Raw genomic sequence first — 144,179 nt, 5'->3', positions numbered from 1 at the left:
GAAGCATCACTAAGCCTATCATCTTTCTTTAGTTCTTTAGAGTCCTTAGGCTTCTCAGCCCTCGTCGGTATACTTTTGTCAATTATTTTCCCACTTCTAAGAGTGGTAATGGATTTAGCTTGTTCCACATGTTGATTTGAAGAGCTCGGGTCACTTATCTTGCACTATAGTTTTGGGTTAGGTAGAGTTTGGACTAGAAAAGTCACTTTCTCCCTAACTATGTGTGACTCCAATATTTGAATGGACTTGTTAAGGTCTTGGAATGCTTATAATGTATTTTGATTGAATATCTCTTGATTTTGGATGTGTTTTAGAAACGGATCCTCTTGGGCCCTTTTCTAATTTAACAACGGGTTGAAATTTAAAGTAGAAGTCCATTGAGGATTTCTCTTTATATTGGTCATTTGCCCATTCCTCCAACTAAAGCTTGGATGGTTCCTCCAACTAGAATTGTACGTGTTTGAGATGGGGGCGCTGAACAGCCTTTGATAATAGTTTACGCTATTAGATTGCCCGTGTAACAACTCTTGAAAAGGAGGAATTACAGGACAATCCTGCATTAAATGTACGTTACTAGCATAAATATCACAAACAATTTCAACAGTCTCATCGGCTTTGACTGTTTTTACTCTTTTAAGTTCCATGACCTCGAGTTTTCTTATGAGGTTAGCCACCATAACATTCAAATCATCTTCATTCCTTAAGACGTACATTCCTTCCTTCTTTATAGACTGAGTCGTTCTAGGATTAGTGGGCTTAGATGAAGTATCCCATGACTGCTCGTTTTCAATAAGTGCATCGAAATAATCCCACACATCATCGGGATCCTTATTTATGAACTCTCTGTTGCACATCATCTCTACAAATTGGTGCATGGGCGAAGTCATTCCATTGTAGAGAAAGCTTATTACCCGCCATGTTTCGTAGCCATGATGTAAACAGGAATTCAAAAGGTCTTTGAATATCTCCCAGCATTGGAAGAAGTTCTCTTCCTCTTTCTGAGAGAAATTCATGATCACCCTCCTTAGTTTATTGGTCTTATGAATCGGGAAGACTTTTAAGGAACTCCTGGTTCATCTCAGCCCATGTCCCAATCGATCTTGGTCTTAAGGAGTGAAGCCAAGACTTGACTTTCTCCTTCAAAGAGAAAATGAACAACTATAATCTTAAAGTGTCATCAGATACATTATGAAAGTGTAGAGTTGCTACAATCTCATCAAATTCTTTTAGATATAGATATGGACTTTCAGAATCTAGTCCATAAAACTTTGAGAGTAGTTAGATCACTCCCGACTTGAAATCTGTATTTCCTGCATTATGTGGAAACATATTACAAGAAGGTGTACTCGCCCACTCTGGTTGTAAATAATCACGTAGTGTTCTAACTGAAGGAGTATTATGTTCATCATGTTCATCTTATTGCTCTTCAGCGGGATGGTGGAGTTGATTGTAAACCATGTTTTCTGCTAACTCAGAGGATCTCAAGGTGTGTTTAATCCGATGATGGATAGGCAAATCTTAAACTAATCCTCCCTCACTTAAGAGATGTAGAGTGTTGTCACGTACCTATTTGGGCATGAAACACTCTCGATCTCTAGTCTAGACTAAAACAGTAACAGCGGTGCCTGCTCAGCCGAAATGTGGTCCGAGCGTGGGTTGTCATCCAGGTCCTTGATGTGGGATCGGTTGAACTTCAAAAATAATGCTCTAGTTGGTCAGGGGCAGCGCAGTCGTCCCACATCGGAAAGGGAGTGCCTCTCGATCCAGGCTATATGTGGGGGTATAATGCATTTTAGGGTGAGCTTTTGTTCACAACCCCAAGTGTAGGGCCGCGATGTAGTAATAATCTCGGTGAGACCGAGGTCGAATCCACAGGGACTGAACTTATACGTTTCTGAAAGTAACTAGAACTAGAACTAGAAAAAGATGAAAACCTAAATCTGGAATATTTCAAAGAGTAATTGTGATTAAAGTGATTAAAACTAACAAATTCAAAGATGGTAACTAGGGTTTCCAAGGATCCACTTGTAGAGATCAGGGAGATCTATGCTTGATTCAATGACAACTGGAATCAAAGTCTCATCTTATCAAGTTGGAAGATATCTCAGTAAACCAAATCTGACCTTCATTTGACCTAATTCTCAATGGATGAGAGGTGTGAGAACTGGAAGTGATTCCATCACAAAACCATGCCCAGGAGACAAGGTAAACAACAGGATTTACCAATCCCATAACCAATCATAAGAGATTTGGGAAGATTAGGTAGGATTTCATCACCCAACCATGCCCATGGGATGATGGTGAACAACAAGATTACCTAATTTCACAATCTGATCAATATATGAAAAGAACATACTCAAAGCTATGGCAGATCTATTGTATTTGAGTCACAATAAACCATTAAAAACTGAAAGTATTCCTTAAATATCAAACTAGAATCAAAGATAGTTCAACTTAAACATGAATCAAAGTAATAGAAAACATCCCATCACGATATAAGTTTCACCTCTTAGCCCTGGCTAAGAGGTTTAGCCAACCATAGACATGATTGAACTAGAATCTCTTAAGAAAAATATAAAAACAACTAAGGAAAATGAAAAAAAACTTTTGGCAACGGCTTTTCTATGCTTTTGCTCCACTCCTCAAACTCTAGAAGATGCCTAGGAATGCCTTAGGGCCTCCTATTTATAGTTTTGCAACTCTAAGTTTCGTACCGAGTTAGAAATTTTCAGAAATCGCTTCAAATTTATACAGTTCGCGTAAAATCTTTGTATGCTCAGAGAGAAGGAATTGACTTCACAAATATATTTACGCCGGTGGTTAAGCAAGTATTTATCAAATTCGTGTTGGTGTTGGTTGCCCAATACGATCTCGAGATGGAATAGTTAGGTGTCAAGATTGCATTCCTACACGGGGAGTTAAAAGAGCAGATTTATATGAAGCAACCAGAGGGCTATGAAGTTAAAGGGGCAGAGAAAAAAGTTTGTAAGTTAATGAGGTAGTTATATAGCCTCAAAATAGTTGCCTAAGCAGTGGTATAAAAATTTTGATTCTTTCACGATGAGTCAGAAATTTATTTGGAGTGAATATGATCACTGTGTCTATTACAAGATGCCGAGTGATAGCAAATTCATCATACTAGTATTATATGTAGATGATATGTTGATCGTCAATCATGATATATCTAAAATCAATGTACTAAAGACTCAGTTATCAGGGACATTCAAGATGAAAGATTTGGGGACTGCAAAGAGGGTTCTCGGCATAGATATTCATAAAGACAGAAATAGGAGCAGGCTTTGGTTATCACATGTAGAATACCTTGAAAAGGTACTGATTAAGTATGGGATGGATCGGGCAAAGTTGGGGAGCATTCCCCGAATGGCTCACTTCAAGCTTTCCTCATAACAATGTCCTAAATCAAATGAGAAAAAATATGTTATGTCTCATGTACCTTATTTGAATGCGGTTGACAGTTTAATGTATGTCATGGTCTATATTAGACCAGACATTTCACAGGCATTCGGTGTTGTGAGCAGATATATGTCAAACCCTGACAAACAACATTGTGAAGAGGTGAAATAGCTACTTCGATACATTCGAGGTACAAAAGAGTATGTCTTAACTTTTGAGAAGACGGGCAAAGCTGGTAGGCTATATGGATTCAGACTATGCAGGCAGTGTGGATTTCAGAAAGTTAACTTCAAGATACTCATTTATTCTAGTAGGTGGAACAATTAGTTAGATGTCGAAGCTTCAGTCCATAGTGGCTCTTTCAACAACTGAAGCAGAGTATATGACAATAACAGAAGCATTTAAGGAAAGTGTTTGCTTGAGAGGCATGATAAATTAATTGGGGCTTCAACAGGAAGCCGTGTTAGTTAATTGTGACAGCAAAAGCGCTACAAATTTGGTTTAAAATTCTATTTATCACTCTCGTATGAAACACATTGATGTTTTTCACCACTTTATTCAACAGGTGCTTGAAGAAGGAGTTGTAACTCTGAAGAAGATTCATACTAGCATGAATCCGACAAACATGCTCACCAAGGTTGTTCCTATAGAGAAGTTCAAGTTCTGTGCAACTTCTCTAGGCTTAGCGATGGCGTAAAAGGAAGACAGAATATACATGAGAAGCATTGATGAAGCTATGATGCGAGGCAGAAATAAAAGAAGAGGACAATAAGCTACACGTTTGAAGATTGAAGACATAGTGGAGATTGTTGTATTTGATGCTTTAAATCTAATCAGATTCTACGCAGATTTTTTTCGCAAAACTGCAAAATTTATTTCCGATTTCGTTTAGGATTCTTCCCAAGGCTATATATATATGGGTGTAAATGGGATTGGGATGCATTCAAAGGGTTTCTAAATAGTTCTAGGGTTTCAAAGGGGTGTAGTAAGGGTGAGATTCGAGGTTGTTTGAATTTGGTAAGCCTTCTTTCTTTGTAATTTCTGCTTTCATAGTGAATTTTTGTCGCTTCGTGCTAAGTTTTTTTCCTAAAAGGGTTTTTCATGTTAAATCGTTGTGTTCTCCTTCATTTTTTGCTTAGTGCTTTTGGATTGCTATCCTAGATTCATCTCTGTGTGATTCTGTCATTTTCCCAACATTGATGATTCCGTTACTTTATTCTCCCATACACAAGATGCCTATTTTGAATTTCAGTAAAATTTTCTATTGCTTGTTATACTAGTTTTAATAGTGGCTACTCACATTATTCTGTTAATAGAACCATAGGGTGAGACTGACTATTTTGCAAACTTTGTTTGATGTTTCTTTGTAGCATATTTTGTATTTGGCGTATTATTATATCAAGGTTATGATCATAATATGTAGTTTTATATACAAGAATATTGGGGCCTATATGACTGTTGATCATTGCCATATAGGTTAGGGCAAAGGGGTGTCCATTTGATCATTCTATTAATGGTGGTTGTTTAATCACCACATGAAACAATTGTGATTAAACGACCACCATTAAAAGCTTCCTAGGGCCCACAATAAATTTTATTTGCTATCCTAACTGTTGATTAGGTCTCATAGACCTAGATGAAGGGAAAACACAAATTTTAACTTGATCTAAAACTTTTGTGACCCCTAGGAAGTTTTTAATGATGTGCGGTCAATCACTACTCTTTCCCATGGTGTGGTCCACTTGAGATTTAGATGAGCCTTATTTTTTACTCATGCCTAAAATAAGTAGGCAAAATGGATGGACGACATTGCTAAAACACGTCCAGCATGGTGAGGTCCACGGAGCTTTTTCGACGCCCACAAGTACGAAACTTTTACCTAGCGAGGTTAAAAGATGAAACCCTATCTCATTTTGAAATCTCTCTCCCCTAAAGTTCATCTTCTGTTGAAATTCCTCCCCTAAAACTCTTATGTCCTTTTCAAATCCTTTCTTTCTCAATATCCATGGCCAATTACAATTGTGACGTCTGTGGTGAGACGATTTTCTTTGATCACTACTATTTGTTTGTTGAGTATCACATCACTTATGAGAAAAGCCGGCAGCAGGGTGGCATGGGTCCTCGTGATCTTCAAAACAATGGTGGCAACTATGATGGCAACCGCAATGTTTGCACCCATAAAGGACACAAAATGGCCAATGATGCCATTGCATTAGGAATTTGACTATTGCATGCTTCGTATAATAGTTTGATGATTTTGCTACTTTGTTCCCCCGTACAAATGATTCCTTCTTGAATTTTAGAAAATCTTTCAATTGCTTGATATACTACTTTTAATAGTGGCTACTCACATTATTCTCTTAATGGACCCATAGGGTGAGGCTAACTATCTTACAAACTTTTGTTGATGTTTCTTTGTGACCTGTTTTTTATTTGGTGTATTGTCGTAGCAAGGTTATGATCATAATATGTAGTTTTATATATATGAATGTTGAAGCATATGTGACTGCTAATCATTGTCATATAAATCAGGGCAAGGGGGTGTCTATTTCACCATTCTGTCAATGGTGGTCATTTAATCACCATAGGAAACAATTGTGATTAAACAACCACCATTAAAAGCTTTCAACGGTACACAGTAAAGTTTATTTGTCATTTAAATTATTGATTAGGTCTAACAGAATTGGATGAAGGTAAAATACAAATTTTAGCTTGATCCAAAACTTTTGTGACCCCTAGGAATTTTTTAATGGTGGGCGATCATTCACCACTCTTTCCTGTGGAGTGGTCCACCTAAGATTTATATCAACCATTTATTTTATTTTATTTTATTTTTTTCTTATGCCCTAAAATAAGTAGGCTAAATGGATGGATGATGTAAATAAAACATGTCCATTATGGTGGGGCCCACAAAGTTTTTTCATGCCCATAAGAACCGACATGGGTGCTTGAGGGGTCACTCTACTTAAACTTCTACCAAGCTATATTAAAAGAAAAATCCAATCTCATTTTGAAATCACTCTCCCCTAAGGCTCATCTTCTTTTAAATCCCTTCCCCAAAACTCTCATCTCATTTTCAAATTCTCTCATTCCCTAAAATTTATGGCCAATTACGATTTTGACGCCTGCGGCGAGATGATTTTCTTTTATCATTATTGTCTGTTTGTTGAGCATCGCATCACTTATGAAAAAAGGTGGCAGTAAGACGGCGCAGGATGCCATCATCATTAAAACAATGGCAACAACCATGGCGTTCGTGCCAATTAGAGACGCAAGATTTCCAGTGATATAGTTGCATTATAAATTTGACTATTACATACTTCATTTAATGGTTCGATGATTCTATTACTTTTTTCTCTCATACACATGATCCTGCTTTGAATTTCAGTAAGTCTTTCTATTGCATGATGTACTAGTTTTTGTTGGTACACTTATTTATGCACCTATTTGTCAATCACATGGGTAAGTGTGTCAATTAATCGGTTGAGCCCTTGGAAGCTGAAGACAGAATACATAAGAGAGCGTGAAGCATCAAGGAAGTGAAAATAGATAAATTGAGGTGCTTGGTGATACTAACATTAGACCAAAAACAACCTAGCCTCTAGATGATCGTTCCCTAATTGAAAAACCATTAATTGATCATCCCTCAGCCTTAGAGCTCCTAAGCTGTTAGAAACCAAATTGCCTAAACTAGTAGACGCATATGAGAGCTCAATTGAAGCTCAATCGATCTCGATCAATCGAAGTAGATCTCGTTCGATCGATCGATCATGACCAAAACTATACAGGGAGATCTCTAGCCTATCTCGACAACTCTCGAATGAAGCTCGATCGAACATGGCCAAAACTGTCCAGTGATTTTTATTTTTATTTTTGCCTAAATTGACAACATTCAATCAATGGACCTCAGTCGATCGACCAAGGATGCCATTTTCTGCTCGTTTTATAGCCACTGCAAACCGAAATCTATATTAAGGTCATTCAGACATTGTAGGAAGTGTGGTGCTAGGTGCGAACGCTGGAATTACGAGGATCAAACTCACGGGGGCCTTTTCAGGCTTTTACTAGCACGGTTGGTTCGTGGTATAAAATGTTTGACTTGAAGTCGCAACTAGTCAATTAACTCAAACTTTGAAGTTAGCTATACCTTGTAGAATCCTTATAAATTAAAGAATGTGGATTCTTTATTTTAAAATGACTCATGATCTACGACTTGGGATTCTAAATAAGGGACCAAGATGACAGAGAAGGAAGGCATTAGGCACATTCTCTACTCGCATGAATGTGCACTTTTTTACTTTACGAAACTCTGTAAATTATAAGAGATTTGATTAGCTTAGCATCAAACAATGTGATGAATGGATGATATGTAATGCAATAGTGCGACGTCTAACTTAGGAGTGGGAGTGAAGAATTAAAATAGAGGTGATCTGCCATGACTCATTCACTTGAGAAAGATGGTAGATAAATAGGAAAAACAATCCAGTCAGCTTGAGTTTTGATATGGCAGGATCCAGAGAACTTACAAGCCCCAAAGCATGCTCTAGAATAGACTGGAGAAGCAAAGGGTGGAGAATGGAGAGATGTGATGATGCAAATGTTAGATGCGAGAATGATGAGAATGATAATAATGTGTAGTGCAATATCCAACTCACGAGTGGGATTGAGAGATTAAAACAAAAGAAATATATTAACACTCGTTTATTTAAGAGAGACGACAAAGAAAAGAAAAGGATCTAGCCAATTTAAGTTTTTGACTAGATAAATCAACCACTCCCAGAGATTATGCTTGAATAGACTAGAGAATCAGGGAATTGAAGAGAGAAGTTTTGCGACAAACTATAATTAAAGTAAAAGAAAACAGTAAATATACCATATGCAATGACTGACAAAATGGAGATGTGGGGGGATGGAAGAAGAGTAGAGATGGTCGGGTATTCTCAACCTCGACACTACTCCATAAGATCTAAATAATTGAGATGACTTCTTTTGGTTGGATGATATCTTTGAATATATTAAATTGGATGGCCTGTTTCAATAAAGATTGATAGGTTGCACGTCCCCTAACGATACCCAGATCAAAAGTTAATGTCAATTTACGGTCCACCATTTGACCCAACCATGTTAGGAACATATCTGTGACACGTTCTACATCAGGTGACCAATGGACAAGTTTATTGGTGGCCTATCTTCGGTCCAGGTAAATCATAAAGTGCCTCCTATCTGATGGTCAGATGTCCTGTATGCACGTTAGTGCTATGTTTATTTATATATCATCTCCACATCAACTAATCCAATAGATATTTTTGGGGCCTGGTCTATGCATGGTGAGCCAACTGAAACGACTTGATCACAGATATCAAGGACCCTAACGGTACAAACTGACCACCCCGGTAGCATATTCTCAAGTTATGTTACGAAACACAAATGTTGTTAACCGGTTGGACAACAATTTATAATCCACCTAGCATAACTTCTATTCTTTACGCCACATCCAAGCCTTCCAATATGTTTTTCTGACCATGAGGATCAACTTGCATCAAAATCAGCTATATCCACTCGTTGAGTGGACCGCACTGGTATTTTGTTTTTTGTTTCTATGATATGATCCACCAGATGAATGAAGGGGGCTGATTTATTTATTACTATTATTATTTTGTAGAAAATGATCCTCATGGTTGGCCCAACCTATTGGAAGGGTTGGATGTCGCACATGCATGATCGAAGGGAAGTTGCTCGATGGATGGATCTTAAATCTGGTCCAACCAGTTGGACTAGGGACTTCCATCTCGGGTACTACCTCTGCCCGTCCATACGTTTGATACACAGTGGCCTACATAAGCAGTGAATTAGCCTTATTAGGCTTAGGAGCAGATTAGGTGAGAGAGACCCCCGAGCCATTGAGGATGGGACTCTTGACTGCGGGGCTCATAGTGATATATGTGCCTTAAATCCACATTGTCCAACCATTTTGAAAACTCATTTTAGGGCACGATCCCAAAAATAAAGTTGAATAAAATCTTAGGTGGACCACACCATAAGAAATAGTCGTGATTGAATCCACACTATTAAAAGCTTCATGGATTCCATGAGAATGTTTATTTGCCATCCAACCAGTTGGTCACGAACACCTGGATGAAGATACCACACAAATATCATCTTGATCCAAATATTTTGTGACCCGCAAGAAGTTTCTAATGGTTAGTCACCACTCTGTCATGTACTATAGTTTATCTGGGATTTGAAATTGCTTCATGTTTTGTATCATGCCCTAAAATGAGCTACCAATACGGATGAATGGCGTGGATGTAGTCACTTACATCACAGTGGGCCCCACAATCAAAATCCCACCCACGTCGGTGGATCCGAGGTCTCACCCAACTCTCCTTAGCAGAGCTAAAATGTAGAGCTGTACACGAACCGAGTTAGCTCGGTTAGCTCACTCGACTCGATTCAACTCGGTTCGAAACTGAGTTCCAGCTGAGTCAAGCTGATTTTTTGAGCGAAAAAATTTTGAGCCGAGTTTGAGCTTTCCCAAGCTTGACTCGACTCGGATCGAACCCCAACTCGAATCTAACTCGGATCAAACTAGTTCGGTGACTCGGTTATTTTGATGTTGATGTTGCTCAACAAGCGTTTGATGAAATGACTCAACGAAGTGTCGGCTGATAGCGAGGAAGGTATGGATATGAAATAAATATCATTGTATCTTGATTTTTATGTTACCTACCGAGCGTTTGATGAAATACATATAAATTAATGTTGTTGCTTTATGTTCAGTGAGAAATTGAAGGTGCACCCCATGTATTTGAGAAAAATGCTGCAGAGACTCAATTTTGGCTTGAACTCGACTCAAACTGGCCCGAGTTGCTGACTAAACAGAGCCGAGTCAAGCTGTGACATTCAACTCATGTACACCTCGTGGACCGAATCGTCTACAACACCTATTTTCTAGGCGCGGATTGGGTACTTCCCCCACCTGTCCCTAACTAGGAACGTACATGGGCTTTGATGGGCCACCGTCATGTATGGGTTTTATTAACACCGTCCACTATTTTTCCATATCAGTTTAGGGTACGAGCCCAAAAATAATTTAGATCCACGACTCAAGTGGACCACATAACAGGAAGCAACGATGATAATGACATCCATTATTAAAACCTTTCTGGGACTATAGTGATGGTTAATTTCCATCCAACCTGTTCATAAGGTAACATAGACATAAATGAAGGGAAAGCACAAATATCAGGTTGATCCAAAACTTCCGTAGCCACCAAAAAGTTTTCAATAGTGGATGTTTAGTCCCCATTGTCTGGTGCCCTTGAGACTTGAAACTGCCTATTTTTTAGCCTGTAACATAAAATAATATGAAAAAATGAATGGACGGTGTGGATAATACCCATACATCAGGGTGGCCCCTCAGAGCCCCAATTCGTTCCTAGCTAGAGATGGGGTGGTGGTAGTACCAATTTGCGTCCCTGTTTTCTGCAGCTCCTAGAACGAAAACGAATTGGCTCCCCTGCTACTAGCTCGGTGGCTGGTGGACAGTGTTCTGTGGGCGCCACCATGATGTATGTGTTTCATCCATGTTGTTCATCCATTTTTATATATAATTTTATGGCTTAATACCAAAAATGAGAGGTATATAAATCTTAGTTGGATCGCACCATAGGAAAACAATAGTGATTGGATATCTACCATTAAAATCCTCCTGAGGCCCACCGTACTGTTCATTTGACATCCAATCTATTGATTAGGTCATACAGGCCTGGATGAAGGGAGAAAAACAAATATCAGATAGATCCAAAACTTTTATGGCCCCCAAAAAGTTTTTAATGGTCAACGTTCATTCAACATTGTTTCTTGTAATGTGGTCCACTTGCGATTGGGATATACCTCAAGTTTGGTCTCATACCATAAAATGATCCATCAAAATAGATGGACAGCATGGATGAAACACATATTGGCTGGTGGCAGAGGAGTATTCAATCTGTTTCCCCTAAAACACCAAGCATCTGTGCGCCCACCATGTTGTATTCGTAAAATCCACTCTATCCCAAGGGCAGATTAGCTGTGACCCCATATCCAGCAACGTGTGTGAGACCCTGACCGTGGGACCCACCTTGTTGTATGTGTTGTATATCCAGGCTATCCATCAGTTTTTCTGGTTCATTTAGGGCTTGGTTCCATAAATGAAGCAGATACAAATCTCAAGTGGACCACGCCACAGGAAACGGTGGTCAGTGAATGCCCACCATTAAAAACATCACTACGCCAAAACTGTGAAAAAAGGACGGTCCAAAACCGTCTCAAATGACCAAAAAGAACGGTCATGGACCGTCGCAAGGGCCGTCAAATTTTGACATGTCGTATTACTTAAAGGACGGTCGAAAACCGTCATTCTTATTGATGAAAAGAGGACGGTCATGGACTGTCCTTTAAAAGGATGGTCGTGGACCGTCCTTAAAGAGGACGGTCATGGACCGTCTCTTATCGCCATTCAAAGGACGGCTATGGACTGTCCTTTAAAAGGATGGTCATGGACCGTCCTTAAAAAAGATTGTCATGGACCGTCTCTTATGAGCCTTCAAAGGACGGCCACAAACCATCCTTAAAAAGGACTGTCATGGACCGTCCCTTATGAGCCTTCGAGAGGATCACCTGTTACAATATATTTCATCGTATTCTTCTTGATATACACCTGTTATATAATATATTTCATCATATTCACATTCATATCCATCTAAACCCAAACTACGTAAATCCAACATAAATTACATTCATCCAAATGTAAACTACATCCATCCAAACACAAACAATCTTATCTACATTACATTCATCCACGCATAAATACATATAAGTTTAACTTCATAAATAAAAAAAGGAAAAAAATTAGCAACAATTTTCTTTTTGTGTCTTGAATCTGAAAAAAAAAAAATTAAACCAACAAAACACTATAATTCAGAATCATGAAGAATTGCATAAACTTCTTCCAAAAAAGTGGGCACTTTTTTAAAATAAAACTGATCATTAAAATAAAACTAATGCAAGCAAATAATGCAAAAAAGTATTTCAATTCAAGTTAATAGAAACAACAACAAAAATTAAAGCTTTGTAAAAAGGGCCATGTGTTAAAAGGGATACATTCTTGTTTCTTGCCATGTGATTGGGCTACATTATTATAGCAATTGGGTTTGGGTTCGGGATCGGGTTTAGGTTTGGGTTTTCAAGTTTAGGTTTAGGTTAGGGAGTTGAGATTAGGATTAGGTCTAGGTCTAGGTTTAAGGATTTGATAATACATTTAGGTTAGAGGTTTAGGTTTAGGTTTTAGGTTTTAGGTTTTAGGTTTAGGTTATAGGTTAAGGTTTAGGTTATAGGTTTTGGTTTAGGTTAAGGTTTAGGTTTAGGTTATAGGTTTAGGTTAAGGTTTAGGTTTAGGTTATAGGTTTAGGTTAAGGTTTAGATTTTAGTTATAGGTTATAGTATATAGGTTATAGCTTTAGGGAATTAAGAATAGGTTAAGGTTAAGGTTTAGGTTTAGGAAATCGGGTCTGGGTTCAGGATCGGGTTTAGGTTTGGGTTTTCAAGTTTAGGTTTAAGTTTAGGTTAGGGAGTTGAGATTAGGATTAGGTGTAGATTTAGGTTTAAGGATTTGAGAATACATTTCGATTTTAGGTTTAGGTTTAAGTTTTAGGCTTAGGTTTAGGTTATAGGTTTAGGTTATAAGTGCAGGTAATAGGTTTAAGTTTAGGTTAGGTTATAGGTTAAGGTTTAGGGAATTGAGAATAGGTTAAGGTTTAGGTTTAGGTTAGGGAGTTGAGGTTAGGATTAGGTGTAGGTTTAGGTTTAGGTTAGGGAGTTGAGGTTAGGATTAGGTGTAGGTTTAGGTTTAGGGATTCGAGAATACATTTAGGTTTTAGGTTTAGGTTTAGGTTATAGATTATTGGTTTAGGTTAAGGTTTAGGTTTAGGTTTAGGTTATAAGCTATAGGTTTAAGGAATTGAGAATAGGTTAAGTTTAGGTTTAGGAAATCAAGTTCGGGTTCAGGATCGGGTTTAGGTTTGGGTTTTCAAGTTTAGGTTTAGGTTTAGGTTAGGGAGTTGAGATTAGGATTAGGTGTAGGTTTAGGTTTAGGGATTTGAGAATACATTAGGTTTTAGGTTTAGGTTTAGGTTATAAGCTATAGGTTTAGGGAATTGAGAATAGGTTAAGGTTTAGGTTTAGAAAATCGGGTTCGAGTTCGAGATCGGGTTTAGGTTTGGGTTTTCAAGTTTAAGTTTAGGTTTAGGTTAGGGAGTTGAGATTAGGATTAGGTGTAGGTTTAGGTTTAGGGAATTAAGAATACATTAAGGTGTAGGTTTAGGAAATCGGGTTCGGGTTCGGGATTAGGTTTAGGTTTGAGTTTTCAAGTTTAGGTTTAGGTTTAGGTTAGAGAGTTGAGATTAGGATTAGGTGTAGGTTTAGGTTTAGGGATTTGAGAATACATTTAGGTTTTAGGTTTATGTTTAGGTTATAGGTTATAGGTTTAGGTTTTAGTTTAGGTTATAAGCAATAGGTTTAGGGAATTGAGAATATGTTAAGGTTTAGGTTTAGGAAATCGGGTTCGGGTTTGGGATCAGGTTTAGGTTTTGGTTTTCAAGTTTAGGTTTAGGTTTATGTTAGGGAGTTGAGATTAGGATTAGGTGTAGGTTTAGGTTTAGGGATTTGAGAATACATTTAGGTTTTAGGTTTAGGTTTATGTTACAGGATACAGGTTTAGGTTTAGGTTTAGGTTTAGGTTAAGGTTTAGGTTTAGGCTTAGGTTTAGGTTATAAGCTATAGGTTTAGGGAATTGAGAATAGGTTAAGGTTTAGGTTTAGGAAATCGGTTTCGGGTTCGGGATCGGGTTTAGGTTTTGGTTTTCAAGTTTAGGTTTAGGTTTAAGGATTTGAGAATACATTTAGGTTATAGGTTTAGGTTTAGGTTATAGGTTATAGGTTTAGGTTTAGGTATAGGTATAGGTATAGGTTTAGGTTTCGGCTTAGGTTATATGTTATATAGGTTTAGGTTTAGGTTTAGGTTTAGGTTATATGTTATATAGGTTTAGGTTTAGGTTTAGGTTTAGGTTATAAGCTATAGGTTTAGGGAATTGAGAATAGGTTAAGGTTTAGGTTTAGGAAATCGGGTTTGGGTTCGAGATCGGGTTTAAGTTTGGGTTTTCAAGTTTAAGTTTAGGTTTAGGTTAGGGAGTTGAGATTAGGATTAGGTGTAGGTTTAGGTTTAGGGAATTGAGAATACATTAAGGTTTAGGTTTAGGAAATCGGGTTCGGGTTCAGGCTCGGGTTTAGGTTTGAGTTTTCAAGTTTAGGTTTAGGTTTAGGTTAGGGAGTTGATATTAAGATTAGGTGTAGGTTTAGGTTTAGGGATTTGAGAATACATTTAGGTTTTAGGTTTATGTTTAGGTTATAGGTTATAGGTTTAGGTTAAGGTATAGGTTTAGGTGTCGGTTTAGGTTATAAGCAATAAGTTTAGGGAATTGAGAATAGGTTAAGGTTTAGGTTTAGGAAATCAGGTTCGGGTTCGGGATCGGGTTTAGGTTTTGGTTTTCAAGTTTAGGTTTAGGTTTAGGTTAGGGAGTTGAGATTAGGATTAGGTGTAGGTTTAGGTTTAGGGATTTGAGAATACATTTAGGTTTTAGGTTTAGGTTTATGTTACAGGTTACAGGTTTAGGTTTAGGTTTAGGTTTATGTTTAGGCTTAGGTTTAAGTTATAAACTATAGGTTTATGGAATTGAGAATAGGTTAAGGTTTAGGTTTAGGAAATCGGGTTTGGGATCGGGTTTAGGTTTTGGTTTTCAAGTTTAGGTTTAAGTTTAAGTTAGGAAGTTCAGATTAGGATTAGGTATAGATTTAGGTTTAGGGATTTGAGAATACATTTAGGTTTTAGGTTTAAGTTTAGGTTATAGGTTGTAGGTTTAGGTTTAGGTTTAGGCTTAGGTTTAGGTTATAAGATATAGGTTTAGGTTTAGGAAATCGGGTTCGGGTTTGAGATAGGGTTTAGGTTTGTGTTTTCAAGTTTAAGTTTAGGTTTAGGTTAGAGAGTTGAGATTAGGATTAGGTGTAGGTTTAGGTTTAAGGATTTGAGAATACATTTAGGTTTTAGGTTTAGGTTTAGGTTATAGGTTACAGGTTTAGGTTTAGGTTTAGGTTAAGGTTATAGGTTATAGGTTTAGGTTAAGTTTTAGGTTAAGGTTTAGGTTTAGGTTTAGGTTTAGGTTATAAGCTATAGGTTTAGGGAATTGAGAATAGGTTAAGGTTTAGGTTTAGGAAATCGGGTTTGGGTTCGGGATCGGGTTTAGGTTTGGGTTTTCAAGTTTAGGTTTAGGTTTAGGTTAGGGATTGAGATTAGGATTAGTTGTAGGTTTTGGTTTAGGGATTTGAGAATACATTTAGGTTCTAGGTTTAGGTTTAGGTTATAGGTTACAGGTTTAGGTTTATGTTTAGGTTAAGGTTTAGGTTTAGGCTTAGGTTTAGGTTGTAGTTATAGGTTTTGGGATTTGAGAATAGGTTTAGGTTATAGGTTAAGGGTATGGTCCCTGCAAATACAGATATAAACACAGCCTGCTCCAATTAGCCAGGCCCTTTCAATATTGTCCATATGAAATGGATAACTTCATCATAGTCATAACAGCGGTTCCCATCTTCCAGGAATCCCCGCTCAACATCCGGATAGCTCCGACGCACATCCGGGTCTGCTCCATCAATTTCGATTAAATACATAAACATGGCCTGTCCAACTGGCCAGGCCACTCCAATGCTGTCCATAAGAAATGGACAGCTTCATCATGGTCATAATAGCGGTTCCCACCCTCCAGGGACCCCCGCTTAACATCCAGATAGCTTCGACGCACATCCGGGTTTGCTCCATCAATTTCGAGCTAATACATTTAAAAACAACATAATTATATCTAAAAGCATCTGGATACCTGGGGAAGGCCTCCCATATTCGTATTGTTGGTTACTCATCCCTTTGTCTATAAGCCACAATCGACCAATACTTTCTATTGCTACCTGTACTCTGAAACCAAAACAAATATAACTGGGAAACAATATAAGGAATAAGAAAAGATAGCAACTCTATAGCCATGATGTAACATATGATGAATGTTTCAGCAGAATTATTTTAACAATGGAACTGATATGATTCAATTGATTCATAAACATGGACAAAAAGTGAAAAGATAACATTCATATATGAGAATGCAATTCAGAGCTCTAAAGGAGCTGCAAAGATTAGTGTTAAAAGAATCACCGGTTCATCAAAAATTGATGCATCCCATTCAAGCTTAGGGTTCAGCAATGACACCTACAATAGAGAATAAGAAGTGGGCCAATCAAATTGTTGCTAGCACTGTTGTATTAAAGAAATATGGAAGAAAAGGACACAACTCACCTTGACGCCCTTCTCCCTCCTCCTTTACCCAAGCTTAGGATCGGCAATGCAAGAAGTTACATTGGCGAAGTTAAAAAAGGGCTTAATCTCCATTTGGTTTAAGAAAAAAAATTATATTCATAAAAATTGATGTGATGACCAAATGGAGCCCAAGACTTATAACACTAAAAGGTATAATAGGAACTCTTACACTACAAATATGATGACCAAGTGACCACCTGTAAAAAGAACAGAAGTGTACATGTTGGTGCCAAAAGGATGGAGAACATATATAAATACTTACCAATCACATTCCATTCCAGCTCCAGATGGAATGCTGAATATGCACAAAAATCATCTAAGGAGAAGCCAAGATCATCCACAAATGAAGGTTAGCAATATATTGAAAATTAAATTAGAGAATGATTGAAAGATCAAAGCAAAACCGTAGTTTGAAAGGTACTTCCTCGCTGTGATTTAAAGTAAATAATAAATTCATTTGTTCATCCAAACACAAACTTAGTAAATTAAGGTACTTGTAATTTCATCATACCCAGCTTTTTTTTTCTTGATTTCAAGTGAATACTATTAACTTCTTTTTTTTTTTACTTTTTTCTGAAAAATGGGTATGGTTCAATTTTCACAAGCAATACATCAACTAAAAATACAAAGAAATTGAAAAGACCCTAAATGTGTCTAGTGAATACCAAATGATAAAGAAATAAATGAAAATCCTTTTTAGATTGAAGCATTTTATTTTTAACAAGGCACTTTCATCAAGTGAGATGCAGCCATTTAAGTTTTGTACACCAACAAAAAGATTTTAAGTAAAAAGAACCTTCATTTATGGCATGTTTGTGTAAAAGAAGTCAAAAATTCTTTTTGATTTTGACATGAATAGGTGGCAGACATGCCAACACATCAAATTTTCAATCCATGCCAAAAGGATCAATAGAAAAAGATACAACCATAGCAAACAGTGAGCTGATCAAACACCATTTAGTAGTTTTTGTAACGATTTTGGTGTGTGAATGTAGGTCCATTCATCTATTTTTATTTTCACAGGCCTAACCCAACCTCAAGAGGATCCAACCCATAACCCGAGCTAACCTGAATTCCTTGATACTCAACCCAAATACATGGGATTGTTCAAAATCGGACCTAACATGATAGAAAGTTGCTCAACATGAACCCAACACGATTTCAAATTGGGTTGGTGTTATAGATGGATGGTAACAACTAAATGATTGTTGCACAGTTAGTTATGTTTGGTTTGTATAAGAAAGGGTGGAAATCAATTAGTATATTGAAATGAACAATCATACAGCTCAATATGTGGCAATAGGAGCATTGTAATTTTTTTTTCACTTTTAGCCGTCCAATAAATGTCTACCAATCCAATATTCAGATAAACAAAGAAGTTTTATTTTTTGTGTGATTATAAATCTACACCGGATTACACAATTTGAATGGTTTAATTTGACTATGTATGGAATTTCTAAGTGCCTGCATATCAACCATCACACTCTGCCAGAGTATCAAAGTTTTTACTAAAAAAACAAAAAAAGCTACATTTTCTAGCTTTGTTATTAACAAAACTCATAAAAAAAATAAATCTCTCATTACTTTCTATATAAACACCCAAACCAATTGTCATAACCAGGTGCAATAGCAAATAAATCATCATAATCATCATCATTACAATGAAATTTCCCATATTTTGCAGCATTTTGCATACAGGAGCTAGTCAGTACCAGGACATTCCATTGCTGGACACGAAGCCCTTCGAAAAGGTTTATACACAAACATTATTCAAAAGCAAAGAGCTAGAACATGGTAAGTTGTTGCTCATTCAACATAACATGGCATGCATGGAAGCAGTTCAAAAATCACACTGATCTGATGATCTTAACCACCTGATTTCACATGATGAATTTGGACTGCTAAATGTGTTCTTTCAACAGCCCATTCAATGGCATTTGACAGTTAGGATTATCTAGTAAGTGTGATTTACGAATATGCTCCATCCATGGTCTAGTTCCCAAATCAAAATACAACTTTACCATGAGAATCAAAGGAAAAATCATTAGAGACCAAAATCATTGAAAATCACCAAAACCCATTGCAAAATCAGCAGCAAAACACTCAAACAGATCGATGGCCTCTCACAAATCACATAGGCAACACCATCCCCAATTCAAAACTATGCATGTCACCAGGAAAACATGAAACCCAATTAAAGTTTCATAATAATCACCAACTGAGTTTTGCCCTGATTAGATCCAAGCTTTCCATCAGGCCAACAACTCTGATTCTCAAATCCCCAAATCTGTAAGCCCTAAAATCCCTAAAATCTGTAAGCCCTAAAATCTCCAAATCTGTAAGCCCTAAAATCCCCAAATCTGTAAGCCCTAAAATCCCCAAATCTGTAAGACCTAAAATCTCTAAATCGAAAGGGGAAGTGAGATAGACAGAGATGAAGGAAGAGAGATCGAGAGAGAGTACCTTCGATTTGACGGTAGCTATTGTTGATGGAGGTTGGGCGGCCATGCATTGAGACTTGATCCGCTGCTACCGCCGATGGGGAAGACTATGGACATCGTCGGTGGATGATGGGTTAGGGTTTGGAGTAGAAAGAGGAGGGCGAGAGAGAGAGAGAGAGGAGAGGGGGACGCGGATAAGCTACTGACAGGTTGAGAGATGGGGACGCCGATTAGCTATTGATAGGTTGAGAGAGAGAGAGGGAGGAAGGGAGAAGAGGAGGGTAAGAGAGAGAGGAGAGGGGGACGAGGATTAGCTACCGATGTGAGAGAGAGAGAGAGTGGATTGCAGAGAGGGAGAGGGAGGGAGGGAGAGATTTTAGGGATTTGGGGTCGTGGGCGCGCGCGGGACGGATTGGCTACTCCCCCTGAAACCAACCCCGTGGTCGGTGTTCAGTGGTCTGTGGGTGCCACCATGATGTATGTGTTTCATCCCATCCGTTCATCCACTTTTAAAGATCATTTTAGGCTTATTTTAAAAATAAGAGGATATAAATCTTAGGTGGACCACACCACAGGAAAACAATAGTGATTGGATATCCATCATTTAAATCCTCCTAAGGCCCACTGTACTGTTTATCTGACATCCAATCTGTTGATTTGGTCATAAAGGCCCAGATGAAGGGAAAAAACAAAGATCAGCTTGATCCAATACTATTATGGCTCCCAAAAAGTTTTAAATGGTCGACATTCATTTAACACTTTTTCTTATAATGTGGTCCACTCGAGATTGGGATATAACTCATTTTTTTTTGTAATATTATAAAATGATCTATAAAAATAGATGGACGGCATGGATGAAACACATAGATCATGGTGGTGCCCATAGACCACCAAACACAAAAGTTGAGAGGGGTTACCCTCCATTAAAACATTCATAATTATTTTTTGGGCTCACATGGATGTGGTTCACAAATCTAGCCCACCCATTATGTGTGTGCCACTTGGATGAGGGGTCATACCAAGTTTCAAACGCATCCAATTTTCAGGTGGGGCCCCACCAACTGCTTTTATATGTTTTAGGCATGTCTTCACATGATTTTAGATGGTATGGCCCACCAGAGTTCTGTATACGGCTGATTTTTGGGATATCCCATAATTTAAAGGGGACCCATCAAATGCACGGTGTTGATTTACGACACACGTCATGGTGGGGCCCACACAGTTCAACCTCATGGGGAGTTCCCAAGAGCTCGACGTATAGAACCTTTTCTATATATATATATATATATATATATATATATATATATATAAAATATTTTATGTATTTGTTATATCGACACCATCCATCCATTTTGAGATATCATTTTAAGTCACGAGCCAAAGAATGAGACAGATAAAAATCTGTAGTGGACCCCACCACAGAAAACAATGGGAGGGTGATTCCCACCGTTGAAACTATCCTAAGGCCCATCGTAATGTTTATTTGAAATCTAACTGGTTCAAAAGTAATAAAAAAATGGTCGTGGGGTCATGCATCATGGTGGGGCCCACACAGCACCAACCACCAGCCAATGGATGGTGTAGGGGGAGTAGCCAATCGGTTCCCCTTATTTGTGGTGTGGTCCATTTAATCTTTGAATATGATTCAATTTTTAGATAATTCTGTAAAATGATCTCGAAAAATGGATGAACGGTGTGTTGATCCCAAATTTTCGGTAAATCCAAAACTCAAGTGGACCATGCCACACAAAATAGTGTGGAATAATGATTTCCACCGTTGATACCTTCCTTGGGCCCACAGTAATGTTTATTTGCCATCCAACATGTTCATAATATCAAAAAGATATGAATGAAGGGAAAACACAAACATCAGCTTGATCCAAAACTTCTATCAAATGCACGGTGTTGATGTTCGATACACATCATGATGGGCCCCACAAAACTTACTAACATTAATTCTTAAAATCTCAGGGTGTCAATAAGTTGGGTCACAATTTTGACTAGAATATTTAACCCATTTTACATGTCTGGTCCACTCACTCTATTTTACTGATCATTACTCTCAATTTGACTAGTTACTCGCCCCGATCATGCTACATATAAGAAAGATATTGGGCAAACAAGATTAATCAACAATTTGAGTGAATTTTGATTTAAACATCTGAAGTTATTACTCTTCAATCTGGACTGATCAGATTGTCCAAAAATGGTTAAAGGTTGTTCATAATATCAAAAATATATGAATGAATAAAAAACACAAATATCAGCTTGATCCAAAACTTCTATGGCCTCCAAGAAATTTTAAATGGTAGAGGTTCAATCACACTATTTCCTGTGGTGTGGTCCACTTGAGCTTTGGATATGCTTCCTTTTTGTTCTTTAGACCTCAAATTATTTGTTAACATGGATAAATGGAGTGCATAAAATAAATAAATAACAGTGGACCCCATAGAGTTTACTCTGGTAAGAGTAATGAGTAACTCACCTAAATGTAGTAAAGAAGGGTTTCCTTAAAACATTCATAATCATATATTAGGCCTGCCTAAATGTGATTCAAATATCCAACCCACTTATTATATGTGTCCCACTTGGATGAGGAATCAGACCAAGTTTCAACCGTATCCATGTCTGTATTAACTTATAAACAGATTGGATCTCAAATAAACATCGCGACGAGCCCTAAGAAGGTTTCAATAGTGGGTGTCACTATCCCACTCTTTTCTATGGTGGGTCCACTTGAACTTTGGATCTGCCCCGTCAATCAGATGCACCATTCCATGGTGGGCCACGAGCTTAAAAATAAAGTCAATCCATGACTTGGGTGGGCCACACCACATACTATAGTTGAGAGGGTTACCCTCCCATTAAAACATTCATAATCATTTATTGGGCCCACCTAGATGTGGTTCATAAATCCAGCCCATTCATTATGTGTGTTCCACTTGGATGAGGAGTCAGACCAAGTTTCATACACATCCAAAACTCATGTGGGCCCCACCAAATGCTTTTATATGTTTTAGGGATGTCTTCGCACAGTTTTAAATGCTATGGCCCACCTGAGTTTCGTATACGACTGATTTTTGGACTTAAAGGGGGCACATCAAATGCATGGTGTTGATGTTCTACACACATCATGGTGGGGCGCACACAAATTAACCTCATGGGAAGTTCCCATGAGGTGACCTTATAGTACCATTTCACTATTTAGGTAACTCCTTCATGGGTGTTACTCTAATCGTGTAGGGCCCACTTTGATATATTTTATGTATATCGACACCGTCCATATATTTTTCCATCATATTTTAGGATGTGATTTCAAATCACAAGAACTCAATAATCTCACGTAGGCCATACCAATCAAAACAATGATGAATAACTATTAAAAACCTTTTAAAGGCCACAAAAGTTTTAGATCAATTTGATCTTTGTAGTTTACCTTCATCTACATCTTCTTTACATTATCAACAAGTTGGATTGCAAATAAACATTAATAAAACCTTACGATGGGCTCTTTATAATTTTTAATGGCGAGGTACTATATTATCATTCTTTCTAGTGGTGTGGTCCACTTAAGATTTAAATCTACACAATTTTTTATACCCGGCCCAAAAATGGGTTGGAAAAACATAGGGGCGGCAAGGATATACAACACATCATCAAAATCTAACTTTTGTTATCTAACTTTTCAATTTTTCTTGTCAAAATAAAAAATCTAGTTTTCTTTTTTAAAATATATTTTTTTTTACAATTTGTCAATTTTTTCATAATTTTGTTTAATTTCTTAAATTTTCTTTTTCAAAATATCATTTTTTTAATCTCGCTTTTGTTATATAAGTTTTCAATTTTTCTTGTCAAAATGCAAAATCTAGTTTTCTTTTTTTAAAATTATATATTTTTTTCAATTTGTTAATTTTTCACAATTTTATTTAATTTTTAAAAAAAAAAATTTCAAAATATCATTTTTTTATCGAATTTTTTTTTAAAATTATCAACATTATTCAAAGTTCTTATTTATTTTTTTTTCAAAATCTAGATTTTTATAAAATTACAGTTTTTTTTTTCAAAATTTTAAATTTTCTTAAACATTGTTAATTATTTTTCTAAGCTTCTCAATTTTATTTTTTTGGAAATTCATAAGTTTCTTGAGCTAGGTGCTGGATCCGAGCATTAGAGACGGTCTAGGACCGTCTCTAATAAAGACGATCTTTGACAGTCTCTAATAGAGACGGTTTAGGACTGTCTCTAATAGAGATGGTCTTTGACGAGGCTATAAGACGGTTAAGGATCGTCTTTAATAGAGACGGTCTTTGACAGTCTCAGATTACAAGTAAAAGACGGCCAATGACCGTCTCTAATGCAGACGGCCAATGACCGTCTCAGATGACTGCATATAAGACGGTCAAGGACCGTCTCTAATGCGGACGGCCAATGACCGCCTCAGATGACCGCATATAAGACGGTCAACGACCGTCTTAAATGATTTTTGGACGTTCAAATTTTTAAGACAATATTAAGGACAGTCAGGGGCCGTCTAAAATTTTAAAGACGGTTTACGGCTGTCTCTAAAGTGTCTTTAAACCCAGCAATTTTAGAGATGGTCCAGAACCGTCTCAAAATCTGTCCTTTTTTTCCATTTTTCACGTAGTGCATCTAACTTGTTGATAAAGTCACACAGACGTAGATGAAGGAAAAACACAAATAACGGCTTGATTCAAAACCTGTGGCCTCTAAGAAGTTTTTAATGGTGGAAATCCAATCCCTACTCCATGGTCCACTTAAAATTTATACCTACATCAGTTTTTAAGACCATGTCCTAAATTCAACCTACAAAATAAATACACAGCATGAATATATACATCAAGGTGAGTCCCATGGTCAAGCTCTCACCCATAAGGTATTTGGGTAGAGTCCATAAAGATGGTTTTTTCCCCCAACTATACACATTGCATGGTGGGATCCTGAAACACATCTCAAAATGTAGGATTGATTATATGTGTTAATGGGCTGAGCCAAGCTTCATTCAAGCCTGGCCCGCATTTTTTGACCTAAGTTTATATTTGACTCAGGCCTATGACAGGCCACAATAGCCCAACCCAATCCACTACAAGAAAGGAAGGATTAGCCGCCGGTTGGGGGAACCCTTTACCGGCAGGAAGTAAAACTGGCCGTGGGCAAAGGGTACTTATAAGACTAAAAATAAAAAACCCTACACCTCATTCTTTCCATCTCCCCGCCACGCGCCGACTCTCTCTCTCTCTCTCTCTCTCTCTCTCTCTCTCTCTCTCTCTCTGCGCCTCCCTTTCCGCTTTCGCCTCTTCCTCTCTGCTCGATCTGCATCTGCCTCTCCCTCTCTCTCTCTCTCTCTCTCTCTCTCTCTCTCTCTCTCTCTCTCTCTCTCTCTCTGCAGCTCTCTCTCTCTCTCTCTCTCAAAACCTAGCCCTCTGTCACTCTCACTCGATTCCCTCTCTCTCTCTCTCAAAACTAGTCATCCTCTTTCTATCTCCTCGGCCCTCTGCTCAAGTTCGGCCTTCGGTTGCCAGGTATGATGTAAGGTTTTTCCCTTCTCACTGTTGCGTCCTGCAATTTAGAATACCTGATTAGCGATATGCATTGTCAAATCCCTAATTAGGAATTTGTATAACAAATCCCTAATTAGGGATGTATATTGTCGAATCCCTAGTTGGGGATTTGCATTGTCGAATCCCTAGTCTACTGCAAGGTGTGATTAACCCAGGCAGAGTTGTGGTTATCTATTGCGTGCTTACTGGGCTTACTGCATTGTGGTTTGCATGTTGTGTGTCCGATAGGGGTAGAAGCGAACCCACTGAGTATGCATACCCTTGTTAGCTGAAATAACACCGCTGGATTTATTTATTTATTTTTTGGATAGGGGCATCACTGGGTATTTTTCATTTCCATCCCACAATAATGTCCACCTATCTGATAGTTACAGAAGTCTGGCTTTTGGTGTATGATTCATCTAAACTATCCATAATGTGTCGAGATTACTTTGAATTACTTGTTTGCCATGTGTATAGTATCTTAGTGCCTGGGTATCATCCATCACACTTTGCCCGAGTATCAAAGGTTCTTCTCATATTAAATATGAAATCATACTGTATGCTAGTTAAACAGCCTTCAACCAAAACCCAAGGCCATGTTTGGCAGCCACTTAAAAATGACTTCGTCTCATTTTAGTTAATGGTAATTATGTATTAGAGATTTGGATAGTGCTCAATGGACCCCACAATGATGCATGTATTTTAGCTATGCGGTCCATTCACTTGGATCATTATTTTAGGGCAAGAGCTTAAAAAAGAGTCATATCCAAATCTCAAGTGGACCATACCGCAGCAAAACAATGGTGATTGAGGCCCCACCATTTTTGTAAATGGAGTTGAGTGTGCTCCTTTTTTTTCACCCAGGAAAGACCATATAATATAGATCGCCCAAGGAGAATTAGTCATCCGAAAAAATACACAAATGTACACCTAAGGAGAACTAACCACCCGGAAAAGACCAAACAATATAGATTACACAAGGAGAATTAGTCACCCGGAAAAGTACACAAAGGTACACCCAAGGAGAACTAACCACCCGAAAAAGATCAAATAATATAGATCGCCCAAGAAGAATTAGTCACCCAAAAAAGTACACAAAGGTACACCTAAGGAGAACTAACCACCCGGAAAAGACCGTAATATATGCCATGAAAATGCATGATTAGCCCAACTATTATTATTCCAACTTCAAACAATCATTTTAAAAAAGCTCAAAGGTCACTATGGGGGGGGGGGTTTGTCACCCAGCATAGGCCGACAGCTCAGGCATAGTGTCGCATTCCACCATCCCTGGCTCATGAGACTAATAAATATATTATTTTAAGGGTAACCCCTACAACTAGTGGCCAATTGTAGTCCAACAAGTGGAACTTACCATCGCATGTGTATATAGAATAATCCATTAAAGCCACAAGAGGGCAAATAGTCAATCAAAGCCATATAAGGCAATCAGTCCCATCCAGGATGTAATAAAAATAGGTTTTCCCAAAAGCCACATAGGCAATAAATGGTCCACATGATGGCAAGTCCACGACGAGGAAACTCCATTTAATCTATTCGGCAAATAGGCCACTAGTTCAAGGACTCCCACAAACACCATTAAATAACCGCAAGTGGCAAAACAAGCCGAGCACAGTGTCAAAAGTAATTACACATGTAAGGTAGAATATTTGAGACTTATCGCATGTTCATATATGAATATAAATCTAACCATTAGTCATTGTAAAGAATTACTCAAATAGAAACTAGCGTTTATCATAAATTTCACTAAGTATTATTTTAAGCAAGAGATGAAATAAACAAGTTACATTAATTATCAAGATGTAGAAAAGCTTTAAGGGTGATCCTCACCTCTAGTTACGATTTTCCTGGCTAAAAGGTAAGGGGGTTGAGGAGAAATCGGGATTTTAGATTTGAACCATGATTAATGGATTAGATATAACTCGATCGAACTTGATGTCGGCACAACTCCAGCCTACTCCAAATCAAACATAATGAAACAGAAAATGTGATATTAGACTACATCTAAAATGAGATTAAGAATTTAATTAACCAACTAAAGGTTTAATGAGATACCCGATCAAAGGTTTGAGAGAGAGACTCACCTAGTTGACTCGGTTGAACTCAACTCGGCCCTATTAGACCAAAAACATTCCCGAAGTGGCTTGACTCGGCAATTCACTGAGTCGACTCGCTTAGACTCGGTAGTCACGCCCCTACTCTCACAATTCTTCTCTTATTTTCATTTCCCTTTTTCCTCTTTCTTTCTTTCTTCTCTTTCCTTTCTCGTTTCTCTCTCTCCCTACCAAAACAACCAACAGCTACCTGACTCAACCGAACACAACCCAACTCACCAAAATCTGGTGAGATGCATTGAGTCAGCTCAGGGGCGAGTTGCTGACTCGGCACCCCGATTTCTTTCTTCTTCTCCTACTTCTTCCGTCTTCTACATCGCTTCTCTGCCTAAACGGCTTGCGCCAGGTCCAAATTTGAAGCAGGTCTGTGACTCAGAAACCTAGCTCGCTTGAGTGAACTTGGCAGCAACTCAAATCAGCGAGTCAAGAACTCGACTCGACAGCGACTCAGACGAGCACAACGGGCGGCCCATCACCTCTTCTCTCGATTCCCTCTCGATTTCTCTCCTATCCATCTTCTTTTCTCCTCACTCAAGACAGCTGCAACCAGCAGCTAGCCGGACCTAACCGACCCTAAGAATCAGTGGGTCGGAGTTTCTGTTCCTCCTTGATTTTCTTCTCCCTCCCTTCTTCCATTCACTCTCTATCTCTTTCTATTCTTTCCTTTCCTCTGTTCTTCTGTTTCTCTCTCTTTCATCTTCTCCTTCTTTTCTTCCAACCAGAGTAGGTCTGAACTCGGCCCAGATTCGGACCGAGTCAACTCGATTGGTGCGGCAGAAGGAATGTCTCTGTTTCCCTCTCTCTATAACATTCTATTTTGGGGGAGCGTTGCCCTAAAAGAAAGGGCTATTTATAGCCTTGAGGAAGGTCCAGAAGGATCAGCTCTTCATCAGCCGATTAGTCACGGTTTTGGTTGCTTAGCCTAGGGTGATTTATGGCCATGAAATCGAATCAAGCCTACATGGCTTTGATCTGACATATGGGATAACCTTTTGGGTTACTGACCCACCCAACGTGCGGTTTTGATCACCGAATGGGACCCATTATTCGATGGTGGGTACCTTCAGTTAATGAGGAAGATGATCACACCGTTAATGGCGGATCATCAGTTTATGGTTGATCTTTCGATCTGCAACGTTCGGATGGAGTGGATATGATCACTGACCATTCTGGGACCCGCATTTTGGGCAACCAGAAAGGATACCCAATGGTCCACGGTATTTTCAGTTGCACACGGTTTAACTCGTATTGACGAGATTACGCCCGAGAACTCAGAACCGTAGCGAGATACGCTTCTTGAAGCCCTAAACTAGACGATGTAGATTGGCTTGGAAAACTTCTAGAAGCTAGGGAGTGGTTGAGATCGTGCCAGCGCACGACAGTCTACACGTAGGCGAGATTCTTTCCACCGCACTCCTTTGTGGTTGAAAGAGGAAAACCTTAGAGTAGCTTAGGTTGTACGGCGGGGATTACTCGAAATGGAGGGTGGAGCTAGAAGGAGAGATATTCTCTTCGGTTGCCAGCTCACTACAGATCGTGGTTTTCATATTCGGCAAAACTCTCAATACAACTCTACTTGTGTCCAATGTTGTGCACGTGCACGAATGCTTTTTCGTTTGGAATAGCCAAGGGTTTGATTGCACCCTCATTCTAAATCGGATGGACAGTTCGGATCAATGGTATGATCTCAACTGGGGCCCACTTGATCGAGATTCTCGGACACGGCCGGCTCGCTGGCTGGAAAAGAGGAGAAAGGGCAGGAAAATCTCCCTTTTCATTTTGAAATCGGGTCATCTCTGTTTGACCGAGCTGCCCGGTTCGGTGTTGCGCGAGTGCACGCGCACTTTGTGTACATGCATTCAAGGTGGGGTCCACACAGGTGTTCATGATGGGATCTACTCCATTCATTCTATTCTACTACTCCTGATAGGTCATTATGCCAGTTTTCCAATTGATCTAACAGTTAAATGGGTCATAAATCCATATTTCGGTTATTTAGTTGTATTTTTGCCGTTATGATGGCCAGATTATTCTAAATTTTCATGTCAATGGTTAAAAAGTCCACGGGTCCACTTAGCTAGGAATTAGCTGTTGGATTAGGGTTTAGATGTCCTAATTCCCATTCATTATATTACTTATCATTATTAAAATCTCATTATCATTATCATTACCATTATTATTATTATTTTAAAATTATAGGGTCTACTTTTAAACAAAGTTGTTCTTGCAGTAGATTAATATCTATGAGTCAAGTGCTTAATTCTTAAAGTATTTTAACTGTTTAGTGGGCCACAACACAAGAATATCTAGTGACCAATCTTGACTTCTTAACCCTTTAGATGATCCGACGGTTAGATTGACCTATATTTAGCTATCATTAACCCTAGGAATTTTAAGAATATTTAAGTGAGATACGTGAGTTGAATATGAAGCCAAATAATCTGATGTGTATTTTCAAAGGATAGACCGATGTAAACCCGATGAATAGTGGATCTGATGGATTGATAATTCATCTTGAAGAGTAAAGGGTGGATAGCTTGACCAATGGATGGAGATTACTTATCATGATTAGACTTAGGACTGATGTGGGTGAACGTTCACAAAAGCTAGGCCAGTATTTATAATATGTTAGGTTACATGGTAACACCCGATACTACTGAAAAGTACGGGGTGTTACAATCTACCCCCCTTAAAGAAAATCTCATCCTCGAGATTTAGTATTTCAAATAGGATTAGGGACAATGACAACATAATTTGTGGTGATTCTAAACATCCATTATTCTCTTATAAAGGTTGTTTATGTGTACAAACACATCACTATCTATCAGAACTGGGGTCGTTACATGGGGAAACTCCCTTTTCTTTATCTTATGGAGCAGAGGCAGTCACTCCAATAAAATTTGGGTTACCAACAGCTCGGAAAGAGGCATTCAACGAACAACGGAACTCCGAGCTAATGGCGTTAAGTCTCGACCTTCTCGAGGAAAAGAGAGAACTAGCTCATATTCGAACCACTATTCAACAACAAGTGGCACATTTCTACAATGCCAAAGTGAATGTTAGGAGGTTCCGAGCTGGTGAGTTAGTCCTTCAAAGAACCCTCTAAAACACTAAGGAGCTAGGGTCGGGAACCTTGGGCCCAAATTGGGAAGGGCCCGATGTGGTAACAAGTACAAGTCAACCAGGATCATACTGCATGGAAGACCTAGATGGTCAGCTCCTGCCTCATCCCTGGAACACCAAACATCTTAGGATCTATCGTCCTTAGCAAGATCCTAAGTTTACTGTACATTGGTCATATCCAAATAGTACAAATAAAAATTTCGCAGTATGATTTCTATTGTGATCGACCTATATACAGGATTCGACCTAGGTTCGATCTACTTAACTTAGAAAAATCTGCAAATGAGCACACCATTTCAAAAAAGTCAAGTCTATTGATAAGCTCCTAAGAGCATGATTACATCAAGCTACATTGAACTAAAAAGAGGGGGGTTACAAAAAGAAGTTGTAGGTCAAGCCTTGGGGGACTGCTCCAGAGGCGCATCATCGCCAAACACTTTGGAGTCCGAGTCACCATCCTCAAAACTAGAGAGGTCTAGCTCTGGAAAGACCTCCTTGATCTCCTCGATGCACTTCGAGAAGCCCATCTGGTATAAGGAACTTCTATCTTCCGATTATGCTTTGGAAGACTTGTATCCCTTGACGACATCCTCCCGAGTTAGGGAGATAACTGCTTGGGCTTCTGCCTCTGTTATCTTGAGTCTTTCCTCGGCCTCCACGACCTTTGCCCTAGCATCCTCAAGCTTTGCCTCTAGCTCAGCCTCCCGCTGAGCCGACTTATCGGAAGCCTCCACAAGAAGCTTCTTCGTTGCTTCCAACTTAGCTTCTAGAGAAGAAGCACGAGCTTCTGCAGCAACTACCACAACACGAGACTGATCGGCTTCAGCTCCCTTCAGCAAGAGCTTCTGCTCGGTCTCCCATGCCTGTCGTCGCAATTGAGCAATGTCGCGATGCACTTTCAGCATGCACGGGGCGAACTGCCGAAAAACAACAACAGAAATTATTCAGTACCAAATAAATAAAAAGGAAAGGAAACTACTTAGGAAGATTTGCTCATCCTAAGAAGAGCCTTCATTGCGGACACACGGATCGTGTCTGGAATATGGAAAAACTCATTGGACATGTGTCGCTCAGCCTAAGGTAGGAGCTCCTCAATCATCTCGCGAATGGTCCTGGGAGGACATTCCTCTTCCCCCCGAACCTCAAAAGGCCTAGCAGTCGGCCTGCTGGCCCCTTCAGCATCTATAGGCTGAGCCTCGGAAGAAGGCTCAATGGTCCCTTGCACCTCTATAGAGGGAGCCTCCTTACAAACGGTCATCTTAACTGTCGCCTTAGCAGCAGCAGGGGCAAGCTCTGTTGCTGCCTCCTTATCTCCGACCTCTACAATGATAGGAGATGAAGGGCCGACCCTCCCCTTGCTCTTGGAGGTCGTATTCGTCTTCTTCTTCTTTAGCACCACAACTTCCTCAAGGGGTGGCGCATAACATTTAGAGATGGGTCTTAGAAGGGGGCGAGCTTCAGGCATTTCTGCATTATAATAGGAGGAAACCTAAATCATGAAACTCTATGAAATTCTCCCAAGTCCTATAGGTCAGCCAAAGTCCTCACCAAAGCTCTTACCGGTGAGGGCGGTGTTTAGACCCGACTTAAGCAAAAGCTTGGGTTGAAGGAGCACTCTCCACAATCTCTCCTCCTTCCCTAGTGATCTTGTTCCCCGGATCCAACCAAGAGATCTAGCGTCCAGCAGGGAAGGATACTTGGGAATAGCTGCGATAGGAAAGATGACACATGCAAACAAGTCAAGAACACTTAAAGATCGACCAATCAAGGAAGAGCTAAGGAAGAGTTAAGTTTAAGGAATGCTGACCTGGTTCAGTGAATGCTATAGGGACTAAATGACGATGAAAGGTCAGGTCCGCCACCTCCCAGCAGCCAGAGGCCCAAAACCATTTGTCCCTCCAATTCTTATTATATGATGGGGGTCTGTGATGATACCCCCTCCGATCCCCCGCCAGTCAGAGAGATAATACCAACCTAGGTTAACTTTGTTCGGCTTCAACTGGTATAAGTGGAGGAACTCCTTGACGGTGAGTTCGGGCTGCTCTAGCTCGGACCATAGGACGACACGACCGATCAATGCCCTCCATTCATTGGGGATCATCAGTCCTGGGGCCAAGCCCAAATGAGCGAGCACCCGCCGTACTATACCTTGCAGAGGGAGTCTAAGGCTGCATTGAAGGGCAACCTGGAAGATCGCAACAGCTCCCTCTGAAGGATGATCAAGAAGTTCATCCGGTAGAGGAACCCGAAGAATCACTGATGCTGGAATATGGTATCCTAACCTAATTCGAGCCAAGTAACTACAGGACCCTTTGTCGCAACCTCACCAGAGGACCCCTCTACATCCTCTTCGTCGAACAGGTTACGCTCCACCCTAATTGGCCTCTCTGCCCGAGATCTTTTCGTTACCTTGTGATGTCTGAAATGCCCGAAAATCAGTGTCGCCCATCATCATCTACGACAACGATGGGTTCGACATTGTGCGAAGGCTACCCCCACTGTCGCCGCCGAAGACCCCCTCTCATAAACTCAAGGAGTCAGACATGGTGGTTGTCTTTATAGATGTTGAGAGTCGCTATACAGGAAAAAGAAATGGAGGGAGCGAATGAGTAAATGAAGCTCACCAAGGAGAAGATGTCACCCGACCGCTGGTGAGAACAGTCGCTGGAAATCGCCTCTACTAGTTAGGGAAGACAACTGGAAGGGGAAAATGTAAATGGACCTTCCAAAATGCATTAGGGCTTTCCTTATATAGGAGAGCCACGTGGCAGCACTTAAGTGCGCCCATCAATGCAGGTTCCGTACGACGTCTCCTCGACTACCCCATCTCGACACGTGGTGCGACCCTATGTGTCAATCGACCCCAATGTCAAGAAATGGCCATGTGTCATTCCCTAGTTGGTCTAACGCCGAAACGACGGCTTGGCAGACCACATGCCCTCAAGCCACGATATGCCACCTCGACAACGCCGTACATGAATACTGGCACACCTCAACTTCTGTGCTGGCCGCCATACCTAGCATTTATGACAGTATAACTCGACCTAAGCTACATCTAACTCACTTTCCGAGCCTATGAGATCAACTCGAAAGTAAGGGCGGCTTATTATTGGGGACAAAATAGAACGACCTATAAAAAGAGCCAACTCTACAACCAACACGGACCCAATGGGCCAAACTACTCTCAAGATACCTACTGTATCACGCCCCAAACCCAGAAATCGGATTCGCAGGAATCCCGATTACTGAATCCGGTGCCGACAGCCTCCGTAGTACCCCATTCTCGAGTCCTAGCGTCCATATGCCAGATTCCGATCCTGGGATCCTACAAGGAGGATTTTTTTTTTTTGTATATACATTTAACTCGTAATAAGCATAACCACAAGATTACCCAATTGACAAAGGCAACATCATCATCACATATCCACTAATATAATCATTTGAGTACAATGCTGAAAGGGAAAATACATATATCGAAATCAGAGCTCCAGAATACAACTGCACGCTCCAAGCTCAACGCTGCTGCAACCTAATAACACCTGCACGCATCTATCGTGCATAAGCTTATAGAAAGCTTAGGAGGTGGTGTAAGTGTGTGCACAAGGTAAGTGCCAAGTATTGATACAATGTCATTATCATAAAAACTGGAAATATTGGTAATCCATAAATCGTACAATATCGGAATAAGCAAAGATATATTAGCAAGATCATGAATTATACGAGTAGCGGAAATCCGACAAGAGCAGAGGAATTATCGAGTAAGCGAAATACTCACAAGATCATAGATCATACGATAACGAGTAAGCGAAAATACGAGCAAGTCCATGAGCCAATCAATATCGGAATACGCAGCTACGCAAACGAGGAGTCATAAAGAGCCAAATATCAAATGCCGAGAATGCAATGGGGTATATAATTCCTTATTTGTTCACAAATACGTCATCCATATCTAGACCATATAAATGCAGAAGCACAGTAACCCAAGATGTCATATGTCGCGGATGTAATGCAGTATGCGGTGCGAATGGAATGACCATGCTGGAGTGTGAAGTCGGGATGGTAGTGCGTAGTATCACAGGCTATGGGGTCTATCACAAGGGACTTCTATCCAAACCAGTCCCATACCTAAATTTGGATAGTCAGATTCAATGTGGTAAACTCCTGATCTCAGGTTAGTCGCGCGCCCCAACCGAAATCCTGGCCATTGCGAAGGCACACGTAACAACTAGTTGCATACCACCAACCCGAGTAGATAGTGAATGAATGAATGCATGAATGAGTATGCAACTCCTGCTCACTAAATCCACATATCGGTACAGTTCATCTCTGGAATCATCACCGGGGTTTAGTACACTCCAAATGGCACTGCCACTCTTCCAGCCGCACATCCAAGTGAGCATAAGAAACCTCACTATCCGCCTTGCCAATAGTCTCCCAATACCTATCTGGCATGTCGATAGCGGACCCATTCACTAGCTGGTCAAACTCAGCCTAGTATTGCCCCTACCCTCGGGCGAGTAAGGCCACACCCCCTCCCAACCGACCACGACACGGTGGGAGACGCGGCCTCTGGTATTTGGCACTCGGGCGCTCATGTATCCACTCGGTCTCGGCGTTGGGGCCACTCGGCCACGGAGGTTTAGGGATTTTCACCCGGGGACATCTATGGCGCCGTATGCTAGAACCAAACATTTTGGTGTCTATTTGGCCATCCACGATATGCCCGTGGAGGCTACGACCCCGATGTCGCTAGGGCGTATAGTAATCATAATGCGAGATGCATGAGTCATACAATCCATCATGCATCGATCCTGCACATACCGTGTGCTCATGTGAGATAACCTCCACCTACCGGAGTCTCATAACAACATGCTCGATGACATATGCAATGATCAACCACCTCTCATAACAAACATGCAGATGATGCGTATGGGCATGTATCATGATGTTATATGCTGTCACATACTCATAATTGGTATCCACAACCAGCATCGATAATCGACCTCGACCATGTGGACACTTAACCAACATTGCCCCCAAGGAATGGCCTACATAGAGTCAAACATATAATGGGCCCACGGCCTCACACAAGGGCCTAATATACAACACAATGAGTCTTACTCAAAGGCCACATATACACAACAGGTGGGACACTGCTCATGGGTCTAATACATATCACAATGGGCCTTGCCCATGGGCCATGAATACATCACAATGGGCCTTGCCCATGGCCTCAAACACAGGACATGTGGGCCCTACACATGGGTCTTGAATTCATTAAATGGACCATGCATCATAGGCTTAATACATATCACAATGGCCCTCAACTACGGTCACATATACATCATGCAGTCTCGACAATCGGCCATGGCAATCGAATTCGATACTCGAATCGGCCTCGACAATCGAAGGCCTATACATCGACCTCGACAAATCAACACCGATAATCTACATCGATAATTAGAACCGACAATCAGCTTCGATAATCAACACCGACGACTGGTCACATAGACAAGACTGGGTCCAAGATGAACAGTCGATCAATCATAATATAAAGATCGGCCCTCGACCATGGTTTTATCAAATCGGTAGCATGGAGCCATCCGTCCATGGTAAATGGGGCCCACTTATTTGGGTTAACCCACTAAGAGAATGATGAGAATGGGCATGATAAGGCTTAAGGAAGGGTCACAATGTGGACATCCAACCATCACGCCGAATGTGGACATTTAACCAACATTGCTCCCGAGGAGTGGTCCACATAGAGTCGAACATAAGATGGGCCCAAATATCCAACAAGTGGGCCTCAAATAGTCATCACGAGGTGGGCCTTACACATACAATGACGTGGGACTACACATCACGGTGGGTCGATACATTGGGCCGCACGCCACACCAATGGGCCTCAATTCAACAAGTGGGCCGCATCAATGAGCCAGAAATACATCTCAATGGGCCTCATCACAAGAGTAGGAATATTTCACAATGGCCTCACTAAATGGGTCGGAAACACATCTCAATGGGCCACGACGTATGGGCCGAGTATATATCACAATGGGCCACGACCCATGGGCCGCAACCCGTGGGCCTCAAATACAAGTGGGCCACCTAATGGGGCCCATATATAAACCTCAGGTGGGCCCTGCTCATGGGCTTCAAATACATAATATGTGGGCCCTACCCATGGGTCTTATACGCTTCAAATGGGTCACGCGTCATGGGCCCAATACATGTCACAATAGGCCTTGCATCAATGGGCCGCACTAATGGGCCTCGTACACATCAAGTGGGTTGTATCAAATAGGCAGCACTAATGGGCCTCGACCCTTGAGCCCTGATATATATCATAATGGGGTGCCTACCCTGGATGGCGTGGATAAAAATACATCAAAGTGGGCCTGACAAATGGGCCACAACATACATCAAAGTAGGCCTCATAACATGGTCATACATACATCAAATGGGCCACACCAATGGGCCCCATATATATCAAATGGGCCACACTCAAATATAAGTGGTGATAATGATTTTCACTACTAAAATTTTCAAGGCCCGCCATAACATTTATTTCCCATCTAATCTAATCATAAGGTCTCAAGATTTCAAAGATAGCCGTTCAATCCTCACCATGCACTATGGTCCACTTGATAAATAAATCTGTATTATTTTCATCCTAAACCTTAAAATCATTTTTCCAAAAATGGTTGGACGGTTGGATGAAACACATGCATCGTGGTGCGTCCCATTGGGATGGAAGGCATAGATAAGTCACATATCCCGCTATGGAGGTCCACAATTGTGGACACAACACATGCATAAATGGGTCTTAAGTAAGACCCACCAAAATGTTTATTTTCCACCCATCCTAGGGCCCAACATACTGTCCATCCAAACTGGGGCCAACATGATGTTTATTTTCCATCCAAACTAATCTGGTGATAGGGTCACATGGGCCTAGGGCCCGCTATAATATTTATTTGCATCCAACCTAGGCCACTGTAATATTTATTTGCATTCAACCTGGGCCACTGTAATATTTATTTGCATCCAACCTGTTAATAAGGTCATATAGACCTGGGGCCCACTACAATATTTATTTATTTATTTATTATTATTATTATTATTATTATTTTCACCTGTTGATAGGGTCACACGACATTGGACCCACTACAACATTTACTTGCATCCAATCTGTTGATAAAGTCACATGGGCCAAGGGCCCACCGCAATGTTTACTTGCCATACAACCTCTTTATAAAGTCACGTGGACTAAGCCACCGTAATATTTATTTGTCCACCAAACTTTTGGTACGATTATGTGATCTTGGGGTCCACCATGATGTAGTTCACAAATCCAACCCATTCATTGTGTGTGTCCCACCAATTTAAGGGTCCAAACAGAGTTTCAGGTGGATCCAAGCTGCATGTGGACCCCAACAGTTGATTCCATGTGGCTTGACATACCACCGCATGAAAGATGATGGTGTGGGCCATACGAGAACGTTTTATAACTGATTTTTAGAACCAACGTATCAAATAAAGGGACCTATCAAATGAATGGCGTGGATGTAGAACATACATCATGGTAGGGTCCACCATTGGGGCCAATGGGATCCTCCCTACTTAACGTTGGACGTCCAGAGAGTCTGGACGTCAATGTACATGCATGCATATATATTTATATTTTTTTTTAATCCTAGGTGGGACCCACATTAACCAGATCTACTCCGTCCATTATATCTGTCCCATAAAGTTAGGGGTCCAAACCAAGTTTCAATCACATCCAAAACTCAAGGAGGCCCCACCAGATGATTTTATATTTTTAGGCATGTTATCACATGATTTTAGATGGTATGGCCCACCTGAGTTCCGTATACAGCTAATTTTTGGGATGGACGACTGGTCCATGGGGACCCATCAAATGCACGGTTTCGATGTTCAAAATGCATCACGTGGGGCCCACGGCTGGAGCCGTGAGGTCCAGGCCGTCCGCCCGCCTATGCAGTCTTCTGACAGCGCTGCCTCTTGATTCTGTGTTTTTTTTTTTTTTTAACTAAATCCAATTTTTCTAGGGAATTTCTTAGGTGGGGCCCTCATCAGGAAAATCTATCCTGACCATTGCATCTCACGGCTCAATATTGACCAAACAAGACCAATATTGAGTATTTTTCAGCATGTAGAATCGTTGGGTGAGTTTTCAACGGTAAAAATTTCCATTTCCTACAGTATGGCCCGCTTGATTGTCAGATTAGCCTCATCTTTTGGCTCAACGCCTAAAATGAGATGAGAAGTGAAATGGGCGGCGTGGATTTTATACATACATCAAGGTGGGGCCTGCATGAGCAGCCCACCTCCAAATACTATTCTTCTTCCTCTCCTTTGCTTATTAGTACACCACCATTTCAGTGCACGCACACCACTTTAGCCACTCTCTGTCCAGCGTCCCTTGGACGTTGGACAGCATAGGTATAACACAATCATCATAGTGGGTCCTACGTGTAGGTGGTCCACGTGTCACCAAGGTGGGTCCCACATGAACGTGGCCCACCATATTTAAATCAACTTGATATTTGTGTGTTTCCATCACTATAAAGTAGGGTCCACATGACTTGTACGGTTGGGATAAAACATACCTCAAGATGGGATTCATCCAAGTGGGCCACACATCACAAAAAAAAATGAGAGGAAAAGAAAGGAGCACCCACCTCGAAATCTCTTCTTCCTTCTTCCGCCAATGCATGATAGAGCCCCAAAGAAACAATTTCAATGGCGGAGATGATCATTGGATGGTGGAGATGGGAGATAGGGAGGTGGGCCACACTAGCTCTCTCATGGGAGCCATGGACGTGGGTTGCTCCATGGAGGGATTGCTTGGAATGGAGAGAAGTGAAAGAGAGAAATGATGTAAGGGAGTGATGGGAGAGAGGGATGGTGAGGTAATGGGAATTAATGAGTTGACTTATGGGGAAAAGGGAAGGTAAGGTGGTATGGTAGGGTGATGTCACCCCTAGGGTGACATCATAGTAATTAATGTTTTTAGGGAAGTACAACAATAGGGATAGGTGGGTCCCACAATCAAGCGATCAACGGCCTAGATAATGCACGGGCCGGATCTTATAATCTGAGCATCGTATTGACGCACAAGACGCATCGTCGGAACCGCGGCGACGGCACGGTCAAAATGACATAGGTCTCATTTTGAGTCGGCTCGGGTTTACAGGATGTGACTCAAGAGCATACGCCAATGCTATCTACTCGTCCCGGGTCGCCGAAACTCGACTAGAGGGAACCGTAGAAGTTTATGGAATGGTACAGGCTAGGTTACGGGTCTTACATACTGACCGATCTATTGAGTAGGCTGGCACAACTATAGGTTAGCTATGGCTCGGCTATAGGTTGGCCATAGCTTGGCACAGTCTCCAACAAAGTCAACAGTCAGTATCAACCTCAAGTGAATGCTGATCTATCGAGACCTTAGGTGAATGTTGATCTGTCGAACAGCTCAATATTGCCTACCTCTAAGGCGTCATCCGCCTTTGCTGACCGACCTTATGCCGAGCAACCAGCCCGAAGATCTCTCCTAAGATCTTCGGGAGATAAGATTAGACCTTGATGATCACGGACGCCCGTAACCATAAAATCGGATCCTGAAGATCTCGGGCGTTCTCAATCTTAGGAGGATCAGCTACAGATCTGGAAATCCGTACGGGAAGATCTCCAACGTATTAGGAACCCTAAATGGGAATGTTTCTCATTACCTAAATAGGGGAGCCCTTAACTGGTGAAAGGTACACATACTAATATCAGATACGACCGGCGACTCTTTTCCAAAGAGATCATCTCGTATAAAGACCCAAGTTCCTGACTAAGGCATTGGAGGGTCCCCTGTACTAGCCAAGGTCTCCTTTATCTCTTTCTTTCCTATGTGCAGGTTCTTGAGAGTCTACTAAGGAGGGTCTACAAGAAAACTGCATCAATAACTATTTTTCTCTTTTATTAAGTTAGCTTTATGTTACCTCCCTTCTTTTATGGCTTGGGCATGTGTCTTGTAGTTCCAAAACTCTTATGCTTCAACTTATTTCTCTATTGATGCAAATGATGTATTGAAGAGCTCACAACTAGTAACTTGTATATATATTATAGACGCAATACGTGTTCGCTTGTACCCCAAGTGTGGGGTTGCGATGTAGAAATAATCTTAGTGAGACTGAGGTCGTATCCATAGGGACATAATATGTGTGAATCTTCTAAACTAATTAAGAATTAGAACTAGAAACTAAACTTAAAACTATATTTAAAGAGATGTTGTTGTGAAGTGAACTATCAATAAAAGAAACACTAAAACATCAATGATCCACTTGTAGCCATCTTAATGCATCCTTATTTAATTCACTTAATACTTTAACTAGAATCGAAGTCCTAATCTATCAAGTTGGATGATAGAGCGGTTAAAACACCATAAATAGTTCCAAACAGATTTTGAACATTCATAGTATTTGTTCCACATATAATCGTCTTGTTGATTTGATTGTAGAGAGTTCAAAGCATCTACTATGTTTGTAGTCAATGGTACATCAAAGAATTCTACAGATCAAACAATCACAAAAATAGAAAATAAAGCATTCATGGAAGTTCCAAAGCACCCACTGTGCCTGGAGTCGGCGATAGATCAAAGTAATAATAAAAAATACTTTTTAAATTCAAACCATAACTATGAAATATTCAACATGAATATCATGAACGTGAATCAAAATAAGAAAAGTACTAAAATAAACTACAAGTTTCACCTCTAAAATCTAGTTAAGAGATTAACCAACCAAAGACATAATTAAGCTACAACTCTTTAGGAAAAATATGAAAAACTAACTAGGAAAGAAGAGAGAACTCCTTGGAAGTAGCTACACCCCTTGCTCTACTCCTCCTACCCTAATTCGTGCTTAATTGCTTTGGAGAACTCCAATATATAGGCTTTGTCTGACCGACTTTGCAAATTGTCTCAAATTTACGCACTCTACACTCCTTCGATGTCATCGAAGGTTTGAGTTCGAGTTGAATTTGAATTGGAAACTGCGCGCATTTTCACACAGCATAGCCTTCGATGCCATCGAACAACTCCTCGATGTCATAAAGAATGGTCTAGAACTGTTCAACGAGTTAAGCTTTAAAAATCCTGAAATCTCAATGTCATTGAACTGGCTTTAATGACATCGAATTTTATCTTCTATGGGACCGAACTTTGCGCCCAATAGTCTAGCAACCAAACTTGAATTTTTTCAAAATTTTCAATGCAATCGAGGCTCCTTTGATGGCATCAGACACTTACTGTGATGACATCAACAGTCAAGTTCCGCAACTTCTGAATTTTGTACTTCGCAAACTTGATTTTCTTCCTTCACCTAGTTTTCTTAGATATTAGACTCTTGAAATCTTCAATCTTGGTTACCAAAGATCCATCCTTGCTTTGGTAATTCTTGAGCATCAATTTCCACGCTTTTAGCATCCTTTTCACCTTAAGCTCATGTAATCACCTCACAAGACAAACATGCATAAATATATCGATTAAGTGTTATCATGTTCATAAAACCAAAGTATAATGAGGAGGAAATATGCAATATTTGAAACTCAACACACCCCTAATCAGCATTTTTCTAGTCTCAAGCAAAACATGTGTGAAGCAAACTTTCAAATTCCTAAAATTCAAACCTTTTCTAGAAAATAGAAGTCTATGTATTCATGCATGAATGAGTAAAAGTTCAAGATGAAAGAACAATACTATGAAAACCCAAAGCCTAATTTCATGAGTAAACAAATGAATTAAATCCTCCTTCATCAATTAATCAATAGATTATGTTCAAACATCAAGTTCCTAGTGTGCTCAGTGAATCCTCAACTCAATTTCCAAAATTGATAACTATTGTTTCACAATGTCAGCCATGCTCACCACTTTAAGATGAACAGATCAACACAAGTACTGATTCCAAACCTATCCCCTTTTCACTTCTTTTTCCAGCTTTTGGATTTTATATCGACGACCTTTTTCATATTATTTCTAGTCTTTTCCTTATTTTTCAGTGAAATCTCATTGAAATATATGGCCTTTTTGTCGATCTAACTGTTTTCTACCTGGTGTTTTTTTTTCTTCCTCTTCTTTTCCATTATTTTTAAGGTGGATAAGGATTTCTAGACTTGGTTCCTAACGCTTTTCAATAATGGACATGCTGAAATCAAAAATTCTATCATTCCTCATACAATATGAGTCAAGTGTGAATGGTGAATTAGATTCGATTGATGCTTAAACTTTCTTTTAATTAAATAATTGGGAGACCTTGGCTAATAATTTATACAGTTGATTAAACTCTAAAATTTCAAAAACTCAATTTTATATCTTATCGTATTACTTAAATCATGCTCAATAAGATTTTCACTTTCCAAACTAGTTTTGAAATTGAAAATTTTCCGAGATAATTGCTCGAAAACTAGGAAAACATAGATGTCTACTTAATCTCACACCCCCCAACCTAAATTCTACATTGTCCTCAATGTAAAAGATTTCTACAATTTATTCATCATGAGATAATGAAAATAAAAAAGTGATAAGAAGATAATACCTGAAAAAGGAGAATTGAAGCAGTTCCAAAGTTCTCATCATGTAAAGGGAGTTAGCACAGAAACTAAACAAAATTAAATAAATATCAAAATCCTAAATCCTAGGAAAGCAATAAACCTAACTACAACCCCATCGGACTAGGAGGTCAATCTTGGCACACATGATCAATCAGAGGGATGGACGTATCCTCTGAATCAAACTTCTCAATGAGTGGCTTTAGACGATGTCCGTTTACTTTAAAAACATGACCATTGATTGGATTCTCAATCTCCACAGCTCCGTGAGGATAAACTGTTTTGACAATAAAGGGGTCGGTCCAACGAGATCTTAGTTTTCTCAAAAATAAATGGAGGCTAGAATTGTACAGATGGACCTTTTGATATGGCGCGAATGTTTTTCGAAGAATGTTTCGATCATGGAACTTCTTCATCCCGTCCTTGTAAATTCTAGAACTCTCATATGCATCGTTCAATCTCTTCCTGTTCATTAATTTGCAATTTACGTAGCAAGCCGACGTTGTCCAAGTTAAAATTCAATTTTTTTATTGCCCAATGGGCCTTATGTTTTAACTCCACAGGCAAGTGACAAACGTTCCCATAGACAAGTCTAAAGGGAGACATTCCAATGGGGGTCATTTAGGCAGTATGGTGTGCCCATAAAGCATCGATTAATCAAATTGACCAATCTTTACGATCGGGTTTAACCGTCTTTTCCAAATTTTGTTTGATTTTCTTGTTAGAGATTTCAACTTGGCCGCTTGTTTGTGGGTGATATGGAGTATTCACTTTGTGTGTAATGCCATATTTTTCCTTAAACTTCCGAATGCCTTATTACAAAAGTGCAACCCACCATCACTAATAATGACCCAAGGTGTACCAAACCGAGAAAATATGCTTTCTTTTAAAAATTTAATGACCGTGCAATGGTCATTATTTCGGCACAAGATTGCCTCAACCCATTTGGTAACATATTCTATTGCGAACAAAATGTATGTGTTTCCAAAGGATTGGGGGAATCGTCCCATGAAGTCAATTCCTCAACAATCGAATGCCTCAATGGTCAGAATGGAGTTCAAAGGCATCATGTTTCGATGAGACAATCCTCCTAATTTTTTGCAACACTAGCAAGCTTTGCAAAACTCATGTGTCTTTAAACAAAGTGAGTCAATAAAAGCCACACTGCAGAATTTTAGCCGTGATCTTTTTAGTAGAAAAGTCACCACCACAGGCCTAAGAATGACAAAAGGAGATTATACTTTAATGTTCATCATCTAGCACACATCTCCTTATAATGTCTGGAGATTACACTGCATTCATGTATATTGGTTGTGCATATCAATACATTCGTAGTGGAGTACGAAAAGTATCAGAACCTTTATATTGGTCTTACTTTGAGGATTTAGTTGAATTGTGTTAATCTTGAAGGATAACCACACTATGAGCAGTGCATTTACCATCTCCAATCATATAAATGATGCAGGTGATGTACAGGTTGAAGATATGGGCGATGCATGATCTCCATATGAAAGAGTACGAGTGACATGGGATTATGTTGTTGATAGTTTCATTTTAGTTTAGCTTTATTTATGTTTCATGCTGCGAATTTAAATATTTGTAATAAGCTACCACCTAAGTGAGCATTAAATAATTAGTTGAACTTTTATATTTAAATGACATAAGATTTATAGTTTGGTTGGTTTTATTCTCGTGAATGAATACCTTCATTAATTTGATATGAAAAAAATAATATGCAATTATTAAGTATTCATTCATTCATTTCATAAACACCCGAAATTCCCGAGCATGAGTATGTACTTGGGCCATGAAAATTCGAGGTGTTACAACTAGTGTGACTTGTTCTTCCCAAGCAGAGTCATCATTCTATGGAGGTTGGGATCCCTGTGTTGGGGGATTAGCTTGCTTTTCCATGGGTTGCCTCGCTCGAAGGCTTTTGTTTTGGGGGTAAGATGGTGTTATATTTTACCAGAGTTGCCACTAACGAATTACTTTGATCCTACTGTCAGTTAGACCCTGTAGAAACGTTTAAAATTGAGAATCCAAATATTCTTACCCTTAAGATGACTCTTGAGTTTGCATTTCAAAGATTTTGAGTAAGGGACCGCGATTATAGAGATGGAAGGTGTTAAGTGTAAGACCTGTATCCTAGATCGTACTGTTTCGTAAGCTTCCACGGTACTTCCGATCGAATTTCGGCAACCCTCGACCTATTATCGGCATTTGCGACCGGTCCTGAGTCGTGTCCCATATATCTGAGTCAACTCGAACCGGGACTTGTATCCTTGCGACCGCCCTGTCATCGCGGTTCCGATGCTGCGTCTCGCGCGCCTAGGCATACCCGGGCCATGAGATGTGGGTTCGCGTTCAGTTCGAGGAAAATGCCGCATGTTACAAACACCGAAGGAATCTTTACGAAACATCACATCACTCCATCAATCAATGTTAAGTACAACCACCCCTCTCTTAAAGTCAACTCTCTCTTACAACTAAGTATATTCACCCATCACTCACCATCTCCCTCCCCATCACTTCATCACTCACATCACCTCTCTCTCTCTCTCTCTCTCTCTCTCTCTCTTACACCTCTCTCTCATCTCTCTCATTCTCCAAAAACAAGCAACCTACATCTCAACCCCCCATGAGAGCTTGGTGTGGCCCACCTTCCTACCACCCAATCCAACCCTTGGATCATCATCTCAATCGTCGAAATTGTCCCCTTGGAGCTCTAGATTGCATAGGTGGAAGAAGGAATAGAAGATCAAAGGTGGGTGCTCTTCTAAGGTTTGTTTTTTGTGATTTTGAAGATTTGAGGGCCCACTTATGGTGGGACCCATCTTAATGTATGCATTGTTTAAGGAGGGCCCATAGTGGCGGGGTCCCTCCCCTTCACACGTTCTTCCTCTCTCCTTCATTTTCACGTTGATGATGAGGTTTGTGGCCCACCTGGTGTGTGTATGTATGACCCACCAACATGTGTTACATCCATGCCCTTTAACTGCGGGACCCACCATGATGGCGTGCCCCATCTAGGGCTGTCCGTCCACCTGACGTCCAGTGTGCCTAGACGAATGGAAAATGCAAATATCATCTTAATCCATCATGAGGTGGGCCACACATGTGGACCCACCTTGATCGCGAAAGGGGATTGGCCTGTCTACCACCCGGCAGTTATTGCTGACGTATTAAGGTTACATGTTCTGAAAGCCTGATCACGTAGACCCCACCATGATGTATGTATTTGATCCACACCGTCCATCCCATTTCCCAGCTTATTTTAGGCGTTGAGCCAGAAAAAGGAGCCAATCCAAACCTCCAGTAGGCCACACCATCAAAACCTTTATTTTAATAGTGAATAACTGTTAGGGCCCACCATAATGTTGTTGTGCATCAAAAAAATGTTGAATATAGGGCTTGTTAGACCCGTCACAAGTTGGAGAACCCAATCAACAGAGTGGATCCTCCGGATGTGGGCCCCACCTACAAAAATCTCCCCAAATACAGAAAAATAAAAATAAAAAATTACATAATAGACGCTGCTGCTGCCAGTGTCCTGATGCATGTAAACGGGCAAGGAGAGTGAGCCCCACCTCAGGCCCCCACATTGATGCATGTGGAGTATCCACACCGTGCATTTGATGGGTCCCCTTTAGGCATGAGATTACCCCAAAAATCTACCGTTAATGTCACTCAGGTGGTCCACACCACTAACAGCATGAGAGTGAACGTTTACCATTGAAACCACTTTTTGGGTCAGAGTGATTTTGGATCTTTATGAAATTTGTTTTTCATCTTAATCCAGGTCTTTGTGACCTTATTAACAGATTGGATGGAGAATAGACGTTACGGTGGACCACACGTGTGGCCCCACCACGATGGTTGTGTTGCATCCTCACCATTCAACCTCTGGACGGTGGGAGGCTGGGTCCGCTGGAGTTCCTCGCACCAGCTGGCATAGCTGTTGTACTTGATGTCAGCAAGTTTTGTGGGTCCCATTTGGTGCATGGAATCTCCACGCCGTCCACCTGTTTTGCTATGTGGGCCACACCGCGATGTATTTGTTTTATCCACACCGTCCAGATGTTTGGACAGTGCTGGACATGTTTGGTCAGTGCTTGACAGAGTTTGTACGGTGCTGTGGCCCACTTGATGAATGTATTATCCACACGGTCCACCGTTTAGGACAAGTAGGTTGCCCACCATGATGTATGTATTCTTATACCCACACCCATCAAGACGGTGGGTCCCACCATATCCAAGCTATCCGTCAGCAACGTCCAGAGCTGGACTTATACAAGTAATAATATAATAATATTATATTACAACATGCAGAGGGACGATCGTGTTGTTATAAATAATATAATATATGGTGTGTGTGTGTGTGTGTGTATATATATATATATATATATAATATAAAGTATATTATGGTGGGCCCGATGTGAGAACCCACCATGTTGTATGTAACATATATACCCACCGTCCATGTACTCTGGACGGTGGGGCCTTTGCCCTGGACGTGGGAAATCCAAACCGTCCGTCCATTTCATTTGGTGGGCCACATGTGTGGACCCCACCATGAGATATTTGCTTTATCTATGTCGTCCGTCTGTTTTGGATGGGCGGGGCCCACATTGGTGCACTTATTATATCCCTATCGTCCATCTGATTTTCAGGATGGTGGGTCCCACTGCTGACTGACGTCAGCAAGTTTTGTGTGGGCCCACCTTGTGGTATGCGTTGTACCCACATTGTCCCTCCATGCGACCCTGATGATGTATGTTTTGTGATCCACACCGTCCAGATTGTCTGGACAGTGCTGGACCACCTTTGGACAGTGCTGTGGACCCCACCTAGAAGTATGTATTCTATCCACACCGTCCAGAGTGTTTGGACGGTGCTAGAATTTGTTTGGCAGGTGCTGATTTTTCATGGATAATATTGGACAGTGCTGATCATCACTGGTGCCATATGCCCCATAGAATGATAGTGTATAATGATATACATGTTACACTTGCAACTAGCGAAGTGATTTTTTTTGTATAGTCGAAGCCCATTTGAGGCCCAAATGTGCAGCCCAATGTGATGTATATATGACCTATGTTCGAGGCCCAATAAGATGTATACCCAGCCCAGGTGTTGAGGCCCATTGTGATGTATCTAAGGCTCGTGTATTGCGGCCCATATGATGTATGTGAGGCCCATGGGTTGCAGCCCATTACGGTGTATATTGCGGCCCAGGTTGTGGCCCGTTATGTTATGTTTAAGGCCCATGGTTGTAGCCGTTATGATATGTTTAAGGCCCATGGTTGTGGCCCATTATGATATGTTGGAGGCCCATGGTTATGGCCCATTATGATGTGTTTGTGGTCCATTTGGTAAGGCCCACTGAGATGTATTGTCGACCCATGGGTCGAGGCCCATTGTGACGTATTTTCGGCTCATATGTTGTGGCCCATTGTAATATATTTCCAGCCCATTTGGCGAGGCCCGATGTGATGTATATAAGGCCCATGTAATTAGGCCCGACAAATGTATATAAGGCCCATATGATTAGGCCCGACTTAATGTATATAAGGCCCATATGATTAAGCCCGACTTTATGTCTATAAGGCCCATTAGTGCGGCCCATTGATGCCACCCACTTAATGTATATTTGGCCCATGAGTGAGGCCCATTGCGATTGTACTAAGCCCTTGAGTGAGGCCCATGATGATCTATACTAGGCCCTTGTGTGAGGCCGTGGGCCCACTATACGTCCGACCCTATGTGGGCCACTCTTTGGGAGTAATGTTGGTTAAAGAACCACATTGATGGGCAATGATGGTTAAATGATAAGTCCACATTGTGACCTTCCCTTAGGCCTAGTTAGGCCCATTCTTATCATTCTCTAGTGGGTTAACCCAAATGAATAGGCCTCATTGATATTGCTTGGATCATTATCAGTCATCCATCTATGAACCCCACCTTAAGGCCGAGTATCAAGGCCGATTTTGGTTGACATGACCGATTTACCGATTCCGATTGTCATGACCGATTGTTGATTCCAATTATCGATCGATTCCGATTGTCATGACCGATTGCTGATTCCGATTGACATGACCGATTTGCCGATTTCGATCATCGATCGATTTCGATTGTCGTGGCCGATTGCCGATTCCGATTGATGTGATCGATTTGCCGATTCCGATTGTCGATAAAGGCCGATTGTCGAGGCCCAATATGATGTATATGCGGCCTGCATTTGAGACCCGTTATGATGTGCATTTAGCCCGTGTTTAAGGCCCAATGTGATGCATATGAGGCCTATGTGATGAGGCCCATTGTGATGCATTTGAGGGCCAAGCGATGTAGCCCATTGTGATGTATGTTAGGCCCATGTGAAAGGCCCATCGTGATGTATTAAGCTCTTGAGTGAGGCCCATGATGTTCTATATTTTGCCTTTGTGTGAGGCCATGGGTCTACTATATGTTAGGCTCTATGCGAGCCATTCCTTGGAGGCAATGTTGGTTAAATGTCCACATTGTCGAGGCCGATTGTCGAATACCGATTATTGATACCGATTATGAGTATGTGACAGCATAGCACCATGATACATGCCCATACGCATCATCTGCATGTTTGTTATGAGGTGTGATTAACCATTGCATATGTCATTGGGTAGGTTGATATGAGACTTACTGATAGGCGGAGGTTATCTCACATGAGCGCACGGCATGCGTAGGATTGATGTATAACTGGATTGTATGACTCATGCATCACGCATTTTGTGATATGACTACTGTACGCTCTAGCGATATCAAGGCCGTAGCCTCCACAGGCATATCGTGGATGGCCAGATGAGACACCGAAAATTTTGGTTCTAGCATACAGGCGTCATAGATGTCCTTGGGTGAAAATCTCTAAACCTCCGTGGCCAGGAGACGCCCCAACATCGAGACCGAGTGGATGTATATGAGCACATGAGGGCCGTATACCAGTAGGCCGCGTCTCCCATTGTGTTGTGGTCGGTTGGGAGGGGGTGTGACCTTACCCGCCTGAGTGAGGGGGCAATATCTAGGTTGAGTCTGACCAGCTTGAGGAATGGGTCCGCTATCGACGAGTTGGGCCCGATATTGGCAGGCGGAGAGTGAGGTCTCTTCCACTTACCCAGTTGTACACTCGGATAGGGGCGGCAAGCTGGCATAGAGTGTGATAGACCCCGGTGATGATCCCAGAGATGAACTATACTAATATGTGGACTTATTGAGCAGGAGTTGCATACTCATTCATTCATTCATTCATTACCCACTCGGGATAGTGGTGCGCAACTATTTGTTACGTATACCTTCGCAATGGCCAAGATTTCGGTTGGGGTGCGCGACTAACCTCAGATCAGGAGTTTATCACATTGAGTCTGACTATCCAAATTAGGTATGAGACTAGTTTGGATAGAAGTCTCTTGTGATGGATCCTATAGCCTGCAATATTACGTACTATCATCCCGACTTCACACTCCAGCGTGGTCATTCCATTCACACCGCATATTACATTACATCCGTAGCATATGACACTTTAGGTTACTGTGTTTCTGCATGTATGTGGTCTAGATGCGACTAACAGTATTCGTGAACTCATCAGGAATTATATATTGCATTGTATTATCGGTATCTGATATTTGGCTCTTTATGACTCCTCATTTATATAGCTGATCTGTATTGCATATTCTGATATTGATTAACTAATGGACTTGTCAGTATTTTCGCTTACTCTGATATCGTATGATTCATAATCTTACCAGTATTTCTGATAATCGTATGATTATGGCATTGTATTGAATACTTGGCACTTACCTCGCGCATACACTTACACTACCCTTTAAGCTTTCTATAAGCTTATGCACGATAGATGCGTGCAGGTGAAGTTAGGTTGCAGCAGCATGGAGCTTGGAGCATGTAGCTGACTTTTGGAGCTTTGATTTTGACATATGTTTTTCCCTCTCAACGTTGTATTCAAATGTTTATATTAGTGGATATGTGATGATGATGTTGACTTTGTGATTTGGGTAAACTTGTGGTTATGCTTATTACAAGATAAATGTACGTTAGAAAATCCTCCTTGTAGGATCCCAGGATCGAAACTTGGCATATGGGCGCTGGGAGCCGAGAATGGGGTACTATGGAGGCTGTTGGCACAGGATTCGGCGATCGGGATTCCTGTGAATCCGATTTCCGGGTTTGGGGTGTGACATTAAGCACCTACTCTGCCCATATAGAAGTGTCGTCTTCACAAGATTTGAACAATTTTTTAGGAATAGTATTAGTTCTCATGCGCAAAATTTGTAATGTAATGCAATGATGATAGTTGATTGGTCTGAATTTCTAATGGGCATGATCCAATTACGTCAGCAAGTCACTGAGCATACGTTCGAAATGACCGAGTGCAGGGTGCAAAGTATATAGAAGTGTAATGTATGGGATGCTTGATGCTTATGATAAAATGACAACTAACTGACTAAGTTTCTAGTGGGCCATGTCTAATTATATCGGCAAGCCATAGAGTATACACTCGCCAGCTAGATACGAGAAAACAATGGAATGTAACGTATCGTTGACATTTATGACAAAACGATGCCTAATTGGCTAAGTTGTTGATGGGTCAGCTCCGATTATATTCGCATGCCACAGAGCGTACGCCCACCAATTAGATACGAGAAAACGATAGAATGTAATGTAATGCTAATGTATGTGACAAAATGACATCTACTTGGCTAAGTTTCTGGTGGGCCAACTCCGATTATATCGGCAAGCCACAGAGCATATGTCAGCCAATTAGATACGAGAAAATGATGGAATGTAATGTAATGTTGATGTATTTAAGGAGCAAGGGGGTTGAGAAGAGAATAAGTATTGTGCAATGCTAATGCTCTGAATTGGATGCAACTTATTGAAACTTGAACGGTTGGATGGATGGTAATGTCGCAAGGGCTATATCAAGTGACTCAGATTAGGACTTTGATGGCTTAGGAGACTCGGATTCTGGCTAGGCTAGGCTAAACCAAGGTTGGACTCTCTCTCTCTCTCCCCCCCCCCCTGGTGGAGGGATGGCTAGGTAGCTAAGACTTCTTTGGACTTTTGGATGAGAGTACTCTTTGAATTTGTTGGCTCTACTCGATGTCTTTTAAATGAGAAGGGAGTGGCCTATTTATAACCTACAAACTCAGTTTTTTAGTGATTCCTGAAAAGTCTAGGGGCAAAAGATGGTTGAAGGGCCAAGATTGGAGATTGCCATGTGGCATCATCTTATGGATTGAATGAGTTGGTAAAATGGTAAATTGGAGTATGGAGACGGGCATCGGAGTAAATACACATCATCCGCTCCGCATACTTAGAGTCTGGAAAAGAGGGACTCCACATGCTTGAGGGAAGCCAACGCGAAGAGGAGTGCCATGTGGCCGATGGCAAGCTGGTTGCTGCCAATCCCCACTTGGACTCCCTGCTTCGGCAAGCATCCTCCCTCACTTGTGTCGAGGCTCTACTGTGAAAGACATGGTATTGTTGTTGCATACCGCACTCCGATTGGACTTTTGGTTTGGGCTTGGCTTTGGACTTAACTAGGTGGGTTGAATGGGTTGGTTGAACTAAATAGGCTGACCGGATGAGTTGACTCTGTAAGTTGACCATGTGAGCCGACTCGTCGAGTTGACTCAAGGCTCTAGGGTTTTAGGGTTTAGGGTTAAGTAGACTCAGTTAATTGCATTGACTGTGTTGATTTTAGGGTTTAGGCATCTAGGGTTAAGGTTTAGGATTGGGGTTTGGTTGACCATCCATTCGTTTTAATTCAATTAGCTTATCGGCCTAGGTTGAAGTGTCTACACATACATACCTTACATAGTGAATATGCATGATCATCGTTGTGTGTTGTGGTCACCACTACTTAAAATGGTAAATTGGAGTATGGAGATGGGCATCGGAGTAAATACACATCATCCGCATACTTAGAGTCTAGAAAAGAGGGACTCCTCATGCTTGAGGGAAGCCAACGCGAAGAGTGCCACGTGGCCGACGGCAAGCTGGTTGCCGCCAATCTTCACTTGGACTCCCTACTTCAGCAGGCATCCTCCCTCACTCGTGTGGAGGCTCTACTGTGAAGGACATGGTATTGTTGTTGCATACTGCACTCCGATTGGACTTTTGGTTTGGGCTTGGCTTTGGACTTAACTAGGTGGGTTGAATGGGTTGGCTGAACTAAATAGGCTAACCAGATGAGCTGCCTCTATAAGTTGACCATGTGAGCCGACTCGTCGAGTTGACTCAAGCCTCTAGGGTTTTAGGATTTAGGGTTAGGTAGATTCAGTTGATTGTATTGACTATGTTGTTTTTAAGGTTTAGGCATCTAGGGTTAGGGTTTAGGATTGGAGTTTGGTTGACCATCCATTGGTTTTAATTCAATCAGCTTATCGGCCTAGGGTGAAGTGTCTACACATACGTACCCTACTTAGTGAATATGCATGATCATCGGTGTCTGTTGTGGTCACCACTACTTAAAATGTCTTTTTACTTGTCCCAGACTTTCCATTCTGGCCCTTTTTATTTTTATTTTTAAAGAAAGAGACAAAATTTGAAGTCGAAATTTTCACGGAGCATTGTAAGCGATACCACCCAAACCTCATAAAAAAAATTCCCAATGGGGCCTGCATGAACAACATAAATAAATATTCTTATGATCCAATTAATAAGTGGGATGTAATAACAAAAAAATTTCGTGCACGTGGAGGTACACAGGTGACCATCCCACTGTACATTCATTCGATTTTCCACTTGATCATCTGTCATACACAAGATCAATGTATGTAACCACTCAATTATCCATCCAATTGTACGGTCATAAGGTTGTTTACATAATTATTGATATGAATTGTTGGTTCGACAGACCCTTTATCCGAGCCATCACAAAACCCATTTTGTATCCATCTATTGAAGAAAGCAACCGTTCATTAACACATACATAAGATTAAGTACCTGACCATCCAATTACATCTCTCGCGACTCATCATTTAATCATACATCACACACATCCGCCGACATGGCCACCCAAACATAGAAGTAGACTTTAATTTCAAGGCCTAGGAGATGTACTGAAAATCTGATAGTGTAGTTTACATAGGATTCACAAATGTGCCGCACAGGACCACGGACAGACAAACTGCTAAAATAGACTTGAGACTACAATCGAAAGATCACATGCCAATATAGGGCTCATTGGATACAGCCGATAAATAAAGGTTGAAAGTCAAATCTTACCCCAATCAGATGGTCCAAATTTGGACTCTCGAATGATCTCAAGAATGGATCGAGTGGCACTTGGGATTGAGTTTCAAGTCAAGCCAACCAGATTTAGAATTACAGTCCAAGCCATTCGAAGAAAACCCAGTCACACTTTCTCTCAAATCTATTTGAATTTCCACTATTTTGAAATAGTAACAGCTAACATTACTGTTTTTGGAATTTCCATCATCTTTTATCTGTTTTTGGAATTTCCATCATCTTTCATACACACCTTTCTTGAAAAGATGGAGAGAGAGAGAGAGAGAGAGAGAGAGAGAGAGAGAGAGCTTTTAAGAGGGATGGGAGGGAGAGAAAATATTTATTATTAAAATTTGAATTTTTTTTAAAGAACTAATGGGTTGGTCAGGCTCGTAAGCTTTAAGACAACCAAGTCTAAGCCCAGCTGGCTTAAGAATGGGCCAAAGTTTTGAGCACGAATCCAACCTGTGGGCTTGATACTCTAACCTAAGCTCGGCCCTTTTTTTTTTACACGCACAGTCGCGCACACACACACTCACGCCATAGTGGGATTTCACCACCTATGGATACTCGAACCCTCGACCAGGTGTTGATACTCAGGAGAGTCTACCACCAGAGCAAGAGTAAGGATCCACCTATGCTCGGCCCTTTGATAGCCTTACACACAACACACTTGTGAGGGACTCCGCGATCCTCGTCTCATCCCAGCTTGGCACGATAGACACTAAAAGGTGATGAAATAGTTTTCATCAAGTAAAACAAAAAAGCAGGCATGAAATTAAAAAATTAAAAAATCGGGAAGCACGTCCAAACGGGCCCTAAATTTGCCCCGTGGTTTAGATTCCAATTTCATAGTTTTTTCTTCCCTCCATTATTGATATTTTACTATCTCCACCAAAATCCCAGGAAACATCCTCTGCTTATAAATTAATTAAGATCGTTGGCAAGAAAAATCTTACCAGAAAACGTGTGCGCGCGCGCACACACAAACACACATACAGCACTTGCTGCACTTGAGTATGCAATTTTCTTTGAATAGAAGGCAAGAATACTCTATGGCACACCTGGAAACAAAATTCTCCACCAATAGAATCTCAAGTCATGAAAAACTGCACAAGCAAAGACATGGGCAATGGCATAAAAGCTGTACCAAGGGAAAGCAGCACACCTCCAATATTTCAAACATTCTCAGCTGCATCTCTCTCTGACGGATCTTTTGCACTCCCCACTGCAGAGACCTTCTCAGCCGCTAATCTTTCTTCCAGTGCCCGTGCTCCCCGTTCCCTGCAATTCAGTAAAGAAAGACCAATGGGTGAGGATATCATGTCATTCTCCACTCCAAACTATCTGAATACCAGTTACAAGAAGAAACACCCCCCGTCTATTGAAAGTCCAAGAAAACACAGCTACTAGCAGTGAAAACCACACCCTGTACTGCTCAGAGTTCACCCAAATAAAAATAAAACAAAAACAACAACAACAGTTTGAGAAGATAACAGCACGGATACAGCGCTAGTATGGGTTTTGCACTCATTTTGAAGCATCGAACAGGGTAAAGCATGGATAGATACTTATTTTGAAGTATCTAGGTTTGACATGTTTTAGGGAAGAAAAGGGAAAGATGTACTCAAATAATAGGAATGCTAACGTACGGTTGGCCAAAACGCACTCGAGCCATGCTCAAAAACTGGGTGGTCATCATTTCTTTCCTCCAGTCGAGCCTTTAGCATCACTGAACCAGTATGATTTCTGGTGATGGCTTATATATCGTGGGCATGCCAGATGAGTTGTCCAGATCTTGTAGACATCTGAGATGTGTCTCATTAAAACTGTTCCTCCAGTCGAGCATTTGGCATCACTGAACCAGTACGATATCTGGTGATGGCTTATACATGGTGGGCATGCCAGATGAGTTGTCCAGATCTTGTAGACATCTGACATGTGTCTCATTAAAACTGCTGAGTGAAGAGTCAGTGTGCAATTAGTATTCCCATCGTAAAATAACGTCATGTAGCCATATCAAATAATAATAATAATAATTAAAAAATAAAAATAAAAAATTTCAAGCAGGAGCTGTTGAGCTTTAGTCAACCCATTCATGATATATCATCTATTGAACAAAGCTTTTTGCATCAGTGATAAGAACATAAAAGGAAAACAAGGTTAGTTGACTAACTAGTTGTACATAATCGCACTAATACCTTACAAAGCAAAGAACAGATTAAAGCAAAATCCACCTTCAAAAACAAAATTTTTGATCTTTCGGTTTTAAGATATCATCAAGTAGATTCCAACCCATCATATGTACCATGTCTGGAACCATTCAATATGGATCCTTGAGTTACTTGTCATGAGAATGCATAAACCACCACTGAAAGAAAAAGAGAAGTTGATTGCACATAGAATCTTGAAAATTACTGTACTAGTTTACATCTCAATTTAATTAATTTAAAAATAAATAAAAATAAATAAAAAAAGAAGAAGAAGAAGAAGAAAACATTAGAATCAAAAGAAGAAACAAAACACAGGCAGTATACAACTGCAAAAAAACTCAAGAACCACATGGCATATATGCATGTTTAGATTGGGTGATACCTTAGCTATGGAAAGGAAAAGGAGAATTACCATGTTGTCCTAAGCTGTCATAAAGATGATATCAGCTCAATGGAAAGAAAATACCTTTCACTTGTTTGTTTTGCACCAAGAATTTGCATGGGAAATCTACCAAACAAAGGAGAAGTCTAACAATGACAACAATTTGTCATTTAAAACGTCACATCAAAGGGTCTTAGAAAGGAAAAGGTTTTAGTCACCTTTGAGGAATAATTAGGAAAAGGAAATTGATTTCCACCTTTTTTGTATGTGTGTCACAAAGGGAAGAAACTGTCACATCAAAGGAAACCGATTTCCTTTGCATAGCCGACCAAGGTTTTTACCAAATCAAAACACACCCTAAAGAAATGCATGAATCAAATTAAAGGTATGATGTCAAGATACTAAGAGATGTACCTCCTCCTGGATGCCTCAATAGGGTCCGAACCAGGCAATGGAGTAGCTCCCAAAGTATTACCCCTGGCTTCATTGAAATTTTCAGATCTGCTGCAAAGCATCCGATCAAATATAGATGCAATGGGATCGATAATTGGCCTGCAAATCCCAATGGCAAGAAGCTTCCTCAAGAACAAAGATAGGGATGATAATGTTATTGATTTCCTCAAATGAAAGAAATGGATGAAGAGGGTATGCATATTACCGCAAAAATTCAGGGAAGAAGGTCGAGAAGGCAAACTCATCACTTGGGTCACCCTTGAGGTTTGTTTCAGGTTTCCTTTGGAGATAACGCAGGTAAATCCAACTCATGTAGGTGCCAAATATTAAAGTTGGAAGGTAAGATGCCGATTCTGCTCTAAAGAAGCTTATAGCTATTGATACCAACACAACAAGGGATGGAATCCACTGCCAAAGATCCGAAAGGAACAAAGAAGATTGTGTCAGCCAAATTCTTGTGAGATGCAAGTATATTTAAAATCAAAGCAAAAGAAAAAGAGAAATGCTCCAGTGCTCCCAGAGCACTAACTTATAGTGCTCCTAGTTGCATTGATTTACTTGGACAGTCCAATAGATTGACCTGAACTTTCCATCAAGTCCAGAAAACATTTTGTGGGCTACCATGCAAAAATTGCGCCGATCATATGGTCCAGTCCAACATTGATCTGGCTTTTTCTATAGCATCCTTTTTCCAATCCATGGATGAGATGGTTATGATTGCCTAACAAACATGATTCTTTAGAATCATAAGCAATTCATGATGGGACCTAACAAATAGATGATCAAATTGTTTGTGTAAATGGTCTTGACAGTCCATATTAAAGGCCATTGATCAAATGGTCAATAGTTTTCAGATCAGGGTGATGTTTAGATGTCAGCCCATGAAAAGTGTAAAGTGTGCTGGACCTAGCGAACAGCATGGATCAATGGACTGGACTGTCAAGTGTCCCAATGCAACTAGGAGCACTGTAACTTATAGTGCTCTGAGAGCACTGGGAGTTGGATAAAACATTGCCTCTATCGCACCTTCACTTTAATCTTCAATACACCCAACTCCTGATCGGGTATAATTTGCTTAATGCCAACTAGGAACCCCAAAAGGATCCCATGGAAGCCAGAAAGAGGTGTATAACTGCCAAAACAGAAGCAAAATTAACAACACTGGAAGTTAATAATCCTTCTTAGAGATGGTATGGATGTTAGGATAGGAATACTTACAGGAAGCTTTCCTGCCTTGTTATGTAGTACAATGTTATAGCGGTGATGAAGATGCAAACCGAAGTTAAAAAATTAACCACGAAGATAAACTTCAAGAACTCCCTGGGACCCCATATTGGCTCTAGCAACTTCCCAACGAAAAGAAGACCAACAATGCTAACAATGACCTGTAAAACAGGTTCACCATCAAAACTTGCTACTTGGAAGACCATGGCAGTTATCACAATTGTATGTGGTCAATATAATCAATAGAGCCATTGTACGTCAGTCAAGACTTGTAACAATTATATCTATGTGGCAAACCCAAAACTTAATGGTTGTGAACAAGGAGGGCTACGGCTGATAAATAGCACATTCAATATTATAAGAAAATAATTGCATATACATAGAAACACAAACAAACAATGTCTAAAATCTCTCCCTCCTTCCGACAAACAAACAATGTCCTTCACAATGTTCGAAATATCGGTATCGCGCAGTGTATCGCAACCTTGGGATACAGATATGTATCGGTTATCGCACAGGATATATCGTTTGTATCGCGTAATTTATTGCACTTTTTGAGAAACATGGGGAAACATTGGGGACATGGTTGAATTTTTCAATGAAACTTCAGGGATTATTAAAAAAATACCTTAATACACACTTTTAAATCATAAAATCTCAAAAAAGAAGTGCATAGGTTTCTTTTGTATAGGGTCCTAAGCTATGCGTTGTCTAATTGAACCAAGGCAACTATATTCAAATATGATGCATAACATTTATAAATGTATCAAGACATGTATGAAAACAGAACCAACGCATTCAATAGAAAAAGATAGAGATTTTTCCCACTGTATATCTCACCTTTTACGCACCGGCTTTTCAATACTACCCAAACTTTACTTTCCAGTGGTAGGGTATTCTCGTATGAAGAGGAGAGAAGATTTGAGAAAATAGGTTTTTGGTGGTATAGTATTCTCATATTAAAGGGAGAGAAGATTTGAGAAAATGGGTTTTGGTGGTAGGGTATTCTCGTATCGAGGGGAGAGGATTTCAAAAAATGGGTTTGTATTGCAGGGGTATTCTCGTCCAATAAAAAGATATTGGTTTAGTTATGGAAAGTAAAGTTTGGGTGGTTCTGAAAAGTCGGTGGGTAAAAGGTGAGATTTACAGTGGGAAAAATCTCAAAAGATATAAAAAGAAATTATTGTTTTAATAATTTTTTTAGGTGGACCATAATATAGGAAACAATGGTAATCAACCATTACAAACTTTTCATGGGCCACAAAAGCTTTGGATCAAGCTGATATTTGTGAGGTCTCTTTCATAGGTCTTTGTGATCTTACCAACAGGTTGGATGGCAAATAAAAATTCCGGTGGACCCCATGAAGTTTTAATGGTGGGGATTCAATCACTACTGTTAACAGTGTTGTGGTCCACCTAAGAACTGGACCTGCTTCATTTTTGGGATCATGCCCGAAAATGAGCTTTAAAAATGGATAGATGGGTGGATGTAAGGCACATGCATTGCAATGGGCCCCATAGTTAGGGATCCACCAAAACAAGGACGCCAATTGCCTGGATTTCCTAGCGAGGTAGCTACAGACAATGCTTTGTGCGCCCCACCATGATGTGCGTGTTCTATCCACGCCATCCATCCATTTTTCCAGACTATTTTATGGCATGAGCCTAAAAATGAGGCAGATCCAAATCTCATATGGACCACACCATAGGAAAGAGTGGTGATTGAACACTCACCATTAAAAACTTCTTAGGGCCACGAAAGTTTTAGATTAAGTTGATATTTGTGTTTTCTGTTCATCTAGGTGTCTATGACCTAATCAACATGTTGGATGACAAATAAACATCATAGTCAGTCCTGGGAAGTTTTTAATGGTGGACATTCAATCACCACTGTCTTCTTGTGATGTGGTCCACTTGAGATTTGGATCTCCCTCGTTTTTGACCTCATGCTCTATACTAATATGGAAAAATAGATGGACAGCTTGGATAAAACACATATATCATGCGAGGCCCACATAGCACTACGCAATTAGCGTCCCCAAAACAGGGGCGCGAATTAGGAGTTACCCGGGTAACAACTTAGTGGGTGTTACCCCTACCATAGGGCCCACCTTGATGATGTGTTGTATATCAACGTTGTCCATCCATTTTTCCAGCCCATTTTAGGATGGGATAACAAAAATTATGCATATCCAAATCTCAGACGGACCACACCACAAGAAACAGTAGTGATTGAGTGCCTCCCCATTAAAAAATCCAAAGGGCCCATTGTAAGGTTTTTGTAATGTTTATTTGCAATCCAACCTGTTGATAATGTCAAGAAGATCTGGATGAATGGAAAATAGAAATATCATATTAATCCAAAACTTTTATGGCCCAGAAAGGTTTCAACGGTAGGAATTTCTTTCCCCAGTTTTCCCTCTCGTATAGCTCACTTGACTCTTAGATTTGTCTTAGTTTTGGCCGCATGTCCTAAAATGATCATGAAAAACGGATGGATGAGGCGGATTCATCACAAAAATCATAGTGGGGCCCGCATAGGTTTGGTATGGTCCATTAAAGGACGGGGTTCCAAAAATTATGCAGATCCAAATCATTGTTTCTAGTGGTATGGTCCATCTGAGATTTGGATCTTCTTTGAGTTTGGTATCACATCCTAAAATAAGATGGAAAAACATATGGATGGCATGGATATATAAAAAATACATCAAGATGGGCCCCACACAGTTAGGGTAACACCCACTAAGCTGTTCCCAAGGTAAAAACTAATCCACTCTCAGTCCGCACTGCACAACGAGCGAGCGATGTAAGTGGGACCCTGACTATGGGCCCCACCATGATGTAGGTGTTGTATCCACACCATCCATCCATTTGGAGAGATCATGGAGAGATCATTTTGGGGCATCGACCAAAGAATGAGGCCGATTCAAAGCTCAAGTGGACCCCACCACATGAAACAACAGGTACAGTGACACCCACCGTTGAAACTTTAAACATTCCTAGGGCCCATCATAATGTTTATTTGTGATCCAGCCTGTTCATAAGTCCAGGGAGATATGGACTAAGAGAAAACACAAATATCAGTGTGATCGAAAACTTCTATGGCACTCAAGAAGTTTTCCTATGGTAAGCGTTCAATCCCCACTGTTTTATGTCACGTGGTCCACTTGAGCATTGGATTTGCCTCATTCTTTGTCTCATGACCTAAATGAATATGTACAAATGTATGGACGGAATGGATATAAAATATATACATCGTGGGACCCACTGCAAGGGATTCACTATCCTAAATACACCAAAGACGCACTAAATCCACTCCTTAGATAAGGAGAGAGTTGACGAAACCCTCCCGACTCGTATTCTTCTCCGCAAGCTCTGGAAGGTGCTGCGATTTTGAATCGGTTTGAAAGCCCCAAAAATCTTGCTCGAATTCCATAAATTTTCCAAATCCCTACCAAAATCCCCAAAACCTTGGCAAGAATCTGGTTTTTTTAGAGAATTTCTCTACGAAAGGAAAAAACAAGGGGGGGGGGGGGTGATCTAGCGTGCTCGGCGTTTGGCCCACCAAATCCGGTCGCAACTACCTGATATAGATCTGTAGGTAAGAGAGATCTATATATCTCGAATCTGTTGGGTAGTAGAGAGGATTTTGCCTCATACCGCTGAAAACAATGCCTCCTTTCGAATATTGGAGGTAGCTGGCTACATAAAGATTCCGCAGTAGGTGGCTAGGATATCGTTGATATTAACAAATATCGGCGATATTGTGTATAAAATCATTAGAAAATTTACGATACATTGCGATATACCTGTGATATCTACGATATCGTGCAATATATCGCACGATACAACGTATTCCCTTTTTTTCATTTCTGAGCAAATTCCACAGAGTATCGTATCGTTGGCCAACCATAACGATAATATCAGCCGATGGTATTGATATCTCCCTCCCCTCAATCAAAGATAATGAGAATTTAAATTAAAAGCTAAAGAAGGGCAATGCAATCCCCAATACATAGAGAGTGACCAACAGACCAGCCTTGGCCAGCTCAACAGCTATGGAGTTGGCTTCCCTGCCAATGTGGGAAAACAATAAAACCTTTGTTTGCAGAATCCTTCTGACTAAATGCAGCTCCCGCTTCAGATAGTGCTTTGGACTCTCGCTCTTGCACCTACTTCCCACCTATTTAACTTATTTACATTTTGAAACAGACGCTTCCCCATTTCCACACCTGAATGTTTTGCCACGTCGCTTTACACTTCATGCAACTATAGTTTAACCTAAAGCCAAGATAACTTGATTCGTTAAAGATACATCCTAAAGCCTGCAGAAGAGGCCCCGCATTCTGATCCCATTTAATAACATTAGCTGAATCCCCTTCTACGATAACCTGCCTAATGCACAACTGGTTGCGAATCCTAAGAGCTTCCACACACACCCAACTAAAAAACAAAAGTAAAACAAATAAATAAAAATAGAAAATCCTAATTACCTGAAGGACTCAGATTCCAGAAAGAAGCCCCATTGAAATTAAGCTTCCATGCACCTTCCAACTTTGCAACCATCTGTCTAAAGACTTTTTGGCTGGTTTACCCATCACCACAGATCCATCACCACAGACTTTCAACCCCTGCAAAGATCTGATGCTGATATGCCTCTAAAGACCTGTGGTTCAGGGCCTAAATAGTGATGCTATTTTTCATCTTTTCAAACAGTTCCTGCACCGGATTGGTTTCTTCCTTTAAACTTCTCTTGTTTCCATTCCAATTTTCCCCACATAATGCAAATGAGAGCAACTACCAAAGAATCTTCCCTCTTGTTTGGAATGGCATTTGCCAAACTTTCAAATATCTCCCCAGGTTTTCCCTGATCAGCCAAGCTACTCCAAATATATCAAAAAAGTCACACCCGTGTATAGGCAGCCGGGCACTGGATGAAAAGGCAGATTCTTCATCCTGCTTGCACATAACACATCCATTAGAGGGGCTAAATCCCTACTTTTAAGATGGTTCGGAATGAGAATTTTGCCTTTGACAGCTATCCAAGACAAGCTTCCACTCTGGGAGGGATGTTGTTTTCCCAAAAAAAAAAATAATAATAATAATAATAATAATAACAATAAATAAAAGAAGAAGAAGAAGAAGAAGAAGAAGAAGAAGAAGAAAAGGGGGGTGATTTTGACTCTCTGAACTGATTCAGATACAGGTATCATCTGACTCAGTTTTTCTGTTTGAATGGGGAAGAGTTGACTGTCTACCACTTGGAGCTACAGACTGAAACACAATCTAAAATGCACATAAGCTCCAGAAACTGCAATGCCTCATTATCCCATAGATTCCTCCGGAAAGTGATGCTCCAAACCAAATTTCCCTCAATGTGTTCATAGTATTCCATCACAGTCACATTTCTGGTAGACACCACCCTGTATAATTGTGGAAAAGCGACACCCAGTGGTACATTAGCTGATCCATTCATCTTCCTAAAAACACACTGCCCCCCTGTTGACTTTGAAGCTGGTTCCCGTTTGTGATGTATGACCCCAGAGTTTCAATGCATACCCCATACTGCTGATGTTTTTCCACAAGTTCAATCCCAATGCCACACTTTGTTACACCTGGAATCCCATTGGAGGATCCTATCTTTTCAAGAATGACTCTTCTACACAAGGTTGACTTTTCTGCTTCAAGTCTCCACTACTGTTTACGCAGAAAGCTCCAGTACCTTTCTCTTATACAACCCAAGCTTAGGCCTCCTTTGGTCTTCAACTTCTGAACTTCCAACTGACTGGGTGGAATTTCTGCTTCTAAACCCCTTCGCACAAGAAATCCCACTGAATTTTCTTAAATTTCCTTGCCACTAACACTGGAATCTTAAACAGGTACACAATACACTGGCAGATATGATTCACCTTTAAGCTTGCTCTGCTTCAAAACAAGAATACCCTTGAGATTCAGGACCTGATCTGAGGAAGAATCCTGCATAACCAAAGTATCATCAGCAAATTGCAACAGAGATATGGAAAAGGATGATACACTGATGTGAAACCCATTGAGAATACCACACTCCTCTGCCTTGAGGAACATCTTGCTAAGGGCTTCCACAATGAATAAAGAGAAACAAGGATAGAGGATCCCCTTGCTTAAATCCCCTTGAACTAGAAAAGAATCCGACCAAAGAACCATTTAAAAGAACCAATAATGATGCCGATGACACACATTCATTAATTCAGCCACATCATTCTTGAGATCCAAAGGCTCATCATGCATATCAGGAAGTCCACCCAACATGATCATATGCTGATTCCATGTCAACTTTGCAACCTCCTGCCAACACCATCTTCCTCAAATGAATGCATTCATTGGACAAGAGAATCCCATTGGATTTTCCCTTCTTTAATAAAAGAACCTTGGAATAGGGAGATTAGTTTTGGTATCTTACGCTTCATGTGGCAAGTGAGCACTTCGGCGACGATTTTATGGATACTTCCAATGAGGCTAATTGGCCTAAAACCTGTTGACTTCCCGAATTCTTAAGGGAAAGGCAGATGAAGGAGATACTCTCTCCCCGTCAGTGTTAAATGTTTATATGATATCAGCCAATATTGTTGATATCAAATGGCACCAATGGTCCAATACAAAACATTTGGTTTATCGCAACAAATCCCATGTATCAATGACAATATTGCCAGGGTCCCCTTGATAAACTTATGTTGTATTTTGTATTGAGCAAGTACCACGCACATGTTGGTTCTCCATTCCCATTGTGTATGAGGAGCGGGTGAATATCATTCCTAATATCTGCCTATCGTGTACGAGGAGCACGGAACCAGTCGATCACCTCTTTGTGCACTGTCCATTCATGCAGGAAGTGGGGAAGGACGTCCTAAGGTCCTTAAATTTGTCCTGGTCAATGCCAGCTTCTATTGGAGACCTCTTTATGGCCTGGCACAGTGTGGACCTAGGGAAGCAATCTATGGTAACTTGAAGGCTGTCTGTTGGCTATTCTTTGGACATTATGGGGAGAGAGGAATGAGAGTTGCTTTTGAAATGAAAGCAGCATGTTTTTTTTTTTTGTTTCCTGAAAGGTGAGTACACACATTCTAATGCAGGACATGAAAATTAAATATGATATACAAGATTTCAGGCTTTAGATCAAACTAATTCAAAAACATGCACATAAGATTTCCACATCCCACACGGAAGTTCAAACATTCAAATAAGGGGAATCTGTGCGGGTCTAGGCCTACACATGCTAGGGCTGAATCAATAAAAATTATTAACCAAACGATATTCAAAGGAAAGTGAAAATCATCCACACATGCACAACAATCAGTCCCTAATCCAAGGGATTCACCAATTTCAATTTAGAAAACCCTAGGATTAGAAAATTGGCAAATAAATTGGAAGTATTGAAATCTAGGGTTAGGGTTAGGGAAATCAGGTGAGAGAGGAGTGAAAGAGAGGAGAGAGAGAACTCATGGCCAGCCCACGCGTGTGGACAGCAGGTTGGGTTTGACGCACATGTGCTAATGGTTGGCTGCACGTGCGTGGGGCCCACGAACCCAAAAAAGGCTTTCTTGGGTCTGGTTGGTCAGGGTTGGGCCACACACCCTCCGCCAAAGTTTTAACCGTCTAGCAGGGCCAGATTCTGGTAAGGTATCCCAAATCGATTACGCTTCGGCCGTAATGGCCCGATATGTAACAGTAACGGCATCAACCGTTACGCAATTCGGCCCCGAAATGGGGCACCTCTGTTTTTTGGGTTCATAACGGCCGTTAGAGTACCGTAACAAACGTTACAGTTTATAACCCTAAAGAAAAATGGAAAAAAAAAAAAAAAAAAAGCATACTTTTTTTTTCTCTTTTCTTCTTCTTCTTATCATGGGGCTGCGGCGTTGCTGCGGCTGCAGCAGTTGCTGCCCTTCTTCTTCTTCTTCTTCTTCTTCTTCTTCTTCTTCTCTCTCTCTCTCTCGATTCAGACCCCTCTCTTATTTCCCTCTTTTCTTTTCATTTCCCTCTTCTTTTCTTTTTCCAGAAAAAACGAACGGAATGGCGTGGCTGTGAAGTTTTCTTCTTTTTTTTTTTTTATAATCTACAGTGCACGCTGCATAGTGCACACTCACTATTTTATTATGTGGGGTGGGGCCCACCTTGATTTATGTATGGTAAATCCATTCCATTCATAATTTTTCAAGTTTATTTTAAAGCATGATCCTTGAAATGAAGGGATCAAAATCTCAATTGGACCACGCAGTTGGGATTGAATGCCCACCGTTAAAATCTTCTTAACGCCCATTTTGTGATCCACCTAAGATTTGGATCAGCCTCATTTTTTGGTCCATGCCCTGAAATAAGCGGGCAAAAAGGATGGACCACATGGGTATACAACAAATGCATTGAGGTGGGCCCCACTTTTAAAGGCATGCTCACTAGTGGTCCACTGAAGATTTAAATATACCTGAATTTTTGGACCATGCCTTAAAATGAGTTGGCAAAATGGATTGACAGCATGGATATACAAATATATCGAGGTGGCCCGCCTGGCCCACTAGTGGTCCTTCTAGATCTAGATTTACCTATTTTTTTTCCAATACCTTCAAAATTTCTTAGGGTCCACTGTAATGTTTATTTTCCATCTAACCTATTAATAGGGTGACACTGACATGGATGAAGGGAAAACACACATGTCAGCTTGATCTAAAACTTTTGTAGCCCCCAATAAATTTTTAATGGTGGACGTTTAATTATTGTTGTTTTTATGATACGGTCCACCTGAGCTTTGGATCTGCCTCATTTTTGGGCCTATGCCCTAAAATTATTTGGCAAAATGGATGGACGGTGTGGATATAACACATTCATCACGGGTGGGGCCCAAAAAACTTTGACACTCGTGGGCTACACTTCACGATCCGAGTCCCACCTAATTCGGGCCCTTAAAAAATTGTACACACATATGTATTAACTTAAAATTTACCAATTAAATTATGGACTGTAATTGTTAACTCACAATGCCAAAATCAAATTGTTTGAATAGTTTTAATTGTTAATTTGTGGACTCTTATTTTTTAAAATAGGGCCTTCTGATTTTTTTCATGATTCACTATCCAATAAATGTCCACCAATTCATAAGTGGGATAATGCCAATAAATTACATAAATTTGATGTTGATTTGGGGCATGGATTGGTCCTCCAAGTCAACCCCAAATTGGCAACGCCATCTACCGGAATTTAATTTCATTTTTTTAAAGAACTATTGGGAGAAATGATATCAAATTGTTAAGTATATAAATTAGATATTTAGAAAATTAAATATATGAATTTTGTAGTCAAATTCAGGTTATCTGGTTCATAAATTCATCAGACAGTCCGATACAAGTTCTCACCAAAGAGTGGACCGTTACACCACTATAAACATGTTCCAATTTATAAATGAATGCATATTTGGAATGCTTAGAATATTCCGGATTTAATCCATATTTTTTTGGCAAAAAAAAAAAAAAAATTGCACCGTTACGGGCCGTTACGCCCCCGTATCGCCGTTACACCCTCGTATCTGTATCGGTATTGGAGGGCACCGTTACGCCAACTGATACCGATACGGGATACCTTAGATTCTGGAATCCAGTTGAAGAGAGGAAAATTGATGCAATGAAGGACAAATTTGTAGCGCAGATGATTGCGGGAGATGAGAAGGGTGGATGGTAGAAGATGGGAGCGAATCAGGATAGATGTAGCTTCGCACCACAGTAGTTAGCCCTTCGAAGAAGGGAGGGCTTCGCACCCAATTAGGTTTTCATAACACGGAAAGGAGCAGGAAAATGCAACAATTTTTATTAATCTACATTTAAAAAAAAAAAAAAAAAAACTACAAGGGGTGCTTATTTATAAGAAAACCCTATACCCCAAAACTCGCGCCATGTGCGCAACCTATTACTTGGCGATGAAGCAAACCAAAATAAAAACTAATCAAAGAAATCTAAAGTGTCTGTGATACTCTAAATAACATTAATAAGCAAAACCTAAAATATGAGATTAATCCGACTAGTGGGTCACGATCATGAGATCCAATGATGAGCTTTACTTGACTACCGGGCCCACTCCAACGAACCAAAACTCAGTCTTCTAGCTAAAAGGCCCTCCCTGGATGTCATCATCAATCAAGATCGACGATGGGGCCCTCCTTGCGTACGTACGTAAGGGGGTGGCGTGCGTGTGCGTGCACACGTAATGTCTCCATCAACTCTCCCTGGCTATAAAGATTTCGCTACTGGCAAAATAAAACTTCTGAACCGCTCCAGGATGTAAGGATCAAGTCTCTGAAGCTCCTCCTCATCGAGCCACGTATTGTCTGAAGCTGAACATGACTTCCACTTAACCAAGAACTTCTGAAACCCGCCGTCCGACGTTGATATTATCTGATGGTCCAGAATATCTTTTATGTCCTCTCTAGGTGTGGGAAGGTTAAGTATGGGAGGTAGAGGCTGAGAAAATGGGTCGGGAAGGGTAGGTGTAACGTCTCGGAAAAATCCGTACAAGGACCCGAGAACTACCTCAGGCAGAAATCACCCAGGACCAAAACCTTTAGAAATTAGGTTAATATTATTAAGTACTAAATTAGAGTACTTGTGAAATTAGCACTAATCACTTTAAATATGATCTGCAAGACCTAAAACGTGCAGTATCATTGACGCTACATTACCCTAAAATCTAGAATCCATCCCTAAACCCCGTTACTCTCGGGAGCATCTTGAAACTTCGTATCGGACCTGGACTGCACGTGGAAAATCCGATAACCGCAAAACTATACAGTTATGACCACATTACTGGACTTGACAACCCCCACGGAAATCAAGTCTTAATTGTGTCTAGAAATGCACAACTTGAACCCGGAGCGAAGTGTGTGAAAAACGTGAAAATATTTAGAAATAAAAATCTGAATTTAAGTAATCTGAGTCGTGTCGTTTGCGGGTCAAATATAAGGATTCAGACCGTCAGAATCTGACCCAAATACACTCTCGGATCAGGGAAAATGTCCCACACATGTCGATGTACTTGTGGCCCTGATCGAGTGACCGTGACCGTTGAATTGAAACTGGTCCGCCACGGTTGATCTGCAAACCCGATCGGAACGAAAACTCAACCTGACCTAGATCCATGGTCAGGGAGCTTAAGTCCAACCACGCGCAGAAAAGGGGCCACCGGAAGTGCTCCGTTGGACTAGAACAGTCCGTATTTGGATATGACCTAAGTATACCTTGGCCCTGGGGCCATTCCCATCAATCCTGGGCCTATATAAAGACCTTAAACCCTCTCTCTCTCATCTCATACGAATTTGAGAAACCCTAGGAGAGAGAGAAGAGAAAAGAGAAGGGAAAAGAGAGAAAGTGAGAGTGAGAGTTGGTGATTCGTCCTAGGATCCGATCCCGCTATTCCACGCACTCAACCGCCATTCCTGTATCGCTATACAGGCGATTCCGACTCCGTACTTGGGTAAGAAAACCTAACCCTAACTTGTCTTAGGGTTTCCGACTAGCATAATAGATGAATTAGCTAACCTATTCCCTGTTATAAGTTATTATGGTGCCGTAGACAAGACTTAACTTTTAAAATTGAGTTCGCTACAAGTCTACCGGCGAAAGGTGCGGACTATAAATGTTTAGGTTATGGTTTTCAAGGCTTTCAATGCCAGTTGATGATTTATGACTGACTTGAATTGTCATCACATGCTTAGACACGTTGTTCTCGCACTTTACACATATATATGAACTATGTTAAATATAATGTATTCTTGTGTTTGTTGAAATGTTTGTATGAGTATGGATTCTGGATATGCTTTTGCCATGATTAACTGTTGTAGACATATGGTTGAGGTATACGTGACAATTCCTTAGTGAAAGGATTTGCCCTAATACGTGCTGTCACCAACATACGTCATGTATGTTGGAATATGTAGTCTAAGCGTTTGTAGAAATATCTGAATGAACAAGTGTGTAATAATCCGTACTTTATATAGGCGTTGAGAAGAGATTCTCAACTACCTTAACGATGTATATGATTTCCTCCATGTAACTTATATTCTTTGTCGGTTTTACTTAGACACTGCATGTGTAAATTCATGTTTAAGTTGAAATCCATCAAATGCTCACATGCTTGTATGATTGGAATTGTTGATCCGTTACTGTTCTGATTAGCTTGTATGATTATCTGTTATAATTGAGTGTGTTTGGGACTACAGAATAGTCCAGGCAATCGGTACCATGCATTAAATAGGTAGCTGAAGTTGATTTCGCCACATAGGACGTGATCGATGAATCCGAGCCGTACTTGGGATGTTGGCAGTGGTTAGGCCACACGGAGTGCTTACGCACTTCATGTCGATTAACTCAACGTGCGCTCGTACTAGTCGAGCTCGTTAAGTAAACTGATTGACCCGATGTATGTTCACCATGTATGGACGCTACTGCTTGAATCTAAAGTACCAAACTCACCAGTGAAAACCCTTTGAACCTTGGTACCTCGATCAGCTAAGACTCATGAGCCGGGCATGGTGGTATGGGACACCGTGGTCGAGCTGTCGGCCTACGCTGGGGTGATGAGCCTCCCCGTAGTATCCAGTGAGCAACACAGTTTCGTGAGACGAATACGGTGGTATAGGACACTGTATTCGAGCTGTCAGCCTACACTGAGCCTACACTAATAAGGTGACGAGCCATTTGTAGTGACCTCGAGCATACGCTAAGACTGCGTAGAGGCGACGAGCCCTTACGTAGCAACAAGAGTACACTAGGCCTGCACTGATAAGGTGATGAGCCCTTTGCAGTGACCTAGAACTGCAATTACGAGAATTGCCAGGACCGACGACCCTAGAATGGATCATTGTTTGGGAATTGATATAAGGGAGGTACCTTAGCTTCTCAATCCTGCTGTATGAAAAGGACTAATAAGAACTTGGTAATCATATTCATGCACCACATTGCATGTGTCGTTTGGCGATGTGTAGAGAGCACGAAGAAGTGACTGACATGCGCGACCGTTAGATGAAGATCGCTAAGGGAGTGCAGGCGTCATTTATTCATACCATTCCTGCATTAATCAGAGTATCTAGGGATGTTCGATTGTATTGCTTTATCATTACTGCTTGACTGAATTGATAACATGTTAACCTTTGCTTTATTGTTCCACTGAGTTGATCACTCACTCCCACGTTACGGGACGGTGTCTTAAACACCAACCAAACCCTGTTGTAGGTTCAGATGATGGCGTAGCCTGCGAGGCGGAGCCGGACTTTGAGGACGATGAGGAGGCATTCTCATATATGCAGTATTCAGGCGGGTTCTCGTAGACCGTTCTGAATCGACGGGGCTTCAGGGTTATACTTGTAGTGGACTATTACATTTTTGACATTTTGTATTTTGAAACAATACATGTAATTATTGACCTGGCAATGCATACATACTTTGGGGACTTATACTGATTTGTAGAGTTATACATATTTGAGTTAGTCTTCCGCTTGCGTATTGCAATTGTCCCTGGATTATGTTTTGCTGATTTGGCTTAATCTTATTCATGTTTTATGCACTAATACAGACAACATTTAATCATCATTAAATATGTTGCATAAGTGATGCGTTGGAACTCGGGAGTTGGACTTTTACTCGACCCCCGATTTTCAGGGCGTTACAGTAGGTATGGGACATAGTAGCTGAGAAGATAAGTCAGGACGGGTAGGTATGGGAGGTAGAGGCTGGAAAAATGGGTCGGGATGGGTAGGTATGGGAGGTAGAGGCTGGGAAAAGGGGTCGAGAGAGGTAAGTATGGGACGTAGTAGCTGGGAAGATGGGTCAGGACTGATAGATATGGGAGGTAGAGGCTGGGAAAATGGGTCAGGACGGGTAGGTATGGGACGTAGAGGTTGGAGAGATGGGTCAGGAGGGGGGCCATGGATCAAGGGAAAGGTCTAGGGAATCAAGATGGTTAGGTGATACGCTGAACAATGTATCAGTGGTCCCCTGAAATGCAACTAGATCTTCCACATTGAATGTGGAACTAATTCCCATGGAAGGTGGAAGATCTACCACATACGTATTGAGGCCGTTTCGTTTTATAATTTTGATTGGTCCAATGTTACGCGCGTGTAATTTATGAACGGCTCCCTGAGGGTACCGCTCTGGCCTGATGCGAACTATCACAGAGTCTCTTACATTGAATTCCTTGAAATGTTTATGTTGGCCTACAGAAAGTATGTAATGTTCATTACTAGTCATGATCTTCTGCCTGATTTCTTGATGCCATGAATGAATGTGATGAGCAAAAGACTCTGCAGACTCTGACGGCCTAGGGGACTGACATAGGGACAAGAGCAATGGGTTTCCTACGTTTATAACCAGTAACGACTTCAAAAGGACTTGGACCTGTGGATTTATCGACAGAACTATTAAACGTAAACTTGGCTATAGGTAGTACGGTGTCCCGCGTTCTGGTGTGTTGTATCCCTCATAGGGGGAAACTCATCCTGTAGATCATCAGGAAATACATCACGAAACTCATCCACTACCGGAATAACATCAATGGGTAAGTCTACACTAGCTTCTAGTGCACTCTCTCTAGCCACAAGGTCGTACATGCTGTACCACTCAAAAAGGTGGTCCATGTCTACCAACCAATCTTGAAAAGCTTTAGTGTCCAAGTGGCCATCAAATGTGGGGGCGTCTACTCTAACTCTTTTGAGAAGTTGCGCATCAGGGTCATAGTGGTCATGATGTCCCTCACGGGGTGGGTGCACTGGTGCGCGCCCATAACCGATTCCTTGGCCACCTCCATTCCTTGGTCTATCCTCTAGACCAACTGCCTGAGATTGAGCATCTTCCCCAATGGTGTGGTTTGCCTTGGCGGAGGTCTCTAGTTGGGTAATGCACAAATCAAGTTGTTCAAAGTGTTGGTCCATACATTGTTTCAAGCGCCTACCCAAAGACTCAAACTACTGGGTCAGCATGTTCATTGACTCGCAATTGCTCCATGTTTAGTGTAGGGTGCAAGCCAAAACCACGACCCATATATATAGCTGGGCATCGGACCGAGTCAGATCAGATTGGGTCCAACTCGACTCGGTCCGGATTCTACAACGCCCAACCCGAACTCAATTCAATCCGGGACCAAGTCCGGGTCATCTAACTTGGACCGATCCAAACCCCTGCTAGCCTAAACCGATCCGAGTCCGACTCGGTCAGGAAAACCGAGTCGGATCGGATTGGGCAAGGTTTGGATTGGGCAATGCAATATGAAACCAAGAAAAAGAAAAGTAGAGTTATATTCCACATTCTGCAAAGAAAGGCCCCAAGATTGGTAGTGAGATTTCTGGTGTATGGTCCACCAATGCTAGGTAAGCAACACACAACAAGTCCAAATAACTGAACTAAGGGCCCGATTTGTACAAACTAAAAGCCTCGAGCATATCCTCGGGTCGAGGATCATACAATTTCTCCAATGTGTAAGGGTGAATGTTCAATGATAGAATTATTCCAGCAAATCCTTCATGTTTGCTACATACTATAAATGGAGTTTTTTTTTTTAAGAGTCGAGATGATCGCAAATCAATGAAATGCAAACAGGAAATAGTCAGTCAAATGAATACATAACAATATTTAGAGTCAATAAAAATCAAAATAGGCTTCTGATAAAGATCACAAATCAATGAGGTGAACAAGCACAAACAGTATAAAAACGAAAGAATCCAACGGAAACAAAATTCAAGCAGGGATTCTATGCATCATTTGGGTAGGGGGTCCCACAAAATCCTCTGTGTAGCAGGATCAAAAGCACTAAAGGAGCGGGTTTCCTCAACTTCAATTGAAATTTTTAAAAGTTGCAAGGAAAAAATCTGAATCAAAGGAAAGCTCTGCTAACATGAGAGGGCCGGGCTAGCCGACGATTCAGGGTGTGGTCCATCTGAGTATCAGATCAGCCCAATTTTTAGATTCACAAACCCGACTAACCCCTAAAGCTCAATTGGGCAGTGGCCATGGATGGCCGACGATCCAGGGTGGCCGGACCACAAGCAGGCAGCGACCATGGCTGACCGACGAGCCACTCTCCTAACATAAATAAATAAATAAATAGTGGCCAAGTGGGTCCTCCTACCTGATAAACGAGTCTGAATGGCCGGATTAAGATCGGGAGTGGCCGGCGTTCGGGTAGAGACGAGAGGGTTTTGGGGGATTTAGGGTTCGGCGTGTTCGGGCACGGCCGTGCGGGTAGATAGGGACGAGTAGGGTTAAAACTTTAAAAAGGGTAAAATGATATATATATATATATATATATATATATATATATATCGGTGAGGGGTAAAATAGTAAATTATTAGTTAATACATCCGGTCTGGTCCGAATTGAAGCGGATCGGATCCAATTGGATCGGATTTTGGATCGGTCCGATCCGAATTGACATTGACCCGAACCCGATCCGATTAACAGTCAGATCTGCCTGATCCTGCGAACTTGACCAATCCAAGCCGTCTGATCGGATTTGTTCGGATCGGGTCGAATCCACCAGATCGGGTCCAACATGCCCAACTCTACCCGTACGTGTGGGCATACAACTACTAACTCAATCTAAGGACCTTCTACTACGACTATATGCACTTAGATAGGACTAAATGCTCCTATAGGACTCTATATGGAGAAAACGACACAATACTACTCAATTTCCAGCAACCTATCTGTCCAAAAAATCTGTCAATAGAAAATCCAGCAAAGAGATGCGGATTTTCTGATAGCAGAAATTTCAGCAGCCTATATCAGAAATTATGGACCTCTAAACAACTCTATATGAAGTTACTTAATGATAATGGACACAAATAAATTAAACCCTAAGCATGCAATGCATTCTCCTACAAGAACCCTAGGCTCTGGAACCAAATTTGATGCAGGACATGAAAATTAAATATGATATGCAAGATTTCAGGCTTTAGATAAAATTAATTCAAAAACATGCACATAAGATTTCCACATCCCACACGAAAGTTCAAACATTCAAACAAGGGGAATCTATGCGAGTCCAGGCCTACACATGCTAGGGCTGAATCAATAAAAATTATTAACCAAATGATATTCAAAGGAAAGTGAAAATCATCCACACATGCACATCAATCAGTCCCTAATCCAAGGGATTCACCAATTTCAATTCAGAAAACCCTAGGATTAGAAAAGGGGCAAATAAACTGTAAGTATTGCAATCTAGGGTTAGGGTTAGGAAAATCAGGTGAGAGAGTGAAAGAGAGGAGAGAGAACCCGTGGCCAGCCCACGCGTGTGGACAACAGGTTGGGTCTGACGCACGTGCGTTGATGGTTGGCCACACGTGCATAGGGCCCACGAACCCAAAAAAGGCCTTCTTGGGTCTAGTCGGTCAAGGTTGGGCCACACACCCTCAAAGCTTTAGCCCGATCCAAGGTCCAGTCCGCGCGTGGTGCTCCGCCGAAGTTTCAATTCTCCTGCAGGGCCAGATTCTGGAATCCTGTTGAAGAGAGGAAAACTGATGTAATGAAGGATAGATTTGTAGCACAGATGATTGTGGGAGATGAGAATGGTGGATAGTAGAAGATGGGAGCAAATCGGGATAGATGTGGTTTCGCACCACAGTAATTAGCCCTTCGAAGAAGGGAGGGCTTCGCACCCAATTAAGTTTTCATAACTCGGAAAGGAGCAGGCTTAGATCACACCAATTCAGAAACAATCACACAAATTCCACATCCCACATGAAAATCCAAACATTCAATTAAAGGGAATCTATGCGGGTCCAAGCCGACACAGGCTAGGACTGGACCAATAAAATTATAAACCAAACAATATCAAAGGGAAATAAAATCAACTACTCATGCATAAAAATCAGTCCCTAATCCAAGGGATTCCCTAATTTCAATTCAAGGAACCCTAAGGTGATAAAAAGGGGCAAATCAATTAGGGATCATGTAATATAGGGTTAGGATTCATGAAAAAACGGCTATGAGAGGATAAAAGAGGATAAAAACCTGAACCAAAAGATGATCCCGCGTGTAGACAACAATAATGGTCCAGATGGACGTGTGTGTGATCCCGGCCGCACGTGTGTGGGGCCCACTATTCAGAAAAAGGCCACCTTGGCCCTGGTCGGCCAAGGATGGACTCCAAAACCTCCAAATTTCAGCTCGATCCGATGTACGGTTTGTGCGTGGTGCTCCGCCGAAGTTTCAGCTCGCCTGCGGGCCGAAATCTGGAAACCTGCTTCAATGAAGAAATCTGATGCAACAAAAGGACAAATTCGAAGTACGGATGGTGGGGGAAGATGGAAAAAAAGATGATGGAAGATGGGGGTGAATTGGGATCGATGTGGCTTCGCACCACGGTAGTTAGCCCTTCGAAAAGGGAGGGCTTCACACCCACTTTTGAATTCTTCCACAACTCACGAAGAGAGCAGAAAAATAAAGCAAGAATTTTTTATTAACTTCAATGAATGAAAAGAACTACAAGGGGTGCCTATTTATAGGGAGAACCCTATACCCAAAAACTCGCACCATGTGCGACACCTATTACTTGGCGATTAAGTAAACTAAAATAAAAATCAAACGAGGAAATCTAAAGCGTTCACGATGTTCTAAATAATAACAATAAGCAAAACCTAAAATATAAAACCAATCCGATGAGTGGGCCACGATCATGAGATCCCATGGTGGGCTTTTCTTGACTGTCGGGCCACTTTTCTGAACCAAAACTTGTCTTCTAGCTAGGAGGCCCTCTCTGGACGTCGTCATCGAGCCAGATCGATGGTGGGGTCCTCCTTCTGCATACGTACGTGCGTAGGGGGGGCGGCGTGAGTGCACGTGTGCCTGTGATGTCCCCATCAATTCTCCCCGGCTGCAAAGATTTCGCCACTGGAGAAATAAAACTCCTGAACCGCTTCAGGATGTCAGGATCAAGTCTCTGAAGCTCCTCAGTGAGCCACATGCTGCCTGAAGCTGGGCGTGACTTCCATTTAACCACGTACTTCTGAAACCCGCCGTCCGACGTTGAAACTATCTGATGGTCCTGGATATTCTCTATTTCCTCTCTGGGCGTGTGAAAGTTAGGTATGGGAGGGAGAGGTTGAGAAAAAATCTCAGGAAGAATAGGTATGGGAGGTAGAGGTTGAGAAAATGGGTCAAGACGGGTAGGTATGGAACATAGAGGTTGGGAAAATGGATCGAGAAAGGTAGGTATGGGAGGTAGAGGCTGGAAAAAAAGGTCAGAAAGAGTGGGTATTAGAGGTAGAGGTTGAGAAAATGGGTCGGGAAGGGTAGTTATGGGACGTAGAGGCTGAAAATATGGGTTAGGAAGGATAGATATGGGAGGTAGAGGCTGAGAAAATGGGTCGGGACGGGTAGGTATGGGACGTAGAGGCTGGAAAAATGGGTTGAGAATGGGCCATGGTTCAAGGGATAAATATGGAGAATCAGGATGGGTGGGCGAAGGGCCGAACAAAGTATCAGTGGTCCCCTGAAAAGTAACTAAATTCTCCACATCGGATGTGAAACTAATTCCCATGAAAGGTGGAAGATCTACCTCATACACATTGAGACCGTTTCGTTTTATAATTTTGACGGGTCCAGCGCTACACGCGTGTAACTTACGAACGGCCCTCGAAGGATACCACTCGGGCCTGATGCAGACCATCACAGAGTTCCCAATATTGAATCCTTTGAAAAATTTATATTGGTCTGTAGAAAATGTGCAATGTTCATTATTAGTCATGATCTTCTGCCTGATTTCTTGATGCCATGAATGAATGTGATGCGCAAAAGACTCTGCAGACTCTGACGGCCTATGGGACAGTGACATAGGGACAAGATCAATAAGTTTCCTAGGTTTATAATCAGTAAGGACTTCACGAGGACTTAGACCTGTGAACCTATCAATAAAATTATTCAACGTAAACTCGGTTGTAGGTATTACGGTGTCCCATGTTCTGGTGTGCTCTATATCCCTCCTAGGGGGAGACTCATTCGGTAGATCATTAGGAAAGATATCACGTAACTCATCCATTACCGGAATGGCCTCAGTGGGTAACTCTACACTAGCCGCTGGTGCACTCTCTCCAGCCACAAGGCCACACATGTTGTACCCCTCAAAATAGTGGTCTTTATGTCTCTCATGGGGTGGGTGTCCGGGTGCACACCCATAATTGATTCCTTGACCAACTCCATTCATTAGTGTATCCTCCAGGCCACCTGCTTGAGATTGGACATCTACCCCAATGGTGGGGTTTGTCCTAGCGATGGTCTTTAGTCGAGTAATGCGTACATCAAGCTGTTCACAGCATTGGTCCATTTTCAAGCGCTTAATCATAGACTCCAACGTCTGAGATATCTTGTTTAGTGACTCTTGCAATTGTTCCATGTTTAGTGTAGGGTACAAACCGAAACTGCAACCCGTACATGTGGGCATATAGTGACTTGCTCAACCTAAAGACCTTCTATGACAACTATATGTGTCTAAAAACTAAATGACCTTACGAGACTCTATATGAAGGAGACTACACACTGTTACTAAAATTCAGCTATATATGATGGACTGAATGCATGAAGGACTCAAACTAAACCCTAAATATGTTGTGAATTCCCCTACAAGAACCCTAGGCTCTGATACCAAATTTGATGCAGGACATGGAAAATTAAATATGATATGCAAGATTGCAGGCTTAGATCACACCAATTCAGAAACAATCACACAAATTCCACATCCCACATGAAAATCCAAACATTCAATTAAAGGGGAATCTATGCGGGTCCAAGCCGACACAGGCTAGGACTGGACCAATAAAATTATAAACCAAACAATATCAAAGGGAAATAAAATCAACTACTCATGCATAAAAATCAGTCCCTAATCCAAGGGATTCCCTAATTTCAATTCAAGGAACCCTAAGGTGATAAAAAGGGGCAAATCAATTAGGGATCATGTAATATAGGGTTAGGATTCATGAAAAAAACGGCTATGAGAGGATAAAAGAAGATAAAAACCTGAACCAAAAGATGATCCCGCGTGTGGACAGCAACAATGGTCCAGATGGACGTGTGTGTGATCCCGGCCGCACGTGTGTGGGGCCCACTATTCAGAAAAAGGCCACCTTGGCCCTGGTCGGCCAGGGATGGACTCCAAAACCTCCAAATTTCAGCTCGATCCGATGTACGGTTTGTGCGTGGTGCTCCGCCGAAGTTTCAGCTCGCCTGCGGGCCGAAATCTGGAAACCTGCTTCAATGAAGAAATCTGATGCAACAAAAGGACAAATTCGAAGTATGGATGGTGGGGGAAGATGGAAAAAAAAGATGATGGAAGATGGGGGTGAATTGGGATCGATGTGGCTTCGCACCACGGTAGTTAGCCCTTCGAAAAGGGAGGGCTTCACACCCACTTTTGAATTCTTCCACAACTCACGAAGAGAGCAGAAAAATAAAGCAGGAATTTTTTTATTAACTTCAATGAATGAAAAGAACTACAAGGGGTGCCTATTTATAGGGAGAACCCTATACCCAAAAACTCGCACCATGTGCGACACCTATTACTTGGCGATTAAGTAAACTAAAATAAAAATCAAACGAGGAAATCTAAAGCGTTCACGATGTTCTAAATAATAACAATAAGCAAAACCTAAAATATAAAACCAATCCGATGAGTGGGCCACGATCATGAGATCCCATGGTGGGCTTTTCTTGGTCCACTTTTCCGAACCAAAACTTGTCTTCTAGCTAGGAGGCCCTCTGTGGACGTCGTCATGGATAGTAGAAGATGGGAGCAAATCGGGATAGATGTGGTTTCGCACCACAGTAATTAGCCCTTCGAAGAAGGGAGGGCTTCGCACCCAATTAAGTTTTCATAACTCGGAAAGGAGCAGGAAAATGCAACAATTTTTATTAATCTTCATTTTTAAAAAAACTACAAGGGGGTGCTTATTTATAAGAAAGCCCTATACCCCAAAACTCGCGCCATGTGCACAACCTATTACTTGGCGATGAAGTAAACCAAAATAAAAACTAATCAAAGAAATCTAAAGTGTCCATGATACTCTAAATAACATTAATAAGCAAAACCTAAAATATGAGGTTAATCCGACTAGTGGGCCACGATCATGAGATCCCATGATGAGCTTTACTTGACTACCAGGCCCACTCCAACGAACCAAAACTCAATCTTCTAGCTAGGAAGCCCTCCCTAGATGTCATCATTGATCCAGATCGACGATGGGGCCCTCCTCGTTGCGTACGTACGTAGGGGGGCGGCGTGTGTGCGTGCGCAAGTGATGTCCCCATCACATTCTTACACCCCCACACAAACCACATTGGTTCTTGAACCCCTGACCTCGACATAAAAACACGGTTTCTACCACTGAGTCATGAGAAGATACGCAACTAAGAGCAGCATGTTGGAGACGGTTTGTAAGAATGAGAGGTTATGTTGTAGAGTGGGCTTCGTGTACAAATGTTTTAATGGATTTTACAAAATAAGTAGAAATCTAAATATATGCATGAGTTTCATGCATTGATATGGATTTGAAGCAAGCAATTTATAGTTTGAAGGTGGAAAATTGAAGAAAATGGGGAAATTCGAATTTCTTCTACTTCCACCCTTTAAAGCCTCAATGCGTGGGGAAAAAAAAAAAAACATGTTGATGAGTGTAAGCAAATGGCTATATGCACTGTTTTCAAGCAATTTATAGTTTGAAGGTGGAAAATTGAAGAAAATGGGGAAATTCGAATTTCTTCTACTTCCACCCTCTAAAGCCTCGATGCGTGGAAAAAAAAAAAAAAAAAACATGTTGATGAGTGTAAGAAAATGGCCATATGCTCTTCTTCTTCTTCTTCTTTTTCTTTCTTTTCTTTTTTTTTTCTTTTTTAATTTTATTTGGGGGGGGGGGGGGGGCACTGTTTACTCAATATCCACCGATAAGCATATTGGCGTGCTTTTGTGAGGATGGGTAGCAGAGAGATGTTATAGAGCACACAACATGGTATCATCATATCATGAGCTGGGACATTACTAGAGTTTGCGAAGCAACGGCATTATAGCTGCCTCAATAGGCATAGGGACGATGACCTAGAACGGCCTCGTAACTAAATTTTATTGTGAAATGAAAATATATGTTTGGATACATACATATTAACTAATCTAACTAATATCTGTTATATATTATAATAACTCGGGGATTAAGACTTAAGAGAACCGGGCCCAAACCTCGACCGGTATTTTAGAACCTAAGACTGAATAGTTACCGGATCTAATTGGATTCAGGTCCGTAACTCGATTGCAGTACCCAGACACGAACTTGATCACTTAGAGGGGTTCGGGTACAGGTACACCAATACTCGACCCAAACCCGACTTGTCGACAGCCCTACTAAAAGGATAGTTGTTGGGTGAATATGTTGCCACGTGTTGGCTCACATCCCCCATTCAATTACGGTCTAACACAATTCCAGTAGTCTCAAGTTCGTTTGAGTTATTGCATTAACCAAGTTCCCATCCAGTTGTATCACTTCTTCAATCCTAGTCTCTAGTATTCGTATGAGCATTTCAAGCAAAGCTATTGTCCAACGGAATTCTCATTGGTATAGCAGAGTTACAGGGAAGATTCCATTATCAACGTGACCATCCTTGCCCAAGCAGGGATCACCAAGTCACTCGCTTAATCTCCTAGTCTCGTCTAATCTGGCTAGGTAGGAAGAAGCTACTGTGGAGACATATGGTTCTAGATACAGGCATTTATTCTACAACGAAGTGACATACAAAAATATTCAAGCGATGAATTTGGTGCTGAAGGTCTGGTGCCCTACTTCTACACTTATGGCCATGTACTTGAGCAATGTTTTAAATATCATGATATCGGCCGATATGTCCCACAATATATGTTGCATCCCATCTGTGCAATACAAAAAGCACAGGTAGTACCGATATATCCCGCATGTTTGATCCAGTGAACATTTTCAATTTCCATTCCCTTTTTTTTTAATTATGTTAAATCAGTGTCAAATGGTCATAAATCCATTGGTTCTTCATGTTCGCCATGTTTTTTTTTTGGGGGGAATTTTCCTTCAACCAGCTGTCAATTGAGACTAATTTCGAAGTATTTAGGAGTATTTGATGAAATGATCATCACATACACTCTAATTTTGAAATTTGAGTGTAAATGGTCCGATTTGGGAAAAAATGTTCCCCAATTTATCCCAAATTGCTTGCAATGTTGCACTCCAAACATGAAATCAAGCATGTATGAGGTCTGATCTACTGATTTGTAAGTCCTTGTCAATTTTTGGAAAACAAAAATCATTTTTAATTAAAAATTAATTTTTAAAATTTACTTTTTTTTTTCATTTCCCTTCAATCAGCTATCAATTGATACTAATTTCAAAGTATTTAGGAGTGTTCGATGAAATGATCATCACATACACTCTAAATGTTATGCATTCAATTTGAATATAGTTGCATTACTTCAGCCAGACAACACATAGCTTAGGACCCTATACAAATGAAACCTATTATGTGCACTTCTTTTGTAAGATGTTATGATTTAAAAGTGTGTTAGGGTCTTTTTTAACAATCCCTAAAGTTTCATTGAAAAATTCAACCATTTTCCCAATGTTTCCCTTTTTTTTTTTTTACAAAAAGTGCGCTAAATTGCCCAATACAAATGATATATCCTGTGCAATAACCGATACATATCTGTATCCCAAGGATGCTATACATAACGCGATAACGATATTTCCAACACTGTGCTCGAGTAGACATGCCAATGCTTCGAGGGGAAAGATGCAAAGTAGAGCGATGGGACTAGGACACTAATCACTTGATGATGCTAACGCAAACTCCTCTCTAGCTAGGTTGGATGGTTGTCCTGTGAGTGGCCAAAACCCACTTAACTAGGTTCAATGGGTGGATGAGTTGAGGCTGAAAGTGCACTGATTTGTGTTGCTGATGAAAACCCTCCCCTGAACCGTTTGGGCAAAATTAGATGGGCGGACAATTTGGCCTGGGTGTAGAGAAGTCTCTAGAATTTGGCAAGGAATTGATTGGGAGGAGAAAGCTCTCAGAGCCATCTTTTTTCCATTTTTTTTAAATTTTTTTTTAGAGAGAGAGAGAGAGAGAGAGAGAGAGAGATTTTTTTGAGTCATCTTAAAGAGAATTAAAGCCAAAGAAGGCCAAAATGCGACATGTTGATCGGGAAATGAACATCAGATGTTCTTGGTACTAAAGTTATTTTGTCCGCTGGAGTGAATTTTCCCGATGCAGAAAGGAACATCAGATGCTCTTGGTTAATGCAATTATACAAATTACTAGCAAAGAAGGCATGCACCTAAGGGCCATAAGTAGGCAAATGCAAATTACAAAAATGATGTTTGTTTATCATTATAGTGCAACATATTAGAGTAACCTAATATATATATATATATATATAAAATAATAATAACAAGGCTCATCTTGGTTAGCCAGATTCACTGCCCAAAGCAACTTCGAAAAATCTCTAGCTGTGAGAACATAGTGGCAAGTTGGATTGCCTACCTGAAGCTAACTCTTTGTAAGTTTCTAACACAGGTTCTTAAATTTACAAAAACAATACAGCAAGGGAAGAAAATAGGCAGAAGGGAAATGCATGCAATAATAGAAAAGGGAATTTTCTTTTTGAAAGGCACAATAATAGAAGAAGATAAAATTTAAAAAACACAATAAACATAAGAAACAGCGCACATTCAGGTACAAACATCATCTATAAAAATTCAAAACATAAATACATTACAAGCATAGAAATGCATACCTCCCAAAGTGATTGCTCAATGTAACCAGCTGTTATGAGGTTCCAAACAAATGGGATTGTCCTACAAAGACAACTCCATGGGAATAACGATTCTCAGTTAATGACAGATATAAGGCTGGAATCTAATGGTACTTATAATACTTGACAAATGCCCAATTAAGCTAGCTATTCAAGTCAACTGAGAACATTGTTGGTTTAACAGAATTTTATAGAAAATTCAAGACGACATCAGGAATTTGCTCTTAGCATGTTTTAAATCCATTCATGACCTAAGTCAGATGTGCCTGGCAGTATGAGGCCATGTCCAAGCAAAGTCTCAAACTCTTGCACTCAACCAGAAACGGTCTTTCAATTTTCCAAGTTTTGACTAGGCCAAGAGAATGAAAAACTCACAGATTTTTCAAAAGACAAAAAGATCAAAGAATCTCCTCAACCAATCTTCAAAAAATGAAGTCTCCAAACAATGCTCAGTGGCTGGCCAAGCTGAATCAACTTAGCTGACTTCTGGAACATTGTCGAGAGACCATATGGCTTCAAGTTTAGGTCCCACCTTGCCAAGCACAAAATGATAATGAGAACATTAACAACAACAGTTTTGAAAATTCAATAATAATCATAACCAACATTGTGATCAGAAGTTTAATTAGCAGAAATAGAAGCCTCACACTTTTGCCTGACCAAGAAAAAACAATACAACTGTACAAAGGTGCATAGACTGTGATGGACCTAAGAGAAAATTTTTAATGGATACAATACATCTCATACAAAATTGTAATCAGTAGCAGTTAGGCCCTTAGGGTATGCTTGTATGTCCATCATTCACAAGGCAAACATGATGTGGTTCAGCCACATCTAGGTTGAGACAAGAAGACCTTTCCCTTCTTATCTCAACCACATTTTGAGGCATAGAAATTTTGAAAACTCTAGGCACGCTTCGTGTTTTCACAAGGCCAACATGATGTGAGGTGCCATATCTTGGTTGAGGCAAGGGCAGGACCTTCCTTCTTTCCCCGGCTTATTATATCAACCACATTTTGAGGTGGAGAAATTGTGAAAATTCTAGTGCACTTAGCATGGATTCCGATTTCTACACCATCCCAAAACACCCAGTGGACCACATATTGCTTGCAGGGCACACCCAAATGCTACCTGAATTACAGCAGCGAGAAAAACATACCATGCAGGAATAAGTGCAAGATAGGAAAGGGCTGGAGGGAAAATCTGGAGTAGAGCATATACTCCAACAAGTACCACAGCAAGGCCTTTGCACAGCCGAGTAAAGCCAGAGAAGACACCGCCACCCTGCCATTAAAAGCTACATTCCAATCTGAGCCAATCTTGTAAAACTCATCAAGAAAAGGAACAGGGAACCAAATTACAAGTCCACTACACACATACTGAAGTATGCAAAGAGGCAATATTTTCAGCTTTCACAGACATCATTTCTATAAAATTTCACCTTTCGAGTGTCCAGCTTTAGTGCTTTCAAGGGCTTGAGAGGTTATGGCAGGACTTGTTGTGGCAAGGGGTGGAGGAAAAGAATAAGTTTCACTTGGTGGGGTGGAATGAGATGTGCAAGGCCTACGAGGGAGGAGCAAGTATAAGAGACCTCAAGTGTATAAATGAGGCCTTGCTTGAAAAGTTGCATTGAAAATTTGGGGAGGAGGATGGCATGCTTTGGAAGGAAGTTATAAGGAACAATTATGGGTGCTCGGATGGAGATTTGGTGGACTAGGGAGTCTTCAAGCTACCGAGCATCGGCTTTGTGAAAAGGGGTTATTTCCTCGAAGTCGTCATTTATGGAAGAGGTAGGATTCTACTTGGCAAATGGAGAGAAAAATCGGTTTTGGGAGGATGTTTGGGTGGGGAACTCCCCTTTGAAAGCTGGTTTATTGATTAGCCCCAAACCCATCCGTTGTGGTAGCTGACTACTTTTCATACAATGGGGAGGAGGTGGTTTGGGAGCCCCCCACGTAGGAGGTTCCTACGCGATGATGAGGTAGAAGAATTTGTCGCTTCTTAATTGCATTCATCTATGCTCCCCACTAAGGTCCGTTCCGGATGGGATGGTGTAGAGGGTCGATAAATCGGGTTCTTTCTCAGTTCAGTCTCTATATAAACCCACTCGGGAAGACCAGAAGCTTGAGGAAATGGGGCAAACCATGTTCGTGTGGCATTATGATGTTCCCCCTGAAGATAGCCACTTTGAGTGGCTGGTTGGAAAATGGAAAGTTCTAACCATCAATTATCTCCAGAAAAGATCAATGGTGCTCCCCAATATTTGCCTTAGTAAATGAAAAATGAGGAGACATTCGATCATCTATTTGTGCATTGCCCCTTTGTGGGGTTAATATTAGTTGACATCCTGATCCGCTTTAAAGTTTCTTAGAATTTCCCGGTGTTGGTAGGTGATCTTTTGCTAGCTTGGCATGGGGTGTGTTTAGGAAAAGGTAAGAAGGGGCGATGTGGAGAATAGCGCTACTTGTGGTGTGGTGAGCTGTTTGTGAAGAAAGAAATGCGAGATGCTTTCAAGAATGAAAGTAAGGCAGTGGAGGGGATCTCCCATGGGACTAGGCTACTATTGTCGAATGGGCCTCTCGTGTTTCTAAGCTTATGGGTTGTAATTTTAATTTTCTTATGATGTAATTGGGGCACTAGCTCGGCGTCTCTTTGTTGTCGTCTTTTCACTTTTGTTCAATAAAAATTTCCGTTCTCTCTCAAAAATAAAAGAAGTAACATTGGGAGTAAATCTGACAGAAAGTCCAATTCATTACTATGCATTACAATTTTACAATGAAGTAGCGTGAGTGTAAGAATCTTCAAAGTCAGATCATAGTTTCAAAAGGTGTTATAGCAATTGTTGGAAGTCTCTGCAATGTAATGTTGTGTAGGAACTCTCATGAGAGCTTCCTCGAAAGAAGCACCCGAGCATCAAGGAGAGGCTGCGGCGACTAAGAACATCCGTGAGAATAACACAATGAAGATCTCTTAGTGACCCTAATCTGTATTAATTTTTCTTTAGTGCTTTAAATAGGTTACACTATGTAGCATAACTTAACCTTCACAATACACTCATAAAAATAGCTAAAGTAGTGTGTAGCCTATACTATATGCTAATTAGCACATGCTACAGGCTACAGGCCTCAGCTACACGCTACATAGTTAACATTACAAGTTTAGTTAACATTACAAGTTATTTTTCACTAAAGCATTATAATCAATTAATGTTTTCAATGATTTGTCACAATTTTCTATTTTCAATAAAAATTAGTTAATCTTTTTAATGATCTTGGTAAAATAATATAAATAGCAATATTAAATCAGTTCTACTGTTATTTCTTAATCTTTATACTTAAACTTTGCCCCATTATTCCAATTATTTTAGGATGTATTGGGTTGCACCAAATTTCATGATATTTCATGATATTTTGCACCAAATTAGACTGATTAACAATGAAATTCCATTATATATGTTGCAACCAAGCCAACGTTAGTGCTCGTTTGGGAGCTTGTATTTAGAATGCATTGGAATCCAAATCAAATATCAAGGTCATTTTGAATCCTCACTTGTGTTTGGCAGCTTGCAATCAAAATGCACTAGAATCCCCAAAAATAGGAATGAATTGAAATTTTATAGTATATTTACGGGAACAAGAATTTGAATATTATTACTAAATCAACTTTAATATCCCAAATTAGTGTACATATGTGATATTTGATAGAATGATTGTCATAAGCCCATTGAAATGTATAATTTAGCCAAAAATTACGAAATTCCAAGCCTCAAGTGGGCCATAAGCATGAGGATCACAAACGACCGACTCGCCAATCCATTGATTTACATGGCCAATGTTTGGCAAGTTTGGATCATTCTATTGATGTGCTTTTAGTGATGTAGCCGATAGTTAGATTGTTTTGGGGTACCATCAACGTGCCAAATGTAGAATGGACTAGAAGCCTAGTGGTACCTTTGTTACACGTGCCACTCTCCTACCTTTAAAAAGGAGCTAAATATGTCTATTTCAATTACCTCTGATTCCATTTACTCTAGAATCCATGCTACCAAATGACCTTTAGAATCCGAATGCAGTCAAATACACACCCAAGCAGGTGTTGCCTAACGACCCCTTGGGTATCTAGAAGCAATGTGTAGTTTACACCAGTCGTTACATAGCTCACGCCTCACTTCAGAGTGAACGCTAAGCCACACACCATTTGCAATTTAAACAATGGTTTTCTTTTAGTTGGGAAGGTGCTAATGAAGTCGTAGATTCCTTCTCAAAAAAGCATAGGGGTGAGCATACGACGGAGATGAGCAGATTCCTTCTCAAAGCAAAGCACTAATCACCTTGGTAAGGCATATATGGAGTCATAGCTCACCCTGTCGTTGACCCGTGAGTGCAAGATCTGGCCATTGAATATCAAATGAAATCAGGGAGGCCACGTGTCTAGGCAAAGTGAACAATCTGAAAGAAAAGACCAATGATCCACATGTGAAATAGGCAAGCGAATCAACTAATGAGCAAAACTAGCCTAATGTTTGGACTAGCGCATGTTCATGGTGGGCCCCACGTAATGAATGAGCTGTATCTCACATGTGTCTGCTGCAAATAGAACCATTTGATCTCATGTGAGAGAGGCTCAATAGCATTTCTCACTATGGCCTTTAGAGTAATGGATCAACCTAAGCTCAATTCAGAGCTCGCCAAAGTCGAGAAGTGAAAATGGATGATTATGGAATTTAACAGTAAAAGAAAACAAAGTAGTATGAATGCATCAGATCTGATGAATCATAGCAAATTAACCAATCACTATAATGAAATTGCTGGCTAACAAAGCTATTAATCGTCAAAAGAAGCTAACAATCTTCAAGAATTCAAGAGAAGATTCAACAGCATGAATTGAAAGAAGAAGAGAGATTATAAGGAAATTAACAAGGCATTGGTCGAAAGTAAATGGAAAGAATGCAATAGATCAGCAATCTCTTTTCGAAGAAGAAGAGGTAATCTTGGGAAGCAGTTTATCATTCCCTCTAAGATAATCGACCACCAAGATTACAGAAAGAGAAGAAAGGGATCTGACATTTGACTTTGGTTTTGTAGAAAAAGATTTTTTGTTCGTTTTAGCTTTTGAAATAGAAGAAGAAAAGGAGGAAATTACAAGAGAGATATGGCGCTTACTCCCGGGAGTGCCTGAGAAGAACTCATTGAACTCTCTCTCTCTCTCTCTCTCTCTCTCTCTCTCTCTCTCTCTCTCTCTCTCATTTTACATTTTTTGAGTTTTGAAGACAGGAAAGATGTGTGCTTCCAACTTCCTATACAAGGATGAGACCCAATTCAGAGATCAACTCGGCCAAGTCAAATTGAAAAACTAGATAGGAATTGTTGCCATCCCCATTCCCCACATGCGCCCTTATACACATGAGGCAAGTGGATAGGTAGTGTTGGGCTCTATGGGGCCCACTATGATGTTTGTATTTTATTTATGCCATGCATCCATTTTTCTATCTCATCTTAAGATGTGAGCCCAAAGATGAAGCAAATCCCAAGCTAAAGTGGACCATACCACAGGAAACACTAGGATTGAACGTCCACGGTTAAAAGCTTCTTTGGACCACAGAAGTTTTGGATCAAGCTAATATTTGTGTTTTCTAGGTCAGTGGGACCTTATCAACAGGTTGGATGGCAAATAAACATTATAGTGAGCCCTAAGAAGGATTAACTGTGGGTGTCATCATCTCCGTTGTTTCTTATGGTGTGGCAAAACAAATGGATGGCTTGGATATAAAATACATTCATCACAGTTAGCCCCACACTGTACAACCCAAACGGTAGTAGCTCGACAATGGTGGGTCACCACCCAATCTGCTTCCAGTGAATTGGGTGATAATCGGATTGGCTTAAGGCCACCCTAATATATGTATTCATCTATTTTACCAACTAATTGTTTAGGCATGAGCTCAATTTAAGCATATCCAAAGTTTTTTTTTTCCAATTTTATTTTTTACACGCACACTACAATAGGCATTCAAACCCATTACCTCAATGTTGAAACTCACTGAATTTACCACTAAACCATGAACAAGGACCAAGCATAACCAAAGTTAAAGTGGACTATATTGCATAAAACAACCGGGATAATAATGTTCACCCTTGAAACTTTACTAGGACCCACCGTGATTCTTATTATCCATCCAACTTATTCTTAAGTTTACACAATCTAGGATGAAGTAGAAACACAAATATTAGCTTAATCTAGAACTTCTATGGGGCTTACTGTGTAGTCCCAAAAATATCCTTAAAATCCAATAAAACCCCAAGGAAATGGGTGAAAAGAAGTAGCAAAGAGAAAGAGGGAAAGATTGGAGGTGGAACGAGAAAGCACCTTAAGATAGGTGGTCCCGTCTTCTTCAACGGTCCAACCAACTTCAGCACAAAGGGCTTTGAGGACCTCGTTGTTGTCGCAGTGCTTGGGAAGCTTGTAGTTTCCCGGCACCCTCAGACCACAAGGCGTTGCAAAAAATACTTGAAAATCAAGAACAGACGTCCCAATCTCTTTCCCATGAATTCTCTATTATTAGCATGATCAAGTCTCGGCTTTCTACTCTTAAAACAGAACTCTTTCAAATTGCTACCACATTCAAGGACTTTGCCTATGCTAGCTCCTTGATCTCACAAAAGAAGGCAGAAAAGAGATCGTTGGAAAATCAGCTCCAATCTATTCAGCACAATTCCACTTCCTCCTCCACTCAACCCTCCTCTCTTTCTACTTATTCTCAAGGATCCTTTACCACTCCACTTCATTATTCTCCTCATATTCAGCCACAACCACTTCTTCAAACCTCTAACAATCCAAGTTTTAAAGACAATTCCACCCAGTCCAAGATATTGATTCCCCCAACAACCCTTTCCCTCCAAAAACCCTTCTTCACCATCTCATCCCAAGCCCCGGCCACCAAGACCTACTCTTACTAACCAGAAAGCACATGTTCCTTCTTCTCCAAACCCATATAATACATATCCAAGAGACTCCCAGAGAAGAGTTCCTTTGCATGAAGGTTTGCTCCATTAAGAAAAGGAAAAAAAAAAAAAAAAAGATCTTAAAAAGCATTATGGGAACATGTCAAAACGGCTCTATGATGAGACTCGAATATTGCATATTTATCCTCTCACATGCATTGTTTACCCTTACATTCGAGTGCCAAATTTATCTAATTAAATATGTTTTCTACATGCAAGATGATTTCGAAACCAAAGTTGAATATAAGCTTTAAACGCAAAATTAAAGCCCGAAAGAACTTTTAAGAGTTGAAGATTTAGAGGTTGAAATTAAAGATCTGAAGTGCTAAAGATCCAAGGAAATCAAGTCCTCATCAGAAAGCGACTGAAGAGCATGTGCAACTGAAGAGCATGAGCATCGAATGGAGAAATCCAAGCAGAGCTCGAGCGATCGAAGACAGGCTCAATCAATCAACAAATCCCCGAGCTGTCTCGATTGATCGAAGTGGAAGCATTAAAATTCATTGAATTATGGATGGAACTTGCTGGACAAATTTTGCTATGTTCGATTGATCAACAGTATAACTGATTTTCGAATTTTGTTGGTGGAAGTTTTTGGGAAAGTTCGGTCGATATCTCGATCGATCGACGATTTGCGCTACTACATAAATTTTAAGTCGGTTTGAAGAATTCCGATATAAGGAGTTGTTTTTAGGCTACTTTAGATGCGAATTAGGTTTTGGGGAGATTCCAAGTGAAGGCGAAGCTATTTTGGCACCATTCTTCTTCTTCAAGTCTTCCTTCCTGGTTTGTTTTTCTTTGTTTTTCTTCTGAGATGTTAGCCATGCTAGGCTAATCTCAAGGCTAAGGGATGAACCTCTTGATGAATTTTGTTATTTAATTCGTTTATAATTCAAGTGAAATTGGTTTTTAATATTGAATTGTGATTGTGTTGATTAATTTCTTAGATTGGATAAGGAATTGATCTGTAAAATTGATTGATCTATTATAAACTTCAGGTACAATAGATGCTTTTGATTCCCAACAATCAATTGCCTAGATCTTCATGAGAGATCAATCTATCACGATTCATATATCTTGTTGGATGTTTATGATTGGATTTATAGAGTTATTTTTCGATTAGAACGGATTGGAATCCGATTCTAGTTGAGTTATCATCTTAAAACGAATTAGTTTCAGAAATTAAGTGGGGATTCCTGGATCCTTAGTTGTGTTTTTAATCATTGTTTAAACCTTCTTTTCTACTTCATTGGATTCAAACACAGACAACTCGTTTAGTTCTATTTGTGTTCTTAACCACAAATCCCTATGGAACGATCTCGGTCTTACTCTTACCAAGTTATTACTGCATCGCAGCCCTGCACTTGGGGTTGTCAACCCTTGGGTTTGATCAAGTTTTTGGTGCCATTATCGGAGATTTCAATGCATTGGGAATATATTAGGTTTAGATTAGGGTTTAGTTTTTGAATTTTTGTTCTAACTTGGGGTTTGTTTAGTTTTAGGGTTTTAAATTCCAGGATTTCTAGTTCCATGTTTTTATAGATTTTTTTCTCTAGATACTAACATTGCTTCGGCCTTCTGTTTTGTAAGATCTTTTAACCCTAGTTCTTCTAATCCAATAACTTCATCTCTCTTCTTCTAATTACTTTTTAGTCAGTTAAATTGCCGTAGGATTTTTATTTCGCTGTAAAAATTTTGATTTTGTTAGGTTAGGTTTAGAATTTAGTTTATGTGTGTGTGGTTCATGCCCAAGTGGATTCGTGATCACACACAACGGCTTTTAAGCGAATGAGGTTTAGTCGATGGGCTTTCCATCCATCGATGAGTTAGAAAATACCTAAATACTCCTAAACCATCTGAAAACATGGCCGCGAATGCGCCAAACATGGAGAACAAGAGTAGAATTTTTTATGAGTATGTTGAGCATAATATGCCGCCAGCTAGGATGGTACACGACGAGAATGAGGCACGCTACGTCCCTCTAGTTAGAACTTCATGGGATTACCTACAACTGGCTAGAACAATCACACCATCGTGTATTATTTTTCCGGTTAATATGGCTAATCTAGAGGTTAAACCGAGGGTGATCCATCTACTTCCCAAGTTTCATGGGCTTGATTCCAAAATTCCACACTTGCGCCTCAAAGAATTCGACGAGATAGTGGCGACAGTGCACTATAACGTCTCCCAAGACATAATCAAACTTAAATTATTTCCCTTCTCTTTGAAAGAGATGACCAAGTCATTGCTCCACTCCTTAAGGCCGCGATTTATAGGGACATGCGCTAAGATGACCTGGGAGTTCCTTAAAAAGTTCTTCCCGGTTCATAAGACAAATACATTGAGGCATGCCATCATGAACTTCTCTCAAAAAGAAGATGAAACTTTTTCCAATGTTGGGAGAGATTGAAGAACCTTCTACTCGCTTGCCCACACCATGGTTACGAAATATGGCGTGTGATTAGCTTCTCCTACAACAAATTAAGCTCAAACATGCACTAATTTGTACAGATGATGTGCAATGGCGAGTTTTTGAACAAGGATCAGGATGTGGTGTGGGATTACTTCAATATGTTGGTTGAAAACGCACAATCATGGGATGCCTCCAAATCTAGTGCCAAGCCTACATCTAAAGAGAAATGGGAAATATATGTCATTAAAGAGGAGGACCATGTTGATGCAAAGATCGCAAGTCGCACCCAAAAAGTTGAGGCCATGGAACTAAGGAAAGTAGAAGCAATCCAACGACCGAGCAAAGCTGTTAAAAGTGTGTGTGGTATTTGTGAGACTAATGCACACTTAACAAAGGATTGCCCGACAATCCCCACTTTTCAAGAGGTGTTGCAAGCACAAGCAAATGCCATAAACGCTTATCAACGTCCGTTCAGTTCGCTGAATTCCAACAAGTACAATCCAAGTTGGCGGAATCATCCCAATTTCAGTTGGAAGAATGGACCAATTGCTAATGCTAGCACTCCTCCCCAAGGGCCTCCTCTCGTGCCTCAAAGCACATCATATGTGCCACCACCAAAGAAGACCCTTGAGGACGCTCTGCAAGCATTTATGCAAGGCCAAATGCAATTCAACCAAAACACCATGCAAGCCATCACCGAGCTTAAAACGTCAGTTGCTAAGATTGAATCACACTTAAGTGTTGGGGAGAAATAGGACCTTTCCAACCCAACCTCAACCTAACCCAAAAAGACAATTTGAAGTGAGTCATTCTAATCATCCCAACCCACATGTTGAGAAAGCTAAGTCCATCACCACTCTTAGAAGTGGAAAAACAATTGATAAAACTATTCCGACGAATGTTGAAAAACCTAAGGACTCAAAGCAACTTAAGAGTAATGATGAACCTAGCAAGGAGCTGGAGCATTAGTACAAGCCTTTGGCCCCATTTCTCCAACGCCTTCTTTCATCAAAGTGGTCGATTGACAATCGAGACATTTTAGAGGTTTTCCAACAAGTCAAGATCAGCATTCCATTATTGGACGCTATTAAACAAATTCCCTCACATGCCAAGTTTCTGAAGGACCTATGTATGGTAAAGCGCGAGTTGAATGTACAAAGGGCAGCCTTCCTGACAGAACTAGTGTTATTATTAAACAAAACACTCCCCCTGAGGACCAAGAGAAAACCACTTTTACATGCCCCTTTGGCACCTTTGCTTACAAAAGGTCGTCATTCAGTCTATGAAATGCCCCCGCCACATTCCATAGATGCATGCTCAACATATTCTCTGACATGGTGGGGCATTTCTTGAAGTTTTCATGGACGACTTCTTAGTTTTTTATTGTCCATTTGATGGGTGCTTAGATCACTTAAAACTGGTCCTAACCCAATGTGAAGGGGAAAAAAAACTCATATTGAATTGAGAGAAGTGTCATTTCATGGATCAAAAAGGAATTGTCCTTGGACATATCATCTCATCCAGTGGAATTGAGGTAGACAAGGCTAAAATTGATATAATCGCTAATCTACCACCACCCAAGAGCATACGAGATGTGCGATCCTTTTTAGGACACAGGATTTTAGAAGAGATTCATAAAGGACTTCAGCCATATTTCTCGTCCTTTGTGTAATCAAAGGGAAACACCATTCGAGTGGGCGATGATTGCCGAGAAGCTTTTACCAAGCTTAAGGGCATGTTGACAAGCGCACCTATCATGCAGTCACCCGATTGGTCTATTCCTTTTGAAATTAGGTGGGACGCAAGTGACCATGTAGTTGAGGCAATGTTAGGCCAAAGAAAAGAGAAGAAGCCCTGTGTGATTTATTACACAAGTAGAATGCTAAACAGTGCCCAAGTCAATTACTCTACTACGGAAATGAAACTCCTAGCCATAGTATTCGCTTTGGACAAGTTCAAATCCTACTTGATCAGATTTAAAATCATTATTTTTCCTGACCATGTGGCGCTCAAGTATCTTCTCGCCAAAAAGGATGTTAAGCCTCGTTTGTTGAGATGGATCCTCCTACTCTTAAGAGTTTGATCTAGAAATATGAGATAAGAAAGGAGTATAAAACATAGTGACTGACCATCTCTCCCACCTTGTTCTCTCTTATATGGAAATGACACCTATTAAGGACACATTCCCGGATGAACAATTGTTTTCAATCTCTTGTCTACCTAGGTATGCCGATATTGTAAACTATCTTGTCACAGGTGCAATTTCTACTCATTGGACTGTGCAAGATAAAAAGAATTTTTCATCAAGGTACGTAGCTTCTTCTGGAAAGATCCATTTTTGTTCAAATATGAGATGTGTTCCCAATCATGAACAATCTAGCGTAATCTCCTTTTTGTCCCTTCCATGCATGTGGTGGACATTTTTTGGCAAAGAAAACCACTGCAAAAATTTTGCAGTGTGGTTTTTATTGGCCAACCATGTTTAAGGACACCCATGCATTTTGTAAATCATGCAAGCGATGGTAGAAACTAGGTGGAATATCTCGTTGAAACATGATGCCTTCGAACCCAATTTTGATCAGTGAAGTATTAGATTGTTGGGGCATCGATTTCATGGGACCATCCCCTCTATCGTTTGGACATCTCTATATCCTTTTAGCCGTTGATTATGTTTTAATGAGAGTAGAGGTTGTCCCATGTAGAACCAATGATCATTGAACGGTTCTACGGTTTTTAAAGGAAAGCATCTTGTCTAGATTTGGAACGTCTAGAGCTATCATTAGTGATGGAGGCTCTCACTTTTGTAATAGACATTTTGAGGCATTAATTAAGAAATACGGCATTACACACAAAGTGAGTACCCCCTTCACCCACAAACAAGCGGCCAAGCTAAGATATCGAATAAGGAAATAAAACATATCTTGGAAAAAATTGTAAATCCAAATCGCAAGGAATGGTCTCTCTCGATTGTCCGATGCATTATGGACTTACCTTGCAGCTTATAAATCCCCCTATTGGTATGTCCCCTTATAGACTTGTCTATGAGACAGCTTGTCATTTGCCTGTGGAGTTGGAACATAAAGCATATTGGGCAATAAAGATATCCAACTTCAACCTAGACAAAGCTAGCTCCCTGTGCAAACTTCAAATCAATGAGTTAGAGGAGATCAGGAATGAGGCATATGAGAATTCCCGAATCTACAAGGAACGAAGGAAGGTATTCCATGACAAGAATATCCTTCAGAAAAATTTTGAACCAAATCAAAAAATTCTCTTGTACAATTCGAGATTACCTTTATTTCTAGGTAAATGAAGTACCCGATGGATCAGCCCTTTCGTTATTAAAATGTTTATCCTCAAGGGGCTAAGGAAATTGAATACCAAGTGAACGGTAATATGTTTAAAGTGAATGGTCAGAGATTAAAGCCATTTGTTGAGAAGTTTTTTTCGAATGATGTATCCATACCACTGGAAGATCCAGTGCATCAGGATTGATCTCCTAGTGTTATGGAGATCCATTTTACCTTGCTTTCTTAGGATATTTCTTTAGTAGAATAGGTTGTTTTCTTTTGTTTAGTAGTTTTAGTTGCAGAGAATCGACCGAGAAATTCGCAATAGTGTGTAATCGTTCTCTCAAGTACTCTTTCACCCACTCCTCTTTTATCTTTTTATTGCTCTCATGTTGTTGTTATTACATATCTTTCTAACATTGAGGACAATGTATCATTTAGGTTGGGGGGTGGGGTTTCCTTTGGAAAAAATCTTCAAAATGATGTTGAATTGTGCTGATTTTTTGAAAAAAAAAAAAAAATTTCAGAAGTTTGATTTTTATGAATTCAAGTAATCTTAAAATAGCTAGAATATAGATTGAAGATGCACCTCGTCTTGAGAATTTTTGAAGCTTTAGATCTAGTTGTTTAGTAGATTTCAAAATTGAGTTCGGTTACTAATTTTCAGTTGAAAAATTGTAAACATTGGTGAGTCGTGTAATTCACTTTTCACATCTAGCTTACACTTTTAGTGTTAAGTTTGATATGGTGATGTGTACTTCGTGGTTATCTAAGGTGTTCAGAACCAAGCATGATCAACCTTGACTGTTTTTAAAAGAGAGAGAGAGAGAGAGAGAGAGAGAGAGAGAGAGAGAGAGTTAAGAACCAATTAAAAAATAGGAATATCGAAAAGGGCTGCCTATTGAATAAAAAGTAAATAAAAGTTGTCCAGAAAAGAATGAAAAAAAAAAAAAGTATGAAAGATATGGACAATAAAAAGAACTGGAAAAAAGAAAAAAAAAAAAAAAAAAAAAAAGATAATAGTGTGAAAGTCGTCGATAAAAAAAATTGAAAAACTAAGAATTTTTATAGGAAGGGTTGATTCAACGGCTTTGGTTTATATATCCGATGAAGAAGCAATCATGTGTGAATGGTTATAGGACAGGTGGCGAGAGGAGGAGCAGAGGAGTTCGAGTAGTGGAGAACAGTTATAGCAACCGTCAGAACATGGGAAGGATCTAGATGGTTGGATCAAGGATATAAATAGTAGAGGATTTCAACAAGAAAAATCGTCTCATACCAACCCAAACAAACCAAATCTATCTTTCAATTATCCTGTCAATTTACCAATGAAATTACATTCCATAGTGTAATCCTTTACTTTTCCTGTCAAGCAAGTTACATTTCTTAGTGTAATCTTTACTTTTTAGCATGTTGTTTTACATTTCATAGTGTAATCTGTAGCGGTAACCAAGTATCCGGTAATCTTTAGCTGCAATTTGAGTCTAAGCTTGTGCATTGGATTCAGTTCATCCATCGGAAAGATGTTCCGCAGTTGTTCTTCGAGACTGACCGTAAGAATCTCTTTTCCCATTTCATTTTATCTATAATGAAAAGTACTTTCATACAAAAGGCAAAGGTGCAACCCATGATCAGAGGACGAACCCCACCCTTTGAATATCGCCTGATCTAATTTTACACATTAAGCGAGTGGCTGAATAGGCTACCGATCTCACCAGATCTCAGCCATACACTACATGTCTGCCTAGCTTGGCGCTTGGGGTCATTGTTGTTCGGTTTGAATTGAAGCCACGATTTCAATTTTGGCACGCTCGCGCACCCAGTGTCGAAAACAGCAACAACACATGTAAGATTATCTTGACCATATAGTAAATGGGCACTTACATGTACGGCCGATAACTTTTGTTATTTTATAATTGTGGAAATCTCACATTGTTAGGTTTTGAAACTAAAATTCATTTTGGAAGAAGGATTTCCAAAACCGTCATTCGATCTCTCTCCCTCTCTCGCAAATCCCAACACCTTAGCAAATCCAAGTTTCTGCCACGGAATTTCATCAACAGGGAGTTTCAATTTGGGTGAGAAGTAGAGAATGATTTGATGAGGATATGTGAAGAAGAGATGAGAATATTGAGAGAGAAGGAGGAGAATTTGGGAGAGATGATGTGTTTGGCTTGCTTGCCCTAACACATAATATTTTATTATGATAAAGCATACAGTACACTGCAGGAGAACAGGAAAGTGTGCACATGCACTTACACGAAAAAGGCCCACTAACCACACACAATACACAATACAATACACTAGCATTCTCTATACTCCCCCTCAAGTTGGAGCATAGATGTTGATCATGCCCAACTTGTCACAAACACGATGAAGAGCATCTCGACTCAAGGACTTTGTAAGAACATCAGCAAGTTGATCACCAAATCGAACAAAAGGAGTGACGATTTCCTTAGAAGCGACTTTCTCCTGAATAAAGTGACAGTCGACCTCAATATGCTTGGTTCGCTCGTGGAAAACTGGGTTACGAGCAATATGGATGGCCGCTTGATTGTCACAGTGAAGAAGAATAGGACCCGAAGGAGGATAGCCAAGTTCTTCAAGAAGATTGCGAAGCCACACGAGTTCACACGTCACATGAGCCATAGCACGATATTCTGCTTCAGCCGAGGACCGAGCAACAACTGGCTGCTTTTTGCTCTTCCAGGTTATAAGATTGCCACCTAGGAAGGTACAGAAGCCGGATGTAGAGCGGCGATAAAAAGTACTACCTGCACAATCAGCATCAGAATAGCCAGAAAGATGAAGATGACCATACAACTGAAAGCGGAGGCCAAGACCCGGGGCTGATTTTAAATACCGAAGTATACAGTAGACAGCCGTGAGATGAGAAGTACGGGGAGCTTGCATGAATTGGCTAACAACCCCCACCGCAAATGAGAGATCTGGGCGAGTAATAGTCAGGTAAATAAGCCGGCCTACAAGTTGTTGATACATCTCAAGATCAGTAAGGAGAGCACCATCATCTGGTCGAAGCTTCTGTGAAGTATCCATGGGAGTGGTAGCAGGCTTGCACCCTAATATGCCGATCTCCATGAGAAGATCAAGCGCATATTTTCGTTGTGACAAGACCAATTTGGATGATGAGAGAGCAACTTCAATTCCGAGGAAGTAGCGAAGAGGACTAAGATCCTTGATCTCAAACTTGGTCTTCAAAAAATCTTTGACCTCCCTCATTCCAGCAAAATCACTACTAGACAAAACAATATCATCCACATAGACAATGAGAACCATGATGCCTGTCGATCGACGACATATAAAGAGAGAATGATCGGCATGACTACGAACAAAGCCAAACTCCAAGAGAGCCTGACTAAATTTTTTGAACCATGCACGTGGAGATTATTTGAGTCCATAAAGAGCCTTCTTCAACCGACATACAAGTGCAGGGTTGTAAGAAGCAACAAAGCCAAGAGGTTGATGCATGTAAACTTCCTCTGCAAGATCCCATGGAGAAATGCATTCTTAACATCAAGCTGAAACAAGGGCCATGATAAATTAACGGCCAAGGAGAGCACAACGCGAATGGAATTAAGCTTAACCACCGGAGAGAATGTCTCAAAGTAATCCACACCATGAGTCTGTGTGTAACCTTTAGCAACAAGATGGGCTTTATAGCGATCAATTGAGCCATCTAGAAGAAACTTGATTGTATAAACCCATCAACAGCCAACAGGTTTATGGCCTACAGGAAGTGGAACAAGATCCCAAGTATGATTCTTCTCAAGAGCATACATATCTTCCATCATCGCCTTTGTCCAATCAAGAGCATGTGAGAGGGATCTAGGAATAGTCTATGATGAAAGGGAAGCTACAAACGACTAAAAAGACGGTAAAAGATGATCATATGAAACGAAATTACTAATAGGGTGTTGAGTACAAGATCGTGACCCTTTACGCAAGGCAATGGGAAAATCTAAACTCGAGTTAGGAGAGTCACCTAAACCAACATCCAAATGAGCGGAAGGGTGGATGGCTGAGCTTGTGAAGATTTATCTCAACGATAATACACCCGCAAAGGCTTAGGCTCACCCATATCACCAACAGGATGCTGAATAGAGGGGAGAGGAGTTTTCCCATGATCACTAGTGGAAAGAGGATAAGAGTCATACTCCCCCTGACTTGCAAGAGGATCACAAAGGGAACGGCCTGGAGAGGAGAAAAGAAAGATCCTCAAAGAAGATGACATCGGCAGAGACATATTTCTTGCGAGTCAATGGGTCAAAGCATTTATACCCTTTCTGACTCCGAGTATACCCTATAAAGACACATTTAATCGCCCTGGGGCTAAGTTTATCATTACTCTCATCCAAAATTTGAACAAAGCATGTACAACCAAAAACTTTAGGTGGTAGAGGAAATGGATTATCATGAGGATACAATATAGTAAATGAAGATTTGTAAGACAGAATACGTGAGGGTATACGATTAATAAGAAAAGTAGCAGTTAAAAGAGCATCACCCCAAAAATGTTTGGGTAGATGCATACCAAGCAGAAGGGTGCGAGCAACTTCAAGAAGATGACGATTCTTTCGTTCTGCAATACCATTTTGTTGAGGAGTGCGAACACATGACGTCCTAGACAAAATACCATGTTCCTGCAAGAAGGACAGAAGGGCAGTAGACATGTATTCTCCCCCATTATCAGAATGGAGGGATTTGATGGAACAATGAAATTGAGTGCATACTTCATGATAAAACACTTTAAACGCATCAAACACTTCACTTTTAGATTTCAAAAGATAAATCCAAGTCATGCGGGAATAATCATCATTAAAGGTAACAAATATCTAAATCCAAAAGTCGAGGTAATCGGAGCTGGTCCCCAGACATCCGAGTGAACCAGAAGAAAAGGTTGAGATTTCCTCCCAAAAGAACTAGGAGAAAACGTAGCACGATGATGTTTAGACAATTCACAAATATCACAGCATAATGGTTTAGTGACAGACAAGGAGGGAAACAAAAGTCTCAATCTAGCAATGGATAGGTAGCCTAAGCGGCAATGCCACCGAGTCATGGACTGTCAATCTAGAGAAAGGGTACTAAAAGCAGCAACAGATGTATCATCGAGAAGATAAACGCCTCCTCGCTCATGCCCCCCACCAATCACTCTCTTCGTCTGTAGGTCCTGAAACAAACAATAAGAAGGAAAGAAGGTGATGGAATAATTGAGTGATTTAGTAAGAGAGCTAACAGACAATAAGTTTAATGGAAAACGAGGGACATGCAATACGGAGGACAGACAAGGAAGAAGAGGGATGGAACCAATCCCAGAGATGGGAGATTGGGTTCCATCTGCAACTGTGACATACTGAGTGGGAGAAGGAGAATAAGAAGAAAAGAATTGCAACTTACCAGTCATATGGGAGGAAGCTCCAGAGTCGATGACCCAGGAGGTAGGAGAGGATGACGCAAGAAGGACAGTACCTGACTGGGCCGAAGTTGCGTGAGAAGGTTCAGGAATATCCCGAATGTGAAGCCGCATAAGGGCATCATATGCCGCCTGAGAAATGATAAGAGACTCCCCTGAAGTAGCCTGCTCAGCTGTCATAGTGGAAGACTGTCTCAGAAGCAACAGTGGAAGCAACAGAAGCAGTGGCATACGTAGGACGACCATGTAGCTATCAGCAATAATCAACAGTGTGATTAGTTCCACCGCAATGTGAACGAATGCGGAAACCATCACGTCCTCGTCCACATCCACCACGACTACGAAGACTACGACCGCCAAGACTGCGATCTCCCTCGTGGCCTCTACCACGACCACCAAAACCAGAAATGCGTCCTGAGCTCAAGGATGGTACCCGAAGACTAAGGGAGGACTGATCACCAGCAAGATGTGTCGAACGGCCAGGTGGCACAAATGAATGAGAAGAAAGAGTGGAGACCATAGCACGCTGACACATGGCATAGACTGTCGTCAATGGGGGAAGAGGATCCTACATAACAACCTGATCGCGAACGTGAAGATAATCAGAACTCAACCCAGCGAGGAACTGCATGATACGAGTATCATCCCGTTGCTTATGAGCATGTTCATGATCCTCTTTACATTTGGAAGGAAGAGGCTGATACATATCCAACTCTCCACATACCCCGAAGCGTCGAATAGTAGTCTTTTAAGGATCTGGAGTTCTGTTGAAACCGACCAATTTCTTGAATAAGCTGGAATACTCGTGAAAAATTCTGAGATTCCAAGAACATATCATGAAGCGTATCCTAAATGCCTTTAGCCGAGGATAAAAACATCACTGAGTGGCTAATCGAGGAATCCACGCTATTCAACAACCATGCAATAACTTGATAATTCTCCTTTGTCCAAGACTTATAGGTAACATCTGTAGAGCTTGGGGGATCATCCAAAATATACGACAACTTGTCACGGGCTCCTAAAAATACTTTTACAGATTGTGCGCATTGAAGATAGTTATCACCATTCAACTTAATGGAGGTAATCTGCAAGGGGTTGGATTCAAGAGAACCTATGCCAAGAGATAAGGGCCCTTCGTCAACCATAGTAGAGTCCAAGAGAAATAAACCTATGCCAAGAGACCCCCTATGCCAAGAAAGACTAATTCAAACAACTCTTATCTCACTCAATCATTCAAGATAACAAGAGATAAACCTCAAACAAATATCAATCATCCAAAAAACCATGAAATGCAGTCACAAAGGGCCTGACCGAGTGAAAAACGGCCCAGCCGCACGCCCGTTTGAGGTTAAAAATCTCTTAAACATTGATCTTAAATTATAAAAAAAAAAATCCACCATGGATAGCTTGGGAGAAAGATTTCGGTTCATTTTGAGCAAAGAAACCAAAGAAAAGCTTACCAATTTGAGGTAGATCGAAGAAAAACGAAATCTGGGACCGATTTTCCAATTTCTCTATTTCGCTCAAAATACCATGAAATGAGGTCCAATAAATTCTGAAAAAATCATGACAAATCTTCTAAAATCAAGATCTATCAAACCCCTAAACTTTTAGCTCAAACGGAGTCCATGCATCCGTACAACGCTGACATTAGCCATACGGCTGCTGACGTCAGCAAGGTGACGTGTCGCCTCTCAACCTGTTGGATGCGAAATGCCTGGATCTTTGCTTTGATACCAAGTAGAGAATGATTTGATGAGGATAATGTGAAGAAGAGATGAGAATATTGAGAGAGGAGGAGAAGAGTTTGGGAGAGATGATGTGTTTGGCTTGCTTGCCCTAACACATAATATTTTATTATGATAAAGCATATAGTACACTACAGGAGAATAGGGAAGTGTGCACATGCACTTACACGAAAAAGGCCCACTAACCACACACAATACACAATACAATACACTAGCATTCTCTATATGAGTTTCTTCTTTTCCCTAGAAAATTTCCGTGTGTTTTTTGTTAAATGATATGCTGATTTTTCCGACTATCTGTAGGCTTGGATCGTCATTCTTGAGGTTTTTCGGCCGTTTTCAGCGTCTTTTGGTGTAGTATGGTTTTTTGTTGCTTAAGACTGCAATCTTGCTTTTCCATTACTGTCATCTAGTTGAACAGTGGTGATTAGGGTTTGAAATGGCATTTAGTAAAAGATCTTTGTTGAGGGTTTTAATTCTTTTCCCCTTCCATTTTCGCCTCTTTTCTCTTGGAATCTATTTCTGTGAAATCTTGACGAAGATGTTTCCACAGCAATGGTCATCTCCATGCGAAAATTAGTGCACTCACGAATACGAAGCTCTTATGCAAATTCCATGGAGAGTTTTTTGCAAAGGCTGCAATTTTGAGAAATTTGTATTTTGTTTATATTGGAATATTCTGTGTTTTTAAGATTTTGAGTTCTTTCTTGGAAATTTCATGTTCAGCTTGAACAGAACATTAGTTTGCATCTTTTAATACTCATTTTATACATTAATGTTTGATTGCATATTTTTTTTGTCCAATTTTACTATTTGATTTTGGGACTTTTCTGGCTCCAGAAAATTATGAAAAATCATTTTTTTAATGTATTTCTGTTTTAATGGTTGAATATGATGTGTTAATCATAGTAGAACATATGAATGTGCATTTAACATATTATGCTACTGATTTTTTATTTTTTATTTTTTCGGATTAGTGACTTTATGCTTATATTTTCTTATTTTGGACAGGTTTTGGAGCTCCTTAGGGTTTAGAACATAATTTCTCCTTTGTTAATTAGATTCAAAAGTTCGAACTTTATTTTATTAATATATTTACATTAAGTTTCGAGATTTAAATTAATTAATTCATTCTCCTATAAAAAGTAAAAACTATATATAAACTTAGAGAATCGAGTAGACTCTTAAATAGGTCATATCTACCAAAGAAAATGTCTGGGTTTGGCCAACAAGTGGGGATATTGGATGGCAACATTGTCAGAGGGTAGGTGGTACTGGGCATCAAATGAAGCACAACTATTATGAGAGACTAATAACTGGTAGAATTACCCATCTCAAACAACATTTGGCACATCAAAAGGATCAAGTTGCGGGGATATACTAGAGTACCAAAAGAGATAATGATCTTAATGCAATCCAGTTTGGATGAGTCGATGGGTAAACGTGTTGATGGACAGAAGAAGAAAGATAAGATTTTGGAAGCGGCCCGACATGAGGTGTTTGGTCTTGAATATATGGGTGTTCGTGATGAAGATATTATTGATTCTGATGAAAACTCAGATCGGGAAGTAACTATAGTTAGGAGAGAGAGCTTGCGTCTTGCTCGTGAAGAAGAAGAACGTCAGTGCATGGTTGGCACGAGGGGGTCTATACGTGATACAAGGGGAGGCAGTGGGAGTTGGAGTGGGAGTGGGAGTGCGGTTGGCAGTGCAACTATATCTGTAAGTGGGGGTGGGGGTGGGGGTAGGTTGGGTGGATTACGACGTATGTTTGGGAGCCGGTGGGAGGCATCTTCACGTGATGCCCCTGTACATTTGGACAAATAAGTAAATGAGCCCAGGAGACCCTCTATTGATCCAATCCTGTTTAGGAAAGAATCGACTAAACAAAAGAAGATAAAACAAATGTGGAGTAGAACTTCCATTGAGAAGCTAGGTAGGGCAGCAGCCAATTATTACATGCCAACATACCTCCTAAAGCGGCCAATTCTCCATATTGGCAAGTAGTAATTGATGCAGCAGCAAAAGCAGGTAAATGAATTAAAGCTCCCACGGCTAGGGATATTAGGGGGAAATGGACAGATGCAGAGTATGCGGATGTGAAAGCATATGTGGCTACCTTTAAACCCATATGGCAAGCCAGAGGATGCACGATCATGTGCGATGGTTGGACTAGCCCAACCAGACACATCATGATCAACTTCATGGTGTACTGCCACTTGGGAAATGTGTACCATAAGTCAATTGATGCCTCGGCCGAAATAAAAAATTCTAATTATATTTTTCCCCTAATGGATAAAATGGTGAATGAGATTGGAGAGGAGAATGTGGTGCAGATTGTGACAAATAACAAAGCATCATATAAGGCTGCAGGACATAAGTTGATGATAAATAGATCACATATATTTTGGTCACTATGTGCTGCCCATTGTATTGATCTTATATTGGAAGTTATTGGGAAGAAGAAGAGTATTAGGGAAATGGTCGAAAGGGGAAGACAAGTGACGACATTTATTTACAACCATAATCAAGTAGTTGCAATAATGAGAAAGTTCACGAAGGGAAGAGAGTTGTTGAGGCCTACAGCGGCTAGTTTCGCAACAAACTTCATAGGCTTGGAGAGTTTATACCAGCATAGGGGAGACTTGAGTGAGATGTTCGCTTCCCGAGATTGGCTCAACACAAAAACACGGGAAGAAGACGTAAGGGACACCGGTTGAAGTTGTGAACAACATACGAGACAACATATTTTGCAGGAAGGTCAAGAGAAGCTCCTAAAGGTGATAGAGCCACTAATGAGGGTACTCCATCTTATTAAAACCGACGAAGCACCTACCATGGGCTTCTTCTACAATATCATGAATAAGGTGAAGCTGGCAATTCAACGTGATTGTACAAGCTAAGAGTCTTATTGGAAAATGATCGACAAGAGATGGACAACACAACTCCATCATGATCTTCATGCAGCAGGTTACTACCTAAATCCTAGGTACAAATATACCTAATCATTTGTGATTAAGAGACTAGAGCCTGAATTAGATATGCAAATAAATACGTTGAATGAATTAGATACATTTGAAAATTGCCAAGGCAGCTGTGGAGAAGCTCTTACACGGCATGCAGTATTTAGGTTGCAACCGGCCGAATAGTGGATGAATTTCAGAGAGAGTATGAAGGCTCTCCAAAATTTTGCAGTAAAAGTTTTAAGCCAGACAACATCTTCTTCTGGCTGCAAAAGGAATTGGAGTTGTTTTGTACTTGTTCATTCAAAGAATAGGAATAGATTGCAAACTAGGACGTTGGATAGACTTGTCTTCATGCACTACAACTAGAGCAGGGCAATCCTGACCCGATCCGAACCAATCTGACAGCCTGGATCGGTACGGATCGAGTAGGGCAATCCAGATCCGAAAGCTGTTCGGGTCGAGTTCGGATCTATACCAATCCAATCCGATCCGATCCAAAATCCGATCCAATTGGATCCGATCCGGACCAGGTTTAGGTGCATTTATATCTGGCCATGAGTATGATGTGCAGTGCTCTATCAAAGTATTACTGTTGAAGAGGGAGAAAGATGGGTAGATAGAACAGACAGCGACAGAGGACCATTCTCTCCTCTGCCTATAAATAACCCTTTCCGCAGCTTAGCTCTTTTTTTCTCTCCTCTGCTCCCTTTTAAATCCTGTTCTCCTTCAAATTCCTTACAAATTGACGGAATCTGACCGTTGGTTAGGTTGAAGCAGCTCGTTTCCGCAGTTAGATCTTCCGAAGGTGAGTTTTCTTGTTCAGATCTGTGGAACATCTCTTCTTTTCCCTCATTTTGCTGTTGTTTTCATGAGATCCGGTTCTATTTCGAAAGCTACAGCGTTTTGGAGGAATTTCATGTCGAAATGAAGGAATTTGTGGCTTTCTTTTGGGAATTTTGAATGTTTCTGACTAAGTTCTTTCTTGTGGGATGTCGGTTGGACATAATGACTCTTTTGCCCTTCCATGTGATGGCCGGTGCAAGCTGCGAATGCACGTGGGAGAGATGTAAAGGTGAGGACGTGAGGGTAGTTTGGGTAGAGGTTACTTGCCTTTTGAGGTAGATCAGATCTGAGGATTTCTCAGATCCATCTCAATGGACGGTAAAGCTACCCTCCATTGACTGCAAATAGCCAACATGTCATCTATATACATCATCCGATCCATTGAAACAATTGGTCCCACAATGATGATCACTAAGAAAAAATTTAAATCTAGATCGATCCGAACCATGCCCAATCCGATCCGACTCAATTTTCTTGACCGAGTCGGACTCGAATCGGATCAGGCCATGTACATTTCAGATCGGTTCGAGTCAAGTGACCCGAACTCAGTCTCGGATCGGATCGAGTTCGGATCAGGCCACTGAGATTTTGAATCGGATTGGGTCCAGGATCGGATCAGGTTGGACCCAATCCGATCCAACTCAGACCGATGCCCAGCTCTACAGAGAAACCTCAAATCCATCGGTTACGTATCGGCTACGGCCAATACGTAACGGTAACGGTACGCACCGTTACCCGATTCGGGGCCGTATCGGCCGATACCAATTTTTGTACCCGTATCGGCCGATACGGGCCCGATACGGGCGTAACGGTCACCCGTAACGGTCAGCCCCGTAACGGTCGAAAAACGGCCATTTTTTTTTGCATTTTAAGGTCCGTTTTTGATGTTTTTTCGAAACTTCTTGCTTCCAAACTCCTTCTCACTCCTTCTACTGCTAATTTCGACCAACCTTGGCTGGATATTTGAGGAAAAAACACATTATATTGGCGGATTTTGTTGAATCAAAGCTTGGTGGGCCATTTTTCATAAATTTATCAAAAATAGGTATTTATACTTTTTTTAATATGTTTTGCTGTTTTAATTATCTCATATGATGTGTTAATCATAGTAGAACATGTTAATATCCATTTTACAGATTTGGGGTGCCATTTAATATTTTTTTAATATTTTTTTCTATTTACGCATGAATTTTGCCCCTTTTTTTTAAAATTCAAAAAATCAATTTTTAATGATTGTTTTGCTGTTTTAATCACTCCATATGATGTGTTAATCATAGTAGAACATGTTAATGTGCATTTTACAGATTTGGGGACCCATTTTATATTTTTAAATATTTTTTCTATTTACGCATGAATTTTGCCCCTTTTTTTTAAATTCAAAAAATCAATTTTTAATGATTGTTTTGCTGTTTTAATCACTCCATATGATGTGTTAATCATAGTAGAACATGTTAATGTGCATTTTACAGATTTGGGGTCCCATTTTATATTTTTTAAATATTTTTTTCTATTTACGCATGAATTTTGCCCCTTTTTTTTAAAATTCGAAAAATCAATTTTTAATGATTGTTTTGCTGTTTTAATCACTCCATATGATGTGTTAATCATAGTAGAACATGTTAATGTGCATTTTACAGATTTGGGGTCCCATTTTATATTTTTTAATTATTTTTTCTATTTACGCATGAATTTTGCCCCTTTTTTTTAAAATTCGAAAAATCAATTTTTAATGATTGTTTTGCTGTTTTAATCACTCCATATGATGTGTTAATCATAGTAGAACATGTTAATGTGCATTTTACAGATTTGGGGTCCCATTTTATATTTTTTAAATATTTTTTTCTATTTACGCATGAATTTTGCCCCTTTTTTTTTAAATTCGAAAAATCAATTTTTAATGGTTGTATTACTGTTTTAATCATGCCATATGATGTGTTAATCATGGTAGAATATGTTAATGTGCATTTTACAGATTTGGGGTGTCATTTTATAATTTTTTTCTATTTTCGAATTAGTGACTTTATGTTTTTATTTGCTTATATTGGACAGGTTTTGCCTTGGAGCTTCTTAGGGTTTAGTTAGAATATAAAATCATCTTTATTAACATAGGTCATACACAGATACACTCATACTCAAATCTAATTATCTAGTGTCTACCTAAGCCTAAAGAAATGTCTGGATCTGGCCAACAACAAGTGATGATATTGGATGGCAACATTGTGAGAGGGTTGGTGGTACTAGGCACCAAATGAAGTGCAAGTATTGTGATAGACTAGTGACTGGTGGAATTACCCGTCTCAAACAACATTTGGCACATCGAAAGGGTCAAGTTGCGCCATGTAGTAGAGTACCGAAAGAGATAATGCTTTTAATGCAAGCTAGTCTGGATGAGTCGAAGGGTAAACGTGCTGCTGTACAAAAGAAGAAAGATGATATTTTGGATGCAGCTCGACAGGAAGTGTTTGGTCCTGAATATATGGGCATTCGTGATGAAGATATTATTGATTCTGACGAAGATTCAGATCGAGAACTTACTATAGCTAGGAGAGAGAGCTTGCGTCTAGCTCGTGAAGAGGAAGAACGTCGCCGCATGTTTGGCACGCATGGGTCAGTGCGTGATACGGGGGGGGAGTGGGAGTGGGAGTGGGAGTGCAACTGGAAGTGCAACTACTTCTGCAGGTGGGGTTTGGGGGGTAGGTTTGATGGGTTACGACGTATGTTTGGGAGCCAACGAGAGACATCTTCACGTGATGCCCCTATACATTTGGATGAAAAAGTAAATGAGCCTAAGAGACCCTCTATTGATCCAATTCTATTTAAGAAAGAATCAATTAAACAAAAGAAGATAAAATAAATGTGGAGTAGAACTTCCGTTGAGAAATTAGGTAGAGCGAAAAGTTATTTATACATGCCAACATACCTCCTAACGCAGCCAATTCTCCATATTGGCAGGTGGTAATTGATGCGGCAGCAGAAGCAGGTAAAGGCTCCCACAGCTAAGGAGATTAGGGGAAATGGACAGATGCAGAGTATGCGGATGTGAAAGCATACGTGGCTACCTTTAAACCTGTATGGCAAGCCAGAGGATGCACAATCATGTGTGATGGTTGGACTGGCCCAACCAGACGCAGCATGATCAACTTCATGGTATACTGCCACTTAGGAACTATATACCACAAGTCAATTGATGCCTCAGAGGCAACAAAAAATTCTACTTATATTAATGGACTAATGGATAAAGTTGTGGACGAGATTGGAGAGGAGAATATAGTGCAGATTGTGACAGATAATGAGGCAACATATAAGCTTGCAGGACATATGTTGATGGATAAGAGAAAACATCTTTTTGGGTCACCATGTGCTGCCCATTGTATTGATCTTATATTGGAAGATATTGGGAAGAAGAAGAATGTTAAGGAAATGGTCGAAAGGGCAAGGGAAGTGACGACGTTTATTTACAACCATAATCAAGTAGTTGCAATAATGAGAAAGTTTACGAAAGGACGAGAGTTGTTGAGGCCTGCGGCGACTAGATTCGCAACAAACTTTAGAGCATTAGAGAGTTTATTCTAGCATAGGGGAGAGTTGAGTGAGATGTTCGCTTCCCGAGAATGGCTCAACACAAAACATGGGAAGAAGACCTCACGAACACCGGTCGAAGTTGCGAACACCATACGGGACAACAAATATTGGAAGAAGGTCAAGGCGATCCTAAAGGTGATGGAGCCACTAATGAGGGTACTCCGTCTTGTTGAATCCGATGAAGCACCTACCATGGGCTTCCTATATGATGCCATGGATAAGGCAAAGCTTGCAATTCAACGTGATTGTAGAAGTTGGCAGACTTATTGGAAGATGATCGACAAGAGATGGACAAAACAACTCCATCACGATCTTCATGCAGCAGGTTACTACCTAAATCCTAGGTATAGATATGCCCAATCATTTGTTGCGGATGATGAAGTTCGTGTCGGGCTAAAAAATGTGATAAAGAGATTAGAGCCTAACTTAGATCTGCAAATAAAGGCATTGAATGAATTAGATACATTTGGAAATCGCCTTGGTAGCTTTGGAGATGCTCTTGTATAGCATGCAGTATCTAGATTGCAACCGGCCGAATGGTGGATTAATTTCGGAGAGAGTACGAAGGCTCTCCAAAAAATTGCAGTAAAAGTTTTGAGCCAGACAACATCTTCCTCTAGCTGCGAAAGGAATTAGAGTTGTTTTGCGCTCATTCATTCAAAGAATAGGAATAGATTGCAGACTAGAACATTAGATAGACTTGTCTTCATGCACTACAATATAAAACTAAGAATGCGACGACATCATAGGAGCATTACAGCTGCTGATGACGGAGACTACTGTCCAATAAACTTGGATAATATTTATGATGAGGATGACCCACTTCTACCTTGGTTGGAAACAAGGGAAAAACAAATTGAAGAGGATAGTGAAGAATTGGAAATTGATGACCCAGAAATACGCAGAGCGCAACAAGAGAGTCGTGCAGATGTGTTGGACCCAGTAAGAGGGGCAGCGTTTATGCCACGTACAGATACGGCTCAAGATCAACAAAAGAGTACGAGCAGTGGTAGCGTGACCGTGTCGGATGAAGACGATGACCCCCCTGCCCCTGGTGCTGGCACTTCTGGTGTTGCTCAGTGCCCTATACAGCCGTCTACAGATCACGATGTCGATGAACAGCGACGAGGTGGTACACGAGGTCGGACTTATGAGTGTACCGAGTCACGATACAGCCAGCAGGAGGTGGGTACATCTAGTGGTGCACCGGGTCCGAGAGGTTCGGAACATCAGCAGGCTCATGGTCTTGGTTATTATGATGGATATTCTTATGGTGAATTGAATTATGATGGTTATACTGAGCCTGTTCCATCACATTCATGTTGGAGTAGCCCTCCTGATCAATATCCATATGATTATAGATATCCAGATCCAAATCCAAGTTACTCATCACAGCAGACGCACTCTCAATCTCAAGATTCTCAACAGCCTGAGTATGGGCACCAGTATGGCTATTCGACGGGCACTGGTAGATATCCTTATTCCGGGTCAGAGTCGTTGCCTAGTCAGGATCAGTCATCCTCTAGTTTCGTTGATCTAGTATTTCCTTCTGGCACTGGATATTATGGATATGTAGCACCTACACCTATTGGACAGCCTCAGCCTGATGGTGACGATGACGATGATGTGGAGGTCGAGCAACCACAAAAAAGTAGATTTTCATTTTGGTGGTGACTTGTGATTGTGACTTGTGAGTATATATTTGTGTTAAGGTAAGTATTTGTTGCAGCAGACAGCTCACAACAGTATTATTGCAAGAAGCCATGCACACACTTGACACTGCCGAACTTGTATTTAAAATAGCTCCCCTGACAACCAATCAAGTAATCCTTAATCAAGTTGCAGGGGAGTATATCAGACACTACTAATTATTTTTTTTAATATTCTTGACTTGAGGATGGATGACAGGTCATAGACAGGAATTACACTATCACAGTCACGTGCATGGTGCACCACACTGCACAGGACCACAGGTATGTTCGAGAAATTCCTCAAAAATAATTGCAAACACCTGATGTAAGATATTTTCATTTTACATTCATTCTAATATATCTATCATTGATAGTAGATAGTTAGAAAATTAAATATATGATCAAATTCAGGTTATCTGGTTCATAAATTCATCAGACAGTCCGATACAACTTCTCACCAAAGAGTGGACCGTTACACCACCATAAACATGTTCCAATTTATAAATGAATGCATATTTGGAATGCTTAGAATATTCTGGATTTAATCCATATTTTTTCATATTTTTGGCAAAAAAATTTTGCGCCGTTACGCCCCCGATCGTTACGCCCCAATCCGATTCGACTTGGACCGATGCCCAGCTCTAACTACAACACGAGGCTAAGAATGCGACGACATCATGGGAGCATTACAGGCGCCAGTGACATGGACTACCATCGAATAAACTTGGACAATATTTCTGATGAGGACGACCCACTAGTAAGGGAAAAACAAATTAAATAGGATAGTAAAGCATTGGAAACTGATTGCCCACTAATACGCACGGCGCGACAAGGGAGTCATGCAACTATTTTGGACCCAGAAAGAGAGAACTTTCTTGCAAAGTCCGACTCAAGTTCAACAAAAGAGTACAAGCAGTAGCAGCGAGACCAAGTCCGATGATGGTGATGACGCCCCCGGTGTTGACACTTCTGGTGTTGCTCAGCAAACCATATGGCCATCTACAGATCGCAAGGCCGGTGAACATCGACAAGGTAGTACACGAGGTTGGACTTATGAGTGCACTAAGTCACAATACAGCCAACAGGAGGAGGCTAGGTCTAGTGGTGCACCGCCACCGGGAGGTCCGGAACATCAGCAGGCTCAAGGTCCTGAGCATTATGATGGATATTATTATGGCCAATGGGATTATGGTTATATGGAGCCTATTCCATCAAATTCACGTTGGAGAGTCCTCATAATCCATATCCATATGATTATAAATATCCATATCCAAATCCAAGTTACTCATCACATACACTTTCTCAATCTCAAGATTCTCAACAGCCTAAGTACGAGCACCAATAAGGCTATTAGACGGGCACTAGTGGATATCCTTACTCAGGGTTAGAGTCGTTGCCTAGTCAGGATCAGTCATCCTCTGGTTTTGTTGACCCGGTCTTTCCTTCTAGCACTGGATATTATGGATATACAGCACCTATTCCATAGTCGCAACCTGATGATGATGACGATGATGTGGAGGTCAAGCAACCACAACAAAGCAGATTTTCATTTTGGTGGTGAGTGGTGACTCCTAAATTTTGTTATGGTAACTATAAGTATATACTTTTATTAAGATAAGTATTGCTATATACCCATAAGGTCATTACCTACATATTCACCAAGCAAGCACACACTTGACACTACCAAACTTGTACTTAAAATAACTCCCTTGACAACCAATCAAGTAATCCTTAATCAAATTGCAAGGGAGTATATTAGACACTACTATTTTTTTAAATTCTTGACTTGAGGATGACAGGACAGGAATCACAAGATAGGTGAAGAAGTCTCTGACATGTTGAAGACTTTAAAATAGAATGAACATTGTAATTTATACAAGTCTGGACTCTGGTCTGGAGACCTCACTCCTCCTCAAGTATGTTAATAACTTAATATAGAATAAATAACGAAAAATAATTGCAAACACCTACACATGTAAGATATTTTGATATTACATTCATTCTAATATATCTATCATTGATATTAGATAATTAGAAAATTAAATATATGAGTTTTACAGTCAATTCCATGTTGTCAAGTTCATAAATTCATCAGACAATCCAATACAACTTCTCACAAAAGAGTGGACCGTTACACCACCATAAACATGTTCAAAATTATAAATGAATGCATATTTGGAATATTTAGAATATTCCGGATTTAATGGATATTTTTCCTTAGTTTTTTGAACTCTTTTTTTGTTTTTTTTTGTTTTTTGGCATCGTTACACACCCTACATTAGCCATATCGATAACGGTGGAACCGTTACGCCCACCATTACCACGACGGAACACGTTCGTATGAGATGATGTAAAATCTTGGATCAGCATTGCAAGTAACAAGTTGAAGACTTTGAAGTTTCAATCATGGTATATATTTTGCTATGTGCTTTCTGATGCAGGCTTATTCAACTGTTGGTACTCCTGACTATATTATATGGGAAGTGCTAGGGAGGCTCACCCATAAGGCTTGTTTTGCCTTTTTTGAGAGCTTATATGCATGCACCTTTATGTTTAATCTTATTTTGTCATTGATACACATGCCCCTATTGGATTGAAATGTTAAGAATCTTATTGGCAAGGAATTCATTCACTACCCTAGAAATTGCAAGCTAGCTCCTCCCGAGGAATTTCAAAACTTCTCCGTTGGTGGAGTTGGATGGCTAATAAAATATGGTGGATCCTAGTAAAGTTTCAAGGGTGAACATTATTATCCCAATTGTTTTTTGCAATATAGTTCACTTTAACTTTGGTTATGCTTGGTACTTGCTCATGGTTTATTGCTAAATTCTATGAGTTTTAATACTAATGTCATAGGTTTGAAATTGAATGCCCATTGTAGTTAGGAGTTGTACACGAGTTGAATCGAGTCGAGCTTGGCACAGCTTGGCTCGGTTTAATCAGCGGCTCAAGCGAGTTCAAGCCTACGCGGCATTTTCTAAAACACATACAGCGCATCTTCAATTTTTCACAGAATGCAAAACAATAACAACAGCATACAAGTATTTCATCAAACAATGGGCGGGCAACATCAAAATCATGATTTGACGGCAATTTTATAATGTGAAGCTTGTTTTTTTGTAATGATTTGTTTCATACCCATTCCTACCTCGCCACTAGCCGATCCCGCGAAGAATGTATGCACACTAAACAGCACTTCATTGAGTCATTTCATCAAACACTTGACGAGCAACATCGATACCAAAATAAACGAGTCACCGAGTCGATTCGAGTTGAGGTTTGATCCAAGTCAAGTCGAACTCGGGCAAGCTCGAACTCGGCTCGAAATTTTTTCAAGCTCAAAAAATCAGCTTGACTCGGCTCAAACTCAGTTTCGAATCGAGCTTTTACAAGTCGAGTCAAGCGAGCTAACCAAGCTAACTCGATTCATGTATAACTCTAATTGTAGTGTGCGTGTAAAAAATAAAATGGAATTAAAAATATTTAAAAAAAAAAAAAACTTTGGATATGCTTAAAATTGAGCTCGTGCATAAAACATTAGTTGGTAAAATGGATGAATACATACATCAGGGTGGCCCCAAGCCAGTCCGATTATCACCCAATTCACTGGAAGCGGATTGGGTGGTGACCCAATATTGCCAAGCTACTACTATTGGGGTTGGACAATGTGGGGCTGACTGTGATGAATGTATTTTATATCCAAGCCGTCCATTTGTTTTGCCACACCATAGGAAACAATGGTGATAATGACACCCACTATTAAACCTTCTTAGGGCTCACTATAATGTTTATTTGCCATCCAACCCATTCATAAGGTCCCACTGACCTGGAAAACACAAATATCAGCTTGATCCAAAACTTCTGTGGCCCAAAGAAGCTTTTAACCATGGACATTCAATCCCCAATGTCTCCTATGGTGTGGTCCGCTTCAGCTTGGGATCTGCTTCATTTTTTGGCTCATGTCTTATAATAAGATAGAAAAATGGAAGGATGGCATAAATAAAATACAAACATCATAGTAGGCCCCATAGAGCTCAACACTACCTAGATCGGTGTTGTTGGGTCACCACCTAATCCGCTTGCCTCGTGTGTATAAGGGCACATGTGGGGAATGGGGATGGCGACAATTCCTATCTAGTTTTTCCATTTGACTCGTCCAATTCGATCTTCGAACTGGGCCTCCTCCCTATATAGAAAGTCGGAAGCACATGTCTTTCCCATCTTTGAAACTCAGAAACGTAAAATCAGAGAGAGAGAGAGAGAGAGAGAGAGAGAGAGAGGGAGAGAGAGAGAGAGAGACAGAGAGAGATAGAGAGAGAGAGAGAGACTGCAATGAGTTCTTCTCAGGCACTCCCAGGAGTAAGCGCCAGATATCTCTCTCCTGTAATTTCCTTTTTTTCTTCGTCTATTTCAATAACTAAAACGAACAGAAAATCTTTTTCTTCAAAACCAAAGTCAGATGTCAAAATCCCTCTGGAAATGTCAGATCTCTTTCTTCTCTTTCCATAATCTCATTGGTTGATTATGTTATAGGGATTGGCAACTGCATCTCAAGATTACATCTTCTTCTTGGAAACGTGATCGTTGATCTACCACATTCTTTCCATTTACTTTCGATCAATGCCTTAGTTGATTACCTTATAATCTCTCTTCTTCTTTCAATATTTATTTAAATAAATGGAACCCTAAATTTTTTACCATATAATGTAGTCACTGCACCAGATCATCCATCTTCCCACAGTCAAATAACACTTGAGCTGGAAAAATATACAAGCACTGTCCAGATTAAATGAGATTCGAATCACAAGGAGCTAACAAACTCTTCACTATGATGTTTTCGGCATGTTTCCATTGCAAGTGATTCACCCTTTTGAGTATTTCAGCCCACTCCCCAGCGAACCACCACTTTTGGCGATATCAACCTCATTCACAAGCAATTACAAAAAAAAAAAAAAAAAAGGCTCCCAAGAAAAGAAAAAAAGAATCACTGAACAAGCCATAATCACTGCCCCAAATCGACCTCCAATATCTGAAATCCAGTAAATCAAACCATAGAGAAGATCCAACGAATCTAGGCCCGAATTCCTCGACCTCCCAAAATCCACTTCCCCAGATTGCAATCTCAAACCCCCAAAACAGATCACAGACAATCAATAGAATAGAAAGGTAAATTCTACAACACCAATTCGCAGAAAATCATACAATTCGGACAGCTTACAAGCAAATCAAGATGGAAAATATGATCATTAAAAAAGAGAGAGAGATTTTCAAACATGATCAATCGATAGAGAGAGAGAGAGAGAGAGAGAGAGAGAGAGAGAGCGACCTCTTGCTCGTAGAGGGGCTTGCGCTGCATGAGCTGAGAAATCTGCTCATCGAGCTGGCTATGGGAGTTCGAAGAAGCGACCGGATCCGCATTCATCTTCTTCTTCTGCCTCTTCTCTTGAAAATGAGTTGTAAATGAGTTATAATTATTTCCTAAGTAATTACCATATTGTTCCCTAAGTAATTACCATATTGTTCCCAGTGCTTTTTTTGAATGCTAAAACCGATGTCACTGTAAAATACATGTGGAGCCCACCATGATGTAAGTGGTTTATCCACACTGTCCATCCATTATGCCGGATGAATTTAGGGCATGAGAAAAAAAAAATGAGAAAGATCCAGAGCCCAAGTGAACCACACCACAGAAAAAAGGGAATCGAACACCTACCGTAAAAAACTTCTTGGGGCTACTCTTTCCTTTGGTGTGAGCTACTTAAAGTGTTTAATCTGACTCATTTTTCTGCTAATGTTTTAAAATGTTCTATTAAAACAGATGGAAGGAGCAGATATATCATATATATCACAGTGAGGCCTATACATTTAAACAATTTCTTTTACACCCTTTTTCCGGGCAGAAATACATGCTACTTCTCAAACCGGATGAAAAAAACAAAAATAGATGCTCTCATCTTACACTCGGTGTCAGAAATGAAAGAAACAAGAAACGAATAGAGGGAGCGGTGGTTGCGTAACCAACGAGAGAAATACCCTCTCACTTTTTAAATCGGATTGCGTTTGAGTCACCGGTACGCAAAACGCGTAACCAACGAGAGAAATACCCACTTTTTAAGTCGGATTGCGTTTGAGTTACTAGTACGCAATACGCTTCCGGTCCTGGTGGGGTTAGTACCCAATCCGCGGTCAGGAAAATGGATGGTTAAAAAGAATATACCTCCAACGGTTGATATTTATTGTTGTCAAAATCTTGACTACCCTTCGCGAGGATCTACGAACTCCGAGTCATCTCTGAGTCTTGAACCTGCACAACAATGGTGAGCAAAGGAGACCCTGGCTTAGCAGGATCCTCCGATGCCTAAGTCAGGTCAAAGGAATCAGGGTCTAAGTAGAGTTGCAGAATGAGAGTACAAGATATTGCGTACATGCTTCCTCCCCTAAGGGTGTTATTTATACCCTATTGCTTAAGATGGCCGTGTCCGTGTAAGTAGGCGCATCTTGAGCCATTCACTACATTCTACGGGCAATTCGGCCACCCAGTTACTTAGCGGTCGTGCAGACGTGGGCGGTTGAGTAATCGTTGTCAATCGTGCAGCAGTAGGACACCTCATGATCCCCCTCATTAGTGGATTCCAATCTGAATCCCGAGCCGACTGCCTAGGCCTTGGATCATTCCAAACCGACCACTTCGGCCTCAGATCATTCCAGGGGATCATTCCAAGATCCCCAGGTCATTTCGCCTAGGGCCTCGGAGCGAAGGCGTAACCAATGTCGAATTGGAAGTTCATCCCTCACCTATTCTCATAATTCCGAGCTTAATCTTGCGCCTCAAGTCGGCTCTGAATAGCCTCAAGCCTCAGAGTTGAAACGTCTCTGATCTTCCCATAACAGAAGCTCCCTACTCTCTGAGTTCGGACATGGACTCAAAAAGTAAACACATACGGAGAATCAGTAGCATACACCATTGCGCCCCTAACGCGTGCAGCCACAATCATGATTTACATATCTGAGAAGATACGTACTCAGGGTTTTCCATCCGCGGGTCATCCGCAGGCGGACGCGTTGCGACGGTTAGGATTTCGAATCGTCAAAGTAATTATGAGGGATCGCCACGTGAGCCAAGAAGGATAGCTAAGTGACGCTTCCACTACTTGGAGCTCGTTGTTCGATGCCAGGGGCACGTGACTCGGCAGTGCATAGGCCAGTGGTGCTAAGCCACGTGTCTCATGAAGTCGGCTCGTGACGGTTGGGTTGCAACCATCATGTCTCACCATAAATGTGAGAATCACTCATGGGTTATATAAACCCTAGTGCTCGAAGACGCCCTCATTTCTATTTTCTAAGTTCTCGTTTCTGTGAGTTGCCTAAGGAGGCGATTTCCGGCGAAGGCGATTTCCGGGATATGCGATTTCGACCAATCTCCAATTTTCGGTAGAGGCGATTTTCGGTGACCTTTTCGAACAGCTTTCGATGAGTCCCCCCCTCACTTCCGGCTTATTCTTATTTCTTCTATTTTCTCTCGGAATGTCAAACGACTCGAAGATGGTCCGAGGAGACTATGCCTTCGAAGATGATTCCGGGCCAGAAAGCTCGGATGATGGACGGGAGGCCTCCGAGAGCCCTCTTAATGCAGTACCCCTCTACCCTCTGCCCAAGAGGGGTAAAGAGGCAGAGACTCGGACGCACTGCAAGGGCGGTAAAAAGGCCCCCCGAGATACAACGAGAGGGGTTACAGAGATGTCCGCGAGTGGGCAAACTGCGGAAACCATCCCAAGAGGCTCCGTGCTAGTCGAGTCTTAGATAGAATGGGTCCGATCAGAATTCCAGATCCCGGACTTCATCCAAATACGAGCTCCCGAGCCCCTTGACACCACCGGAGATCCTGCCGAAGGGAAAGTTGCGATTTTCCTCTGCGCATTACAATGTGGGCTCTGCCTTCCAATACATCCCTTCATCCGAGTCCTGACAGCTTACTTGGGACTGGCCCCATGCCAGTTTACTCCCAATGCTTGGAGGGTTTTAATATCCTCATACATTATCTAGTGTCAAGCCAAGAACCCAGAGTTGACACCGGAGAGCTGATGAGTCTGTACTTAATCAAGAACGATAGTCAGGAGCATGGTACTACTTCCCGACCCGCGGCAACAAGGGTTCGGAGCTGGTCCTGCAACTTCCATCCTCTAACAAGTATAGGAAGAACAAGTGGTTCGGGGCTTAGGGCGAGTGGGAAGCACCGGCAGCAGAGCTCAGGAATCTAAGGACTCGGGTTCTTACCCGATTTACTCTTCCAGGTCGGATCCTGAGCAATCTCTTTGCAACACTCCCCTATTTGTTGTAATCTGATCAGCGTCTTTACTCCATTTTTGTAGACTTCCCGAGGGGTCAGCCCCTCCTCTCCTCGGATCAGAAGAATCAGATCGCCAAGGCCAGGGCGCATTCAAAAGATCTACGCTCCTGGTCGGTCCTGATCACCATAGACAACCTTTATCGGTCCAAGCTCTGCAAGTCAAAGCCACTCCCCACCTCATTCAATAAATGCCCCTTCGCCTTTTACTTTGTTGATGCTGAAGGTTTTACAGCTTAGATATTAACTCATTGTCACATACGCAGGCATGGCTGAGGCCTCCGAATCTTGGAAGAGGAAGGCTCCCCCACTTGTCGAAGAGATGCTGAGGTCAGAACCGCTGACAGAGACGATGAGTCAGAAAAGGCAGGCGACTCCTCATGGCGAGGGCCCTTCGGTCCCGATTCCTGCTGTCGCAGCTCCACGACCTGCTATTACGGCCTCAATTTCTATCGCTGCAGCTCCAATTTCTGTTGTTGCAACTTCAGCACTTCCAACCAATGTTGCGGTCTGGGCCACGACCGACAATGTTGTAACTCTAATCCTTCCTCCCATCGTCACCTCTTATGCCTCCGAGGCACCTCCACCCACCCCCGAACAATGCATAGCCATCCCGTCTTCCTCCGAACGGGAGGAGGCCATCTGGATCCCCGATGTGATGCTCTCTCCTCCCGAAGTTAGAGATGAACCCAGGGCTGAGGCCCAAGCTTTGGCGGACAGCGGGACTGGGGCAGGGGGAGCGACGGGATCTACTCAGGTCGGAACCAGTGGGGGTAGACTCCCGTCAAGCTATCATATGTTAGGCTTAGTTCGTTGGGCTGTGAAGCATGCTCTAGAGGAGGAGATTACAGCCCTCCTTAACAAGTCGGACGAGTCCTTCGTAAATGACATAGCCTCTGTCTTCTACAGGGTATTTTTACTAACATTTCTTATCTTGATTCATTTCTTGTCGCGTTTATATGCTTATATTCTTATTTTAATTCAGTCCATCCCGAGGCTCCTGATGACTCAGGAGAGGTTGAGGGAGATCACGCAAAAGAAAAAGGAGATAACGCCTCTCAAGGGCGAGGTCGGGACTCTCTGAGACGAGGTTGTAGTCCTCCGAATAAAGCAGGAGGAACTACACCAACTGCTTGATGATGGAAAGGCGCGAGAGTTGCAACTCCAGGGGGTCGTTAACGACCTTCAGGTACGTTGCACTGCTTCTGCAGCCGAGCTGATAGGAGCCAGGGCCCACGCCAACTCGCTCGCGAAGGACAATGCCCGATTGGGGGACTCACTGGAGCAGGCCAAGGCCGAGGTGACAGAGGAACTGAGCCGAGCAATAGCACAGGCAAAGGAAGCTCAATGGGCTGAGGATGAAGCCTCTCGGGGGGTAGCGATGGCCGTAGCGGTGGATGCGTTCAAGACCTCGGAGGAGAGGACCGCCGAGGTTAACAAGTTGTACAACTGCAGCTTCGATGCCTGCATCGATGTAGTCCAAGAGCTCTATCCAGATCTTAACCTTGAGTCCCTTACTTCCGAGGGCACAGGGGAGAGACTGGCTGAGGATGTCTCCCCGAGCCCAGCTGCTGGCCCTCAGCTTCCTCCAACTGAATAACTTTTGATACCCCCATTCTCTTTTAACTCTTTAAACAATAGTTTTTTATGGATAATTTTTTGGATAATGTTTTTAACCCTCTGGAGAGGGCATGATATAACATGATCGACTTTTTGAATGACGATTGTTAGATGCTAAGTTGTTGATTTACGAGCCGACTCCTTAGCAGATCGACTCATCCCAGGGCTGTCTTCCCATACTTAGGAGACCCCTTGATCATTTCGTAGAATTTTGTGATATTAAAATTGTAAGGACCGACCCTTGAGGAGTCAACCCCCTACGAATGGCTAACGACAATCATTTTTGTAGATCCGTTGACGAGCCGACCCCATCATCAAGGGATCAGGTCGTTCATGGGCTTTTCCCCTAAATATGAGGGGATCCCTTGATGAATTTTCGTGGGTTAACATACTAACCCCTTCTTTAAGAGATAAGTCCGTTGAGTCAGCCCCCGCTTGTGAGAGGCGACTTTTTTCCGTTTGTCGACAAGTCGTTCAAGTAGATTATATAAAAACAGATTTTATTGAAATCCTTAAGAGGCTAGCCGCTCCGAGGTGTACACTTATTAGGGACCTTCAGCGGCCAGTACATCAAGGGTAGTAGATTTTTAGATGCTCGTTATTCCACGGGTGGGGGAGTTGACACCCTTCGAGATCCTCCAAGTGGTAGGAGCTTGGCTTGGTCCATCAAACCACGCGGTAGGGCCCCTCCCAATTAGGCCGGAGTACTCTTGCCCCCGGCTCTGCAGTGTTTTGGAAAACTCGGCAGATGACCAAGTCACCTGGTCGAAATCGTCGAGTCTTGACCTTAGAGTTGTAGAATCGTGCCACTTGCTAATGCCGAGTAGCAACTCGGAGTCTAGAGACATCTCTAGCTTCCTTGAGTAGGTCCAGATTGGCTGCAATCTGCTCAGCGTTCTGATCTTCTTGATAGCTCCTGACCCGAGCTGTAGGGAGGTCAATCTCAACTGGCACCATTGCTTCTGAGCCGTAAGATAGTGAAAATGGGGTTTCCCTGATAAATGACTGAGTTGTAGTCCTATAGGCCCAGAGGATGAATGGGAGCTCCTCGGCCCAGTTGCCTTTTGCTTTCTCCAACTTCATTTTTAGATGGTGCTTGATGACTTTGTTCATTGCCTTCATTTGTCCATTGGATTGCGGATGCCGAGGCGATGAGTACGCGTTTGAAATGCCGAGCCCCCGACACATGCCTCGAAACTTGTCATTGTCAAACTTTTTACCGTTATTCTGAACCAATAAATGATGTTCTTCCAAACAAAGTCAACCACCTTCTGCTCCATAATTTTCACGACAGGCTCGGCCTCAGCCCACTTGGTGAAGTAGTCGACTGGAATAATAGCGAACTTGACCTATCATTTCTCAGTGGGCAGAGGTCTGATGATGTCAATCCCCCATTGGGCAAACATCCACGGCTCGCTCATGGGGGTCATCTCTTTCACATGTTGTCTTGGTATGGTCGCATATCGCTGGCACTTATTACACCTCTGGACATAGTTCTTCAAGTCCTCCCTGATGGCCGGCCAAAAATATCCTTGACGGAGTATTTTCAGAGCCAGGGCCCGACCACCGGAGTGATTTCTGCAGATGTCTTTATGAATCTCTTGAATCGCATAGTCTGCTTCATCGGGTCAGAGACACTTGAGGTAGGGCTGTGAATGCCCTTTCTTGTATAAGATCCCGTCCAAGACTATGTACCATGCAGCTCTGACCCTTAGACGCTTTGCCTCCGACCTGTCTGAGGGGACCTCACCAGATGTGAAGTAATTGTAAATCGGGTCCATCCAGCTCGGTGTGACATTCACTGGGTTGACCATTTCCTGCTCCATTCGGTCAATGCTTGGATGCTCTATGAACTCTACAGGGATGACCCGAGGAATCTTTCCCTTCTTGACCAAGGCTAGTATTGCAAGGGCATCAGCCCAGGAATTCTCTGTTCTCGATATTTGATTGATAATACAGCTTAAAAACTTTTCTATCAACTTTCTGACCTCGGCCTGATAAGCCACCATCCTAGTCTCCTTAACCTCATATTCGGTGGAGATGTGATTCACCACCAACTGAGAATCGCATCGCACCTTGAGGGACTGGCCTCCAGTTTGAGCCCAGCCAACAGGGCTTCGTATTCTGCCTCATTCTTAGAGGCCTTGAAGCCTAATCTGATTACATAGTGGATAAGTGTAGAGTTAGGCGCAACCAAGACAATCCCTGCTCTAGAACGCTTGGTGTTGGATGACCCATCCACGAAGAGGGTCCACCTCGGTTCTGACTCTGTATCTTGATTAGTTGGAGGAGCGGGCGAAAGAGCTCCTTCCACTTCGACACTCGTCCCCTATACATTTGGGGCAGTGAACTCTGCAATGAAATCGGCCACTGCTTGGCCCTTAATCACGATCCTCGGTCAGAACTGGATATTAAACTCCCTGAGTTCAATAGCCCACTTAGTTAGCCAACCTGACACCTTGGGCCTCTGGAGGACTTGCCTGAGGGGAGAGTCGGTCAAGACAATGATGGAGTGGGCGTGAAAGTACGGGCATAGCCTCCAAGCCAAGACAACCAGGCAGAGTGCCAACTTCTCAAGAGGCAGGTACCTCGTCTCGGCAGGCACTATTGCTTTGCTCACATAGTATACAGGGTGCTACTTACCCCCCACCTCCCTAATCAGGGTGGAGCTGACCGCTGAGGCCGAGATGCCAGATACAAGAACAAGGACTTGCCTTCCTCAGGCTTGAACAGTAGGGGCGGTGAGCCCAAATACTGCTTCAACTGATGGAAGGCTTGCTCACATTCCAATGTCCACTCGGCCTTCTTATGACCCTTCAACTGTTGAAAGAAAGGGAGGCATTTGTCAGTGGCTCTAGATATGAACCATCTGAGTGCTGCTACTCATCCGGTGAGACATTGTATCTCTTTTGTCGTCCGAGGTGAGCTCATATCGAGGAGCGCCTTGATCTTGTTAGGGTTCGCTTTAATGCCCTGCTGACTGACCTGAAGCCCGAGGAATTTGTCAGAGCAGACTCCGAAAGCACACTTCGGGAGATTCAGCTTCATACGGTATTCTCGGAGGATGGAGAAGGTCTCTCCGTGGTCTACTAGGTGATCGGACGCCCTGATACTTTTGACGAGCATATCGTCAACGTAAACTTTCATGGTGCGTCCGATCTGCTTGGCGAACATCTGATTCACTAATCTCTGATACGTAGCCCCAACATTCTTCAGGCCAAACGATATAACCCGGTAACAGTAGAGTCCCTTGTCGATAACGAAGGTAGTCTTCTACCTGTCTGGGGGGTGCATCGCAATCTGGTTGTACCCAGAATAGGCGTCTAAGAAGGAGAGTAGTTGATGCCCAGCCGTACTGTCTACCAGCTGGTCGATCCGATGCAAATGGAAACTATCTGTGGGGAAGGCCTTATTCAAGTCTGAGTAGTCCACATAGACCCGCCACTTCCCATTAGCTTTCTTAACGAGGACCACATTGGCGATCCAATCTAGATAGTGTACCTCCTCGATGAAGCTAACACTGAGGAGTTTAGAGACCTCGTCAGTTATGGCTACATATCTCTCAGCATCGAACACTCTCCTCTTCTATTTCACTGGCCTGTGATCTGGGTCCACATTCAGCCTGTGGACCATGACATAGGGAGAGATTCATGACATGTCCTCATGTGACCATGAAAAGACGTCCATGTGCTGCTGGAGGAAGGCCAACATCTGAGACTGTTGCTCGGGATTTAATGACATGCCGAGCTGAATGATTTTGCTCGGATCTGCTTCATCAAGCGGCACGGCCTCCAAGTCTTCCACGGATGGATCCTCTGTATGACCCCTGGGATCGAGGACATTAATGGTGAGGGCCTGCTTCACTGACTCTTTCCTCACTGCTATCGCATAGCATTTCCGAGCTTCACGTTAATCACCTTGGAGATAGCCTATTCCGCCCTCAGCGGGAAACTTCATCATTAGATGGTATGTGGACACGACCACCCTCATTGCATTGAGGGAGGGTCTGCCTAAGATGACGTTGTGCACTGACGTCACGTTAATGACAAGGAAGTCCACCAGAAGGGTGACTTGATGTTGTCCTTCTCCCACAGTCACGGGGAGGGAGATAGCTCATTCAGAGATCACCATTTCTCCGGCGAAGCCATGTAGCGGGGTCTTCACAAGTCTGAGGCATGACCTTGGAATCCCCATTCTTTTGAAGGCTTCCGAGTAGATGACGTCAGTCGAGCTCCCGGTGTCGATCAAGATACAGTACACCTTGTGGTTGGCTATGGTCATTGTCACCACTAGGGCATCATCATGCGGATGTTGGATTTCTCGCGTCACGTCTTCCGTGAAGGTTAAGCTGCAAGGGCTGACTCAAAGTTCTTTCTTCAGCCTCTCGGTCATGTGGATGTAATGCTCCATATTAGACTTATGAGAGTGGGCTTTACGAGCCCTATTTGAGTCTCCTCCACCAGACAAACCACCAAAGATGGTACAGATCTCGACAGGTTCTTCTGCAGCTTTACTCGGCTGCTCCTCTCTGAGCTGTTCTCTCCTCCTTGGTGTATCGGCGTAGACAACCCTTGCGGATGACAGTCTCAATCTCGTCTTTGAGATCCACGCAGTCACTCGTGTTGTGACCGTGGTCACAATGGAAGCGACAATATTTGTGCTTGTCTCAGTGTTCTGCGTCCGCCTTCATGCAAACGGGCCAATTCAAGAGCTTCTAACCCTTGATGTCCAACAATATCTGCTCTATAGACGTATTGACGGGGGTGTTGGAACAGAACTTGCCCTCAGACTTCCTGCTCGGTCGATGATCGCGAGGGGCATGGTTGTCTGACTTCTTGTTGGATGATTGAGGTTCTTTGTTCCTCAGCCTCTTCCCTTCGGTTGCCAGCTCTGTCACTTGGACATTTTTGCGGGAGTTGGAGAACTCCTGGGCATTAGTATATTTTTGAGCTCTGGTGATGAGCTCGACCAACGTCTTTGGCAGATTCTTCCTAATAAAGAAGGTAAACTTCCCCTCTTTCAGACAGCTGAACATGGCAGAGAGCATCATTTTGTCATCATAGTCCTCCACCTGCAATGCCTCCTCGTTGAAGCAGGCGATGAAGTCTTTCAATGACTCTTTAGGCCCCTGCTTGATGGTGAACAAATGAGTAGTCGGCTTCCGACTCTTCTTACCACTTATGAACTGGTTAAGGAATAATCTGTTAAGCTCTGCGAAGGAACCAACTGAATTGGGTTTGAGTTGCCTGTACCAACTCCGAGCGGATCCAGTGAGTGTAATCGAGAATCCCCTACACATCATCGCATTTGTGGCCGTCTGGATTTGCATCCATGAGTGATAGGCCTTTACGTGTTCAGACGGGTCTCCAGACCCGAAATACTAGATGGCGGGAGGTATCCGGAACCTCTGCGGCATCACCTCACTCATGATTACAAAGGTAAAGGGAGGTTCAGTCTCTTCCATCATCGCCTGAACGGCAGCAGGAACAGATGAAGGCTGTTGATTCTGCTGTAGCACTAGAACCTGATTGTTAAGTTCTGCGAACCGCTCCTCCCATGGATCTCTGTTTTCGGCTACTGTCTCTCATGGAGCCTACCTCAGGGGTCCTTCCCCCTCCTCTCCAGCTCGTGACGAAGGTCCGTCAGTGTCAGGGCCGAAGTGACCGAAGCATTCGTCGGAGCCCGAGTTATTGGATTCTGAGTCGGAACTTGGTTTTGGGTCAGAGGGGGGTTTTAGACCGAAGCTGGAACTCGGGCAGATTGATGATGTGATCCTTCAGGTCTCACACTTCGCGGTGTGAACTTGACTTCCACCACCGGCCTGACCGTTTCCCAAATGGGGTGCGGTTGTTGCTCCTGTCGTTGTTTCATCTGGTTGATTTCGTCGTGCAAGGCTTGGATCTCGCTTTGCATGGCTAGATACTTACTCGCCCGATTATGAGAACACTGGGATGGTCCTGGAGCCAACTCGGCGTGAAGTAATGAGGAAGATCAAGTTTGATCATTCGGCACCAGCTCCGCAGCTGCAGATTTCTTCTTTCCTCTTGCCATTGTACTAGAAAATAGGAGACTGACTTTCTGTATCAGTTTCCCACAAACGACACCAAAAATGTTGCTGTCAAAATCCTGACTACCCTCTGCTCGGATCTACGAACTCTGAGTCGTCTCTGAGTCCTGAACTTGCACAACAATGGTGAGCAAAGGAGACCCTGGCTTAAACAGGAGACCCTTCGATGCATAAGTCAGGTCAAGGGAATCAGGGTTTAAGTAGATTACAGAAGGAGAGTGCAAGATATTGCGTACCTGTTTCCTCCCCTAAGGGTGTTATTTATACCCTTTTGCTTAAGATGGTCGTGTCCGTGTAAGTAGGCGCATCTTGGGCCATTCATCGCATTTTGCGGGCAATTCGGCCACCCAGTCGCTCAGCGGTCATGCGGACGTGGGCGGTTGAGCAACCATTGCCAATCGTGCAGTAGTGGGACACCTCATGATCCCCCTCATTAGTGGATTCCAATCTGAATCCCAAGCTGACTACCTTGGCCTTGGATCATTCCGAACCGACCACTTCGGCCTCAGATCATTCCAGGGGATCATTCCAGGATCCCCAGGTCATTCCGCCTAGGGCCTCGGAGCGAAGGCGTAACCAATGTCGAATTAGAAGTTCATCCCTCGCCTATTCTCATAACTTTGTACTTAATCTTGTGCCTCAAGTCGGCTCTGAATAGTCTCAGGCCTTGGAGTTGAAACGTCTCTGATATTCCCATAACAATATTCAATAAACATGTGTGTGGCTCGCCCATTCAGTGAACCAACGTGGATTTTGAAACAGGGAATGTTCAACTCGTGTGTATACTGGATCTCGCACACGTGTGCCACTTTGGCAAGCATGCTGCGATTCACCTATTGAATCTTTGGTCCCAAGAGTATTTCCCTTGTAGAAGTGACAGGGGGGCTGGCGAGTCTAGACACAAGAACTGACCCGCACATACGAGCTAGAAGGGAGATGGTGAGATCCAGGTCGTTGAAAGGGCCCATTGCATTTTTACATTTTCTCAAGAATGTGGCCATCTGTTGCAAATCATGTTGGACACGTGCCAACAAGTTGGCAATGGTCCTTATTCGATGTACAATCCTAGCCCACCTGATGGTCCATATTCGATGTATAAGCCTGGCCCATCTCTGATAGACAAGTTTGATCTAAGGCTCAGTCATCGGCGGCCATTCATTTCTTAGCCTGTGTATGGCCGGTCGAGCGTAGGTGCAGACAATTGAAACCTGCTTGGCTTGGCATGCTTTAACGAGAAGTCCAAAGAGAAATTGACCAGTGTATACGCCACCTTTTACGCAGTGTCTTTTTTGAACACTCCAAAACCTTCTTTCCGAATCTAAACCCAAGCTGTATGGGTGCATATTTTGAAGATGAAAATACCCCTACTTTTCAAATGCATCCCTTTCACCAGTTTGCCTCCCTCCATTCCCACAAAAAACTCTTGTCGTGGACGAAAATATCCCTGCCTTGGATCACACCTTCCTCTCAACTTCTGCAAAACCCCTTTAGTTTGGACGGAAATAACCCTATGTTGGATCACACCCCTTCACGCATCAGCATTTCCTGGATTTTCTGAAAATGGTCCCTCCACTCAAGAAAGCACACACCCTAGGTATATTTTAATATATTGCCCTAAACAGAGCATTTTTTGTGGGCCATTGAATTGTTAGATGAAGCTTGCATCTAGGTTTTCGGTTCATCCATGTATACATCATCCTATGAACATGATGGATTACAAATAAAACATCATTATGGGCCTAGCAAGGTTTCAACAGTTGAATCATTATTTCCTGTGGTATGATCCACTTGATATTTGGATATGCTACGATTTTCAGCCCAAATCTTTAATTTAGATGGAAAAACAAATGAACGTCGTGGATAGTCCACATACATTCAAGGCGGGCCCAACTCAGTTAACTCAGTACAATAAGAGCATACTGAGCAAACTGATTTCCAATTTGCGAGAGTTCTTGGTCCATTTAACCTACTTCTCGGCAATATGCTCTAGTCGTCATTGACATTCCCGGTTCATGATTGGTGAAATCCCCCGAGCAATTCATGAATTTGATAGAGAAATGATAAAAATATGACTAGGAACTTCCACAGATTCACGTAATGTAACGGAAAATTTTATAAATCACTCAGTCAATTTCATTAATTGCTTAGTCAACTTCACCGAAGTACTCATTGAATTTCACGTGAAGCTTGTTCAATTATGTGTTAGGCTAGTTCAATTTCATTTAAAGTTCATTCAAATCCATGTTAGCCTCACTGAATTTCATGTTAGCCTTGCTCAAATTCAAGTTAGTCTCGCTTAATTTCATGTTTCCCTCGCTCAATTTCTAGTTTTCCTTGTTGAATATTTAGGTTGCCCCGCTCAATTTCCCATTTGCCCTACTCAATGTCCAGTTTGCCTCTCTTAATTTTCAGTTTGCCCCACTCAATTTCTATTTTGCCCCGCTTAATTTTCAATTTGCCCTGTTCAATTTCCAGCTTGCCTCACTGAATTTCTAATTTCCCTCGCTAAAATTTCAGTTTGCCCCGCTCAATTTCCAATTTGCACCCCTCAATTTCTAGTCTGCCTCGTTCAATTTCAAAGTTACCTCCCTCATTTTCTAGTTTGCCTCACTCAATTTCTAGTTTGCCTCGCTCAATTTCAAAGTTGCCTCCCTCATTTTCTAGTTTGTCTCGCTCAATTTTCAGTTTGCCTCGCTCAATTTCTAGGTTGCCTCACTCAATTTCACGTATCCCTCGCTGATTGATCTTCAAGTTAAACGTCTCCATCCCACATTATCTTCCGCTTAATTCCAGGTGTTCTTTTTGTAGATCTCTCAAACTCTATTCTTATAGCACCAACAAATTCATCGACGAACATCTCCTCCCCAGATCCATGTAAATTGAAGTTTGATGGCGCCATTAGGCAATAGATTTCGAAACTTGAACACTTCATCTCCATGTTCATCTGAGGATTCTACAATAGACCATTAGCAAGGCCTGCTATACGATGTTTGCCTCGCTCAATTTTTAGTTTGCCTCACTCAATGTCCAATTTGCCTCGCTCAATTTCGAGTTTGCCTCACTCAATTTTCAGTTTGCCCTGCTCAATTTTCAATTTGCCTCGCTCAATATCTAGTTTGTCTCGTTCAATTTTCAGTTTCTAGTTTTGACTCGCTCGATGCTATGTTTACCTCGCTGAATTACTAGTTTGCCTTGCTCAATTTTTAGTTTGCCTCGCTCAATTTCTAGTTTGTGTTGCTAAATTTCTTGCTTCCCTCACTCAATTTCTAGTTTGCCTCACTCAGTTGCTAGTTTTTCCTTGCTCAATTTCTACCTCGATTTCATATGAAGCTCGTTCAATTTCATCAAGTGCTATATTGTTTTCAATTATGTCTGATTTTGTACACTATGATTCACTAACTATCTTGTGAACTTTATGCTTGATATATTTTCCAATTTATGTGTGTAAGTGACGATTCTTCTGATGGAATCCCAAACCCATCCTCTAAGGGCCCGTTTGGTTGGGTGGATTGGAAGGGATTGAATGGTATTAGGGTGGATGGCATGGATTTCAAGGTAATGATGGTGTTGTCAGTGGATTGTCTTAAGATCCATGGGATTGTTATATCCCGGGATTGCTATATTGAATCTGTTTGGCAAGCCTGGCCAATCCCGGGATTAAACCTTCCCACCCCTTCCAATCCCTCGAACCTAACACGTCCCATGTAAATTTGAATGGATTAAGTGGATTGGATGGGATTTAAAGGTAATGATGGTGTTGTCAATGGATTGTCTCAAGATCCATGGGATTGCTATATCCTGGGATCAGGTCACCCAGTCTATTTGGCACGCCTGGCCAAGCCCGGAATTTAACTTCCAATGTCACGCCCTAAACTCGGAAACCGGGCTCACAAAATTCTTGATCGCCAAATCTGGTGCCAACAGCCTCCATAGTACCCCATTCTCGACTCCTAGCGCGCATACGCCAGATTCCGATCCTGGGATCCTACAAGGAGGATTTTTCAACGTAAATTTGTCTCATAAGAAGTATAACCACAAGTTTACCCAAATCACAAAGGCAACATGATCATCACATATCCACTAATATAAACATTTGAATACAATGTTGAAAGGGAAATACATATATCAAAAATCAAAGCTCCAGAAGTCAGCTGCACGCTCCAAGCTCAACACTACTGCAACCTAATGCCACCTGCACGCATCTATCATGCATAAGCTTATAAAAAGCTTAGAGGGTGGTGTAAGTATATGCACAAGATAAATGTCAAGTATTCAATACAATGCCTTAATCATACAATATCGGAATTACTGGCAAGATCATGAATCATACGATATCAGAGTAATCAGAAATACTGCAAGTTTATAAATCATACAATATCAGAGTACATAATACAGATCAGCTATACAAATGAGGAGTCATAGAGAGTCAAATATCAGATGCCGAGGATACAATGCAATATGTAAATCCTGCTAAGTCTATTTAGGCCATATAAGTGTAGAAACATAGCAACCCAAAATGTCATATGCCTGTGGATGTAATGTAATATACGATGTGAATGAAATGACCAAGCTGGAGTGTGAAGTCGGGATGATAGTATATAGTATCGCAGGCTACGGGGTCCACCACAAGGGATTTCTATCCAAACCAGTCCCATACCTAAATTTGGATAGTTAGACTTAATGTGGTAAACTCCTGATCTCAGGTTAGTCGCGCGCCCCAACCGAAATCCTGACCATTGCGAAGGTACACGTTACAAATAGTTGTGCACTACCAGCCCGAGTGGATAGTGAATGAATGAATGAATGAGTATGCAACTCCTACTTAATAAGTCCACATATTAGTACTGTACATCTCTGATATCATCACCGAGGTCTAGTACACTCCAAATTGGCTACCGCCCCTGCATGCCGCGCAGCCCAACGAGTGGAAAAGACCTCACTACTCGCCTACTAAGAATATACCAATGCCTACCCAGCTCGTCGATAGCGGACCCATTTAGGAGCTGGTCAGACTCAGCCTAACTATGCCTACTCCCTCAGACGGGTAAGGCCACACCTTCTCCCAACCGACCATGACACAGTGGGAGACGCGGTCTACTGGTATACAGCCCTCATGCGCTCATATATATCCACTCGGTCTCGACGTTGGGGCGTCCTCTGGTACCAAGAGGGTTTAGAGATTTTCAACCAGGGCCATCTATGGCAGCCAGATGCTAATAATAGATTTTCGGTGTCCCATCTGGCCATCCACGATATGCCTGTGGAGTCTATGGCCCTGATGTCGTTAGGGCATACAGTAATCACCACACACAATACAAGGTGCATGAGTCATATAATCCAGTCATGCATCAATCCTACACATACCATGCGCTCATGTGAGATAACCTCCGCCTATCTGGGAGTCTCATAACAACCTGTCCAATGTCATATGTAATGGTCAACCACATCTCATAACAAACATGCAGATGATGCGTATGGGCATGTATCATAATGCTATAATGTCACATACTCATAATCAATATCAGTAACAGGAATCAATAATCAACCTCGACAATGTTGACGTTTAACCAACATTGCCCCTAACGATACACATCACGATGGGCCTTTCACATGGGCCTAACATACATCACAATGGGCTCCATAGCATGGTCCTCAAATGCACACAATGGGCCTCATACAATCATAATGGGCTGCGTCACATAGGCCTAATACACATCACATGGGCCTATATACATCAAATGGGCCACGTCCCATGGGCCCCAAATATATCACAATGGGCCACAACCCATGGGCCCCAAGCACATCGCAATGGGCCTCTCACACAAGTTCATTATGCATCACATCAAGGTGGGCCTCAATGGATGGCCATAAATACGTCACATTGGGCCTCATATACATCAAGTGGGCCGCATCACATGGGCCACATATACATCACAATGGGCCTCTAACACGAGCCTAATATACATCACAAAGGGCCACATCCCATGAGCCTTATATACATTACATTAGGCCTCAACAATCGGAATCGATCTTGATAATCAGAATCGACCTCGATGATCGGCCTCAACAATTGGAATCGGCCTTGACCAAACAGAATCAGCCTCGATAATCAGCTTCGACAATCTGACTCGACCTCTACAATTGAAATCGGAATCGGCCTCGACAATCTGAATTGGCCTCGATAATCGGTACCATTGATCGACAATCGTCACCGATAATCAGCATGTAAACAAAGCGGTGTCCATAGAGGAACAACCGATCAACCATAATATAAGGATCGGCCCTCGGTCGGGGTTATATCAAATTCGATAGCGCGAAACCATCCATTTATGGCGAATGGGGCCCACTTGTCTGGGCTAACCCACAAGAAAATTATGAGAATGGGCCTAACAAGGCCTAAGGGAAGGTCACAATGTGGACATCTAACCATCATTGCCTATCACTGTGGACGTTTAACCAACATTGCTCCCAAGGAGTGGCTTATATAGGGTCAAACATATAGTGGGCCCATGACCTCACACAATGACCTAATATACAACACCATGGGCCACACTCAAGGGCCTAATACACATCACGATGGGTCACATCCATGGGCCTCTCATACATCAAGTGGGCCACATCATATGGGCCACATATACATCATCATGGGCTGCTCACACGGGCCATATCAAATGGGCCAAATCAAATGGGCCAAATCAAATGGACTGAATCAAATGGGCCAAATCAAATGGATCAAATCAAATGGGCCAAATTGAATGGGCCGAATCAAATGGGCCAAGTCGAATGGGCTAAATCAAATGGGCCGAATCAATGGGCCAAGTCGGATGGGCCGAATCAAATGGGCCAATATTGCTCCCAAGGAGTGGCCCACATAGGGCCAAGCGTACAGTGGGCCCACGGCCACACACAAAGGCCTAACATACATCATCATGGGCATCGCTTATGTGACATATACGCATCACATTGGGCCTCACTCATGGGCCAATATATATATCACATTGGGCCGTATCAAATGGGCCGAATCAATGGGCCAAGTCGAATGGGACGAATCAAATGGGCCGAGTTGAATGGGCCGAACCAACACACCATTCATCTATTGATAAAGATCATCTAGAGCATTATTCAAAAAAATGAATCGTATCTAAAGATCATCTGGACCATCTACACTATTCATCCACTGTTAAAGATCATTTTAGAGCATTATCTCAAAAAAAATTAAATCATATCCAAAGGATCATCTGGACCATACCACACCTAACAGTGGTGATAATAATTCCCATTATTAAAATACCAATGGGCCCGCCATAGGGTTTATTTCTCATCCAGTCTCTTCATAAGGTCACAAAGACCTGGATTTAGAAGGAAAAAAATATCATATTGGTTCAAGGCTTCTGTAATCCCAAAAAGGGGATTTCAATGGTAGACTATCAACTCCACTGTTTTCTGTAGTGTGGTCCACCTGATATCTGGATCTGTCTTATTTTTCTTCCCAAGCCTTGATGCAAGCTAGCCAAATGGATGGACGGCTTAGATGTATCACGTACATCAGCGGTGGGTCCCACCCATCCAGCGTACTGGACAGTGTGGCAAAGCCTATACATCATGGTGGCCCCACATAATTGGATGGGCGGTTTGGATGGGAACACACCCATCAGCGTGGGGGCCGTTGGAACGCCAGATGGATGGACGATGTGATATATGCATACATCATGGTGGGTCCCACAGCAGATGGGCCCCACTACAACTGGCGCTAATATAGTAGCATATAACTACGTGAGATGCAGCGTTAGCTGCTGTTGACAGTTGTGTACAGGTGGGTCCCACGTACGGCCCACCACCATATATATTAAGGTATATGTATATATAATATAATATAATATCATATAATATATTATATTATAATATAACATACCATGTAAAGAAAAACCACCGTCTAGAGACCCTTAGATGCTCTGGATGGTGCTGAGCTAGCACACGAGGTCATGGTGGGTCCACACATGTGGCCCACCTCAACGTTATATATGTATATATTATATATACATAATTAAATATTAACTTCTCTTTTCTTTTCTTTTCTTTTTTTTTTTTTATATATATATAGCTACTTGTGTGAGTTCCCCTGCATAGTCCAGCAGCAGAGACTGTTGGACGTCCAAGGTATGGATGCAATACCTTCATCAAGGTGGGGTCCACGTACTCGTGATCCACTAACCACATACATGTATAGAGGTGGCCCCACTTATACATGGTCCTCAAATGGACGAGTGGATCTAATCCATTAATCACGGTGGGGTCCATACGTCCCAAAACGGACGGTATGGCTATAATATATACGTTATAAGCGGGCCACACACTCATTATCAACATCACCAAAAGAAAAAGAGAAAGAGAGAGAGGGAGAAAGATCGGTGTAGTAAAGGGATCCCGCCACTATGGGCCCCTCATATGATTACATCACATAAATCAAATTGGATCCCATCACAAGTGGGCCATTAAATTAAAAATCAATGGTGGATCACCCACCTATCGGCCTTCTTCCTTAGCTCCTTGGACTCGTATGCTCCGTGCCTTCAACTTTGATGGAGGCTGATGAATATTGGAAGGTTGAGATGGGAGATGAGAGGTTGGGAAAGTGGGCCACACATGTTTGGGGAGAGAGAGCTTGGATGTTGGAAGCTCTCATTGGAGTTGGGAGGTTGCTTAGAAAATGAGAGAGAAAGAGAGGTGATGGATTGATATGGGATGGGTGTTGTAAGAAAGGGGATGGGGAGGTATGGTTTTATTGAAAATTTTAGTAAAAGAGGGATGGGTAGGGAGAGAGAGAGTTGACTTATGGAAAGGAAGGAGTGGATGCTTATACTTAGAATAGGGTGTGAGGTGGCATTGAGGTATGGAGGATGTACTTGACTTGATGGATGTGACATGTTGTAGAAATTCTCTCCAAATTCGCAACGCGCAACATTTCTTTGAAATGAACGCGAGCCCACATCTCTTGGCCCGGGTATTGGATCGGTGTATGAGTTGTTGCGTTGGAACTACAACGACGACGCGATTGCTAAGGTACAAGTTTTAGGTCAAGCCGACTTCAGTATGCAGGACTCGGCTTAAGATCGTGCGCAAATGTCGGATACAGGTCGAGGGTTGCCGAAATTCTACCGGGAGGACTGCGAAAGCCTATGGAACGGTACGGTCTAGGATACGGGTCTCACATCCAATCCCTTCTAACACTATCCAATCCCTCCAATCCACCCAGCCAAACGGACCCTAAGTGGTCACTGAAATGGTAGTTTGACATGGTGAAGGGTGGACTGGAGAAGCATGATAGTCGGTTAAATCTGTTTAGGCAATCCCCATTTTCTTTTTAATTGCACCTTTAATCCTTTAGATTTATATGGCCTTTATTTCACCTTTTTTTTTTTCTAAGATATAAAGATGATCTAGTATTTGAGATACGGGGGAGATAGTTGCAGTTCACGGAGATGGACTTCGCCCTTATCACGGGGCTTAAAACTAGAGAGTTTACAATACCGAAAACTCATCCCACTACGAATACATTAAGAGACAAATACTTCAAAGAATATCTAGTTTTAAAGAAGCATTCAGTAGATGTGTTTGAAAGTTTAGTTGACACCAATAAGCACGAGGATGTTGTGAAGGTTGCCCTACTTATGTGTGTAGAGTGGTTTGTTAGGGGAATCGAACCGAAAACCATGTGTAACATAGATTATATTTACCTGGTCGACTCGCTAGATAATTTCTATAGCTATCCTTGGGGTAGTTTGGCATACTATACAATGTCGCAAGGAATTGAAGCTGTCGTTGTCGCATCAAGTGTGGTTCGCTACACCGTATGTGGCTGCGTCTTTCCTCTACAAGTAAGAACTCTTCTTATTTTCTACATGATTACAGTCTATAGTCAATTGTGAATTTTTAACCTCGTGCAATTTCATTATAACAGATATGTGCTGTAGAGAGAATACTGGCCCTCCGAGAGTGTGTTATTTCATATGTTCCCTCTTAAATTTCATGCTTCATTCAATATCGAGGCTAGAAAGGTTGGAGGTACAACAAAATACATGCTATTTTCAAGAGTAAAGCTATAGGTATATATATTTCTCCGCCATTCACTTTGTTTAATTTGACATATACGCTCTATTTTATTTTATTTTACATAAGTTTGGGTTCTTTTGCAGACATTACCAGTAATGACCTTAGAACCCACCCTACAAGAACGGAAAACGGACGTTGTTCACTTAATCTGTGACAGTTTCCAGGTGAGATGTTATGAACATTTAATTTTATTTTTATTGCTTTAATTTGGCCAGTCCGTAATCCCAATGCCATTATAAAAGTATCCCAACTCTTATATATCCATTGATACATTTTCTAGGTCATTAAAACCTTGGAAGAGGAGGAAGAGGGTAACAAGAATGATCATGAGGAGGATGATGGAGCAGAGGAAAGTGATGAAAAAGACATAGAGGGAGAGGGACTGGGGGGGATATTATGAAGCAAGTTTCTTTTATGGATGAATTTAAGGTTGAGAGGGAAGAGTTGAAGAAGGAGAGAGAGAGGAATTGAAGGAGAGGGAGGAATTGAGGAAAGTGAAGGAAGAGTTGAGAAGGAAAGAAGAAAGGCTCGATGAGAGAGAGGCGTTCCCGAAAGAGAAAGAAGTGTTGAAGATGGAGAGAGAGGAGTTGAATGAGGGAGCGCAATTGAGGAGGAAGAAGGAATTGTTTTTTAAGGAGAAAGATGAGTTAAATAGGCAGATGTGTGAGGTATTGAGAGAGAAGAAAAAGTTAGCGAGGAGAGAGAGGAGTTGAATAAGGAGAAGGAAGATTTTTGTACACAGAGAGGGCAATTTATGAGGGAGGAGGATGAGGAGTTGAAGAAGAAAAGGGAAGTAGAGGATATAGAAGAGTGGAACAAGGAAAATGGGGAGTTGGAGGTGTAATCGTATAGTACGGCCGAGCGTAATGTATTGGATCAAGCACCCATTTCTCCTCCCGTTTATCGAAGGAGAACTAAAAGGGTACTGAAGCTGTCATATTATATGGTTTCTCTATTCTTGTCCCTGTCTGCATTTGATACAACCCTGGCACGGTGCCTAGACCTGAGCAAGAAACAATTTTTATTACTTCTCCGATATCATTTCCTGTACAGATGGATCCATTCAGGATGCTATCAATGCAGGAATCGAAAGAACTAAAGGACTGGTATCAAGCAAATAAGGAGACAACAATGGGTTGTTGGTTCAGTACCATATGAGTGAAGGATGTGTGGGTTGATAGCATGGTAAACATCACTAATTCTATGTTTATATACATTGATTTACATATATTTATCTCTTATATTAAATTATGGCTGAATCATACTATCATATGGATTAGACTATCGACAAATACATTGAATTCCTTGAGGAAAGGCAGTCTGACCTTTCAATAGCATATCCTCAGGATTACAAGTTCTGTCCCATGTATTTTACGGTAACTGTTTAATTTGGACTATCGTTAATCTATTTTCCTTTTTTATTTTCTTACTTGTATTGATCTTTGATCATGTTTGTAACAACAATTTATTAAAGCAAGTATGCCAACTCTGAAAGCATATCGGGACTCTAAGTCTACGACAGAACATGCAAAGTTAATAGGCGAGATGAGCATTATCTGCGTAGTTGCTAAGTACAGGGAAAAACCATATGCCAAGGCCATTTGGTGTTATGAACAGGTAATGCATTTGTCACAAAACATCAACCTGACTGTAATGTGTTCTATCATGTTTTTACTAATATATTATTTTGTGAAACATGGACAGGTGTATGTACCCGTGAACCATGATAATTCTCATTGATTCTTGATGGTCATATATCCAAGAAAATGAGAGATCGTTATTATCGATAGTTTATGCACAAATGCATTATTAAAGTACAAGCAGAAGATCAAAGTGATGACCGAGGTGCTCCTCATTCTCTTCCATGCCGCCGGAAACATCACTGCACTTGAAGGAAAGAGTGGACCGCCAAACGAGATAAATCGGCGCCGAATCAAAGCAATGGTTTTGACTGCAGTATATTCATAATGAAATTCATCAATATATTGTGCAGCGGTCTCACCTTGGTGGGAACAGACATGCAAAAATTCACTGCCGTTTGGAGGAAGTCGATAGCATATGATTGTTTGTCTGTAACATACAAATGATACTTGTAAAGGGCATGGGAGGAAGAGGGAATTTTTATGAGATGTTGTATTATATACACCGTTTGATATAGATGTTGTATTATATACACTATTTGATATACGCTGTACAATTTTTACTGAATGAAAATTTATAATCAATGAAAATTTATAACCTGTAAATGTTCCCTCGCTCATGTTGTATTATATAAGTGTTTGATATACCCTATAAAATTTCCCAATGCCATTATATGCGGTGTTTGATATACCCTATATAATTTCCAAGTTTATCTCGCTCAATTTTAAGTTTCCCTCGTTCAATTTCCAGTTTGCCCTGTTCAATTTTCAGTTTCCCTCGTTCAATTTTCAGTTTGCCTCGCTCAATTTTCAATTTCCCTCATTCAATTTCCAGTTTGCCCCGCTCAATTTTTAGTTTCCCTTGCTCAATTTCCAGTTTGCCCCACTCAATTTTCAGTTTCCCTCGCTCAATTTCCAATTTGCCCCGCTCAATTTTCAGTTTCCCTCGCTCAATTTCTAATTTGCCCCGCTCAATTTTCAGTTTCCCTCGCTCAATTTCTAGTTCAATTTTCTGTTTCCTTTGCTCAAATTCCAATTTTCCCCGCTCAATTTTCAGTTTCCCTCACTCAATTTCCAATTTTCCTTGCTCAATTTTCAGTTTCCATCGCTTAATTTTCAGTTGGCCCTGCTCAATTTCTAGTTTGCCTCGGTCAATTTTAAGTTTGCCTCGCTCAATTTCCAATTTGCCCCGCTTAATTTTCAGTTTGCCTTGCTCAATTTCCTGTTTCCCTCACTCAATTTTCAGTTTCCCTCACTTAATTTCTAGTTTGCCCCGCTTAATTCCCAGTTTGCCTCACTCATTTTCCAATTTGCCTCACTCATTTTTCAGTGTGCCTCGCTCAATTCTCAGTTTGCCCAGCTCAATTCTCAGTTTGTTGAGTTTGTTTATAGTGATCTAAGCTTTTCACATGATTTCGCCTGTTCTAGAGATTCAAACCGTTGACATGCTTGGGCCAATTCATTGAATCGTGGTTGTTCATATGATTAGACTTATATGACGATTGAAATACTTCATATGATTGGAGTTGCTTTTTATGATCCAAAGTAGTTTACATGGTGATGCCATTTTTAGTGACCCAAGTCAATTGATATGCTAAGTTGATCCATATCATTCATATGATTGAGCCCGATTATAGTGATCAATTTAATTATTATTGAATGGCCCCTATGAAGTGTCATAAGCCCATTGAAATGATTGGGACTATTTTTAGCGATCCAAACCATGCATATGATTGCTTCAGTTTATCCAAACTTTTCGTATGATTTAGGTTGTTTCTAGTGATTCCTATGATTTATGTCGTTTCTAGTGATCTAAACCGATTGATATAATAATACATGTGTTCAACAATCAGATCTGTAACTAGTCACATGAACCAATTCATGTGATTGATTTGAAAATAACTCCCAGCTTTGGGTGTCCCACGGTGCCACCGTGGGACACCCATTTTGGGAGATCCACGGTGGCAGCATGGTCCTCTGGATTGTCCATAGGCCACCATGGGACACCCATAGCTGGGAGTCCCATGGTGGCACTGTGGACAGTCTAAAGGACGGAAGAGGAGTACGGAGGAAGTGGAGTGCCGCTCGAAGAGGAAGCGTGATACTGGGGCTTCCACAAGCCAAGCCACTCCGTCCAATGAAGGTAGATTTACGGGGCAGGATGTTATTTTTAAAATGTATGTCGATCATGATTTGTTCGACGATTATGATTTGTTGGGTCGGCTTTCAACACGCGGTGTCGACACTATCTTCGAAGGTAACACACTGGCTACTAAAGCACAGATAAGGGCGTTCTCATATAGAACATTTCTTGAATTTTAAATCTGACCGTCTCTATCAATATAGCGACGGGGTATTCACGTGCTTCTTTCAAGAGAGCATTAACACACTCAAATATGTTTGTAGTGACCATGTTGAATCTTTTTCTTGAAAAGTGTGAAGATGCTCATCTTTCATACCCTATTTCTCTCAGCCATGCATGTACTGGGGGGTTGGCCATTTCGATATCATGCATGAACTTTTTGAACTCAGCCCTCCTGCAGGTCTTCACAGCCCGCCAGTAGTAGATTTTCAACAACTTGTCTTGAGTGTTATAAAACACCTCTCGAACCTGCTCGTCTCTGGATTAACAAGCACGACAGTCATCATCCCCGGGTTGGCCATCCTCAACTCATGCAAATACATCGGGAGTTCATTGTAAGAGTCTTCATAAGACCCTCATCACGCGATTTATTGCGAGCTCCTTAGCGCGTCATGCCTTCTTATAAATGATAAGAATATTATATTTCTCTTGCATGGCAAAGATAAGATCACTTGGCCTTAACCCTAGGCGTTGCTCGATGTGGCTAACAACTAGATCACAGGCTAACTTACTGCTTGCTTGCCGGTGATCGCTCTTCATCCATGACATGCCGCACGTGTGTTTGGACGTATAATTCTGTATCTTGAATATCCCTGCATCATTCACCCAAGATGCATGAACCCTCCATTCACATTTATCTTCGCAACACACCATGGTGAATCTCTTGGATGATGAGTCCAAAACCCTATACTGGAAGTTATTGCGAATTACAAATTGGCTCAAGACATACTAACACCAACTCTTTTCCTTAAAGGTTTGCCTAACAGCTATATCAATCAGTTCATCGAATGAATCCGTATATTCCAACATATCTGCATTGGTGAATGCAACTTCTTTAAACGACACGGTAACTTGATGAGTGATGAAGTTTGATATTCTAGCAAGGCCTAGAATCGGAATGTCGCTTACACATACAGATTTGGTGGTGGATGATGAAGGT

At 41.3% G+C, this 144,179-nt stretch overlaps 1 protein-coding gene across 10 annotated transcripts; it reads right to left on the bottom strand.

The window, feature by feature from the left end:
- Positions 1-40,793: 40,793 nt before the first annotated feature.
- On the bottom strand, positions 40,794-118,582 carry LOC131227138 (rhomboid-like protein 19). 10 transcript variants are annotated; one of them, XR_009162077.1, is made up of 10 exons: positions 118,423-118,582; positions 85,289-85,413; positions 84,112-84,184; positions 58,297-58,463; positions 58,105-58,210; positions 57,284-57,486; positions 57,040-57,177; positions 55,683-55,985; positions 55,199-55,314; positions 55,044-55,094 (listed from the first exon to the last, which is right to left on the bottom strand). XR_009162077.1 is itself a non-coding variant. In XM_058222860.1 (9 exons), the coding sequence occupies exons 1-8, from the start codon at positions 118,516-118,518 to the stop codon at positions 55,209-55,211; spliced, it is 1,014 nt and encodes a 337-aa protein (XP_058078843.1). In that variant the 5' UTR covers positions 118,519-118,582; the 3' UTR covers positions 40,794-41,654; positions 55,199-55,208. The 10 variants fall into 10 exon arrangements, 8 of the variants coding, with proteins under 8 accessions (XP_058078843.1, XP_058078842.1, XP_058078841.1 ...); XM_058222860.1 differs by lacking the exons at positions 55,044-55,094; positions 55,683-55,985 and adding an exon at positions 40,794-41,654; XR_009162076.1 differs by having other exon boundaries at positions 54,837-55,314.
- Between the last annotated feature and the right edge of the window lie 25,597 nt (positions 118,583-144,179).

Source organism: Magnolia sinica, chromosome 15, assembly GCF_029962835.1.
Source record: "Magnolia sinica isolate HGM2019 chromosome 15, MsV1, whole genome shotgun sequence".
NCBI classification, from domain to species: Eukaryota; Viridiplantae; Streptophyta; class Magnoliopsida; order Magnoliales; family Magnoliaceae; genus Magnolia; species Magnolia sinica.
The sequence above is the reverse complement of the archived record's forward strand: the minus strand, read 5'-3'. Positions and strand labels throughout refer to the sequence as shown.

Excerpts from the sequence above, each read along its gene's own strand:
- LOC131227138 (XM_058222860.1), bottom strand. The coding sequence starts at position 118,518 with ATGAATGCGGATCCGGTCGCTTCTTCGAACTCCCATAGCCAGCTCGAT. Across the intron at positions 58,464-84,111 it reads TTGAGCAATCACTTTGGGAG|GTCATTGTTAGCATTGTTGG; the intron begins GTATGCATTTCT and ends CCTGTTTTACAG. Across the intron at positions 57,178-57,283 it reads TTCTTCCCTGAATTTTTGCG|GCCAATTATCGATCCCATTG; the intron begins GTAATATGCATA and ends TGGGATTTGCAG.